Source organism: Tasmannia lanceolata, unplaced genomic scaffold (genome assembly GCF_043159265.1).
Source record: "Tasmannia lanceolata isolate RefF3 unplaced genomic scaffold, GAP_Taslan_0.1 ptg000018l, whole genome shotgun sequence".
Lineage (NCBI taxonomy): Eukaryota > Viridiplantae > Streptophyta > Magnoliopsida > Canellales > Winteraceae > Tasmannia > Tasmannia lanceolata.
Window position 1 is genome coordinate 15,917 of NW_027518695.1, and position 143,845 is coordinate 159,761.

Consider the following 143,845-nt stretch of genomic DNA (forward strand, 5'->3'; position numbering starts at 1 on the left):
TCGAGGAGAGGAGCCGCAATACGTGAAGGACCCAGATGATGAAGTTGTTCAGCAGTTGAAGAAAACTCAGGCTGTCATATCTGTTTGGGGGTTGTTGATAGCATCGAAGAAACACAGAGAGGCTGTGTTGAAAGAACTGAATACCACACAGGTGTCCTCAGAAATATCTCCAGAGCAACTAGCTGAAGTTGTCGCTCTGACACATGCCACCAGGGCCATTAGTTTCTCAGACCAGGAGCTGCCTCCTCAAGGTCGGAATCATGCTAGAGCTCTTCATGTCACTGTTGTTTGCGAAGGCAAGAAAGTACCGTCTGTGCTGGTAGATAATGGATCCGCGTTGAATGTATGTCCATTAAGAACTGCCATTACCTTGGGTTTCGGTCCCACTGATTTTGCCGAATCAACCCTTGGTATCCTCGCATATGACAATACCCGCAGAAATGTGGTCGGAGTCCTTACCACCAGGATCGTTATAGGCGGTCAAGAATTTGAGGTGGAATTTCAAGTTATTGATATCAAGGCCTCGTTCAATATACTTCTGGGACGACCCTGGTTGCATAAGGAAGGTGTTGTTGCCTCAACCCTTCATCAAAAACTGAAGTTCATTAAAGAAGGAAAATTGATCACTGTCAGAGGCGACGAAGAGCCAGAAATAGGGCAGATAACAGGAGAAACTCGGATTCTTCCAGTTACAAAAGCAGATGATTACAACTTGAATGGTTTCGCATTCGATGTTACTGCTATTTCCTATGAAGATGCCTCTCGGGAGGAGTTGTATTTGCCTTTTGCCATCAGTCCTGTGGTTGCCAAGATGATGAGAAAAATGAACTACTTTCCGGGTATGAATTTAGGCCGTGATCCAAGCAAAGCGTCTCACTGGCGCCCAATCAAAGCAAACTCTGGAGCTTTCGGTCTTGGGTATATACCTACTGAGGAGGAGGAGGAATCCATGAAAGAATTGTTGAAATTGAAGGAAGAAATCCGCCGCACTGGAAGGATACTCCCGATGACTCCATATTCCTTATCAATGAATGGTCACTTTATCAAAGAAGGTGAGACTTCTCCATACTATGGGTTTTCTGAACCATGGTATGACTCAGTAACAGGGATCATGATACCAGGTTTTGAAATATTCAGTGGCCTTGCTCTCCCAGAAACAGAACCGCCGGTATATTGTGTTGAAAAAACTGTTGAGGATTGGATAGTCTGCCTTGAGCCAGATATGTTGGGGTCTTTGTTCGAAGAAGATGTGCCTGATGTTGTTTGTCAGGAGTTGCCCGTTTTAGATCATTCTAAAAAGCAAGAAGAGACTGACTGTGAAGATGTGCTGGTGGCAGTTATTCAGAGTAATGATACCTTTACTGAACCTCAGAGTCAGATTGCACCTGCAACAGAAAATCTTTCAAACTGGAGTTCTGATGTTTTTCCACCTTATTATATTGCTAAGTCAAGTCTAGTCAAGTCGAGTGAATCGGTGTCAGTGCCTAGTCCAGGCGAGTCATTTTCTGAGTTTATTTACTATGTGAATCCTGAGCCTGTTCAGGATGAGTCCAATGATAATGATGTAACTTCTTTCAATTCAATGAAATCTGATTCTCAGTATGTCTCTGTGTTTGCTTCTGACTTTAATAATAATGATAACACTCCCTCCTCAGACGAGGAAGAGGGGATCGACGAAACTCCCTTTGAATTACAGCATATGCTCAAACAAGAGGAGGAGCGCCGAGCCCAGCCTCTTAAAGATGAAATCGAAATTATAAACATCGGAACAGAAGATTTAATACAGGAAATACGAATTGGAAATACTCTATCATCTGAAGAGCGCGATGAATTAATAAACCTACTTAAGGAATATAAAGAAGTTTTTGCCTGGTCCTACAAAGATATGCCCGGGTTGAGCGAAGACATTGTTCAACACAAGCTACCTTTGTTGCCTGGGATTAAACCTAAAAAGCAGAAGCTAAGGAGAATGAAGCCTGAGTGGGTCCTGAAAGTAGAAGAAGAGGTTACTAAGCAGTTGAATGCTGGATTTCTGCAAGTGGTGGAATATCCAGAATGGCTCGCAAATATAGTACCTGTACCAAAGAAAGATGGAAAGGTGAGAATGTGTGTAGATTTTAGGGATTTGAACAAGGCAAGTCCAAAAGATGATTTCCCTCTACCACATATCGATATCTTGGTGGACAATACGGCCGGGCATGAATTACTATCTTTCATGGATGGTTTCTCGGGCTACAATCAAATTAAGATGGCACCCGAGGACATGGCTAAGACCTCGTTCATTACACAATGGGGGACATATTGCTATCGGGTAATGCCATTTGGTCTTAAGAATGCTGGTGCGACGTATCAAAGAGCAGCTACAGCCTTACTCCATGACATGATACATAGAGAAGTCGAAGTTTATGTCGATGATATGATTGTAAAAGCTAGGGAAAGGAGGGATCACATCCCGAACCTCAAGAAGTTCTTTGAAAGAATACTCAAATACCAGCTTCGCCTGAATCCTAGCAAGTGTGTATTCGGGGTTACCTCTGGTAAGTTGTTAGGATTCATGGTGAGTCAAAGGGGTATAGAGGTGGATCCTCAGAAGATTAAGGCTATCCAGGAGATGCCGCTGCCTAGAACCGAGAAGGAAATTCGGGGATTCCTAGGAAGGATACAGTTCCTAAGGCGATTCATCGCTCATCTGACATCAACTTGTGAACCTATCTTTAAGCTCTTAAAGAAGAACTCTTCCAAAGAATGGACAGAGGAATGTCAGCAGGCCTTTGAAAAGATAAAGCAAAGTTTGTCTGAACCACCGATAGTAGCACCAGTGATACCGGGACATCCATTGCTGCTTTATTTGTCAGTAACAGAAACCACAATGGGTTGTATGTTAGCGCAGCAAGATCCAGAAACCAAGCATGAAAAGGCTGTGTATTATCTTAGCAAGAAGATGTTGGAGTATGAACAGAAGTATACTGTCCTAGAAAAAACCTGCTTAGCCTTGGTTTGGGCTACTCAGCGACTCAGGCATTACATTTTATCACATAAGGTCTTGCTCCTGTCAAGGATGGATCCTCTGAAATATCTCTTTGAAAAACCAGCCTTGACAGGCAGGACTGCCAGATGGTTATTGTTGTTGTCTGAGTTTGACATCACCCATGTAACCCAAAAATCAGTAAAGGGCCGAGTCATTGCTGAACAATTGGCAGAAGCACCCCGAGAAGAAAATCAGCCTTTCAAGACGATGTTCCCAGATGAAGAGATCATGATGGTAGAAGATGAATATCCAGAAACTGGTTGGACCCTCTATTTTGATGGAGCAGCAAACCAAACAGGGCAAGGAGTAGGGGCATTGCTTGTGTCACCCCGAAATGAGCATGTTCCCCTTGCAGTTAAGTTACAATTCAATTGCACCAACAATATGGCAGAGTATGAAGCATGCATTGTTGGGCTTGAGGCAGCATTGGCCTTAGGCATAGAGAATCTTGACGTATATGGAGATTCAATGTTAATCATTTGCCAAACCCAAGGAGAATGGAGAACCAAAGAAGAAAAGTTGCTGCCATATCATGAATACTTGGATATTCTCGCTAAGCAATTCCAGCACATCACTTTCAGTTATTTGCCAAGGTTGAAGAATAGATTCGCCGATGCCTTAGCGACGTTAGCTTCTATGATTGACATACCTCACAATATGAAAATGAGGCCCATCACGGTTCAAGAGCAATGGGCTCCTGCATATGTTGATGCTATAGAGATAGCTGCAAGATGTCCCGATGGTAAACCATGGTATACGGACATAAAGAACTACATCTCGGGCCAGGGGCATCCCAATGAGGCGTCGAATAAGGAGATAAGGACTTTGCAGAGATTGGCGGCTAACTTTGTCATTTGTGGAGGAGAGCTGTATCGACGGTCCTTCGACGGAATTCAACTCTTATGTGTCACTGAAGATCAGGCAGAAGAAATTCTCGCAGATGTTCATGAAGGGGTGTGTGGACCTCATATGAATGGGAAGATGTTGTCAAAGAAGATCCTACGTCTGGGGTACTATTGGCCAACATTGGAAGCAGATTGTCACACATTTGTGAAGAAATGCTATAAATGTCAGATACATGCGAATCTCATCCATGTACCACCTACCGAATTGCATTCTCTTACTTCTCCTTGGCCGTTTTCGGTTTGGGGAATTGACATTATTGGCAAAATTTCCCCTAAGTCATCTAGTGGTCACGAGTACATACTCGTTGCAATTGACTACTTCACTAAGTGGGTTGAGGCCGCTTCTTATGCAAAGCTTACATCCGCATCAGTTGCTAAATTCATACGAACCAACATCATATGCAGATATGGAATTCCCCATGAACTTATCTCAGATAACGGATCTCATTTCAAGAAAGAAGTTATCACTCTTTGCGAAGAGTTCAAGATTAAGCATCATAAATCTTCACCTTATCGGCCGCAGACAAATGGAGCGGTGGAAGCTGCAAACAAAAATGTCAAGACTATCATTAGCAAGATGTCAGAAACTTATAAGGATTGGTCGAATAAGTTGCCGTACGCATTGTGGGCTTACAGAACATCAATTATAGCTTCAACTGGGGCAACCCCTTACTCTCTTGTTTATGGTATGGAAGCAGTGCTACCTGTGGAGATCCGTGTACCTTCGCTCCGAGTATTGACTGAAGTCAAGTTGCCAGAAAATGAATGGGCAGACGCCAGATATAAAGAGCTGAACATGCTAGATGAAAAGAGGTTAAAAGCACTTTACCATGTGCAGGGTTATCAGCGCAGAATAGCCCGGGCTTTTAATAAAAAGGTTAAAATCAGAGATCTCGAAGAAGGCAATCTTGTTCTAAAAGAAAATCGAGCACCAGTGCTTGACCCAAGAGGCAAATTCAAGCCTAATTGGTCAGGGCCATACATCGTGGACCAAATCTTACCCGGAAAAGCCGTCAAGCTCCGTAATTTAAATGGAGAAATATTGCCGGAACCAACAAATCTTGATCAACTCAAGAGGTTCTATGCTTGAACACCAGAAGGCCGTCTTTTGGCCGAATAAAACCCAAATTCATAACCCAAAATCAAAAAATATATAACCTTTTGCAAACCCTTTCGAGCCTACATAAAATTTTCCTTCAAAACCCAATGTACTAGGGGCATTCCCCTGAACTACGCATGACCTGATTCCTACACTGGGATACGTAGGCAACCTGTTCACAGGTTCGGTCGAAACTCTTGCAAAACCTTAAGCCATTCTTTGAAAAGCTCTACCTCACCTGTAAAGTCCTTTTGGTGTTCAAAAAAAACAAAAAAAAAAAAAAAAAAATGGAGCTTGAAAATCCGCTAGATTGAAAACCTGAAAAGGCGATCTAGGCAAAATTCAGGATCATTCCTCTGCTAAGTTGAAAACCTGAAAAGGCAGCTTAGGCAAAAGTTAAGGGGGTAGCCTGCTGAGTTGAAAACCTAAAAGGCGATTCAGGCAAAAGTTAAGGTTGAACGGTCCGCCAAGTTGAAAATCTAAAAAGGAATACTTGGTCGTGGTAAGATGGGGTTCACGCCAGAAGAATTACATCGACCTCTGAACTCTCAGTAGGTCAGGCAAAAATAACAATGATTCCCGAAACTAAGGGCATTAATTTCAAAACAATCCGAAAGTTGATAGAAGGATATATGAAGTATCACTGTCTTAAAAAATAAGTGAAGATGTTTATCAGTGGAGAAACATTCTTTAAAAGAGGCTAACCTAACCCAAAAGAAAATACTGATAAGTCAGAAGCATCACGAGATCACTTGAGTAATCTTTCTTATTTTGTCTTTTTATTACCAATGTCTGTGGTTCTATTTTTAGAAAAATTTACAAATGCTATTTTAAAGAATTGTTGTAGGGTGCAATCACTCTAAAGGCAGGTTCATTAACGGATTCCGAGAAACTTGGAAAAGGTGCGACTGTCACGAATGGTGAAAAATCGTTGCAAGAATGATCTCTGGTCAATGAATAGAAGAAGGTTAGAAGGCCTTAAACTGGGGCAGGTTGCTAATAAAGTGGCATCTCATATTCAAGCCTTGAAAGACCTTTGCTGCATGGTGGTATTGAATCATTTGCTTCCAAAATTGTTAATTGGAGATTCCAGTTCCCCCTTTCCTGATAATCTCTGTTATCATATACTCTCTGAGTCCATTTGAAAGTGGTCTTCTTTCTTTGAACATCATACAAATATGATATCTCATTTCCTTGGAACTCCGTAAAAATACGGTATTCCATTTTCTTCTAAGTCCATTAAAAAATGTTCTCTTATTCTCTTTGAGCATCATACAAATATGATACCTCATTTCCTTGGAATTCCGTAATTCATCAAATCCAATTCTACGTTAAATTCAAATTCCCAAAATTCATCAAGTCCAATTCTACGTCAAAATTCAAAATCCCAAAATTCATCAACTCCAATCCTACGTCAAATTCAAATTCCCCAAATTCATCAAATCCAATTCTACGTCAAATTCAAATTCATAAAAAAACCTCCAAATTCATTAATCTCAACCGAAGATTGAAGCCGTAAAAATACGGTATTTCATTCTTAGTCCATTAAAAAATGTTCTCTTATTCCCTTTGAGCATCATACAAATATGATACCTCATTTCCTTGGAACTCCGTAAAAATACGGTATTCCATTCTCTTCTAAGTCCATTCAAAAATGTTCTCTTATTCTCTTTGAGCATCATACAAATATGATACCTCATTTCCTTGGAACTCCGTAAAAAATACGGTATTCCATTCTCTTCTGAGTCCATTCAAAAATGTTCTCTTATTCTCTTTGAGCATCATACAAATATGATACCTCATTTCCTTGGAACTCCGTAAAAAATACGGTATTCCATTCTCTTCTGAGTCCATTCAAAAATGTTCTCTTATTCTCTTTGAGCATCATACAAATATGATACCTCATTTCTTTGGAACTCCGTAAAAATACGGTATTCCATTCTCTTCTGAGTCCATTCAAAAATGTTCTCTTATTCTCTTTGAGCATCATACAAATATGATACCTCATTTCCTTGGAACTCCGTAAAAAATACGGTGTTCCATTCTCTTCGAGTCCATACAACTACGTTCTCTTATTCTCTTTGAGCATCATACAAATATGATACCTCATTTCTTTGGAACTCCGTAAAAATACGGTATTCCATTCTCTTCAGGTCCATACAACTATGGTCTCTTACTCTCTTTGAGCATCATACAAATGTGATGTCTCATTTCCTTGGAAGCCGTAAAAATATGGTATTTCATTCTGAGTCCATTCAAAAATGGTCTTTTCTCTTTGAACATCATATAAATGTGATGTCGAGCGGCACCGCAGCGGGATTTTTTTTTACTACATTCCAATTCTAGGACTTCGTTTTGGGTTTTACATTAGGTAGTAAATGCTTGCGTCTAGGTTCCGTAGAGTCTTTTGTCGATTAAAGCTACGCAAAATGGTTCTGTCATTTTGACTTTGGTATTCGATGACTACGTCATCTCTACCAAAGAGGGGCATCTGTAGACACCCCATTTTGCTCTGCTTTGATTAAAAAAGAAATTAGGGTTTCGCTGTCAATTTTTCAATGTTTTCTATTCCGGTGTTCGTCCCTTACGCTTTCTCAAATCTTTCTGATCATTTCTGCATTGTTCTGATTTTTTCCGCTAAAGTGCGGAGAAGGGTTATTCGTGAGAATCCGAGCAAGGGAGAATTTGTACCCGTTTGGTGGGCCCGCATTGAACATTTGTTTAAAATTGAATCAACCGGGGGCCCACATTGTGGGGCCCGCGTTGTGGGGCCCGCGTTGTGGGGCCCGCGTTGTGGGGCCTCAATGGGGCCTCTTGTGAGGCCTCTTATGAAGAGCAATGATGGTAGCTCTCCACTAAGACAACATGATGGGCCCTCCACTAAGAACAATAATGATGGATTCTCCACTAAGAAACATGATGGGCCCTCCACTAAGAACAATAATGATGGATTCTCCACTAAGAAACATGATGGGCCCTCCACTAAGAACAATAATGATGGATTCTCCACTAAGAGGGACAACATGATGAGCTCTCCACCAACATATCTCTCTCTCTCTCTTTCTCTCCCTATATATATCTTCCTTCCCATCCATAAAAAAGAAAAAGAGAAATTTATCTTCCATTATCTCTTTCTCTTCCATTATCTCTTCTAATCACTCCCTCCAATCCCTTTCCTCAATATATTCTTCCATCCCTCTCCCTAATATTCTTCTTCCATTATCTCTTCACTCCCTCAATCACTCCCTCTAAACACTCCAGAGAAAGCGAAAGACGGCGGAGCGGATCGGCGGCGGCAGGATTTTTTATATTTTTTTGGATTGGGCGGAGATCTTCACCACAGGTAGGTGCATTGTTCTCAAAATATTTCTGTATTTTTCCGAATTTTTCTGATTTTTTCCGCAAATTGTGTTTTAAAAATGGAAAACTCTTCAAAAAACATCTTTTGACGAAGAAAAATTAAATTATATACCAAACAGATTCTAAAATTAATGAAATTTCGTGGGAAAATAATATGTTACTGATTCATTTTACCATGAATTTATAAAGATTTTTGGAGTTTATTTGGTATATTATTTAATATTTTCTTTGAAACTTATCAGATTTTAGGAGAATTTTTACTAACATCAGATCATCATTAAAATTCATAAAATTTTTACAGTAGTCTTATCTTCCATATTACTTGTTACTGTAAACTTTTCGTGTTATTTGGATCTGTTTTAATATGGGATGTAGTGTTAATTTATAATCTGGTCTGGAAATTGTAAAATCCGAAATTGGTAGTAAATAATTTCTAAAATTCATGAAAATCTCACTGCATGCTATTTTGATTCATATAGTATTTCTGTAGAAATTTCATAGAATTTAGAGTTGTATTTCTACTAGTTTATGTGTTAATTGTGCAATCTGGACATTTAATGGATTAATCAAGATTAAATGTGAATTTAATGTAAAAATATGCAAAACTCATCCTGTAAGCTACATACATTTTCATCTTGCTGCTGTAGAAATTTCAAATCATTTCGAATTTATTTGCAACAATTTCACTTGTAAAACCGCTCATATGCTTAAAATTGATAAAATCCATGGAAAATTCGAAATTAATTGAAAATCATATAAAAATTCCTAAAGAACTTTAAAATTCTGTCACATGTTCACTCCTTAATCCATTAAAACAGAAATTTTAGGATCTTTAGATTTTCCTGGAAAAATGGCCAGTGCATCCATAATCGTATCCCAATTGCAACTTGATCTTTGACAATTTGAATATTTAAGTTATAGCATGTTGTTGGCTCCGAGGTTATTGTCCACGGAAATCCTGAGATTCTGCCAGGCAATAAGATGCTATAACCTAAGTATTAAATTGCACAAGGAAAGAGCGCACGATTCCCTCCTTTGGATGCCATTCAAGGCCGAAATTGGTGAACCCTAGAACCATTGGTAATCCTTAAATGTCTAGAAACTGAAAATCTTCGAAATCTGAAACTCATTAACCTCGAGAACTTAAATCGATTTATCTTGTGTCTTTCGGAACCATTGGATTATGGTTTCCAATCTAAGAACCATTAGAGCCCAATTTAGGAACACTGGTGTCGTGCCGTGTCCTAGGTTTTAGGGAGTCCTAGAGTTAGGAGTCCAGCCTCATCACGGACGCTTGCTATGAATAGCAACCGTACCATAGGTCTAGTTACACTAGTCACCCAATCTTTCCTTAAGACAAGCCTAGTAAACTAGGATGTAGGCAAACCTGCATTAGTCTAAGGAACAACTTGCATTTAGATAAGAATCATACAGTATCTTAGATGAAATCCTAAGATAATAAAATCCTCAACTTGAATTAAATAACTACTTTTAAAACTGTTGAAACAGTCAAATCCGTTTAAGTCGGTGTCCTAGTTGAGTTAGGCATAAGTAGCTTAGCTTAGGTGCACCGAACTACGTCGACTCTGATCCCAGTGAGGCTTGGGTACGTAGGCAGCTTGGATGTCAGATGGCATACCAACCGCGAGTCGGCACCACAACAAATTGTGGTGTTTTGTATTTTAATTTTATTGTAAATTCTTAATTAAATCACTTAGGATCTTCTATGAGATTAGAATCTTAGGAGAACTTGCACTTAGATTGAATCCAGACAAATCAAGAAATCAAAATACACATTTAGGATTCACATTGAAATTAAATCATAGGATGCATGTCCCGTAGATAACATATTAACATAGAGTTGAATGAGCCATTTAAAATAAATTTAAAAGAGTTAGCTTTTGGAATCGAAGACCGATTATCGGGCAGGAATGGTGCATGTGGTGGATAAATCTCCACACCTTCCATTCTTGTAACCAGGTAGCGAGTCTAGATTTCTGGTTAATTACGGGTCCTAGATCCCATATCTAGGTGGCGACTCTGTCAGTCTCTTTTATGTGGAATTCGGATTGCCTTAGTGATCCCAAGTTCACATAAAAGACGAATCTAAATCAACACTAAGAAGCACACGCCAATCGCGTGGGTATTAGAGACCAAGAGAGTGCATGGCGGCTCGCGCCCCACCCCTCTCGCGGGATCGTGTCCCACAGTTGTGCAGGGAAATAATTTTGAACTCAAATCCCAATTCATCACCATGTTACCTCATTTTCATGGGCTACCTTCTGAGGATGCCTATCTATTTCTTAGGGAGTTTGAGGAAGTGTGTGTCCTCATTAAAATACAGCAACTCTCAGATGATGCGGTAAAGCTTAGATTATCACTTTTTCACTCAAGGATGGAGCTAAGAAATGGCTCTATGGTCTTCCCACCAATTCTATCACTACTTGGGAAGAATTCACTGTTGCCTTTCTTAAAAAGTTCTTTCCTATGCATAAAACGAATAAACTAAGGAATGACATTCTTCAGTTTAGGCAAAAACCCCATGAGTCTTTTTCCAAGTTCATGGAGAGGTTTAAGGATCTTCTCCAAGAGTGCCCTCATCACGGACTTGACACTTGGCATTTATGCCAAATTATTTATGAGGGTATTGACTATCAAACCAAGCAGTTGTTAGAATCTATGTGCCCAACAGGATTTACATCATATACGGATGAAAACGATGCTTGGAACTTTTTAATTGAATTGGCTGAAAAGACTCGTGAGTGGGAATCAACCCAAGAGAGTGAAAGAGCCATTGGTAAGGGTTTCATTGAGGGTACTGTAGCTAAAGAGGCTCACCTAGATATTCTTATCAAAAGGCTAGAAGCCATAGTGGTTAAAGGACCTTCACAGGTCAATCATGTTAGTCAAACAGTCCCTATGTGTAGTTGGTGTCAGGATCCAAGCCATGTTATGGAAGAGTGCCCCAACCTTTCTCAGCCCAGCAATGGTACTGAGAACGTAAGTGCTATGTTTCAAAATAATCCATTTAGTAACACTTACAACCCGGGTTGGAGGAATCATCCTAATTTCTCGTGGAGTCAACCCAATTACCAAGCCGCACAACCTAGTTTCCAAAATCATGGCCAGTATGGCCCACCAAGGCCAAATCTGCCACCAAATCTTATTAGGCCACCTACCAACCCCCCACCCAACCCAAATCACTTCCAAAATCAGATCCAAAATCACTTTTCAAATCAGATCCAAACCCCCCCCAGGTTTCCCAAAACAAGCTGATTCGGCTAGGATCAATTCCTTAGAAAAGAGCGTAGAACTTCTCATGAGTACATTCATGACTAGTCAGCACAACATGGAGAAGCAAATCTCGCAACTTGCTAATGCCTTACATGAGAGGGAGAGAGGAAAAATGCCTTCTCAACCCGTTCCTAACCCTAGGAATGTCAATCCAAACCAACAAGGTCAACCGAGTCAGTTGAATGTAATTCAACAGAACCCACAGGAAGAGCCCTCCAACCAGTGTAATGCCGTCTATGCTTTACGGAGTGGCCGAGAGTATCAGAAGGAGAAGGTCAGATCGGAAAGGGAGGGAAAGGTTATGGTCAGATCCGAACCATCTAAGGACTCCAAAGATTCATCTGTAGAAGTTAGAGATCAGCCCCCTGTTACAGAATCACTTGAGGAGCCTGACAGTGTCGCAGAGGAGCAGCCAGCTCCACAACCAGAGAGACAGTTTATACCTAAAGCTCCTTATCCTAAGAGGCTTCAAAATAATAAAAAGGTTGATGCCATGGACAAGATTTTAGATGTTTTTAAGCAAGTGCAAGTGAATATCCCATTATTAGATGCTATTTCCCAAGTCCCTGCTTATGCCAAGGTGCTTAAGGACTTGTGCACTCAAAAGCGCACAACGAACGTACCTAAGAAAGCTTTCTTGGCCGCCAATGTTAGTTCCATCTTATCTCAGCAAATGGTGGCCAAGTATAAGGACCCGGGATGTCCCACAATAGCTTGCACCATTGGCAACACAAAAATTGACCATGCCCTACTTGATTTGGGAGCAAGTGTAAATCTTTTGCCATTCACTGTCTACCAGCAATTAGGACTAGGAGAACTCAAACCAACCACTGTCACTCTTCAGTTGGCAGATAGATCAGTCAAAACTCCTAAAGGGATGGTGGAGGATGTCTTAGTTAAGGTGGGTGAATTTCTGTTTCCTGTGGACTTCATAATTTTAGATACCCAACCTGTTGCACATGTTAAAGATCAAATCCCAATCATTTTAGGTAGGCCATTCCTTGCTACTAGTAATGCATTAATAAATTGTAGAAATGGCCTCATGAAACTCTCATTTGGTAACACATCAGTAGATTTCAATATTTTTAGATTAGGAAAGCATCCTAGTTTGCATGAAGAAGTTAATCTATTGCATTCATTCCCAGATGAGATAGAAACTGAGTTTGATATTGATTTTGCTGCAGATTTTCAAGAATGCTTAGAGCAGTTGGGAGATCCGGGAGGCGACTTCTTCTCTGAGGCTTTCAGCCTACAACACATAATGGAGCCCATGGGACCCCTTTCTAAATCCCTTCCCAAGCCATCCATAGAAGAGCCCCCACAGCTAGATTTGAAGCCTTTGCCTTCAAATCTCAGGTATGCTTTCTTAGGCAATAATGAAACTCTTCCTGTTATTATTTCTTCTGATTTAACTTCTAGTCAAGAGGATGAGTTACTTAATTTGTTAAAGGAAAATAAGGACGCCATAGCTTGGACCGTGGCTGACATCAAAGGAATTAGCCCTTCAATTTGCCAACATCATATACATTTGATTGAGGGTTCCAAACCTTCAAGGGAATCCCAAAGAAGGGCTAATCCTGTGATGAAGGAAGCCATTCAAAAAGAAATTTTAAAGTGTCTTGATAATGGGATTATTTATCCCATTTCAGATAGTCAGTGGGTCAGTCCAGTCCAAGTGGTGCCTAAGAAGTCGGGAGTTACCGTTATACAATCCGCCACCAATGAACTTATACCTGCTCGTATTCAAACGGGGTGGCGGGTTTGTATTGACTACCGAAAGCTTAATGCCGTTACTTGGAAAGACCATTTCCCTTTGCCTTTTATTGATCAGATGTTAGAGAGACTAGCAGGACATGATTACTATTGTTTCTTAGATGGATATTCTGGTTATAATCAAATCCCTATAGCCCCTGAGGACCAAGAAAAGACTACTTTTACATGCCCTTTTGGAACTTTTGCTTACAGACGCATGCCCTTTGGGTTATGCAATGCACCTGCCACGTTCCAAAGGTGTATGATGAGTATCTTCTCGGACATGGTGGAGATATTTCTCGAAGTCTTCATAGATGATTTTTCCATTCATGGCTCCACCTATGATGAGTGCCTTCACCATTTAAAGCTGGTATTGAAAAGAAGTAGAGAAAAGAACTTAGTTCTTAATTGGGAAAAGTGTCACTTTATGGTGAAGGAGGGCATAGTCTTAGGCCATGTAGTTTCAAAAGAGGGTTTAAAGGTAGATAAAGCCAAGGTGGACCTTATTTCCCATCTACCATCACCCAAAAATGTGAAGGACATCCGATCATTTTTGGGCCATGCTGGCTTTTATAGGAGATTCATAAAAGACTTCAGTAAAATAGCTAGGCCTCTGACTAACTTGCTTGCAAAGGATGAAAAATTTGATTTTTCCAATGAGTGCGTAGAGTCTTTTGAGCATTTAAAGAAGGAGCTAACCACGGCTCCTATCATTCAAGCACCAATATGGACTGAGCCCTTTGAAGTCATGTGTGATGCTTCTGACTTTGCCATTGGGGCTGTTTTGGGTCAAAGAATTAATAACTTATCCCATGTTATTCATTATGCTAGTAGGACCCTCAATGATGCGCAACTCAACTATACTACCACTGAAAAAGAATTCCTAGCAGTTGTGTTTGCTCTTGAGAAGTTTCGGTCCTACTTGATTGGCTCACATGTGATTGTTTATACAGATCATTCCGCCATCAAATATCTTGTGGCTAAGAAAGATGCCAAAGCTCGCCTCATTAGGTGGGTTTTGCTTCTTCAAGAATTTGACTTAGAGATTAGGAACAAGAAAGGTACAGAAAATTTGGTTGCAGACCACTTGTCCCGTCTCTCCAATGCAAAGGATGACGAATGTCCCATTAATGAGAGTTTTCCAGATGAGCAATTATTGGCCATTTCTAGTGAGCCTTGGTATGCAGATATAGTAAATTACTTGGTCACGGGTGCGACCCCAGATCATTGGTCCACCCAAGACAAGTATAGGTTTCACTCACAGGTCAAATATTTTTTCTGGGAAGACCCTTATCTATTCAAGACATGTTCGGATCAGATTGTCCGACGTTGTGTTCCAGATCATGAGCACCATTCTATTTTATCTTTTTGCCATGATCAGGCTTGTGGAGGACATTTTGGGCCAACGAAAACCGCAGCCAAAGTTCTTCAGTGTGGTTTCTATTGGCCGACCTTGTTTAGGGATTCATTTGAGTATTGCAAGGCTTGCAACGCCTGTCAGACTTTAGGTCGTGTCACCAAGAGGAATATGATGCCCCTCAACCCCATTTTAGTAGTTGAGATTTTTGATGTGTGGGGTATAGACTTCATGGGTCCTTTTCCCAACTCTTTTGGGAATTTGTTCATCTTATTGGTCGTAGATTACGTTTCAAAATGGATTGAGGCCATAGCTTGTAAAGCCAATGACCACAAGGTTGTGGTCAAATTTCTCAAAGAAAACATTTTTTCCCGCTTTGGTACACCACGTGCTATCATCAGTGATAGGGTAAACATTTTTGCAATAGACCTTTCGAGGCCCTTATGAAGAAATATGGGATCACCCATAAATTAGCTACCCCTTATCACCCCCAGACTAGTGGCCAAGTGGAAGTGTCCAATAGGCAAATTAAGCAAATTTTAGAGAAGACTGTCAACCCCAATCGCAAGGATTGGTCCCTTAGGCTAGTGGATGCCTTATGGGCTCATAGAACCGCATTTAAGACTGACCTTGGCCAGTCTCCTTATCGCCTTGTGTATGGGAAGGCATGTCATCTTCCTGTTGAATTAGAACACAAAGCCTTTTGGGCAATTAAACATTTGAATTTTGATTTGTCTAAAGCAGGAACTCTTAGAAAACTTCAACTTGTGGAATTAGAGGAATTACGTAATGATGCCTATGAGAATGCAAGAATTTACAAGGCGAAGACAAAGGCTTTTCATGATAAGCATATTTTGAGAAAATCTTTCAAGGAAGGTGAAAAAGTGCTTATCTACAATTCCAGATTGCATATCTTTCCAGGTAAGTTAAGGTCTCGATGGGATGGACCATACATTGTGCATAAAGTTTTCTCCCATGGTGCGGTCGATGTTCTAAATCCAAGAAATTGTGAGATTTTTAAAGTTAATGGACAAAGATTAAAGCCATTTATTGAGTTGTCAAAGCCGGATATGGAAGAGGTCATGGATCTCCATGAACCTTCCTATTTGAATCATGCCTAAACAAATACGGTACGCACCCTCCTTTCTATTTTTAGTCTTCATATTTTTCTTTCTATTTTTAATGCCTTGAGGACAATGCATAAATCAAGTATGGGGGGGTAGCTTTTGGAAACTTTCTTTTCTAATCTTTTCTATAGTTAAAGTTAGAAATTTTCTTTTCCTTTTGCTTTTGGCAATTTTCGCAAATTAGAAAGAACTTGGTATTCTTAGAAAGAAAGTTGTTTTCCTATTTTAAGAAAGAAAGTTAGTGGATATTTTAATTTTGGAATTTGAAAAATTAGAAATAATACTTTCCTTTCTTAGTTTTGTTTTCTTTTGGAATCTTTCTTTTAAAAGGATTTGAATAAGAAATAGAAATAGAAACTTGCTTTTTATATGGTATGGATAAAAAGGAAAGAAAGGTTGAAAGAAAAGAAAGAATGAATGATTTTTTTTGAAAGTTTGCTTCTTGATTATAGTTTTGATTTGTAGCCTCTTTGACTTGAGCTATTAAGTCTGAAGGGTTTTTATGCCCAGTTCCTTAAAGCCAACTGGCTTGAGAGCAACTGACTGAAAACTCCATACATGGGTCAATTAGAAAGCCTAATAAATCAAAGCATTGCACATAATCAAAGGTAAAGTTTGAACTCATATGCATCAATGTCTATGACACATGCAAATCAAAGATTAGTCGGACACTGCTTAGTAGCCTGGGTGTCTGGTGCATGCCCTGCATGTCATTCACGCCAAAAGCAGTAGAGGATTACAAAAGTGAGTTCTAATCTTAGAAAGTACGGAAAAAGTGGAAAGTATGGTGGACCATATAAATTTGCAAATTTTTCTATTAAGTTTCAAAATCAAATTTCTTTTATGGTACGATTACATTAGAGGAAAGTTTAAGGGGGAAAAGTATGACAAATTCAAAAGAGGATTCCTTGATTAAAATATTTTTCTAATTTTTTTTTCAACTTTGGATAGGATGCAAAGTTTAAGTATGGGGGTATTCTTGTTCTTCTATTTTGAGCATTGTATCAAAGAAACAGGATTAGAAATTTTTAACTTTATTCTATAGTGAGATTTCGAAAGAAAAGTTTGTTTTTAGAATTTTGTGTGTATATTCACTGCAAACACTCACGAGACAAAACTCGTCCACTAGGGTAACCTATGGGTTTAAAGGCTTGTTGCACGTGCTAAGTGCAATCGTGATTCCTACGAAAGTGAATTAGGATTTTATTTTGTTCCTATTTTTCTTTATTTTCTTCTTGTTTGCTTGAGGACAAGCAAAGCTCAAGTATGGGGGAATCTGATGAGCACATTTATGTGTGAATTGTAGGTAGAAAATAATTATCTTTTTACTTTTAGAGCAGTGCTATTTGATGTGTTTTCCTTGTTTTTGATATTTCAGGGTTATTTCAGATTTTTCAAGGAAAATTGAGCTAAAACAATGAAATTCCAAGGAAATAGCATCAATGGCCAAGAGCATTCTTTTGAGAAATTATATCCCACTAAATGAAGAGCTAGGATCAGCCCATGAAGTAATTATTTGGAAACAACCTATGTATTGCAAGCACATGCAATGTTTCTATGTATTGCAAGCACATGCAATGTTTCCATGTATTGCAAGCACATGCAATCCTTGTGGGTCGCACATTTCCAAAACAAATAACATCACCCATGAAGAAATTATTTGGAAACAACCCATGTTCCAACACATGCAATGAAAGAGAGATATGTAGAAAGATTCCATCAAGCCACCTTCCCTTTAAAAAAGAAAAAGAAAAAAAAGAGTTGCTACAAGCACGGTGAAGAGGAATGTTAAAATAGAAAGAATGGAGTTATGCTATTGGAGGAGAGAAGATGGTAACTCAATTATCCAAAGCACATGCAAGGAATATTTTTGGACATTTACTAAATTGGAAAAACCTTACCTCACTCTCATATATACTTATTCTTTCTCATTCCCTTCTCACAACCACACAATTCTCTCTCTCTCTCTCTTTCTCTCTATGCTTTTGCTTGTTCTTAATTTCTACTTTTTTTCTTTGTTCTTTCTTGCTCTCTTTTCAAGCTATTTTTCTTCTCTTTTTCTCATTCGATCCAACCGTCGAGGACATCATCCAAGGCAATCCAAGGCGAGAACGAGGATCCAACTGTTGAAGGAGGAGAAAAAGAATAAGTCTTTCTTGTTTTGTTATTTACTTTTATTTGGAATTTGATATATTAGTGACCTATTTTAAATTGAATAAGAGAGTATTTTTTTTGTTTATTTGTTTAATGGCAATTTCTCTCTTTATTTTCTATGTTTCTTTCCCCTTCTCAATGAGTAACTAAATTGTTAATCTTAGGGTTAGATGAAGCCTAAAGGGTACATTAAATTTGTTAGATTGTGTGATCTAACGGTCTAGATTCAATTTTGTGAATATAACTTTAATATACAAGGGGTTGTAAATTCGAATTATAGATCATATATGCCATTGATTATCTCTTGTATATGTGATCGTTGATGAGAATTTATAGAGTCTTGTATAGATATTGAAAATTGTTTGTGTGCTTGATCAATTACTAATGGGAAATCTCATCCATTGATTGGATTTTTCATTGATCGGATTGATCATCTATACAAGTCAATCTAATTCAAGATTGTGATCAAAGCGAATCTATATATACAAACTAATAAATTTTATCTAACCTATGGTGGATTCTAACCCTAAGACTTTTTATTTTTTTTAGGCAACATTCTAATAGTTTTGCAACTTTGCACCCCAATAGTTCTTTAAGTTTTTCATTAAATTAAATAATTATTGTGTTAGATTAATGACTAAATTAGTGGTTAAAATTCTCAATCAAATCAGTTCTTTAATTTATTTTATTAAAAATAATTTGTAGTTAAATTGCTTGAATAGGGTTCCCTTAGATTAAAGAAGTTGTTTCTATTAATTTGAAAATTGTTAGACTAGTAAATTGGCTTTAATTTAATCATCTAGATTAGATAATCAGTAGATAATTAGTAGTAATATTTGGATAATTGTTCACTTTGCCTAAGTTAAGAGGTTTAATAGCTCTTTCCTGTGATCGACCCGTAGCTACGATTGACCCGTACGCTTGCGGTTTAATTTTGTGCAAACATTATCCAACAAGAATGGTGAAGTATTTGATTTATATTGATTCTAAGTTATTCTATAAATAAATGAAATTATGTCTTTTATATTATATGTTGAAATGGATTCTGAATTTTGATAAAAATATTCAGTTTAAATTGTATTTCTTTTTAATCATATGAAATAACGTGGAAGCCGTATGTACACTTAAGAAATACCCAAAGAAGAAATGGGAAAGGGTGATGGGAAGCCATTGAGCTATCCCCGTAAACAAAGGTATACAACTTGGGAGAACCGCGCAACTCCAAGTTGATGTCGGAATCCTACGGAGACCAAGAGTCCATAGGCGGTATGATCTATCGTAATAAGTCCCCACGGAATCGACCGTGTTGGCAAGGGCAACTAGCTAGTGGGAGCTGGAGTGCCTTGGGAATTAAATTAAATCGTTATAATGAGAACGTAACGGATTTGTAATTATTCTAGTTGTTAGTTAATTATTCTCGTTCAGTTCTCAGTAAGTTGTTCACTTTAAAAATGATCTTCTTATATTTAAATTTGCAAGTAGTTGTATTTCTTTAAAATGAATTCTCTTGTTCTGGTTTAGAAAATCTCTATAAATTATCATGTTGGAAAAGTATTTGTTCAGTTTATTTGAATTGATAAATAAATATGGATCTTGATCTGTTGTTTATATTGAACTATCATACCTGCCAGGTTACTATCACTCTGCTTGACGTTGTTTTCTCCCCAGGATTAGAGGATGCCCACGAGGGTGCGTTTGCGCACGAGGACGTTTAGGAGCATAGAGCGATGGAAGAAATAATTGAAATGACGATACCTTCGTCGACGTCTCAGTTTTATTTAAGAAATTTCTAGTTTGGATTTTATTAAGTAGAACATGTTATTGAAATGTCGATGTTATTGTAAGAAACATTTTAGTTATGGAATAAGAATGGCGGTTGTTTAAGTTTCATAGATGGTTTGTTTTAAAAAATATATATTGTGAGTATTTTGACTGGTGTTTGCTTGTAGCGATCCGGACACGGGAATCGGGTCGTTACATAAACCCTAAACCCTAAACCCTTTAAAACCCTAAACCCTAAACCCTTTAAAACCCTAAACCCTTTAAAACCCTAAACCCTAATCCCTAAACCCTAAATCCTAAACCCTAAACACTAAACCCTGAACCCTAAACCCTAAACCCTGAACCCTGAACCCTGAACTCTCAACCCTCAACCCTCAACCCTCAACCCTCAACCCTAAACCCCAAACCCCAAACCCCAAACCCTAAACCCTAAACCCTAAACCCTAAAACCCTAAACCCTAAACCCTAAATCCTAAACCCCTAAACCCTAAACCCCTAAACCATAAAACCTAAACCCAAAAACCCTAAACGGTTGTGTCGGGGCGTTACAAATATGGTATCAGAGCCGTACTTCCTCTAGTACGATGTGCCAACGAGGACGTTGAGCCCTTTAAGGGTGGTGGATTGTAATAATACCACATCGGAAGCGGAGAGCGAAAGTTCCTAGGCTATAAGTTGTAGACCCTCATTCCCTGTGTAGACGTGTTTTATTCGAGAAAAATAAAACCGGGGAGGGCTGCGGCCTAGAACCGAACAATATCTACACGGTTGTGTCGGGGCGTTACAAATTGTAATAGTCTCACATCGGAAGGTGTGAGAGAAAGTTCCTGGGTTATATGTTGTAGAGCCCATATCTACACGATTGTGTCGGGGCATTACAAATTGTAATAGTCCCACATCGGAAGGGGTGAGAGAAAGCTCATGGGTTATATGTTGCAGACCCTCACCCATTCCCTGTGTAGACGCATTTTCTTCGAAAAAAACAAAATTAGGGAGGGCTGTGGCCTAGAACCGGACAATATCTACACGGTTGCGTCGGAGCGTTACATTATAAGAGATTGCCTTCTTTTTTTGGCATTTGATGGAGGATGGTGACGTTTTTTTTGCATGGGACCGGGTTTTTCTAGCAACGCTCGTAAAAAAACAAAAAAAATAAAGGAATGCTAGTAATTATATAAGTTTATAACATAACGAGTTTTTATATGATGAGAGGCCTTATGGTCCATTATTTTTCAAAAAGTACTGTATGGACCGATCCAAACCGTCCATTAGATGGGGGTGACGTGAGATGGATTATCAAGTTGAAATCGCATCCCATGGAAGTATCTAGAAACCCTAGACAGTTGCCTATATAAAGACGTCGTCTCCGCCCTTCAGAAACCCTAGAGAGCCAAAAGGATCCTTTTCTATTTTTTCTCAGATAATATCCATCGTTGGATCTAGATTCCGGGGGCTATGGCAGATACGGAGACGTTTGCTTTCCAAGCGGAGATCAATCAGCTTCTGAGTCTGATCATCAATACCTTCTACAGCAACAAGGAGATATTCCTGCGGGAGCTAATCAGCAATGCATCTGATGTAAGTGAAGTTGTTTATAAACTAAACCCTAACCCCGTTCTTCTCCTTGCTCATCTTCTTTTGTGTTTCTATCTAGGTATTAATTATATTATCGAGTAGAAAGATGAAATTTCTTCTTGAATACCCTTTTTGGATTTATTTAGTATTCTTTTTTTTCTTTTTTTGTTATTGTTGTTGTTATTTGGAAAAAAAAGGCTCTAGACAAGATCCGGTTCGAGAGTTTGACGGACAAGAGCAAGCTGGATGCACAGCCGGAGCTCTTCATCCATATAATCCCTGACAAGACTAACAACAGCCTCACCATCATCGACAGCGGCATCGGCATGACTAAATCCGGTGAGACGTCAATCTTTCTTCTTCTTCTTCTTCTTCTTCTTACATGCTGCTGCAAGATTTCTGATTTTGGTGTGTTCTTGGAGGTGTTAGATCTGGTGAACAATCTGGGTACCATTGCGAGATCTGGGACAAAAGAGTTCATGGAAGCGCTGGCCGCTGGTGCTGATGTTAGCATGATCGGCCAGTTCGGTGTTGGGTTCTACTCTGCCTACCTTGTTGCGGAAAAGGTCATTGTTACCACCAAGCACAATGATGACGAACAGTATGTGTGGGAGTCTCAGGCCGGCGGCTCATTCACTGTCACCAGGGACTCTTCTGGAGAGATTCTCGGAAGGGGTACCAAGATCACCCTCTATCTCAAAGAGGACCAGGTATACTCATAAATCATTGATCATCGTATTTGCATTGGTTATCTTCTTCATTGGTTTTGAAGCTCGATTCTTGATTGACCTTCATCTATGTCCTGTAGCCTAGACTCTGGAGTTAAACTAGGAATATAGCTTTGGCATTGCGAATCAATTTAACAGGTCCAAGTTTATAGTGGGTGCTATGACTGACTGTGTGTGTGCATTTTGTATATTTCTGGCAATGTTATGCTCGTTATGGTTCTTATATGTGATTTAGAATTTCCAAGTCTTCTGTAATCTTTATGCATGTATTTGAATAACTTGCTGCATTTTATTACTTTGGTAAAGCTTCTGTGGCACTACTCAGTTTGATTCAGTGGATATCTCAGTTAAATTCAAAACTCACAGGAACTCTTAACAGGGTATTTTAATGTGTCCTGCCCTTTTCCTTTCTTGGTCATTGGAAATGAGAATAACTCTTATAAGCCCAGTTTAACAAGTATTCAGAAAAATATGATTCAGTAGGGACGTTTGAGAGCTTTATTGACTAAGCTGGAGTTGTTAAAGCGGTCAATATTTTGGCTGAGGAGTTTAACCTGTTTTTATGTCTTGCATATCTGCCTTCAATACCTCAATCAAGTATTCTGACAAGAGTTTCTATATGGTGCCCCAGTGTCAAGTACCGAGAAAGAAGTACTACCACCCTTGATATTTGATCCAACAGCAGCCCACGTTTTAAGAGGCTACTGTTGGATCAAATATCAAGGGTGTTATGTTTGACTTCATTGGACTTGACCCTCAGGCACCATATTTTTCTCTTCTAAGAAAATATTGTTTACTTAAGAATTTCAATAGAGTAATCAGATATTTAAAGATCAAATCAGATTGTCACATGTTCTTTTAGAAGAAGAAATCATTCTCTTAACTACTTGACCAAGCTTTGAGCTTGAACTAGTCTTGCTAAAAAAAAAAGACACTCTGCTCCAAGGTCGTGAAGATTATGCTTCATGTTCCATTCTTTGGGGAGTTTACTAATGGAGAGAGAAGCATAAATGCATAATGCAAAGCTTCTTTTGCCGTTGGAATGTTTTCAGACTTTGATGTAGCTTGTTGAAAATTATCACCACTAATTTCTGTAGTTTCCTTCTTAGCAGAAACTGCACATGTTTCTTCTTCATTAATTGATAGACTTTGATGTGCATATTCATTCAAAATATGACCTGGCTTGTGGTGTTTTGATTGCAGTTAGAGTATCTTGAGGAGCGCCGTCTCAAGGATCTAATCAAGAAACATTCTGAGTTCATCAGTTACCCCATCTCTCTGTGGACAGAGAAGACCACTGAGAAGGAGATCTCAGATGATGAGGATGACGATGAGAAGAAAGATGAGGAGGGCAAGGTTGAGGATGTCGATGAAGAAAAGGAAGAGAAAAAGAAGAAAAAGATCAAGGAAGTTTCTCATGAGTGGGCTGTGGTCAACAAGCAGAAGCCTATCTGGATGAGGAAGCCCGAAGAGATCACCAAGGAAGAGTATGCTGCTTTTTACAAGAGTCTCACCAATGACTGGGAGGAGCATCTGGCTGTGAAGCATTTCTCGGTTGAGGGCCAGCTCGAGTTCAAGGCTGTGCTCTTTGTACCCAAGAGGGCGCCCTTTGATATTTTTGACACGCGCAAGAAGCCCAACAACATTAAACTCTATGTTAGGCGTGTTTTCATCATGGACAACTGTGAGGAAATTATCCCCGAGTACCTGAGCTTTGTGAAGGGGATTGTTGATTCTGAGGATCTCCCCCTTAACATCTCTCGAGAAATGCTGCAGCAGAACAAGATCCTCAAGGTCATCCGCAAGAACCTAGTCAAGAAGTGCGTTGAACTCTTCTTTGAGATTGCCGAGAACAAGGAGGATTACAACAAATTCTACGAGGCATTTTCAAAGAACCTCAAGCTTGGGATCCACGAGGACACCCAGAACAAGACGAAGTTAGCTGAACTGTTGAGGTATCACTCCACCAAGAGTGGAGATGAGATGACCAGTCTGAAAGACTATGTGACTAGGATGAAGGAGGGTCAGAATGATATCTTCTACATCACAGGAGAGAGCAAGAAGGCAGTTGAGAATTCTCCCTTCCTTGAGAAACTGAAGAAGAAGGGTTATGAGGTTCTTTACATGGTGGATGCTATTGATGAGTATGCAGTGGGTCAGCTGAAGGAATTTGAGGGGAAGAAGCTGGTCTCGGCAACCAAAGAAGGCCTCAAGCTTGATGAGAGTGAGGATGAAAAGAAGAAAAAGGAAGCCCTCAAGGAGAAATTTGAGGGGCTGTGCAAGGTGATCAAGGAAGTGTTGGGCGACAAGGTGGAGAAGGTTGTGGTTTCGGACCGTGTTGTGGACTCACCTTGCTGTTTGGTTACTGGGGAGTATGGATGGACTGCTAACATGGAAAGGATCATGAAGGCACAGGCTCTGAGGGACTCGAGCATGGCAGGCTATATGTCGAGCAAGAAGACAATGGAGATCAACCCAGAGAATCCTATCATGGAGGAGCTGAGGAAGAGGGCTGATGCTGATAAGAATGATAAGTCGGTGAAGGACCTTGTCCTGCTGCTGTTTGAGACTGCCCTCCTCACCTCCGGTTTCAGTCTTGAGGAGCCCAACACATTTGGCAATAGGATCCACAGGATGCTGAAGCTGGGTTTGAGCATTGACGAAGATGATGATGCCACTGCTGATGCCGACACTGACATGCCTCCTCTGGAGGATGCCGAAGACGCTGATGGGAGCAAGATGGAGGAGGTTGACTGAAATCTATTAGTACTCACATTTTGGTTGCTGCTTTTTTGATTAATTGTTTTAGTTCTCTCAAACTTTATATTTTGGTTCTCTGTTATTTATATTTCAAATGAACGCATGTATGCATTTGGTTTTGGGACTTGGTACCTTGATCCTTGTCTTGGTCCTAAGCAGAGATGTGGTTGGAATGGGGTTGGAGTATAGGCTTTAACGTGGGCGGGCGTTGGCTTTCGACCCAGAGATTCACTTTCTTTCTAATTGCCTCTTTCATCTTCATATCATTGCAGGTTGTCTTCTTTATTTTAGTTTTTGGCGTATCTAAATAATGGTTCTGGTTCAAGCTCTTCTCTAAGTGTTAGATTTCAAATTTAAGAGCTAGAATTTGGGTATTTTAGTGATTCAACTATTAAGGAATCATATTTTCAAATTTATCTCCCACTTCGCCCAAGACATCATTGTCTTCGTTGCCGCTACCCGAAAATTTTAGTAATACTCAAAAGAAACTGATCTACAATAGACATATGCTATTTCAAAAAAAAAAAAGATCTACAATAGACATATTTTGAAACAGATCTTTGTCTTCTCAGATAAGGTAAGGCCAATTTATCACATCTACTTGCTCCTCTCGCTAATCTGGGAAGATCCCTTCAATTGTAGTATTGCATGTTTTCTTGAGTAAACACCCGTCATTGGCCAAAGCAGCAGCCGCTCCGTTTGCCTCCCGGTAAATGTGAGAATGATCCTGCATTACATTCCAAAAGTATTTTATTCTCCATGGTATCTGGAACTTTGATTGGGCCATTTCCACTATAGTTTTGCTATCGGATTCAATGTAGATATGATACAAATTTAGTTTTTTACATAATCTGAGGCCATCTAAAAGGGCTCTGTACTCTACCTGCATACTCGATCCAATCCCAAGCAGCTCTTAATAGTGGGACATTATTGATATAAATCTCTGATCCTAGTATCACCAGTCCTCTAGTTTCTAATTCGCCATTGGGATTTGTTACTCACACTAGGCCATTCTTCACCCTGCAAATATATAGTGCATCAATGGGCCACCAGGCACATTTGCAGTGGTAGGGGAACTTCTTTTCCTCAGCAGTGGCTGAAAAGGGGACGGTAATTTTGAAGCTCACATCTGGGGGAGTTTTAAGTTGAATGATGTCCTTCATGTACCAAATATTCGAAAGAATTTAGTGTATGGTTCACTTTTAGTCAAGAAAGGCTTTAAAATCGTATTCGGGGCGAGCACAATTGTCTTGACTTTGAATGGGTCATTTGTGGGGAAGAGGTATGCTTGTAAGGATTTGTTTAAACTCAATGTAATTGAAAATGAAATGAATAAAGATTCTACTTGTGCTTCCATTGCTAACTCTATGAATGTTTGGCATGGTAGACTAGGGCATGTAAACTTATCTTCTTTAAAGAAAATGATGAATATATGTTTAATACCTAATAGTAAATATAAAGTAGAGAACAAATGGGAAATATGTGTAAAGTCTAAATAGACAAAAAAAACCATTCCATGGAATAAAAAGACGATAAAAGATTTTAGGACTTATTCACGGTGATGTGTGTGAATTAAATAGCACAATGATTAAGGTGGTAAAAGGTATTTTATTATCTTTATAGGAGAAATTATATGGTGTAAGGGCTTACAACAATAAGGCCTTTGTAGGAGGAAGTACCATCCTAGATATTTGACCCAATAGCAGCTCGAGCTGCTGTTGGATCAAATATCAAGGGCAGTACCCTTACCGTATTGTTGTAAGCCCTTACACCATATAAAATCTCTCTTTATAGATGGTTATTCTTGATTATGTAAAGTATACCTCGTGAAAACCAAGGATGAATCTTTGACACTTCAGATAAAATGATGGAACTTAAAAGAAGTAGGAGAACTAGGATAGAAACTAATTTCGGCGTTGATTTTATTTCATACCTTATTAAAGGAGACCCACCAATGTATAAAGAAGCTATGTCGTCTCTAAATTCATCATTTTGGAAAGATGCTATTAAAACTGAAGTCAAAGCAGCATTTCTAAATGGTGAACTGGGTGACGAAATCTATATGGAGCAACCTAAAGGCTTTGTAGTTCAAGAACATAATGTGTAAAATATTGAAATCATTTATATAGTCTAAAACAAAGCTCCTAAACAATGGCATGAGAAATTTAATAATGTAATGCTATTCATAATTAATGAATCAGATAAATGTATATATTGTAAATTTAGTGAAAACACAAGTGTAATTGTAGATTTGTATGTAGAGGATATGTTAATCATTGGAACATACATAAAGGTAATCAAAGACTCTAAGATATTCCTGTCAATTTTTTTGTTTTTGATGACATAGGGTATCCCCACCCCATTTTAGGGCAGGACTAATCCCTATGGATGTGCACAATCACATGTAAACCACACGCATCGGGTTTACCACAGGGGTATTCAAACTATCTCCACTGGGGAGCATACCCATGATTTTAAGCCGAAGAGCCATTCTCATCCAAGTTAAGATATTCCTGTCAACTACATAGAGAAAGGCAAATGTAATCCTGGGTATTAAAATTAGTATAAACCCAAAAGAAATAGTTTTAACACAACTTCACTACGTAGAGAAAATACTAAAAAGGTTTAGCCAATTTGACAGTAAATATGTGTCTACACCTTAGGATCCAAATATAAGGTTGTGTAAAAACAAAGAGATGGTGTAAATAAACTAAAATACTCTAGAGTAATTGGAAGTCTAATGTACCTAATAAACTACATAAGGCCAGATATAGCCTATGCAGTAGAGAAACTCAGTAGTTACACCAGAACCTTAGGGATGACAACTAGGATACACTAGTGAATGAAGCATAGCTTGGAATCTGTGTCCAACAGACCGAACAAGCTCACCCTTTCATGGAAATGGTAAAATTGCTGATCATATTAAAAGGCATGCATCAAAATTATATAAAATATCACACATATTATTTCCGAAAAATGAAAAGGAATGTACTGAGGTTTCAGTTGAAGTAAGAACATGTGTCCACCTGTCCGACAAGCGTGTCAAACATATAACACTGAGCATTTTCTCCTCGTTGCATGCATGTGATGCATGTGTACAAATAACTTCAAAGATACACTTGATGGAAAAATCCTCTCCAAGGAGAGGATTTTGAGTGGTGGATTTTGAACTGCCGTTTCATCTTGATGGAAATACACATAAGCTTGGAAAGTTGGTGAAATGCACCTTCCAAATGGCGGAATCTTGCTTTCCTGCGGATTTTACCTTCTTGCTTGATTCTTTCCAAAATGCATCAATCGAGCAATGCCTTAGAAATTGCCCATACACTTACCTTGGGGGTGAAATAGGAGGGCCAAAAAAGGAGAAAAAGGTACTCATGAAAGCGCGGGGTAGAACTTGACTGGAATTTCTACATAGTGCTACATAAACTGTATCACATTTTTCTCTCAAGAACAGCTTGCGATAGAGCAGAAAAGAGAATCATTTTGAGGAGATATATTGAATTACAAATACCCAAAAGGCAATTCTTCATTAAATGAAGATACATTAATGTGTTGATTACAAATACGTGATCGTTTACAGACAAAAGGTGATGTCGGTGCTATCTCGAAGTGGACAGAGTCACGATGCAATACAGATTGTCTTGAAGAAATGAAGAAAGAAAAGAAATACAGAACACCCAAAGCAAATCATGTCTCCATTCTCCTGTAAACGATTGGCTCCGCTTTGCAATATGCCAAGCTGAGTATTTTATCCTCCTAAAAAGAAATCTCAAATTTCACTATAATTGACGCCTGGAATTCTTCTACTGCTCCTATTATGAGAGGAATGTTGCTATTAACTGAGAGCTAAGCCACCCATCATAATAGCATTTGAGGTTGTGATCCACATACCCAACTAATCAACTAACCAGCTACAAACTTGAGCTTGAGTGTGTAACTTAATAAGACCTGAAAGCAGATATGTTCCGAGCTTCACATATGGAGAAGTGAACAATGCTTGCCATGTTCGGTCAATGCAGCTCACTGTTGACATACGTACTGGAAGACTGTCGCTTTCAACTTTGATTATGCAGAGGGAGAATGTCGCAGCCCATTCACGATACCTTTCTCACGTAAAGGTTTATGGTCTTTCCAGTTTTTGAACTTTATCTTCATAGCCTTTGCATTCTCACCTTCCTCCAGTGTTCTTGCTTCAAAATTGGGTCCCGCAGATGGAAGCTTGACTAAGTCTAACCGATCGACCTTTGTGTATGTTTTCCTTCGCTTGTATGTAATAGGGAGCACAACATCTCGTAGACGCTGAGGAACAGATGATGATCTGCCATATGCCTTCTCCAGTCCTGCATCATTATTATTCATTAATGTCTCTGTGCCACTCATTTGATTGATCCATAGATGCTACAAACAATCCATGCCCCCCAGTGCTGGAGCTTGAAACTGCTTCACTAGTTCTTAGACACATTGGAATTAGTTTCTCATGAATTAATGCCATCCTTTGCTCCCCTGAATCATGATGATAATCTATCTTTAAGGTATTCCATCTGATGTCGAACTATGGAAGTACATTTGGGCAGCTTTGGATTTTTGTAAGCTTTTCTATCTCTAATTGTCTGGTGTAGAAATGAAGATTCTTCAAAGTAATTCTCTGCATCCCATCTATACATGGGCTGTGGCAAAGGAAACAATCTACATGTCTGCAAGCATGATGCGCCAGCAAAGGTGACCGATTCCCATCGCCTGTCATTGCTCTCGGCTGTTGCAGTTGGCCAAGAGGGCCTCTTGATACTATTTTCAACACACCCTTTGGGGTTGCCCTACAAACTATGCTGGTTTGAATAGTGTTCATTCCAGCGGGCTTTATTTTCATGACTCCTTTCCCATTGGTCCTCAGAGGAGCCAATGGTGTATCCTTCACAGGAGGAGGAAATTTCATCTTCTTTGCCACATGACCAGTAATCACTCTTGTGTGTAGATCATCATCCACCGCAAATGAATTAAGATCAACCCAACCCTTGGGGGGCTTGTGATTTTTCCATATATTCCAAAAGTGCATCCTTTCCTCAACACTGAAGCTTGGTTGGCATTTACTCCACGCCCTTTTCATTTCTGAGAATGTCCAAATCATGCTCTCATGGTACGATCTCAACGAATGATAAAATGCTCTCTTCTGTAGAAACTGTAGGCCTTCTCTGAAGCGAGTCACCTTCGGGGGATAGAATCCACCTTTCAGTCTCTCGAAAAGTTCTGTCAAGGGGCTGCTAAAGAACATGCCTTTACCACTGAGCAGCTCAGTCATAGTCAGCCAAAAAGTATGCTGATCCATATCCGGTAGGTAAGCTGAAAGAGAGAACCTTTCTGCCTCAGTTAAACATGAATTCCATGTTTCCAAAGACAGTATCTCCTTAAGGTCTGGCAGATCATAAAGTTCGTATGGGATGCTGGACAACTGAGCTCCAACCATGCTAAACTCGGAGCCCGCCTCTGCAAGTTGAGAGTCGTCTGAATCATCACCAGAGTCCACCCCCAAGACGGTGTTTTTCTCTTGCTTGCAATCATCAACAGTATATTTAGAAATTTGTTTTAAACAGATATTGTCCCCAAGTACCCATTGTCTGGTTTTTATGCGGCCCATTGGCACAGAAAGGACCAATAGATTATTGCCCTAATCACATAGGTATGAGAAATTTCCAGAACGAAATCTTGGACGCCTGTGGAAAAATGCCTGCATTGTAGCCAAAGGAGAAAGGTCTGAGCATTTAGCCAGTGCACATAGAGGTCTCAAGGAAGACAATAAAGTTGACATCAAGATATGACATAGACAAACTCTTTGAAAATACAATTTGCAGTTAACAAGTTAAAGAAGAAGAAACTAATCATCCCAATAAGATATTCCTTCCTCTTAAGAAACAAAAGTCAAAAAATGTTGATATATCTGTGACTATTCCAGAAACCAAATCATATTGTAAGAGTGCTGGCTTGAATAGAACTTGGATCATAAATCATAAAATTTTAGAATATTAGACATGGGTAGGTCATGCAGATTCTGACATCCACTTCAAAATTTAGTTGTTTCAGAGACAAAAGTCAGATTGTAACAGTGCTGGCCCGAATAGAACTTGGATCGTAAATCATAGGACCTTAGAATATTAGACATGAGCAAATCAAGCAGATTCTGCCATCTACTTCAAAATTTAGTCAACTATTGCCCCATGGCATTTCTATGTAATAATAAATATCGAACTACATCGAGCATCCAAAATATCTGATCTGGGTAGAAATTGCTCTAAGGATACAACCAGTGCCCTATAGAGTGGAGACATGATACGAGGAGTAATTCTCACAAATATTTCAGATTTTTTAGACCATAAAATTGACCTTAGAATATTAGACATGAGCAAATCAAGCAGATTCTGCCATCCACTTCAAAATCTAGCCAACTATTGCACCATGGCCTTTCTATGTAATAATAAATATCAAACTACATCGAGCATCCAAAATATCTGATCTGGAAAGAAATTAGGGTGGAGACATGATACGGGGCGTAATTCTCACAAATTTTTCTGACTTTTTAGATTATAAAATGGATAAAAATAAGAGGAACATGTGGCCCCACATTTTTTGGGGGATCCAAAGCATTCAATTGGAAGGCTCTTCCATGGATAGGGTGTGTACCAAAAATCAGCCCTATAGGACCATCCTAACCCAATCAAAGGTGGAGTGGAAAATGGACAGACACTGTGTGTCCATGTTTCTGCCTATTTTTTCCCTCAACAGATGGCAGGGTTAGGATGATCCAATAGGGCTGATTTTTTGTACACACCCTATCCATGGAAGGGCGTTCCAAATGAATGCTTTGGATCCCAAAAAATGTGGGGCCACATGTGGTTTTGAGCTATAGCTTAGATAAGCTTATCTAAGCTATAGCTTAGGAACACTTTCCTCTAAAAATAATGATATTTTGAAAGAAAAAAAAATTAAGGAAATTAGTACGAATTCTAGGAAGAAAATGTGCTTTACTTTCAAATCATAACTCACCATTCAATTAAAAATAGAAAATATATACAACAAAAATCCAAAAAGATAATACATTCTAAAATCAAGATGGCTCTGCTCCATGATGTATTTTGGCTAAGTGATTGTTGAGACCATTCAAACCAACAGTGCATTGTTGGTTACAAGATTTAGAATTAAAATAAACATAGGATGATCTCCAACCACTTCCATAATTTGTCATGCAAAATCATTCCGTTCTGTCATATGACAACCAAAAAACTCAAAATACTCCAATACAGTCCTCCAAACAACTCAATAAGCTCCCTGTTAGGGAGAAAACGATAATCTCGTTATTCTCCCTATCATATCTCCTTGTCCTTTATTCTCTCCTCTCATATATCTCCTTGCCCTTTATTCTCTCCTCACATATATCTCATTGATTTGCACGATCCTCCCAAATTGTAAATACTTTTATATCTTTCTTTATTTGTATCCATTGTTGCCCCTTGTATTAAATACACTGCTGTAATTAAGGGATGATTGGCATCCCCTCTTGTTATTTAAGAAATACAATGAAGCCCCAAAGGGCAACACGTTTTGCAAGCTTTCATGGTATCAGAGCCAAAGGTCTCGAGTTCAAACCTCCCGGATAGCAAAAATCCACATGCGATGGTCGGCCCAAAGTGGAACCACATGTGCCATGTGTTTGCCAAGTAGGCCACACGTGCGGGAGAGTGTTAGAGTATAAAAGATAAATAACGCCTTTCTCCAACAGCTTGAGCTTTTGGAGAAGTTGGTAAGTTAACATGGTATCAGAGAAGTTGGTAAGTTAACATGGTATCAGAGCCATTACATGGAAGAGAACGGATCAACTTGTCAATAGTTGGATAAATGCTGCTCTCACTGAAGAAATTTTGTCTCAAGTTATTGGCTTGGACACAGCAAAGGAAGCTTGGGAATCATTGTCAAGAATGTCGGCCTCTACATCAAAAGCTCGTGTTCTAAATCCGAAACAACAACTCGTGAAACTTGACAAGGGAGACTCACCAATGAATGAATATCTTGATCGTGCTAAGAGCTTGTCTAACGCACTAATATCCGCAAAGCAATCGGTATCCTCAAACGATCTGGTCATGGCCACGTTGAATGGGCTTGGTCCAGAGTATCACAGTTTTTATACTTCCATCACTACCAGGTCAGACGGACTGCCCACATTTTATGATTTATCTGAATTACTTGTTAATCATGAAATGCAATTGGAAGCTATGTCTAAAAAGAACATACCTTCATCTGATTCTATGGCCTTCTTCACTTCACGAGGAAGAGGCCGTGGAAACCATGGTTGTGGTGGCCATTACACCTCGAACGCCAATCGTGGCTACTACCGTGGAGGAAATGGATCTCAACGATTTCACCAGAACCGTGGAGGTCGAGGCGGACATTTCAACTCCCGTGGCGGACGGGGATCCACTTCCAATCGTCCGATTTGCCAAAATTGTCATGCAAGAAGTGATAATTGATAGAATCAAACCTATCACGTGGATGATATTCCCTCATCCTTCGCTGCAATGAACATAGTTGATGATGCATGGTATCCAGATACCGGTGCCACAAATCACCTCATGGCTGATGCAACTGGTCTTGAGGATCATTCTAACTATCAAGGATTGACCAGATTATGATTGGAAATGGTATGAAACTACCTATCACTGGCACTGGTAATACCACACTTGTTACACCATCTCATACATTTAAATTGAATAATGTTTTGCATGTGCCTGAAATCAAGAAAAACTTGTTATCTGTTGCACAATTTGTTCGAGATAATGATTGCGTTTTTTAGTTTAATGCATCTGGTTTTTGCATTAAGGATCGGCGAACAGGGAAGACCCTTCTCACAGGGCCGAGTAGAAATGGATTGTTTCCCATTCATTAGAAGTCGCTTGATGATGGACATTGCTTTTTTGGTATGAGGACGAGCATGGATAGATGGCACGAGGGACTCAGACATCCGAATGCAAAAGTATTAGGATTTCTTCAAAAGAATAAATGCTTGCCGTATATTGGCAACAAACGTTTCAATAAAGTTTGTCCTAGTTGTTTAGAAGGGAAATTTCATAAGTAACCTTTTACTTCATCTATTTCAGTAACTGTTTCACCTTTTGAAGTTGTTCATGCTGATTTGTGGGGACCGGCTCCAGTGACTGCGAGAACAGGACACTTATATTATCTTTTGTTGATTGATGACTTTTCAAGATTTTCATGGATGTTTCCCTTGTTTAGAAAGAATGAAACTGTGGAATGCTTTACTAATTTTCTTACTATGGTTGAAACACAATTTGGTATGAAGATCAAAAAATTTCAATGTGATGGTGGCACAGAATTTGACAACAGACAATTTACCAGTGTTCTGCAAAAACATGGTATTCTACAGCGAAAGTCGTGTCCAGGAACACCTCAACAAAATGGGCTCGCTGAACGCAAGCATCGTCATATCAAAGAGACGGGTTCGTCATTGATGTATAGGTCTCGCATGCCTAAAGAATATTGGATTGATGCGTTTCGTACCTCGTTGCATCTTATTAATCGTCTTCCTAGCATGGTGCTTCATAAAAATACACCTTACGAGATGCTTTTTAAGCAGCCTCCTACCTATGTCCATCTTCGCGTTTTTGGATGCACGTGCTATCCCTATTTAGGTGGCTATGCCAAAGACAAACTTGATCCACGTACCAAGGCTTTTGTCTTTCTTGGCTATCCTTCATGTTGCAAAGGATATACATGCCTTGATCCTAGCACTGGACGCATTTACACCTCTAGACATGTAGTGTTTGATGAACAACGGTTTCTTTTTGCATGCTCTTCTTCATCATTTCCTTCTTCGAATGAATCTAGTGGGTTGCTAGCTTCTTCACAGGAATTTGCCCCCATTCATATCTTGGCTCCACCTCCATCATCGCCCGCAGTTACACCAAATGTCTCTTCCCTGACTCCTACAGACACTCGACCATCTGCAGATGAGGTGGCTCCTTTACCCATTTATGGCGCTATCGACAACAGTCCTTCACCCATATCTGGCCCCTTTGCCTCACCAAACCCTACCTCTGAGCATGAATCTCATCCGGACCCTATCCTTGTGCCTTCCACTCATGCTAACCCTCACACCATGATTACCAAATCTAAAACTGATAACCTCAAACCTAAAACCTTCTTCTCTACCAAATATCCTCTACCTGAGTGTCTCCTTTCAACCATTGAAGAACCGGAGCCTACCTCCTACAAACAAGCTGCAACACGCTCAATGGGTCACTGCCATGCAAGATGATTATGATGCATTAATTTGCAACAACATTTGGACACTTGTTCCGTTGCCAATAGATCAAACTGCCGTTGGGTGTAAATGGGTATATCGGATCAAAAGAAAAGCGGACGGCACAGTTGATCGTTATAAAGCACAACTAGTAGCACTTGGTTACAGTCAAACTCTCGGCATAGACTTCACAGAGACTTTCAGCTTGGTGGTCAAGCCATGCACTATACGGACCGTTTTAAGTCTAGCCCACTCTCTTGGCTGGTAGCTTTGTCAACTCGATGTGAATAATGCCTTTCTTCATGGTCTTCTTAATGAAACGATTTACATGTGTCAACCCCCGGCATTTGTTGATGCCACCCGACCTAATCATGTGTGTCGTCTCCATCGTGCCATCTATGGGTTGCGACAAGCTCCTCGTGCCTGGTACTCCCGTTTCACTACTTTCCTCCGTACTCTTGGCTTTATTTGCAGCCAATCTGATCCCTCTATGTTCATTTCTAGATCCAAGTTTGGAATTGTTATTCTTGTACTATATGTTGATGACATCATTTTGACGGGATCCTCTAGCTCCTTTTTAGATTCTTTGGTCAGCAAGCTCAGTTCACAGTTTGCCATGAAAGATTTAGGCCCCCTACACTATTTCTTGGGCATGGAGGTTTCTCGCGACTCTGGTCGTTTGATTCTCTCGCAGACAAAGTATATTCGGGATGTTTTAAAACGTTTCAACATGGACGGGGCAAAGCCTATCTCTACTCCTACCATCTCTGGCTCGAAACTTTCATTATATGATGGTGATTTACTTACCAATGCTACCGGGTATCAACAGCTCGTGGGGGCTCTACAGTATGCTACATTCACTCGCCCTGATGTTGCCTATGCCGTTAACCAAGCATGTCAATTTATGCATGCTCCATGTACCTCTCATCTTATTGCTTCAAAGTGCATTTTAAGATATCTTAAGGGCATAATTTCATATGGCATATGCTTCACTAGAACCTCCAATTTTGACATCAAAGCCTATTGTGATGCTGATTGGGGCGGTTGTCCCGATGATCTCCGCTCGACCACCGGTTCTTGTATCTTTATAGGCTCTAATCTCATCTCATGGACCGCTAAGAAACAGCCTACAGTATCAAGATCTAGTACGGAAGCTGAATACAGATAACTTCTCAAAGATTTAGGTGTTCAACTTCACCGCTTACCTACTCTCTTCTGTGACAATCGAGGTGCCACGTGTCTTGCTATGAATCCTATTTTCCATGCTCGCACACGCCATATAGAGGTCAACTACCATTTTGTTCTGGAACGTGTTACAAATGGTTCTTTAATAGTTCAATTTGTGCCCTCTACACATCAAGTTGCAGATATCTTCACCAAAGGATTGTCTTCATCCCACTTCACACCGTTGCGGGCCAAGCTCACCATGGTTTCTTACCCTGCTCAGCTTGCGGGTGGGGGGGGGGGATGGGTGGGTGGGTGTGTTAGGGAGAAAACGATAATCTCGTTATTCTCCCTATCATATCTCCTACAATATCTCCTTGCCGTTTATTCTCTCCTCACATATATCTCATTGATTTGCACGATCCTCCCAAATTGTAAATACTTTTATATCTTCTTTATTTGTATCCACTGTTGCCCCTTGTATTAAATACACTGCTGTAATTAAGGGATGATTGGCATCCCCTTTTGTCATTTAGAGATACAATGAAGCCCGGGCAACACGTTTTGCAAGCTTTCACTCCCAACCAACTCAAAATAAATGAAAAAAATGAAGTTAGTAGAAGAGATGAAGCTAGAAAGACAAAAAAAAAGGGTGAGAATGGAGTTTCTTACTCATTATTGCAATAGACGCTCATTCTATAAAAACTCTAGGTCGATTCAGTTGATCTGTAATCAAGAAAACAATCTTCCTCAAAAAACTAGCCCCAAAGATCCCAGATCTTTTATTTTCTCATACAAGGTTGTGCATAGTTGCTAGAGTTAGAGGAGAATACGAGAAGCAAGGGGTCTAAATATAAAAGGCGGGAAGCGGAAAGAATTGAGGAAGTGATGGGGAATGTAAAGAGAAAACATGAAGGAAGGCATGAGAACATGCTGAACATGAAGCATGTAATAAGCCAATTGGAAGTGAACAAGAAGCATTTAAAAAGATATAGGATGATAGTAGGTTAGAGAGGAAGGCTTAGTGTGGGTTAGGCTTATAGGTAGTTAAGGACTTCACGACTGAGTAGCATTACAATGTACAAGTTTTAGGGATTTATAGTTTTACAAAGTTTATTTGTACAAAAAATTTCCACCACAGTCAAATTCAATAGCGAGAAGGCGGCAAGTCAAGGGATAGAAGCCGGCATCGTGTATTCGTGTGGGTTAGGCTTATAGGTAGTTAAGGACTTCACGACTGAGTAGCATTACAATTTACAAGTTTTAGGGATTTATAGTTTTACAAAGTTTATTTGAAACTTACAAAAAGTAGGGGTGCAACTCATGTACGAAAGAGCCACCTAACACGGTAGGGGAAAGAGAGGTAGCTGAATGTGAACAAAGTCAAGGAGATGGAATCAACTCAATAGAATTAGGTATATTATATGACTTCTGAAATGACCGAGCGAAGTTAAGGATTGATTCAATGCCGAAACCCAAATCCCTATAGACAACTAATAGCAGCCCACTCACCCACCCCCACCCACCCCACCCCACCCCCCCCCCCCCCCAATTTGAAACTTATAATGATTTTTCAAGTTTTTTATATAATCTTTTTAAATATTCTTTTGATTACCAAAAGGGGAAAACAGTGTTTTAAGAAATAATAATCACCTAGGAAGTGTACTCTATTAGAGGAAGCGTGTTGGAAATGTGCTTTTGTTGAATTTGGGAAGTGAGTTCCGAAGCGAGCTTCCGTGGAAGTGAAATTCAGACCCAAAATTTCTACCGTTAGTTTAGTAGAATCCAACAGCAAAATCAGCTACTCCTTTCCCTCCTAGTTTAACAAGAAGTGGGAAATCACTTTAACCTGGTTAGCAATGGTTACTTCATTCAACACCCTTGCACATGAAAGCCGAATAACATCCATACAACTCATAGAAAGCCATGCCTGCTCAGAGTGGATAGGTTGGCCGCCCAAGAGTGATCTTCAGATTCCACCGATTAGCTTACCCGATGACCGTTAGCAGAAGCAGTACAGCGGGGAATGAGATATTGAATGAAAGTCAATAGAAGAAGCAAGGGATGACCCTTTCCAGATGACCGATAGAGGTTGGACAGATTCTTGCTAAAATAACAGGGCCCTGCAAGGTCTGTGTAATTGTCGATGGGGGAGTAAAAGAATCCAGAGCTGCCAGGATGAAGTTAGCAACTTTTTACTTCCTCTTGTATTTGTTTCTTTTTTGTGCTCGTCTCTGTTTGCTTGGACCATCTTGGTCATGCATATGAAATTTTGATGTAGATCTAGTGTGGATCTACTTACTGTTAATTGATCGATCAGGATTAAAAAAAGAGTCCAGATCAGTGAAGAAGCAATATTCGAGTGAAAATTTTGTTCAAACCAGTCCAAAAAAAGAAGAAAAAAAACAGAAACTAGTTTTAAAACAGAAAATGCAGAAAATGAAAAGAAAATAGCAAAAATTGAGCTAGAACAGAAATGAGGCCAAAGTAACTGCAATTTTATTTAATTTAGATGAAATTGACAGCAAGAGGTATACTTAGCTCAGTTTAAAGCTCAAAACTGAAATGAAGAATAAGATGAAGGCCTTCTTCAGCAGGATTCTCTTCTAACATCAATCTAAGCTCTACCATTTCAAAAAAAATCATCAATCTAAGCTCCTCTTACAAGTGTTTTCTCTCTCCCAAAGCTAGGGTACAGCTCTCCAATTTCAAATCTCATCCACAGTATCGCTAAAATTCAAAAGAGAGCTATTTATATGTAGCTCACACTCAATTACAATTGACCTCACTACAAAACTCAAATTAGAAGACTGACACTCCTAAGAAATTGTTAAAATATAAAAGATAAATAATGCCTTTCTCCAACAGCTTAAGCTTTTGGAGAAGTTGGTAAGTTAACATGGTATCAGAGCCAAAGGTCTCGAGTTCAAACCTCCCGGATAGCAAAAATTCACATGCGATGGTCGGCCCAAAGTGGGACCACATGTGCCACGTGTTTGCCAAGTGGGCCACAAGTGCGGAGGAGTGTTAAAATATCAAAGATAAATAATGCCTTTCTCCAACAGCTTAAGCTTTTGGAGAAGTTGGTAAGTTAACAAAAATTACACAAACACCCCTACTAAAAGTGAAAATTACAGCACTATCCTCATATTGGAGTTTTATCACATAGAAGTCATGTCCTTTGCTGCCCTCTCTAGCTCCCCAATAGCCTTGTCCTCTTGAGCCTAGCTGACCTCCCAAGATAGATAGTCCTCTAGCTCTATCCGTCCTGTGAATTCTGGATTTTCCAACTTAAAACCGAAATCACACCGCGTATCTCTACGGACCGGTGGTATCACCGGGGGGGGGGGGGGGGGGGGGGGGGGGGATACTGGGCATCGACATAGAGCGAGGGCTGATCTCCTGCATTTCACAGGAATCTGGTCTTCACATATTTCATCTCTATCATCCTCGTGAAAATCTGAAGGCGGCGGGGATGAAATCTGTCATCGTGTGGTTAGCCAATTAACCGTTTCTACAAGTCCCCCAATTGAAATTCAAGCTGAACATATGAACTCTATGTTCGGCCACTTGTTCTCAAGTCAGGGCTATCTATTCCTGGATAACACCTAGCTGTCACATAACTTCAACCAAAGTATAACCGCTAGGATCTGAACTCCCCTCCTCACATTCAGCCACAGTGGTTCGTTTAGGAGGCATTTCAGTTGGTGTTACCCTGTCCAGAAACCTGTTTCTGCAGTGGGTGTACTGCAATATTATTGGGCATGATACTGGGCATCGACATAGAGCGAGGGCTAATCTCCTGCATTTCACAGGAATCTGGTCTTCACATATTTCATCTCTATCATCCTCGTGAAAATCTGAAGGCGGCGGGGATGAAATCTGTCATCGTGTGGTTAGCCAATTAACCGTTTCTACAAGTCCCCCAATTGAAATTCAAGCTGAACATATGAACTTTATGTTCGGCCACTTGTTCTCGAGTCATGGCTATCTATTCCTGGATAACACCTGGCTGTCACATAACTTCAACCAAAGTATAACCGCTAGGATCTGAACTCCCCTCCTCACATTCAGCCACAGTGGTTCGTTTAGGAGGCATTTCAGTTGGTGTTACCCTGTCCAGAAACCTGTTTCTGCAGTGGGTGTACTGCAATATTATTGGAGGCCGAGCTGCAATTCTGTCCGGATCAAACTCTCTTACTATTGGCCGCTTAAGGAGGCGAAAATCAACTACAGTCACTGAAATAAATTTCTGAAAGCTAAAAATCGCTAAAAACTGCAGCAATGATCAGACCACCAATTTGGATATGATGCTCAGATTGGCAACCCAAATTGCACCTGCATGAGAGAGTGTGCTGTCCAGAAGCTGAAATGTGCTTAGCTTTAGAAAAATCCGGTTAAAATTTGAAAGCTCAGGCCTCTTACACAGAAAAATGAACTGCAATGTTTATCAATGAACTCAAGAGACAACAATGGTCAAGAAATTAGAGGAAATTGACAGAAGCAAAATGACCACAAAACTGGAGGAAAAATAGCACAAAATGGTGGAAAATAGGGTTTGTGAAAGAACAAATGAAGAAAAATCAAAGGAATGGTGAAGGACTTTCGAAAAAATTAATGGAGAATAGTTTCTAAGATAGAAACAACCAAGATTCAAGGCACTACAGAAGAAAAATGAGATTGATGGAGAAAACGAAATTGACCGTAGAAGAGGAGAAATGAAGAAAAAATGGGAAGGATAACTATATTTTGTGGATTAACACCTCAATCGATGACAAACGACCAGATTGGAATGGATTATATTGAAGGAATGCAATGGAGTAGGATCACTTGGATTGAATTGAGAAGAAAATGAAGAAAAATGTGAATTTGTGATTCAGGCGAGAAAAAATTGGAATTTTTTTCGAAAATTGCAATTCTTATTGCAATTCAAGAATTGATTATGCAAATTTGTTGAAGCAGGAAGCAAACAACAATCTACAAGTGGAATTTTCGAATTCAAAGAAAAGATAGAAGAGAATTTCCAAAAATGGGATGAAAATGATGAAAATTGGCCGAAATTGGGGATTTTCATTTTCTTCATAGATTTTCCAAAAATTGCAGTGTTGCATGCAATTCATGGAGGATTTATGAGAATTCAATGAAGATGACATCAAATAACAATCCACAAAGCGAATTTTCGAGAATTGGTGAAGATCAAAAGAAATTCGAAGCTTCAGATCATGGATAATTGAGAATTTCTCAAGGATCTGGCTCTGATACTAAATTTGATGCAGATCTAGTGCGGATCTACTTTTAATTAATCAGTTAGGATCCATTTCAAAAAAATTAATCAGTTAGGATAAAAAACAGTCCAGATCAATGAAGTTTGAGCGAAAATTATGTTCAAACCAGTCCCACAAATTAGAAACTCGATGTTTTAGAACTGAAACTGCAGAAAATGAGAAGAAAATAGCAGAAATTGAACTAGAACAGAAATGAGGCAAAAGTAACTGAAATTTTATTTAATTTAGATGAAACTGGCATCAAGAGGTATAAACTGGCAGCAAAACTGGGATGAAGAAGATGAAAGGTAAAGGCTTTCATGAGCAGGAATTCTCTTCTAACATCAATCTATGCTCCTCTTACAAGTGTTTTCTCTCACCCTCACCCAAAGCTAGGGTACATCTATCCAATTTCAAATCTCCACCAAAGTCCCTCCAAATTCAAATGAGAGCTATTTATATGGGTAGCTTACACTCAAATACAATTTAACGCACTACAACACTCAAATTACAAGACTGCCAATCCTAAGAAAATACACAAACACCCCACTAGAAGAGAAAATTACAGCAGAATCCTCATATTGGAGCCTTATCACATGGAAGTCATGTCCTTTGCTGCCCTCTATAGGTCCCTAGCAGCCTTGTCCTTGAGCATAGCTGACCTCCTTAGGACCTTTGGATGTCCAAGGTCATGCAAGACCTTCTCCTCCACTTGGTCGGACATGTATATGGTTGTGTGGTACAAATTACAGGCAGTGACTTACAATCATCTAAACAATCATAAAAATAATAGAACCAAACAAAGAAAGACACAACCAGCACGAATTGAAAAACTAAATGATCATTTAGACTATTAATATGAGGATCAGTTAGAATCCCTAACTTCAGTTACCAAACAATATCAAAAGCTTGAATGGGAGAAAGAAAAGGTGCCCACAAGGAACTCCACTAAACAAGAGAAAGAAAGAAAACCCAGAAAAAAATATAAGAAATGTGAAAAGAACTGATGAAATTACATCGTATAGTCACCATTCAAAAAACATATTATAGTCCCGATGAAAAGGAAAGAAAGAAAGAAAAGAAACACATAAATGGTATGAACTATGAAGTACTTCCATGAACAGAATCTAAGGCCCCAAAACACACTACATTTCTCAAATCTCTTAAGAAAAACCATTAAATCTACAAGTTTTAACAAGAAATTCAAAATAAAAATATCAAGTCATCATATAAAAAAATTAATAGTGGTGAAAGTCCTATCAGAAATAGTACAATGATCATATAAAAATTAATAGCTGTGAAGTCCTATCAGAAATAGTACACATTTTCTCTTCAAGCAGATGATAAAATATCTCAATCTAAAGAAAAAAAAGAAAAATTACACTCTAAGGGACAAATTCAAACAAGACCAATCCATTGGTAGCATTTAAAAATGATGAAGGAAAAGAGAAAGTCTCTCGTCTATAACTCAGTAATCCAACCAGAAGAGCCATACAAATCCAAGCTCAACAGATAAAAATCCTAAAGGCACAAAAAAAAAGGTTAAGGATCCAGATCCCCAAATCTATACCATCAGATAAACAAATCAGATCAGCCGATTCAATCCATCTCAATCGCACAAAAGAAAGTTAAAGAAAGAAAGAAAACGTCAATGCAACGCCCACAAACGATCCACGAACGTTTCTTCAACCAATTTTAGGGAATCGATCACCGTGCCAGGGAAAATCTTCAACATTCGCCGGTAGAGAATCCCTAGTTTGGGATAATGAGAAACAATCCTCGAGAGGGCTGGATGGGAGCACAAAAGAGAGGGGGAAAATTACGTTTCTTAGGATTTGTAGAGGTAGACGTCTTTAAACCTTCACAAATTAATCCATTTTTTGCCTCCACAGTTGGAATGGTTAGGATGATCCTATGGATCTGATTCTATGTGAGGGCCTTTAAACAATGTGGGTCCCCATTGTATTTTAAGCAAGCGTGTAGATACCTTATCTACAGAAGTGTGTATAAACCATTTTCTCATATATATATATATATATATATATATATATATATATATATATATATATATATATATATATATATACTAGCAAAAAACCCCGTGCGATGCACGGGCCGACAAAGAATTGTACAAACTACATCATAGGTTGATCTAAACCGTCCATGTGATTGAACACAACATAAATAGGGTCACAACATAAATAGGTTGTGACCGTAAAATAATTTCCATAGGCTGATCCTAGCCCTCCAATCTATAAAGGTTTCCATAATTGTTGTTCCTCTTAAGGTGCCCATAATTCCTCAATATTTTTACAGGTGTCCTGCATTCGTAATATCAAACTTTTCGTAATTTGACCCGCACATAATGAATAAGGAAAAGTAGTTATTTCGTCATCGTTAGGGGTGCAACTTGGGTCTCAACCCGACGCAACCTGATTTCCAACCTGACCAAACCCGATTTGCAATTTCCTCAACCCGACCCAACTCGATTTCCAATTCGGGTTGGGTTTGGTCGGGTTGACCCGATTTGATATGGTACCAATTGTTGACCACCTCAACTCAAGCCGGGTTGTTTTGGATTTTGAGAACCAATAGTGAGTCACCAATAATTAGTTTTTAACTCACAATCGATTCTCAAAATTGAAACCAAACAGGGACTAACAATTAACAAAAGGAAATGTTATCCGCACTACTATATTTTGATGATCACACTCCTCACTTGATTAAAGTACGGTATGGCCCGCACCATAAGATTATCCAAACCGTTCATTGTGGATTGTGGAGATTATTTCAATGTTGAAAAAGAAAAACACATATATATAACTTCTTCGGATGGAACCCAAATTCAGGTTTCGGGTCAGGTCGGGTTGCCTGACAGCCCAACCTGACCCGACCCGATTTCCAATTCAGGTTGATTTTTCCCAACCCAACCCAACCCGATTTGCGAAAAAGCTTAACCCGACTTAACCCAAATTCGGATTGAACCCGACCCGCGTGGGAACATCCAAGTAACAACGATGGTTTCAAATTATATATAGTGCTAATGTCCTCACTACCATATTTTATAATGGCAGTACTCACCGTATTTTGATGATCGCACTCCTCACTTTATTAAAATGTACGGTATGGCCCGTACCATAGGATGATCCAAACCGTCCATTAGATGGGCCACTGCCTACATAGGTTGTGCCCCAAAAATAATTTTCATAGGTTTATCCGAACCCTCCGGTCTATAGAGGGTTATAGGTTGATCCAAACCGTCCATGTGATGGAACACAATATCAATCGGTTGTGCCCGTAAAATCATTTCCATAGGTTGATCCTAGCCCTCCAATCGATATAGGCTAATCCTAGCCCTCTAATCGATAGAGGTTTCCATAATTGTTGTTCCTCTTCAGGTGCTCAGAATCCGTCAATAATTTGCAAGTGTTCTGCATGAGTAATATAAAGTAGTTCTTTTGTCATTGTCATATGTCTTTACCTCTTGTTGGTGGTTTTTTTCCTTAATTATCACAGACAGGTACCCGGTGTCGGTACTTTCCGTATGTAGATTACGATTTTACCCTCAAATAATTTCTCATAGAGATAGATGTTAGATATCAGCAAAGGAGTTAGTGGTAAAAGAGTAATGCTGACGTGTAAATCCTAGAAAAAAAGAAAAGAAATTCTTTTTTTAAATTAGTTCTTTCATCATTGTCATGTCTTTACCTCTTGTTGGTAGTTTTTTCCGTAATTGTCATAGACAGGTACCCGGTGTCGGTACTTTCCGTATGTAGATTACGATTTTACCCTCAAATAATTTCTCATAGAGATAGATGTTAGATATCAGCAAAGGGGTTAATGGTAAAAGAGTAATGCTGATGTGTAAATCCCAGAAAAAAAGAAAAGAAATTCATTTTTCCTCCCGCTATATTGTAGTATATATATATATATATATAAGAAAAATGATTGTGCGGTCGACCGCACCAGGCTTAGGTGCGGTCGAGGACCCCAAACTCATGCGGGCCCACTTTGTTAGGATGACCCAAAGCATTCATTTGAAAGGCCCTTACATAGATGGGTATGTACAAAAAATCAGCTCCTTAGGATCATCCTAACTCATCCATTTGCCCTTACATAGATGGGTATGTACAAAAAATCAGCTCCTTAGGATCATCCTAACTCATCCATTTGTGGAGGTCAAAATGGACAGACACCGTTTGCCACAAATCTGCCCATTTTTTTCCTCCATTTTTGGAGGGGTTAGGATGACTCGATGGACCTAAGTTTTTGTACACACCCTATCTATAATGGGGCCTTACAAATGAATGCTTTTGATCAGCACAAAAAATGTGGGACCCATGTCTCTCTCTCTCTCTCTATATATATATATATATAGAGAGAGAGAGAGAGGAAAAAGATTGTATGCTCGAGTGCCCAATCATATGGGTCCCACATTTTTTGTGGTGATCCAAAGCATTCATTTGCAAGGCCCTATCATAGATAGGGTGTGTACCAAAAATCAGCTCCATTGAATCATCCTAATCCCTCCAAAAGTGGAGGGCAAAAATGGGCAGATTTGTGGACACACAGTCTCTGTCCATTTTGACCTCCATAAATGGATGGGTTAGGATGATCCTATGGAGCTGATTTTTGGTACACACGCCATCTATGTAAGGGCCTTTCAAATGAATGCTTTGGATCATCCTAACAAAGTGGGCTCACATGTGATTGGGCACTCGAGCATACCATAAGCTTGGTTTTATGGTACGCTCGTGTGTACATCATTTTTCCTCATATATATATACTAGTAAAAACCCTCGTGCGATGCATGGGCTGACAGAACTGTACGGACCACATCATAGGTTGATCCAAACCGTCCATGTGATGGAACACAACATCAATAGATTGTGTCCGTAAAATAATTTACATAGGCTGATCCTAGCCCTCTAATCTACAGAGGTTTCCATAACTAAAGGGGGTAGGATTGAAATTATGTGGCTTTAATGGGTGCCTTTGTTAAGAAGCACAAAGGAGGGGGTAGGATTGACAATATGTGAGTTGAATGGGTGCCTTTGTTAAAAGAAGTCAAAAAAAGTGAAAGATGCACGATGCGGGGAAAAAAAGTATATGATAAAAAATTTTGTAATGAATTTTTGTGTAAAAAAAAAAAATTGCACGACACGGCAAGAAAAAAGTATATGAAACAAAAGAAAACGTTATTTAAAAAATATGTAGAAAAAATAAGGGAGGGGGTAGGATTGAAAATATGTGGGTTGAATGGGTGCCTTTGTTAAAAAGCATAAAGGCGGGGGTAAGATTGAAAATATGTGAGTTGAATGGGTGGCTTTGTTAGAAAAAGTCAAAAAAAGTGAGGTGTTAATCCCACCGAAATTTCAAGAAATTTAAAAAAGCCTGGGCTTTTCCTCCCGACGTGCGATGCACGACATGGGAAAAAAAATGAATATGATACAGAAAAAATACTTAAAAACCATGTAGAAACAATAAGCCAAAAAAGTATGCATAACCACTTACCAAGTAATGAAAAAAACTGCAAAAGAAAAACTTTTCTAGGCCGACAAAAAACTGTACGGACCAGAGGTATAGGTTGATCCAAACCGTCGATGCAATGGAACACAACATGAATCAGTTGTGCCCGTGAAATCATTTACATAGGCTGATCTTAGCCCTCCAGTTGATGCACATGTCGACTACGAACTGTACGGGCCACATTATAGGTTGATCCAAACCATCCATGTGATGAAACACAACATCAATCGGTTGTGCCCGTAAAATCATTTCCATAGGTTGATCCTAGTGCTGCAATCGATAGAGGTTTTCATAATTGTTGTTCCTCTTCAGGTGCCCGGAATCCGTCAATATTTTGCAAGTTCTCCCGCATGCATAGTATCAAGTAGTTTGTTCGTCATTGTCATATGTCTATACCTCTTCTTGGTAGTTTGTTCCGTAATTGTCATATACAGGCACCCTGTGTCGGTTCATTCCGTATTAAATGAGAAAGCAATTGACGAATTTACCCTCAAATAATTTCTCACAAATATAGATGTTAGATAGCAGGAAAAGGGTTAATGGAACCCAGCTCGACCCACTCTGATTTCCAACGCGACTGGGTTCAACCCGACCCGACCCGATTTGCAATTTCCTCAACCCAACCCAACCGGAATTGGACCCAACCCGATTTCCAATTGGAGTTGGGTCGGGTCGGGTTGACCCGATTTGATATGGTACCAATTGTTGACCACTTCAACTTAAGCCGGGTTGTTTAGGATTTTGAGAACCAATAGTGAGTCGCCAATAATCAGTTTTTAACTTACAATCGGTTATGAAAATCCAAACCAAACACAGAGTAACAATTAACAAAGGGAAATGTTATCCGCACTACTATATTTTGATGATAAGAATCCTCACTTTATTAAAGTACGGTATGGCCCGCACCATAGGATTATCCAAACTGTCCAGTGTGGACTGTGGAGACTATTTCAATGTTGAAAAAGAAAAACACATATACAGAACTTCTTCAGATGGAACCCAAATTCGGGTTTCGGGTCGGGTCGGGTTACCCGACAGCCCAACCCGACGCAACCCGATTTGCAATTCGGGTTGATTTTTCTGAACCCAACCAACCCGATTTGCGAAAAAGCTTAACTTGACCCAACCCAAATTCGGGTTGAACCCGACCCGCGTGAGAACATCGAAGTAACAATGATGGTGTCAAATTATATATAGTGCTAATGTCCTCACTACCATATTGTATAATGGCACTACTGACCGTATTTTGATGATCGCACTCCTCACTTTATTAAAATGTACACTATGGCCCGTACCATAGGATGATCCAAACCATCCATTAGATGTGCCACTGCCTACATAGGTTGTGCCCCAAAAATATTTTTCATAGGTTGATCCAATCCGTCCATGTGATGGAACACAACATCAATCGGTTGTGCCCGTAAAATATAGTGCTAATGTCCTCACTACCATATTGTATAATGGCACTACCCACCGTATTTTGATGATCGCACTCCTCACTTTATTAAAATGTACGCTATGGCCCGTACCATAGGATGATCCAAACTGCCCATTAGATGGGCCACTGCCTACATAGGTTGTGCCCCAAAAATAATTTGCATAGGTTGATCCGAACCCTCCGATCTATAGAGGGTTATAGGTTGATCCAAACCGTCCGTGTGATGGAAGACAACATCAATCTGTTGTGCCCGTAAAATCATTTCCATAGGTTGATCCTAGCCCTCTAATCGATATAGGTTTATCCTAGCCCTCCAATCGATAGAGGTTTCCATAATTGTTGTTCCTTTTCAGGTGCCTGGAATTTGTCAATATTTTGGAAGTGTCCTGCATGAGTAATATAGAGTAGTTCTTTCGTCATTGTCATATGTCTTTCCCTCTTCTTGGTAGTTTTTTCCGTAATTGCCATAGACTGTAACCCTGTGTCGGTACTTTTCGTATGTAGATTACGATTTTACCCTCAAATAATTTCTTACAGATATAGATGTTAGATAGCAGCAGAGGGGTTAATGGTAAAAGGGTAATGCTGACGTGTAAAGGTTTGAGGACGGCGTATTTGAAACTCATACATGTGGGAATGTGAGGGCATATTTGGCATTTTTCTAACATTGACGCGAGGGAAATGGCGTTTGGGTTTTTCATCTGCAACTTCTTCAACCTTTTTAAAAAACGAGGGTAATGGCGTTTGGGTTTTTCATCTGCAACTTCTTCAACCTTTTTAAAAAACGAGGGTAATGGCGTTTGGGTTTTTCATCTACGTTAGCTAGTGGGACCCACTTGAAACGAAAATAATGAAAATACCCTTCAGCGCACCATATTTCTCATGCGCTTAAGCGCACAAACAGTTTTCTCTCTCTCTCTCTTACACATACGTGTAGCTAACTTAGCTACACCGACAGCTTAAAATACAGTGGGCCCACATTGTTTGGGTGATCCAAACCATTCATTTGATAGGCCCTCACATTGATAGGGTGTGCCTAAAAAAACAGCTCCATCGGATGATCCCAACCCTTCAAACTGTGGAGGCAAAAATGGACAGATTTGTGAAGGCTTTTACACGTCCATTTTTGCCTCCACAAATCGTAGGGTTGGGATGATCCTATGGAGCTGATTTTTTGGGCACACCCTATCTATGTGAGGGTCCATCAAATGAATGATTTGCATCAACGAAACAATGTGGGGCCATTGTATTTTAAGGCGTCGGTGTAGCTACACTTTTCTCATATATATATATATATATATATATATATATATATATATATATAGAGAGAGAGAGAGAGAGAGAGAGAGAGAGGAAAGTGAAGCTACACCGCCGGTGTAGCTAACTTAGCTACACCGCCGGCTTAAAATACAATGGGCCCACATTGTTTTGGTGATCCAAAGAATTCATTTGATTGGCCCTCACATAGATAGGGTGTCCACCAAAAATCAGCTCCATAGGATCATCCCAACCCTACGATTTGTGGAGGCAAAAATGAACGTGTAAAAACCTTCACAAATTTGTCCATTTTTGCCTCCACAGTTTGAAGGGTTGGGATGATCCTATGGAGCTGATTTTTGGTGGACACCCTATCTATGTGAGGGCCAATCAAATGAATTCTTTGGATCACCAAAACAATGTGGGCCCATTGTATTTTAAGCCGGCGGTGTAGCTAAGTTAGCTACACCGGCGGTGTAGCTTCACTTTCCTCATATATACAACCCTTCAAACTGTGGAGGCAAAAATGGACAAATTTGTGAAGGTTTTTACACGTTCATTTTTGGTGGACACCCTATCTATGTGAGGGCCAATCAAATGAATTCTTTGGATCACCAAAACAATGTGGGCCCATTGTATTTTAAGCCGGCGGTGTAGCTAAGTTAGCTACACCGGCGGTGTAGCTTCACTTTCCTCTCTCTCTCTCTCTCTCTCTCTCACTCTCTATGGAGCTGATTTTTGGTGGACACCCTATCTATGTGAGGGCCAATCAAATGAATTCTTTGGATCACCAAAACAATGTGGGCCCGATTGTATTTTAAGCCGGCGGTGTAGCTAAGTTAGCTACACCGGTGGTGTAGCTTCACTTTATATAGAGGAAAGTGAAGCTACACCACCGGTGTAGCTAACTTAGCTACACCGCCGGCTTAAAATACAATGGGCCCACATTGTTTTGGTGATCCAAAGAATTCATTTGATTGGCCCTCACATAGATAGGGTGTCCACCAAAAATCAGCTCCATAGGATCATCCCAACCCTACGATTTGTGGAGGCAAAAATGAACGTGTAAAAACCTTCACAAATTTGTCCATTTTTGCCTCAACAGTTTGAAGGGTTGGGATGATCCTATGGAGCTGATTTTTGGTAGACACCCTATCTATGTGAGGGCCAATCAAATGAATTCTTTGGATCACCAAAACAATGTGGGCCCATTGTATTTTAAGCCGGCGGTGTAGCTAAGTTAGCTACACCGGTGGTGTAGCTTCACTTTCCTCATATATATATATATATATATATATATATATATATATATATATATATATATATATATATATGAGAGAACATTTCCTACACACTTGTGTAGGTAAGTTACCTACACACTACCTTAAAATACAGTGGGGGCCCACATTGTTTGGGTGATCCAAACAATTCATTTGAATGGTCCTCACATAGATAGGGTGTCCACAAAAAATCAGATCCATAGGATCATCCCAACCCTACGATTTGTGGAGGTAAAATGGACATGTATAAACCTTCACAAATTAGTCCATTTTTTGCCTACATAGTTTGAATGGTTAGGATGATCCTATGGATCTGATTTTTTGTGGACACCCTATCTATGTGAGGACCATTCAAATGAATGGTTTGGATCACCCAAACAATGTGGGCCCCCACTGTATTTTAAGGTAGTGTGTAGGTAACTTACCTACACAAGTGTGTAGGAAATGTTCTCTCTCTCTCTCTATATATATATATATATAGAGAGAGAGAGAGAACATTTCCTACACACTAGCTTAAAATACAGTGGGGGGCCCACATTGTTTGGGTGATCCAAACCATTCATTTGAATGGTCCTCACATAGATAGGGTGTCCACAAAAAATCAGATCCATAAGATCATCCCAACCATTCAAACTATGGAGGCAAAAAATGGACTAATTTGTGAAGGTTTATACACGTCCATTTTACCTCCACAAATCGTAGGGTTGGGATGATTCTATGGATCTGATTTTTTGTGGACACCCTATCTCTATGAGGACCATTCAAATGAATGGTTTGGATCACCCAAACAATGTGGGCCCCCACTGTATTTTAAGCTAGTGTGTAGGTAACTTACCTACACAAGTGTGTAGGAAATGTTTTCTCATATATATAAAGAGAGAGAGAGAGAGAAAACGGTTTCTACACACGTGTAGATAAGTTATCTACACACTAGCTTAAAATACAGTCGAGGCCTACATTGTTTGGGTGATCCAAACCATTCATTTGATTGGCCCTCACATAGATAGGGTGTCAACAAAAAATCAGCTCCATAGGATCATCCTAACTAGGGGTGTGCATTAATCGGTCAAAACCGAATTAACCGACCGAACCGAAATCGGTCGGTCAATTCGGTTCGGTTCCGGATTGGAACGGTTCAGTTTCGGTTTTTAAAAATCAAAATTTTGGTTTTCGGTTTCGGTTTCGGTTCCCAAAGAAAAAAATCGGTTTACCCGAAAACCGAATTTTCTTAACTTGATATATCCACCCCCACTTTTCACTTGGGACAACCCCCACATGATATATCCTAAGAGACAAGAGGTGAAGAGGAGGTTGTCCCAAGTAAAAAGCATGAGACTTAATTTTCAAAACCAAGTAAAAAGCATGAGACTCTTCAGTTTTCACATAAGCATCAAAAGAAACCCAAAAGCTAGGGTTTTTTCTCCTCTAAACTCAGCCGCCATCTCCACCTCCGATACTCCGGCTCCGTGGCTTCCGGCCCTCCGCCTCATCTCCGGCTCCACGGCCTCCAAGTCTCCAATCGTCCGCCTCTCCAACTATTTGCAGAAAACCTACTACAAGGAAATCGAAAAAAAAAACAAGAGAAACAGGGAGACCGAGAGATAAAGAGTAGATTGAGAGAGGGAGATCAAGTAGAAGGAAAGGAGAAGGGAGAGAAGGAGGGATCAAGAGCTTGCCTTCCAATTTTCCACCCTAATCAAGTAAGTACCCAAAAAAAGAAAAAATACTTCATCTTCTTTTTAGTTTTTCTTGATTTTCTTTTGAAACCCTTATCCTCATCTCAACTGTTTCGAGAATTCTCACCGATTTCGTGCCTGCTTACGTTTCTAGGTAAGAAGGTTTTGAGACTAAAATATGCATCAAAGGCCCATGATTTTGGTATTTCTACTGAGGGTTTCGTTTGTGGGTTTTTTTTTTTCTTTCTTTCAATTCAGAGGCGTTTGAAAACTAAACTGAAAATGAGAAAATCTGATGATTTCCAGTGAATTCGGTTTTCCAGTTAAAATCGAAAAACCGAATTCGGTTTTCGGTTTCGGTTCGGTTCGGTTACTCACCTATTCGGTTTCGGTTTCGGTTCCAATTTTGTGTAACCGAATTATATTCGGTTTCAGCTTTTCGGTTTTTTCGGTTCGGTTATAACCGAATACGCACCCCTAATCCTAACCCTTCGAACCGTGGAGGCAAAAAATGGACAGATTTGTGAAGGTTTATACACGTCCATTTTACCTCCACAAATCGTAGGGTTGGGATGATCCTATGGAGCTGATTTTTTTATGGTCACCCTATCTATGTGAGGGCCTTAAAAATGAATGGTTTGGATCACCCAAATAATGTGGCCCCCACTGTATTTTAAGCTAGTGTGTAGATGTGTGTAGATAACTTATCTACACATGTGTGTAGGAACCGTTTTCTCTATAGATAACTTATCTACACACTAGCTTAAAATACAGTGGGGGCCACATTGTTTGGGTGATCCAAACCATTCATTTTTAAGGCCCTCACATAGATAGGGTGTCCACAAAAAATCAGATCCATAGGATCATCCTAACCATTCGAACTTTGGAAGCAAAAAATGAACTAATTTGTGAAGGTTTAAAGACATCCATTTTACCTCCACAAATTGTAGGGTTGGGATGATCCTATGGATCTGATTTTTTGTAGACACCTTATCTATGTGAGGGCCTTTAAAATGGATGGCTTGGATCACCCAAACAATGTGGGCCCCCACTGTATTTTAAGCTAGTGTGTAGAGAACTCTCTACACATGTGTAGGAACCGTTTTCTCATATATATGAGGAAAATGATTGTGAGTTTGAAGCTCATATAGCATATATGAGCTTGAGGGCCAAAACACATGTGGGCCCACATTGTTAGGATGATCCAAAGCATTCATTTGAAAAGACCTTACATAGATAGGGTGTGTACAAAAAATCAGCTTCATAGGATCATCCTAACCCATCCAAAAATGGAGGGCAAAATGGACAGACATTGTTGCCACAAATCTGCCCATTTTTGCCCTCCGCTTTTGGAGGGGTTAGGATGATCCAATGTAGTTGATTTTTAGTACACACCCTATCTATGTTGGTGCCTTGCGAATAAATGGTTTGGATCACCACAAAAAATGTGGGACCCATGTGTTTGGGCCCTCAAGCTTATATGAGCTTCAAGCTCACAATCATTTTCCTCTATTTTTCTCATATATATATATATATATATATATATATATGAGGAATATGATTGTGAGCTTGAAGCTCATATAACTTATATGAGCTTGAGGCCCAAACACATGTGGCCCCACATTGTTAGGATGATCCAAAGCATTCATTTGAAAGGCCCTTACATAGATAGGATGTGTACAAAAAATCAGCTCCATAGGATCATCCTAACCCATCCAAAAGTGGAGGGCAAAATGGACAGACACCGTTTGCCATAAATCTACCCATTTTTTCCCTCCGCTTTTGGAGGGGTTATGATGATCCAATGGAACTGATTTTTTGTACACACCCTATCTATGATGGGGTCTTGTAAATTAATGGTTTGGATCACCACAAAAAATGTAGGGCCCATGTGTTTGGGCCCTCAAGCTCATATAAGCTATATGAGCTTCAAGCTCACAATCATTTTCCTCTCTCTCTCTCTCTCTCTATATATATATATATATATGAGAGAACATTTCCTACACACTAGTGTAGGTAAGTTACCTACACACTACCTTAAAATACAGTGGGGGCCACATTGTTTGGGTGATCCAAACAATTCATTTGAATGGTCCTCACATAGATAGAGTGTCCACAAAAAATCAGATCCATAGGATCATCCCAACCCTACGATTTGTGGAGGTAAAATGGACGTGTATAAACCTTCACAAATTAGTCCATTTTTTGCCTCCATAGTTTGAATGGTTAGGATGATCCTATGGATCTGATTTTTTGTGGACACCCTATCTATGTGAGGACCATTCAAATGAATGGTTTGGATCACCCAAACAATGTGGGCCCCCACTGTATTTTAAGGTAGTGTGTAGGTAACTTACCTACACAAGTGTGTAGGAAATGTTCTCTATATATATATATATATATATATGAGAAAACGGTTCCTACACATATGTGTAGAGAGTTCTCTACACACTAGCTTAAAATACAGTTGGGGCCCACATTGTTTGGGTGATCCAAGCCATCCATTTTAAAGGCCCTCACATAGATAGGGTGTCTACAAAAAATCAGATCCATAGGATCATCCCAACCCTACGATTTGTGGAGGTAAAATGGATGTCTTTAAACCTTCACAAATTAGTCCATTTTTTGCCTCCACAGTTTGAATGGTTAGGATGATCCTATGGATCTGATTTTTTGTGGACACCCTATCTATGTGAGGGCCTTAAAAATGAATGGTTTGGATCACCCAAATAATGTGGCCCCCAATGTATTTTAAGCTAGTGTGTAGATAACTTATCTACACATATGTGTAGGAACCGTTTTCTCTATATATATATATATATATATATATATATATATATATATATATATATATATATATATATATATATATATAGATTTGATTCATCTCGTCCTGCGACCTCATCAGTTGTTACGGTGAGTTTATTGCCTCCTATTTATTATTATTAACAACAAATAGTTTTCCTCCGTTGCTTTACTTTCTAGATCCCGACTGCGGTGGCCTGGAGATTGAAATTGAATGAATGCTTTCTCTCCCTCTCCCTCTCCCATGTTTGTTTAACGCTTCCGAGTTCCAATATTTGTTCCTAACCCATCTTAGGTTTTGAATCTATGCTTTCATCTTCTTCTTCTTTTATCCTTTTCTTCCTGCCCTCACAAATTCATCTTCTCCATATTACCTACAATATTACCCACTCGGATGTGAATTTTTTTATTTTTTTAAATTCTGCTATGGAATCCGGATACCTAACCGAGAGTGGAACCCATCAAATCCCTAGACATCACATGGCATAGGTAGGGGTAGTTTTTTCATTTTAAGATAAAGAGGGAAAAGAAAGAAACTAAGATAAAAAGGAAGTAGTTGTCAAGCTATTACTGTTTCCATATTCAGGCTCCCAATTCGGCTTCAGTATCAAAAAATTTTATTTTCTTTTGACCTTTTATTTTATTATGATTTTTTCATCTACGTGTTTCATTTGATTTGATTTGCCCGAGTTGATTCACCTCCTAGTGTGGACGACTTTAATTTGAATTTGATTTTCATTTTCATTTTCTTTTTTTTTTCGAGAAAAACTTAATTCACCATCTAAACCTTTGTTTATTGTCATCCTCAGAAGCATTTACAACTTTATTTGTTATGTGATCTCCCAGAAGATGGGAACTAGAGGAGTTGTCGGGGATAAATGGTCACTCAGAGTTCTATGGTGTTGTGCTATAGGAAGTGCAATAGGTAGATGCTTAATAACTATTTCTTCTTTCTGCATTTTGATAGTCCGCTAAGCTGCCATCTTTCTTTTTTCAACGAGTCAACATTCTCTTCTACATTTTATTGGTTATCCTCCACTTATACTTTATTTTGTTTGCTTGTTTAGGCCTATGGATGGTTGGTGTAGATAGACAAACAAAGAACAGGGAGCGAATGATGGCTGAAAGTTTGAGGGCAATGGATACAGGGGCAGATGGGCAATCGAATGGTGAGGTGGTTTGAAGCAAGCCCGCTAAATGTTTGATCACCATTTAAATAACTTGTTGACTGGCACTCATCTTTCAAATCTGAGGCTTACTTTCAGGTAGTTACCAGTCTATAGGTCTTAAAACAATGATATCATGGATACAAGAAGAAGAGGAGCTGTAGTTGTTTTCCTTATCATTTCCAATCTTTTGCTATGAAACATCGTAAAAAGCCTAATCAAATGAGATTTTTTGTTAAATCTGCACTGTTGGTTTATGCATTAGAGATGTTTGATATGTTGGCTGGCTTGCAACTCAGTAGGATCCTCCTAGTGTTTTAAAATTATATTTCAAGCATATGATATATATGTGTGTGTGATATTATAGCTTATCATCAGGTAGTTTCATTTTACTATTTATCTTGCAACTCAGTAGGATCCTCCTAGTGTTTTAAAATTATATTTCAAGCATATGATATGTGTGTGTGTGTGTGTGTGTGTGTGTGTGTGTGTGTGTGTGAGATATTATAGCTTATCATCACGTAGTTTCATTTTACTATTTATGCCAAAACATGCGTGAAATACTTTTCTTGGACTGTATTTTGGTGCCATGACAGCAATTAAAGGTCAAAAGGCAAAGAAGAGGGAACATGCAGACCCAAGGGAACAAATAAACACCAAAAAACAATGGAATCCACCTGACCCGGCTTGGTTTGAAGTTAAATTTTGATGACTCCAGCTTGGGTAATCCTGGACCTTCAGGAATTGGAGGACTCCTTAGAGACAAAAGTGGCTTCACCAAGTGGGAGTTCTCAAGAGCTGATAGAAAATAAGGATTCAACCAAGGCAGAAGTAAGAGCGATTCTTCATGGTATTTGTCTGATGGTGGGAGGAGAGTTGGACAATCTTATAGTGGATGGAGATTCCCTCAATGTCACTAGATGGTTAGATGGGAGATCTCCCCGTCCCTGGAGGTTTTCAGAGTTGATAGTTGAGATCCTCGATCAGGTGGAGGGTCGCATGGTCCAATTCCATCGTGTCAGGAGATCGGTGAGTGGAGAGGCAGACCGGCTTGCTCGGTGTGGAGTGAATAGAACACTGTTAGAGATTTTCGACTTTTTACCCCCCTTGAGCCATGTTGCTTCTATTGGTTCTTATTATTTTGTCTTGTACTTTTTTCCCATATCTGTCTCAGTTGTGATTTTGGTTTTCTAATAAATTCTCACCATTTCAAAAAAAAAAAAACAACACATCGTGCCACAACAAACCAAAAACCAAAATGTTACCAAAAAGGAAGCTTTTTTTGAGTGGCAATGAAAAATTTTATTAAAGAAAAGAAAAAAGTCACCAAGATAGCTCGCCAGGAGACATAAAAAAAGGTGATGGTAGGAAGGAACAAAGAAGACTGCAATAGAAATTACATAAACCAAGAAAACATGATAAAATCCTATGGGGTAAAAAGTTAAAGAGCTCCAACCTAAGCCCATTGACCCCCGAATGAGCCAACCAGTTGGTGTCGCTGTTGGAAGACCTCTACACATGCTGAAACCAGACCCTATGCCCCTCGATGTGCTCCTGAATTTTTTCTATAGCATTGGCAAAACTCCAAAGATAGAGGGGTCTTGTTGTTCATCCACCTTATAACATTGAGAGGATCTCCTCCAACAATGATGTCTTTGGGCATTCTGAAATCAACCAGGCGAATGCCGCACATGATGGCTGGCACCTTCGCTTCATTAGTCTTTCATGTCGATTGGACCGGAGAAAACCCACAAGATGGCTCCTACATCATCCTGAGCAGACCTCTCACTTCCACTAGACCCGGATTACCAAGACTTGAGGCATCGAAGTTAAGTTCAAGTTCTCTCCACCAGAGGGTAGGAGATGGATGGACCTCCTTGCTGCAACTGATCACGTGCCATAAATGCTGATAGACATAGGAGGGAAACCCCCTAAAACAAGGGAGAATGCTGGCCCGGCTTGAGCCTGAAGAAAAGTTTGCTGAGCCCCTTTTTATTTGCTTTTGATTGTGCGACTATGTCTTTCTTTCCATATCACGCATATGTTTGCCAGAAAAGCTAGCTTCTACATGATCCAGTCTCTAAAGCAAAGGGTCAACGCTCTAACCTTCATAGAGCTCGTCAATATGGGACGAAAAAACCCACAAAATACCAAAGAGTGAGAGGGTGCGATTCCAAATCTCTCTGGCATACCTGCAATTGATGAATAAGTGGTCCACGGATTCCCCCTCGTCAATCCACTTGGCATAGTGTTCAATTAATAAGACTTTCGTGTTTCATAGAGCATCTAACGTCAAGATCTTGTTTAGGATTGGTGTCCACCTAAATGCACATACTATACACAAAATCGGATCTTCCAAACCCCATTACCTGGTGTAGAAGACAATGCCAATAAAATCATATGATAGAAAGATTATACAGGGAAGACTCCTTTTGAGTTCCATTTCCATATCCTTTTATGTTCCCCTTCTTTTTTGATGAAGATCCCTTCCAAAATGTATGTGAGTTGTCTGATGTCAAGATCTTGTTTAGGATTGGAGTCCACCTAAATGCACATACTATAGGCAGATCTCAGATCTTCCAAACCCCATTTCTTGGTGTGGAAGACAATGTCAATAAAATTATATGACAGAAAGATTAGACAGGGAAGACTCCTTTTGCATTCCATTTCCACATCCTTTTGTGTTCCCCTTCTTTTTCTGATGAAGATCCCTTCCAAAATGTTTGTGAGCTCTACTACTCTTTCAATTACCCGATTAAAGAAGTTTCTACAGAAGTGGAAGTTCTAGGTCACCTTCTCGTCAAGGCGGATGATGGAGTCCTGAATAGTGACATCTTTGTGATTAACAACAACAAACAAGTCCAAAAAAAAAAGGAGATCCATAAGAGGCCAGTACTTGCACCAAGGGTGTTTCTAAAAGTAAATTCTATCACTTTTGTAACCCCTAAATCTACCTTTTAGAAATGAAGCCTTTTGTTTCTATATATTCTGCCAAACTGCTACCCCACTAGATCTATAAATGCCGCTCGAGGTACACCTGCCAAATTCATTTCCGTACGTGTGCTGAATGACTAATGAGTGAGACCTGTAAGAGGGACCTCTCCTTCCGAAACCTCAACATCCATTTGCCCAAGAGGGTTTTACTCATGGCCTTAAGATTATGAAATCCAAGGCCTTTTGGATTTAGGAAAGCACGCATCCTCCCATCAAACCAGATGAGACCTTTTTTTCTTAGGCAAGTTGGCCCAAAGGAATTTTCTCTGAAGTTGTTCGATCCGTTAGGTTACCAGCACCTAGCATCTGAACAGCAAAAGATAATAGAATAAGTTCTCTGATCAAGTGCAATCATAAGGCAACTATCATCATTGATATTTCCATGGGAGGGAATTCTCGACAGGTAAGAGGATTTGGAATTGAATTCTAGTAGTGAATCAGATGGAATCCAAAACCACCCATTGCCATATATCAATCTTTTAAAGAGAGCCCCAAGTAGTTTTGTCCTACCAAAACCACCCATTTCCATGTGTTAAACTGTCAATCTCTCTTTTAAAGAGAGAGTCCAAGTAGTTTTGTCCTACTAAAACCCACATCTCATAAACGAGAAAGCCTTGTACTTTTTTGAAGAATAAAATGAATGAGAATTAGAGCATTGTGGACGTGAAGCTTACCCTTTCTTCCAAGTGTGATGCTTGGAACCCTAAAGGTGTAAATCCTTGTGGAATTATGGCGTGATGACATTAAAGATCTAAAGAGTTTCTTTTGAAAGAAGTGTAGTTTTCGTTGTTTGTTGTTTGTTGAAAGAAGCCCCTTATGGGCATTTTAGTTGTTTGTTGTAGTTTTCGTTGTAGCAAGCTGGAGTTCCATAGTATATACACTCCAGCTTTAGGGGGAGTGTTGAAGAGTGTTGTAGGGTAATTTGGTCATTACATGTATGTGTGAGGGGTATGATAGTCTATGTATCATGTTGCCCTAGTTGGGCCTATATATACATCAAATTACATAGTAGCTCCTTAGTGAAGAATCTCACCATCTTCTCCCTCACTCTTCTTCTTCTTATCTTTATCCCTAATCTGACAATTAGAAATCACTTTGATACGGAAGTGTCAATAGAGTGATTCATAGATACTTGAATTTAAAATCCTATCCCTAGATCCTTAGAAAATTCATCCTAAAGATTGATCCTCGCCAAAAACTCGTTTTTTAAGAAAAAAAATTCAAAACTTGCAAAAAATTTGATTGGTCACTTCAATGGTTTTAAATTTCGACCGAAATCCGAAATTTCAAACCGAAATCCACAATACACGAAACGTTTCAGTCGAAATTTTGTTTTTCCCAAAATTTCATCCAAAATTTAAGGAATTTCCACCCAAAAATCTCGATTTTGTTAATTATTTAATATTTTCCGGAAATTTCGACTGATATTTTGTATTGTATTAAATAAAATATTATTTTAAATGATTTCATCGAATTTAGGTTGAAATTTTGGTTTTGGTGGAGATCGAAACCAAAATTTGAAACCATGGTCACATCTCTTTAATCAATGACCGTATCAAAGTGATTTCTAATTGTCAGATTAGGGATAAAGATAAGAAGAAGAAGAGTGAGGGAGAAGATGGTGAGATTCTTCACTAAGGAGCTACTATGTAATTTGATGTATATATAGGCGCAACTAGGGCAACATGATACATAGACTATCATACCCCTCACACATACATGTAATGACCAAATTACCCTACAACACTCTTCAACACTCCCCCTAAAGCTGGAGTGTATATACTATGGAACTTCAGCTTGCTACAACAAAAACTACAACAAACAACTAAAATGCCCATACAATAAAAAAGCAATAATCTCATACACACAATCAGCTTGGTACAACACTCCCGCTCAAGCTGGTGTGGTGAATACATAGTGAAAAAAAACATGACAAAAAAGGCAACGACCACAGTGAATAGAATGGCATGATCAACGGCCACCAAAGATAACAGATCCCCCTGAATCATCACTACGGCGAGGGCGATCACCACTTGGCCTCCCCCCTGAATCAGAGTAACGACGAACAACGAGATCAACGATCGAACAGAAGCGCCTCGGCAGGGAAAATAACAACGATCCTCGAACAAAATAGGCATACTAAAGATGCGCACGATGAACAATGGCGAAGTACCACGAGCAGAGACATCAGCTGAGCAACACGACACTGATAGAAGAAGAAGAACAACCACCGGAAAGGTGATAAGAACCAACCAACGACGTGGGCACCATGTCGCCTAGAGAGAACACCAACCAACGATGGCGGACAACATGTCGCCCGGGAAGATAACCAACCAACGACGGTGGATACCGTCGTCTGGAGAGAGAACTGACCAACGACGGCGGAGATCGCGTCGGCCGGAGAGATAACGAACCTACGAAGGGGGACATTGTCGTCTGGAGAGACAACCAACCAACTACGGCCGACGGCACGTCGCCCGGAGAGAGAACCAACCAACGACAGGGGACATCGTTGTTTGGAGAGACAACCGACCAACGACGGCCGACAGCACATCGCCTAGAAAGATAGCCAACCAACGACGGGGGACACCGTCGTCTGGAGAGACAACCGCCAACGACGGTAGACAACACGTCGCCCGGAGAGATGACCAACCAACGGCGGTGGACACTGTCATCTGGAGAGAAAACATACCAATGATGGAGGACACCACGTAGTCCGGAGAGAAAACCGACCAACGACGACGGACATCACCTCGCCCAAAGAGATAACTAACCAACGATGGGGGACACCATTGTCTGGAGAGACAACCGACCAACGACGGTGGACATCACGTCACCCGAAGAGACAAGGCCAAAAGCTATGCTAACAACCGGGCATATAGCCTGAGACAATGAGAAGTGGATTGCAACGCAAACCACGATGAATGCGTAAAACTACGCAAGGAAACTACACACTCGTGTAGAAGCACCATCAACAAGTAGAAAGAACAACTAACAATGCAAAGAAGAGACTAACAATGTGAGCCACTAACAGAGAATGGCGATGGTGAACATCATAAAATACCAAGCGGAAGGAAACAACGAACGACACGATGAGGAAAGCAACCGACCAACAAATCATCAACAAGGGTGAACAACATAAAGGAATCATATCAATCACGTAACTACCAACAAAGAGTGGTTAACAACATCAACCGGAGAAGACAACAAGCCGAAAGAGGAAGAACAACTACCAACATGACTACCGACAAGGAAGACAAAACTACATCATGAGGAAACGACAATAATACAACACATAATGTGAAAATAACAAAAAACTCACCAACACTCCATCCATGGAACCTTCTTTCAACACTCCCTCTCAAGTTGAGGCCTAAAGCCTTCAACTTGCAACGAAAAGAAGAACTTCAATGCACAACAGCCGTTTTGGACATTTCACCAAACACTTTGTGGGCACCCTGGAGATCAAGATAAAAGACATACAACAGAATGAATATAGACTAGAGAATAGAGAGGACAAAGATTAGGATGGAGTGGATGGGGGATAGGCTCAAAAAGAAAGAAAGGATTTAATAGGGGTGGTTATTCGGTTATAACCGAACCGAAATAACCGAAATTTGATAACCGAAATAATTTCGGTTGTCAAATTTCGGTAACCGAAACCGAACCGAAAATTTTCAAAACCGAACCGAAACCGAACCGATTAAAAATTCGGTTATTCGGTTATAACCGAATTACCGAATAGTGGGAAAAAAAGAGGGAAAAATGCAAAATCTTGGTTTCGATCGGAGGGCTAGGATCATCCAATCGAATTGATTTTTGGAGCACAACCTAATTAAGTTGTGATCAATCAAATGGACGGTTTTGATCATCCTTTGGAGTGCCCGTATCACACCTTTTTTTGAAAAAATAATGATTTTTGTCATTATTTCGGTTAACCGAATTGTTTTTTGAGATAACTGAAACCGAAACTGAAAACCGAAATTTGGCATCCATGAAAACCGAACCGATTGATCTTCCAACCGAACCGAAATAACCGAACGAATTCGGTTCGGTCGGTTATTTTGGTTAAACCCGAATAATGAACAGCCCTAGGATTTAAGCCATAAAGAAAGATATTGGGAAACTAGAAAGAACTCAAGAATTGACTAAGATGTTGAAAAGAAAGGGAAAGAACCCAACAAGGGTATGGATTGACAAAACGGAAAGAGATTTATGGATTTAGGACAAGAAAAGAACAAGAAATGAGGGTATGGATGGAGAAAAGAGGAAAAAGAATATACAAGAATGGACCTTTTTTGGGTTTTCTTGTTTTTGGAAAATGAATGGGTTTACAAATGGTACGTACAAAAGGGAAAAGGGGATTTGGGGTTTGGGAATAGAGATTGAGGATTTTGGGTTTGGGGATGGAAAAGTAACCTCAAATGGGATGATGGTGAGAAAGTATGAAGGAAGAAAGGATTTGAGATTGAGATTTGGGGTTTGGGGTTTTGGGTCGGGATTTGAGGTTTTGGATGGAGAATATGCTAGAATAGGTGGTGGAGGAGAACCCAAAATAGGTTTACGGCAAACAACCAACGGTGTGGATAGGAGAGAGATACATGTGCGGGAAGAACCTAAAAGGGTTTGGGGGTTAGCGCAAAGGGAAAGAGAATGATGCGTGCAAGAGAAGTGGAGAGAGAAGATGACATGCGTGGGTTTGGGGGCTGCGCTAATGGGTTTCACGGAACACCCAAAACTGGGTTTGCACGCAAGAGAGAGGAGATCTAAGAGGGATTTGAGAGGAGAAAATGAAGGGAGATTTTAGGGTTTGTGGTTATGACTTACGGCAAATTCAAGAGAGAGAGAGAGAGAGAGAGAGAGAGAGAGAGAGAGAGAGAGAGAGAGAGAGAGAGAGAGACTCTTCTTTCCTCTTTCCATTTTAGGATCTTTGTTTTGATACCATGTTAGATTAGGGATAAAGATGAGGAAGAAGAAGAAGAAGAGTGAGGGAGAAGATGGTGAGATTCTCCACTAAGGAGCTCCCATGTAATATGATGTATATATCGGTCCAACTAGGGAAACATGATACAAAGACTATAATACCCCTCACACATACATTTAATGACCAAACCACCGTACAACACTCTTCAACACTAAATATAACCTTTTTTTTTATCATCCTTTATCCCATATTCAAAATTTAACCCCATCCAACGACCATATTATGATATATGGTATCCTAAAATTGAAAATCCTTCAGATTTAGTAAAGCCACCCGGATTTGAGTTTTTGTTGTCGGATTGACGTCAAAATTTTCTATTGTCACATAATAGTGATTTCATACCACATACTAAATTTTCAAAAGGACCCAATGGTCGGATCTAACCTCCCAATTCAATGAGCTCAGACCAATCCTAGATTCCACCCTCTTCATTCACGATACTGCCGATGTCCCTGTTTGGAAACCAAGCTTGGATCAGGATTTCTCCATTAAAAGCGCATGGACTCAGATTCACAAGAAAGACCAACTCATTCTCTGGTATTCAACTGTCTGGTTCGAGGGTCACATCCCTTACCAAAGCTTCACTGCTTGGCAGGCTCTCCACTACAAATTAACCGCCAGAGACCGACTTGTCTTCTTTGGAAGCAATCGGGATAACTCTTGCCCCCTATGCATCAATGGATCTGAACATATTGACCACTTGTTCTTCACATGCGCATACTCTGCCTGGGTTTGGGGATCTGTCCGATGGAGATTCAATTCAAGGAGAAAACCAAAAAAGACTCTGCTTGAGGAAGAAATTTGGATTTGTGGCGCCGTCAAAGGTAGATGCCAAGCTGCCATAGCCATTCGCTTAGCTTTCTGCTCTTCAATTTATCATCTCTGGTACGAAAGAAATAATAGAATTCATGGGAGTACTCCAAGTCACAAACAGAGGGTCCTCCAAAATGTGCTTGATACGGTCAGAACCAGATTGATTTACCTCAAGCTCCCAGATACCCCAAATGCTTGCACCGCTATGGTCGCCCACCATTTGATCTTCCTATCCATCCTATCAAGGCTGAGCATAAGTCCTGTATATTGGAGCCCCCTGACTTTGATGAAATCAAACTCAACTCCGACGCTTCATTAGCAAACTCAAAAGCCGCAATTGGAGGAATCATTCTGGACTCTAAGAGTAAAGTTCTTGTTGTTTACTCCCAAGACTTTTTTCCTGAAGCCATCCATGGCCTGGAGCTGGAAGCCATATATAGCAACCTCAAACCTGCAGCAAAAATCACCACGGGCAAAGTTTGGATTGAGGCAGATTCTAAGACTGCAATGGAGATAATTACAAAAAGTCTCAAAAGTCCTTGGAGCAAAAAGAACACACTATGCAGAATTAGGAGGATGCTTGATTATTTCTCCTCATGGAGAGTAACCCATATTTGGAGGGAAGGAAATCAGGTGGCTGACTAGCTATCCAAATCCTCGTGCCCCCTTAAAGGAGAAATTATTGAACCCACTCCATTCCTACTCCCCTCTCTGATATTGTATCTGCTGAATCCTCTAGAACCCCATTTTCATGCTTGTAATCTTCATTTCATTATCAATGCACTGGTAGGGGTCTGGCTAAGCCCAGTTTAACCACAAAAAAAAAAGATGAAAGCAGTAAACTTAGCGGTTCATCCCGTCGTTGGGACAACAAGGAGTGTGCCAATCAGGATTGGGGCGTGGTTTGGAACGACCAATCTCATGGAAGCACTCTTAGATGATTTTTATGTCATTTTGTGGATAGACTGAACCAGGCCAAAGCAGTATTACTGATGCCCTAACTAACTTCGTGTGCGTGTTTGAAGAAAAGGCACCTTGCATGATTTCTATTACTTGACAAGAAAGGAGAGGCGTCATACATATAAAAGCCCTTCAGTTGAAGAAGGGTTTAAAGAAAAGGGGAACCCACCTTCTTGGCTACCTTAAAGATGGAGAGGCACTGGTAGGGGAGACCCTCATCCCTCCAAGTATTAAACACGTCCGAGAGGAGTTCGAGGACGTCATGCCCCAAAAAGTTCCCAAGACACTACCGCCAAAGAGGGCAGTGGACCATAAAATCGAGTTAGAGCCTGGTAGCATACCCCAGCTAGTGCCCCATACAGAATGGCTCCTCCAGAGTTCGCTGTGCTTAGGAGGCAACTTGACGAACTGATAGACACAGGATTTCTTAGGCCTTCAAAGTCCTCCTTTGGTGCCCCAGTACTATTTTAAACGAAGCATGACGGGAGTCTACAATTGTGCATCGACTACAGGACCCACCCTTAACAAGTTGACTGTGAAGAACAAGTATCCTATCCCTCTAATTGCAGACTTGTTTGACCAGTTGGGAGGGGCAAGGTACTTCTCCAAGATGGATTTGCGATCCGGCTATTACCAAGTGCTAATCGCAGAAGGAGACGAGGCCAGATTTTCTATTTATTTATTTATTTTTGAATGGCAACATGATTTTATTAAAGCAAACAGCGATCGAGATGGTCAGTACAGAAAAGACAAAAAAAAAAAAAAAATACACACATGAGACAACGCCCAAAGCAACGAGAAAAAAGAAAGAGATCAAGGGGGGAGGTAGTCAAACAACTCAAGAGCATCCTTAGAAACCCCATCTGACCATCTCTAACTAGCTTATCTGCTACTTCATACGCCGATCTCCTAACATGTTGGAATGAGATTGAAGAGTCAGCCACTCGATCCTGAATCTCATCAAAGAAATGTGCAAACAGCCATGGAAAGGATTGAGATCCCCTAAGCCATCTAATGCCGTTTAGGGAGTCCTCTTCCACCACCATTGAATCCATGGAGTCTTCCAATAATTTTTTGCCCTGGTGCACAGCACGCACTTCCAATAATTTCTGTATACAATCAAAGCAAAGTTTTTGATTAATTTAATGCCCCCGTAGGCTTGGACCCCCAAGCTAGATCCATCAAAATTGAACTTCAGATGGCCCGGGGCAGGTGGGGCCCACTCTTGCACAATCAAAGGCCTCTGCTCAATACTGAAGTATTCCACACTAAAGTGAGGAGCCTTCTCTAACAATTTTTATTTATTTATTTAAAAAAAATAACTATTAAAAAAATCTCCTGCCCTAACTTATTTTCTTAAGTGAAACATAGAAACGGACGAAACACCAAAATGTCCCGTCCCATTGGCCAAAACAAAATGCCAAACAAAATGAAATTGACAACTAATGCTTGGCTGCTAGATTCTAGTCGATGTACTTCAATTGCATGACTAAGGACTATTCAATTGAGCTCGTGGTTAATCTTTATGTGTGCATAGTTGATTTTCTTAGTCATGCATGATTTGTGGTGAAGGCTTATGAATTAGTAAAGACAATGGAAAATTGGCAATTGAGCCTCGTATATGGGGAGCTCTGCTCAATGCTTGCAGGACTTACCGTTCAAGAAAGAATATAAGAATCGATTGTACCCTGCCCTCAACAAAAAGGGTCTGCCTCTCATAACGTATAGGGTGCAAGTGAAAGAATATAAGAATCGATTGTACCCTGCCCTCAACAAAAAGGGCCTGCCTCTCATTTTGTATAAGGTGCAAGTGAAAGAACATAAGAATTGTTTGTACCCCGTCCTCAACAAAAAGGGTCTGCTTCTCATTATGTATAGGGTGCAAGTGATGAAGGGTAAGGAGTAAATGATAGGTAGCAGAAACTGGTTCAATTAGTTGGATGTCAAAGCTTCAATTGCCTCATGAATGTGCTAGGGGCGTTGCCAATTATTGAGGCCGAGTATATGGTGTTGATGGAAGCTTGTTTAAATTGGTCAAATTGCAGCATAAAAGCTTTTCGCGTTAGATCTTGAGAATCCCGGTGACTATTCTAACATTTATGCTAGTGCCCATCCTTGGGATGATGTTGCAAAGGGCAGGCGTTCGATGAGAGGAAGTGGATTGGTCAAAACAACAGGGTGTTGAAGGATCGAGGTGAATAATGTTATTAGTTCTTAGTTATACAAATCACCCGTAGCGCATGCATATCTATGTTACATTGAGGCATTTGTCTTTGGAGTTAATATGAGATGGCTATCTGTTGGATCCTGATTGAAGTTCCATGACTAGAAGTTTGGAAGCATTGTAGAGGCAAACACTGGTATAACTGATCTGTATAACTGCACCATTACGACCAGGACAGTGATTTATAATTTCAAAAGATGTGCAGCCAAATATTTACCGGGGATTCTGAATGCATGCATTGATTTTTTAGGGTATGAAGCTCAAAAGTAGTCTTTGGTGTTTTTTTGCTTCCAATACCTATATATTGAGAAAGATAGTTATTGCTTTTCCTTACCAATTTCTAGCGGCAAAAGATACTGTAAACTGCAATGAGCAAGCCAAATGGTCTGACTGCTTCTCAACTCGGTGAACATGGAATACATATTCCCTTAAGCTAATGTATGTTGTGTTCTACTGAATATCGAAGTAGGTAGTTGCTTTACCATGACAATGGCTACAAACTTGAAAGTCATGCCGCCAAAGCAATACAAAATAGATATAGATCAAAATATTCCTTTTTTATTGGGTCCAGTTGTTCTCTTCGGTTGATTCTGTAGTATTTCAAAACACAGAACACCTAAAATTTTCCCTCCTCTTTTATATTGAAATGAAAGAGACAAAATAGATTTCCAGTCACAAAATAAAAAATTCAGGGCCAATTGGAACCATTAACTATTGTGAAATCATCTTTTATTTGAACAGTCCTGGCCAAACTGCCTTTATTCATAGCATCCTCGATCTGGGCCCCAGCATTGATGAAGAGATCAAAGGTAGGGCAATATTGGAGCGACATATGGATTTTTACAAAATTTTCGACCGAACCTAGATATCCAGGTTGCCTACGTATCCCAGTGTAGGAATTAGGTCGTGCGTAGTTTAGGGCGTATGCCCTCAGTTTCAAGATTATGAAAGAGAATTTGTCATTCATCAACGGTTCTCTCTTTGAATGAGATCTTAATTTCAGTTACGGTTTCATTAGATATCTTACAACTAGAATCCCTCTTTTTTACGATCCGGTACCTCCACCACTGCGAACCCCAGTTAGATTCAGGCATGAGACACTTTTTAGTTATTGGGAGGATCGGATTTTCTTTGTACTATATCTGACATGAATCATGTCTATTCCTATCCTTCGATTCCTCTCTAAGTTACGGGGCTATTTTGCCGAGTTCCTTAGAGAGAGTTGTCTCGCACCCCTAGGTATTCTCGACCTATCACCTGTGTCGGTTTCGGGTACATGTACACTTTTGTTGAAGGCCGTTCGAGCGTAGACTTGGTAAGGTCTGACTCCAACTCGAGACTCAATCAAGTGCATGATTGAGTTTCTTGAGTTTAAAAGCTTATGTTGTTGTCTGAATTCTTCATTTTCTTGAGTATTTGATTTAGTTTTTTGAGCACTTGATCTAGTTTTCTGATCTCTATTAAAACCGAGTTGCCACCTGAACTCAAATTAGTTTCGTGATCAAGTGGTGTTGACTGTTGATTCCATGAATTCTCCTGGTACTTTGATCTAATTTCAGACCATGGTGGATACTTTGTAGCATGAGGGCATACAACTGTTGATTTTAGCATAATTATTGTTCAAGCAGATGCGAATGCCGCGTGTATATGGGGCCATGTGTCATTGTCACAGCAACAGGCAACAGCTAATGGGACTGAACCTTACATCCCTTCACGACGATCTTTGTTCTCTCGTGCTCGCCTGTTGCATGGTGGTTGCTCGGTGCCTGGTGGCTAAGGTGCCTAGCCCTAGTGGTGCCATTCTGGTCAACAAAATTAGATTTAAGATTGATCTGAAATTGGTCTCGTTATGTACTTATTTGAAGTTCTTTTTATTTTTTTACAAGATTCTACAGAGAATATTTTATTAAATTAAAGAGATTGAGAAAATATTCAGAGCCTATTGGTCATTTCAGAAAGATAATTCTTTAATTCTGATCAAGAAGAGGAATATCTGGATTTCCCTTGATTTTCGTTCTATCAAATTGCCATGCTTCTCAGGATGGTGACAAAACATGGTGTTTGGTGGAGAGGTCTCTCATGTTTTCGAGCAACTTCCAAGCAAACAAGGCTAAGGGACTTATGTGGTTACTTGTTGGAGAGATCGGTGAGTTCAGTTCAACTGAACCAGGTCTATTCTCAGATGCATGTGAATGGATTGCACAGGGATAATTTGCTGATAACGAAGCTGATAAATGGTCTCATGTTGGTAGGAGAATCAAGGCTTGCTTGTGTGATTTTCAATCAGGTGGACTGCCCAAATGGGTTGTTGTGGACGTCCATGATCAGAGGCTTCTCCTGCAATGGCTCATTTAGAGAAGCAATCAAGTTCTATGAACAGATGAAACATCAGTATGTTCAGCCGAATAATTTCGACTTTCCAGTTGCACTCAAATCTTGTGCAACTCTTGAAGCTCTCTTTGAAGGTGAACAGATCCATGCGGATGTTGTGAAACTGGGGTTTGTGTCTGATGTTTTCGTCCAAACTGCTCTTCTTGACATGTACGCAAAATGCAGTAGAATCGAGATGGCCAAGCGAGTCTTCGAAAACATGAGAGAGAAGAATGTAGTTTCTTGGACTGCCATTGTTGCAGGTTACTGCAGACATGGACATTTGGAGCAGGCACAAGAACTGTTCCATGAGATGCCTTCCAAGAATATCATCACATGGAATGTAATGGTCGATGGGTTTGCTCGATTTGGACACCTGAAAATGGCAAGGTGGTTTTTCGACCGGATGCCTCAGAGAAATGTTGTGTCTTGGACCGTCATGGTTGGTGGTTATACCAAGGCCGGAGACATGGAAAATGCAAGATTGTTGTTTGATCAGATGGGTGAGAGGGAAGTGGTTGCCTGGACGGCCATGATTTCAGGTTATGCTCAGAATGGAAAACCTGATGAGGCTATTGAGCTTTTCCATGAAATGCTGGCTGCTGATGTAAAGCCGGATGAAATTACCATCCTTGGTGTTGCATCTGCCGGTGCCCAATTGGGAAGTTTGCATATGAGCAACTGGATTGAAGATTGCATAGACAAATGTGGGTTCGGTTGTGATGTTCGAGTCCAGAATGCGGTGATAAACATGTATGTGCAGTGTGGAAGGATTGATAGGGCTTTTTGTGTGTTTGAAAAGATAGCAGAGAAAGATGTTGTATCCTACAATTCCATGATAATGGGATGTGCTAATCATGGGGACACTGACAGAGCTCTCTGTGTGTTTTCGATGATGAATAGAGCCAAGATTCGTCCCAATAGTATCACCTTCACTGGGTTATTGACAGCATGTTCTCATAGAGGGTTGGTGGATGAGGGACGAAGATGCTTCCAGCTAATGCTTGATTCGGGTTATCTCAGTCCTACAGTGGAGCATTATGCATGCATGGTGGATCTATTGGGTCGTGCGGGCCACCTAGACGAGGCCCACAAACTGATAGAGAACATGGATGTAAGCGCCAAAGCTAGCACATGGGGTGCTTTGCTTGGTGCTTGTAGGATCCATGGGAACCTTGGTTTGGCTGAGGTTGTTTCCCAGAGGCTCTTTGAGTTGGAGCCCAACGACCCGGGGAACTATGCAATTCTCGCTAACATGTATGCAGAAGCAAAAATGTGGGACGCGGCAGTAAGGGTGAGGATGTTGATAAAAGACAGGCAATTATTTAAAACAGCAGGAAGCAGCTGGGTTGAGGTCTGTGATCCCGTTTAGAAGAATAGAGGGGCTAGCTGGTGTGTATGATAAGATTTTTCTTCTTCCATATATATTCCCGAGTCATTCAGGGTATTTATTTTATATGTAGAAGCTGGATATTGATCCAACTAGTGTCCACAGTCTCAGTAAAGAAATCCCTTTATTGCATATACTTAGTGAACAACGTCAACATTCACGTCCACTGTCTGTTCTGTTTGTTTATGAGGAGGTGATGATAAGAAAGAGAATTGAGTTTGGGTATTATGGAATGATACTCATATTCCCCTCCAACCCAGAATGATACTCATACACTGCATGCAAGTATTTGAAAACTGAACAAGCTACGGAGTTGAGTTTGGGTATTATGGAATAATAACGATGCTGGCAGAGATGAGATAAAATGTAGGGACTTTCTGGGAAAAAAATTGGAGCTGAACCCGACCCAAGATGCACCCCCTACTTCTTTTTGTTAGAATAAATCCAAGCGGTCAGAGGGGATCATCTCAGCGAAGAAAATAGTAGAGGTAACACTCAACATTTGCTTAATTGAGTGACTGCGATAAAAACCAGACTTGGAAAGAAGAGCAAAAGGAAATTCCCAGTTTAGGTTATTAAAAGAAATGGCTAAGCCTAAAAAAAAAGGGGTTAATCTGTAAGATCCTACATCGGAAATGGAGGAAAGTTGTTGTGCTATATATATGTGGATTCTCCTTCTCCCTGTAGACGCGTTTTCAACATCTCCTAGGGGTGGGCCCCGTAGAGTGGGTTGGGCACGTTTAGTGCTGCTGGAAAATAAAACCAGGGAGGGTAGATGACCTAGAACTGGACTACACAGTGGGGTCAGGGTGTGACAATCCATTTCAAAAAAAGAAAAAGAAAAAGAAGGCTAAGCTTCATCGGATGGGCAAGTGGGACCGACTTGGTCAATGATCCAAACCATTTATCCTTTAGGCCTTGCATCAAATTCCACTCCGAGTGGACTATTCTAAGCCTCCAATCTGTAGAGGCTTTCCTTTCTTGACTGACAGGGCTTTTTCTTTTAGTTTTCTCACTGTCCATTTGGTGGCCACATATTGGAGGGTTAGAATCGTCCAAAGGGGGTTGCGTCCGTACCGAGGCTTAGAAAATACGTAGTTTGGGTTGTAGAGCAAGTGGCCCCAGAGAAAAAACATTTGTAGTGGAGGTGTCCAGATTGATTTATTTTGGTGTACTGGCGTGGGCCATCCCTCCAATCCCAAAATAATATTCGAAGGAAAGATTAGGAGGCCTATCTTTATCTAATCTATAGCAGATCATTGTTAACCGTCCAATTGTAAATAAAGAAAGACCCTAATAGGGGTGCACATTAATCAGTTAAAAGCGAATTAACCGACCGAACTGAAATCGGTCGGTCAATTCGGTTCGGTTCCGGGTTTGGTCGGTTCAGTTTTGGTCTGTGAAAAGTCTAAATTTCGGTTTTCGGTTCCCAAAGACAAAAAAATTCGGTTTAACCGAAAACCGAATTTTCATTAATAATTATATATGCGCCAAGTTGATATATCCACCCCTACTCAGTACTCAAGAGACAACTGGTCAAAAAGGACGTTGTCCCAAGTAAAAAATAGGTGACTTAATTTTCAAAAGCAAGTAAAAATAAAAAAAAATTACTCGATTTTCTTTCTCACTCCTCACTTTTCAGTTTTCACCGTAGCACAAGAAACCCAAAATCTAGGGTTTCTTGTCCTCAAAACTTCACCTCCTCTCCACTAGTCCCTCTTTCTCCCTCGTTCTTTCCTATTCTTGGTGAGCAGATCACACACTTCGAAAGAACATACGCACAAAAATCAAAGAAAAAATGAGTTTTTTTTTTTTTTAAGAACTCAAGGCTTTTCTCGCCAAATCATAGAACTCGAGGCTTTTTTGAAGACTATTTGCAGAAAAGAACAATCTCCTGCTCAGTCTTGTTCTTTCTCCCGCTCAGGTTTGGAATGATTGATTTTAGGGTTTCTGAGATTTGTTCTCTAGTTTCTTGATTTTATTTTTATATCGAGGCAACTAGTTAAATAACTTGTCATTCGAAATGAGGATGGGGATTCGTTTGAGATTATGACAACCGATTATAAGTCCAAAACCTATTATTAAACTGATGAGTTCCAGAGAATTCGGTTTTGATTTTGGTTAAAACCGAAAACCGAAATCGGTTTTTTGGTTCTCGGTTCCTCACAAATTCGGTTTCGATTTTGGTGCCAATTTGGGTAACCGAATTAAATTCGGTTTCAATTATTCGGTCGGTTCGGTTCAGTTTTAACCGAATATGCACCCCACGCCCTATCAATCTTATATTAGTAGCACACTACTAATACAACAATCTTGTATTAGTAGCACATTAGTAGCACACCCCACGCACCCCCCGCTCTATCCCGTGCAGTTCATCAAGGTTGTCCACCATGGGATCTAATCTTTTCTACTCGTGGCCTAGAAAAATCAACATAACAAACTTTTGATATAAAAAAAAAGCCCTTCACGATCTAAGGCTATGATCTGGGACTCTCGTACCACATCAGGGTTCCACATCTTCCATACACGTGTGGAATCTTCAGAAGTCAGTCACAAAATGGAAGACAGCTGGCAGGCCCTGTTTGGAAACTGAAGACAGCGTGAATGAGACAGTGACGATGAGGAGGTTGAACTGAAACCAAAAAAGAAAATCCAAATCGCCCTTAAGGCCCTGTTTGGATTGATAAATGATAAATGTGCCCCTTTTACGTGGCAATCAGGTCACTTCATTCCTTCAAATGAGTGGGTGTCCTAAGTGATGAAAAGGGGTGCATTTATCATTTCCCTTTGTAATTTAGGGCCGGGAAATGATATGATTAGGGTTAATTTAGATGGATATGATCATAAATTGAAAGCCCCTTGTTAGGCCTAAAATCGGTAACAGGTTATGGTAGGGCTGGATGGTCCGAGCTAACAAGTCACGACTGAAGGGCTGGTTGAGTCCTGCGCTGCACAAAGGGTACAGACAAGAAAGAAAAGGGTCAGAGGACCAACCCGGAGTGATACTCCGGACGGGCGCTTCGACACTCAAGTCAGTATGAGCAGGAGTGCAAAGCAATGTCAGAGCAAAAGCTTAGAGTTTTGATTCTCAGATTTCAGGACCCTCACCTTAGTACAAGTGAAGGCTATTTATAGTGATTCTGAGCCACCTATCTGGGACAGGTGGTAGTTCTGAGCCACCTGTCCAAGACAGGTGGTGGGCTCTGTATGGACCAGGTCTCATACCTAAGGAGGGCAGGTGGAAGTCCCTGATTGGTCCAGGTGTCACACCTAGTAGGGACAGGTGTTGGCCTTCCAACGGTCATTGTGAGGGCCACGTGCCAGCAGCCAATTGGATGCTGAGTTCGGACCCATCAGTGCTGAGTCCGGATTCCCTCAGTGCTGAGTCCGGACCCCATCAGTTGCCCCCTGGTGCTTCGAGCCATGAGAGTGGCTAGAAGAAGCAAAGAGAAGGTAAAGACAGCGTCTGGCCGGCCTTAAGGCCTCTGGGCAGCTCAGGCCGGACTCAGATTCAGCTAGGAGAAATCGTGGCCGGACAGGAGCCTCCGGGCGCCCTGGCCTGGCCTTGAAGTTTGGCCTGAAGTAGCAAGGCCGGGCAGAAGGCTTTCGGTTATCCAGTATGGCTAAATTTTGGACCAGAAGTCTGGCCGGCGAGGCTTCCTGGGCGTCATAGCCGGGCGTAATTGGTTCAGGCGGTTCATGCGGTCCTGTCCGGCTAAGGCTGTGGACGGCCAGCCGGGCAGGTCTTTGCTTCTAGCGCTTTTTTGTCGTCTAGCGCTTTTGTCGTCTAGCGAATGCGCCATATCCTGTCCGGACAGCCGGACAGGTCTTTTGTCTTCTAGCGCTTTTGTCGTCTAGCGAATGCGCCATATCCTGTCCGGACAGCCGGACAGGTCTTTTGTCTCATAGCGCTTTTGTCGCCTAGCGCTTTTGTCGTCTAGCGAATGCGCCATATCCTGTCCGGACAGCCGGACAGGTCTTTTGTCTTCTAGCGCTTTTGTCGTCTAGCGAATGCGCCATATCCTGTCCGGACAGCCGGACAGCCGGACAGGTCTTCTATCTTCTAGCGCTTTTGTCGTCTAGCGAATGCGCCATATCCTGTCCGGACAGCCGGCCAGGTCTTTTGTCTTCTAGCGCTTTGGAACCCATGCCTTGTATTTAATGCGGACGGCGCATTTAATGCGAACGGCGCATTTAATGCGGCAGGCGACGTGGCGCACTCCGGCTGGCGGGAAAAGGGCGGGATTTTTCCCGCTCTTTTTTTTTTTTTTTGAAGAAAGTTTTTTTTTTTTTTTTTTTTTTTTAAAAAGTCGAGGTATTTTAGAATACCTCTTTTCTCTCTCATTTTTCCCGCTCTTCCCAGCCTCTCTATATATACTGAAGTTTACTCTTCATTATTTACTTTTCATCTTTTACTCTCCTCCTCTTCTGTTCGGCTATTCAAGTTTTCTGCCCGCTTCGGATCAGTGAGCCCGGAGATCTTCGTCCAACACTTCAGTTCGGTAATCTCTTTTAGCTTTTCTTTTCTTCCTTTTTTAATGTCTAGCACTAGTTCGGAGACGGACTCTAGCTCAAAGGAGTCCGGTTCGACCAGTACCACCACGGGGTCCGGGGCGTCAGAGAGGGCGGTGCCGGCCTCACCTATGGAGGCCGGTGTTGAGGACGAAGAGATAGTAATCGTATTAGACGAGGAGAGCGGTGAGGAAATGAGTGTGGACTTAGACACAATCCCGGTCCGTGGGGACGGACCGGACCGGGTAGAAACCAGCGACGATGAAGAGGACGTCGAAACGGCAGTTCCTCGCTCGCCGCGCATGCCAGTCGAGGTGATAGCGGAGGCACAGATGGAAGCCAACCCACAGTATAACATCGGGGCCCTATACGAGGTGAACCATCTGTGGCCGGGCAAGCTTCAGACCGTCAGGGACAAATACTGTATTCCTAGCCGGTACATTTTGAGGGCGGCTGTTGAAGGGGATCGGGCCAGCAACGATAGTGCAGACCTCTGCCTATATGAAGAGGCCTTACGGGCCGGACTTAGGCTCCCCTTCCACCCCTTTTTTGCTGACGTACTGAATTATTACGGGCTGGCAGTTACACAGGTCGTCCCAAACTCTTGGAGAACGCTGGTCGGCTTCTTGTACCTTCTGGAAGTCCGGCTCCGTAGGAACCCCACCGTGCCCGTCTTCAGGATGTGTGCGCACCTGAAGAGGCATAAGGACGGCGGCTGGATCTACATTAGCCAGAGGCCTGAAGTGAGAATGATCACTGGGATACCTACTTCCATTCACACATGGAAGAACAGGTTTTTCTACGTAAAGGACACCGTGCCGGGCTCCCACTGGCCGTTCTCATTACAATGGAGAACGCCAGACACTCGTCGCCTTAGTAAGAAACCAGCCCTTGAGGACTATGACCATATGACCTTCGCTCTGATCAAAGAAGAGCTCAAGCGAGGTCAAATACACTGCTCAGAGTTCGAAGAGGAGGCCGAGCTGGTAGCGCTCGGGGTCAGTCGTGCGACGCCGGCACGTATGTAGACTTTTTAGGCCATCATTTTATTTTCCTGAACTGTTCTTCAATTTTTCATAGTTCTGACTGCGTTCCGTTCTCTTTCGCAGAAATGGTGAAGCAGATGTCCCTGTTGGACAGAATCAAGCAGACCTCCCAAGCGTCCCCAGCGCAGGAGCAGCCCCAAGCCAAGGGCAAGAAGAGGAAGGTACCGGAGTCGACTCCGCCGATGGTCGCACTGGCTAAGCCTCTGAAAAGCAGCCGGGCGACACATAAGCTTGCCCTATCGAGCCGGGCAGATACCACGGGACAGAGCTCCAAGTCTGGAGGGACGACAGGGCCGCAACGCGGCGGGGCAGTTCTGGGCATCGCTGCCGCCACGACGGTTGGAGGCGACAACGTCTTCCGCCCGAACTGGGCCGTGCAGAAAACGGACACCGGCCTGGGGGATACCCGGGTGGCCACGGAATTGATGTACAAGGGCGTCCTCCCACGCGACCGATTAGAAGTCGAGAAAGAGGTGCCGGAGACCTGCGAAGCGGCAATCAGCTCCGCCCTCTATCAACTCCAAGTCTACTCGAGGGACATGGCTAAGAAACGATATCTCTTCTCTGAGACGATCACAAGGATCGAGTCCGAGAAGGCCCAGCTCCAGAAAGAGAACGGCGAGCTTACCGAAGCCGTCCAGATCAAAGAAGCCGAACTCAACAGCTTACAGGACGAACTGCAGAGGGTCAAGAACCAGGCCGTGCAGGATCTCCTAAGTTCGGCGGAGAGGGCCGGAAAGAAGGAGAAGGCGGCCGTGGAGAAGGCCGTGAAGGAAACCGAGGAGAGGAAGGAGGCTCAGCACTTCGACTTGGGCCTCCAGGCATATAGGGCGGGTTTCCTTCTCTGCTCCGAGCAGGTGAAGAGGCTTCACGCCGGCGTTTCCTTGGACGGACTGACCGTTCCGTATGCACCTCCGGAGGGGGAGGATGACGAAGAGGAAGACGAACCGGACTCCTCCCGGCCTGTTGAGATGGATGCGGAGGTGATTGTGGCCGCAGTCTCCTCTGCTGAGGTCGGCGAGCTTGCAACCCTCACTCCCACAGAGGTCGTCACCGAGGGAGTGGCCGACGAGGAGGCCTGAGTAGCAGCCCTCTTGCTCTTATCTTTCTTTTTGGTGGCATGTTTTTTGCACAGTTTGTAAGGCCCATTCTTTGTAAGCCAGCTCGGCGAAGAGAGCAATTTTGTAATATGAATACTATGAATACAAATACACTTTTGTTCAACTGTCTGTACGGCATTCTTGTTTTTTGTACGCATAATTTCTGTACTGCTTTCTTCTCTTTCTGTCAAGCCGGAGTGGTTGCCCGTCGTTGACCGAGAGGGTCTGTGAGCCATTTACAACGAGCCGGAGTGAACCACTTCAACCCCACTTCAACGACCGAGAATGTCTACAAGCACCGAGCTGGGAGCTAAGTATGCAAACACTTAGATTCTTTGGAAGTGGTTTTAACTACGGGCGTCCTCGGCTGAAACTGATCTCCAAGCCACTAGGATGAGCCGGAGTGCACCACTACTGCTCGTCCTAAGTCTGCGAGAACCGAGCTGGGAGCTTGGTACGCAAACACTTAGAAAATATTTGAAGGTGGTTTCCACTGCGGGCGTCCTCGGCTGGAACTGATCTCCAAGCCATTAGGATGAGCCGGAGTGCACCACTACTGCTCGTCCTAAGTCTGCGAGAACCGAGCTGGGAGCTTGGTACGCAAACACTTAGAAAATATTTGAAGGTGGTTTCCACTGCAGGCGTCCTCGGCTGGAACTGATCTCCAAGCCACTAGGATGAGCCGGAGTGCACCACCACTGCTCGTCCTAAGTCTGCGAGAACCGAGCTGGGAGCTTGGTACGCAAACACTTAGAAAATATTTGAAGGTGGTTTCCACTACAGGCGTCCTCGGCTGGAACTGATCTCCAAGCCACTAGGATGAGCCGGAGTGCACCACCACTGCTCGTCCTAAGTCTGCGAGAACTGAGCTGGGAGCTTGGTACGCAAACACTTAGAAAATATTTGAAGGTGGTTTCCACTGCGGGCGTCCTCGGCTGGAACTGATCTCCAAGCCACTAGGATGAGCCGGAGTGCACTGCAGGCGTCCTCGGCTGGAACTGATCTCCAAGCCACTAGGATGAGCCGGAGTGCACCACCACTGCTCGTCCTAAGTCTGCGAGAACCGAGCTGGGAGCTTGGTACGCAAACACTTAGAAAATATTTGAAGGTGGTTTCCACTGCGGGCGTCCTCGGCTGGAACTGATCTCCAAGCCACTAGGATGAGCCGGAGTGCACCACCACTGCTCGTCCTAAGTCTGCGAGAACCGAGCTGGGAGCTTGGTACGCAAACACTTAGAAAATATTTGAAGGTGGTTTCCACTGCGGGCGTCCTCGGCTGGAACTGATCTCCAAGCTACTAGGATGAGCCGGAGTGGTCCAGCCGGAGTGGTCTGATCGACACCGAGCTCATGGGTGCTAATCGACGGGTCGATGCCGGGCATGTCTGAAGGAGTCCAGGCAAAGACATCTGCATTGGCTCTGAGGAACTGAGCGAGATCCTGCTGCGCGGCCTCTGGCAGGGCAGAGCCGATCTGGACAACCCTCTGTTCGTCATCGTTGTTCAATTGAATAGAGATGAGGTCCTCTGCGGGCTCGTTGACTGTGATCTGCACTTCGTCTCTCAGATCGTACAGCTCGATTGGCAAAGACTCAGACGCATTCTTCCCTCTCAGCGCCGCCGCATAGCACCGTCTTGATTGGGGCTGATCCCCTCTGACTTCACCTACGCCTCCTGGCGTAATGAACTTCATCTTCTGATGACAAGCGGAGGGAATAGCTCGGAGGAGGTTCTGCCCAGGGCGTCCTAGAATGGCATTATAGGCTGACTTGGCCTTCACCACCAGGAAGGTCACCATGGCGAAGGACTGGCAGGGCGGCTCCCCGATAAGAACTGGAAGCTCAATCTGCCCTTCAACCTTGACAACTTCTCCTGAGAACCCGAACAGATCAGAGTTGGCCGGCTTCAGACGGTCAGTTCCGATCAGCATCTGCTCGAAGGCGTGGTAGTAGAGGATGTCGGCGGAGCTCCCATTGTCGACCAGGATCTTCTTCATTTCCCAGTTCGCCACTAGCATGGTGACGACCAGGGCATCATCATGTGGGAGGATCAGGCCGTCAAGATCTGCTTCCGAAAAGGATATCTCGTTTTCCGGCTTGGCCTTCTTACTGCAGGCATGGACGGCGTTGACCTGCCGGGCATAAGTCCTGCGGGCCGATGAAGAGGTCCCTCCCGCGGTCGGCCCTCCTTCCGAGGTACCCTCTGCTTATCAGCTGCTCGATCTCCTCCTTGAGATGAATGCATGCATTGGTGTCATGGCCGTGACTCTTATGGAACCGGCAATACTGACGAGGCTCGGGGCGCACGTTCCTGTCCCGCGAGCGCTGGTCTCTTCTTGTGGAGTGACGAGTTTGGTCCCGGGGTGGAGACGCGCGTTCTCTGCGGGAGCTCTCTCCCCTCTGAACGGGTCGAGAAACCTCGACTGGGTGTTGCTGGAGTGCGGGGGCCGCGTTCCTGAACTGCGCAACTACAGCAGTCATTTCTTGAAAAAGGGCTCGCATCTCCCTCGGGGTCGGGGTAGGGTCTGAGCGGTCCGAGTGAGGCGAAGTCCGCTCCACGGCCGCCCCGACCTCTACCTGCGAGGCCAGTCGCTCACTTCGTCCTTCGCGGGGGGCCGTAGCCCGGGTAGCCCGAGAAGTCGGAGGTGCTCGCTTGCCGGTCTGTCCTACCATTGCTTCTTGAGTAAGATGTCGAACAGCTTTTTGTTGCGGCCGTCCCACGGATGGCGCCAAATCTGTTAGGCCTAAAATCGGCAACAGGTTATGGTAGGGCTGGATGGTCCGAGCTAACAAGTCACGACTGAAGGGCTGGTTGAGTCCTGCGCTGCACAAGGGTACAGACAAGAAAGAAAAGGGTCAGAGGACCAACCCGGAGTGATACTCCGGACGGGCGCTTCGACACTCAAGTCAGTATGAGCAGGAGTGCAGAGCAATGTCAGAGCAAAAGCTTAGAGTTTTGATTCTCAGATTTCAGGACCCTCACCTTAGTACAAGTGAAGGCTATTTATAGTGATTCTGAGCCACCTGTCTGGGACAGGTGGTAGTTCTGAGCCACCTGTCCAAGACAGGTGGTGGGCTCTGTATGGACCAGGTCTCATACCTAAGGAGGGCAGGTGGAAGTCCCTGATTGGTCCAGGTGTCACACCTAGTAGGGACAGGTGTTGGCCTTCCAACGGTCCTTGTGAGGGCCACGTGCCAGCAGCCAATTGGATGCTGAGTTCGGACCCATCAGTGCTGAGTCCGGACCCATCAGTGCTGAGTCCGGATTCCCTCAGTGCTGAGTCCGGACCCCATCACCCCTCTAAATAAAAATTGAATAGGATTGGTTCAAGTTGTAACTTTCTTTAATCTGTGAAAATATTAGGGACTTTTAAAAATATTTTGCCTTCATGAACTTTTCCAGAAAATTCCTGTAATCCAAACAGGGCCAGGGGCATATTATTTTCTTCTATAGATCTATGGTGTTTTCCATGATGTGCACTCCTTTTACAGATCAGAGTTAGGATCATCCTTAGGAGATGATTTTTGGGTTACAACCTATTTAAGTTGTGTCCCAACAAATGAGCAGATTGGACCATCCTATGAAGGGGCTGCACCAACAACATAGAAAATCTCTCTCTCTCTAGGCCGGCTGTTGCATGTGAGAGCAGCTACCTCGGATTAATTAAATGAATAAGACAAAATCTACTGACAAGTGAGCATGTGTGGCTGCTCTCACATGCAACAGCCAACCACGAAATGCCTTTATGTGATGGTCCCTAGTAAATCCCATATAAAGGTCTAGCTGATTTTTAAATAAAAGGAAGTTTGAAAAAAGTGAAGTTGGATACCCAAGTCAAGATTTGTTGGATTTATTGAAGAGTTTTAAAAGGAAAGGAAAAGATAACCTCTTGTCATTTACTTTGATGAAACGAAGCTCAGACATTCATGCGCTAAACTCATTTACTTTGATGAAATTGTCGAAAGAGCAGCAACATTCAAAAGCCAGCCAAGAACCATATAACGATACCAATTTGAGAGAAAAGGTCATATGTAGGAGAAGACCCTTTCCATTCATGTACGCATCTACTGTACTGATATGTGCACACCATATGTTTATTTTAAATGTATTGTATTGAAGAACCACAATTTTACTTTCATATTATATTTTGTCAAGTATGTGATAGATAAGACTTACATTGCTCAAAAGTACCGCCAAGGAATCATCTCTTTCCCATATTCCTGTCTACCTAATATAAAACAAATACATTGATTCAAGTGACAATGGTGATTAAAAAATTGTTAGGGTTTTAAAAAAAAGAGTAGTGGAGAGGATTACAGTCACTCATCCCACACTCATGCATAGTTTGCTATGATTATGGGGATGTGAATGTGCACACGTGCAAATATATGCAGTAAAATTTTAATTCGAATCTCACCACTTCTTATGGACGTGCATGCGTGCACTAATAAAGGCAGATAATCGACACAGCAGATACATTGGTCTTTCACGTGTTAAGATTAATGTTGAGTTGGTAGATTAAGGGGCCGTTTGGATATGCGGATTTTAGAATTTTGGATTTCCTCAAAATTGCAGTTGGGAGACAAGAGAAGAAAGAGAGCAACCATCGTTTTCTGATTTCTAACCCTTCTTTCTGACAGCAAGAGAGCTGGTGATCGTCCCATGTTTCCAGGTTTTAAAAATCGCAGGATGCGGGAGTGATTTCTAAAACTTGGTTTTCTTACTTAAAATCTAAAAAACGCTGCAAGGACAGCATACCAGCAGCTTGATCATGGCCCTCTTTTACATTGTTTTCAAACTAAAACATGGAATCCAAAATCCACGTATCCAAACGTCCCCTAAAGGTTTAAAGTTTAGGCGCTGCTCTGGTGTGGGGGAAAAGCAATGGATTTGAGATTCATTTTTACAATGATCCAAAGTAATATTACGGTCGATCTGCAACTATGTAGAATGATCAATTTAAAAATAAATGGTAGAAAACATTTATTATTATTATTATTATTTTGTGGTTCCCAGGAGGGGGCATATATGTGAAATCAAGACTTAAATGGTTTTGGTCCCATCCCATGCATAAGATAAAGAAGAAGAAAATCAAGTGTCATGATTTTGGAGAAATTATATATATGCTGTTGTTGGATGAATCCTTATAAACGATCAAGGTGTGTGTTATACATGGTGGTTGATGGAGGGACAAGTGTAGCAGGCCCTTCTTTCTTTCTTTCTGTATTTCTAGAAGAGTAGCAAATAGATGGAGAAGATGTTACGTGTATAGAAGGTTAATTGATTGTTTTTCACGGGCTGTGTGTTTATATAATAAACGCACGAGGGGACAGAGACTGACACGTACGTATCCTTGAAGACTACCCCGTTAGTTAATTAAGCAGGCAGTGGTGTCCTAGGAAGTCTCGTACCATCCGAAACTTCAGCATTGAAATTACTAGAACACCCCGCATAGGAACCCTAAATTTCCCTGTTAACAAAAAGAGGTATGCTAAACTCAAGGGTGCCCACGTTGGCTGCATTTCACCATCGTGCACTTCTTAATAATAATAATAGTCGTTGACTTAGCTGTTATAAATGTACAGCGGTGAGGTGCAGCCAATTGCGTGGGGGGGGGGGGGGGGGGGGGGGGCAGCCTTTTCAGCCCATTTTTTGCGGGACAGCGCCCCTGAGTTTCACGTTCCTCCCTCTTATTTATATGAAACTAGGGGAGATATGGCACCGGATCCACCACACCATGTGCTACGTAAGCACTAATTTGAAGTGGCTACCCTCCATAGGGGATCACCTGAAATCTATTTTATGTGGTTTATTCTGCAGAAATCTTCACCCCGCCCCCCCCCCCCCCCCCCCCCCCCCCCCCCTACCTTTTTTTTTTTTTTTTTGCGTTCATCCAAACACTAACTTGTTCTTGGCTTTTTTTTATATATAATTTACTACAGCCTACTATGAAAAGAGATTAGAAGTCTACAAATTACAGATCATCTCCCGTCTTGAACGAACGTAAATGTTCCTGACAGACATCTCAGTTGGAAAGATGAATGAAAATTGAGTGTTTTTAAAGGAGATGTCATGGTTGATCAAAGTTTAGAATCATCCAATGAGGATGTGATGGCCAATATTCATGGACTCGATCAAAATTACACGTAGCAATGGGCCCATGGTTTCAAAAATGGGGCTGGACGGTCTATAATTGCTGGTTTCTAGTTCTACTATATTGTAGGTAGAGAGGTAAGAGGATGGAAAAGCTGAAAAAGACAAGTGGGATCCGCAAGTCAAGCCGTTTTTTTTTTGACAAATGCTCCCCGGAGACGCCTCTCCCGCTCATTATTAACCTCAAAGCTTCAAAAAAATTAAATAATACTTGTCCTTTTTCTTACAATACCACTCGGAAAGAATTTAAGTAATTTACCCATAAGAGGTACCGTCTTGTCAACTTCCAAATTACGCATCCCACGTTTCTTAGTTTGTCGTATATGTAAATCAATTAGGGCAAGTCAAAATGGGCTGAAAAGCTTGAATTTATATTGGAAAATGGTAAAAAGAAGTTGTTTCATTGTTTGTTATTTTTGAGTAGCATTTTTTATTTTCTCTGATTTTCATTCCCAGTTCCTATGCAGTCATGCTCTCCCCGCTCCCAACCCCAACCCCAACCCCTCCCCCTCAAGTCTCAAGTCTCAAGTCTCAAGTCTCTAGTCTCTAGTCTGTCTCGCCCTCGCCTACGCTATCTACCCCTCTCAATCTGTTTTTGTACAATTGCACTCTGACCCTCACTCAGGTTACAATTGTCAAGAAAAGAAAACAAAGAAAGGAGGGGGTATCACTTTGTGTACTAAAATACTACGCTATTTTGATAATTGCACTAGCTCATCATGTCATTTATTATTTAAACAGCTGTCAAATGTTAATACCGTTCCCCAAAAGCTGTCATAAGCTAATTAAAAAAGGAAAAGAGAAGCTGAGTTTGTGCAATTATTATAATAGCACGGTGGTGCCGTGCCAATATGAGAAGCCATAGATGAGTGAGAGGGAATAGAAGTGTGAAGGGTAATTTGTGGGATGTGCAGGGGCATTTATAGTGTAGTTGTGTCCAGGGACCTCGGTCCGTGTCGGGTTCCTTTTTTTGTGGCGAAAATACGACCTAATGAGAGTCCCAAAACCCACGCCAAAGGAAGGAAAAAAAAAATACAAAACAAAAGAGGAAGGCCGGCCAAGCGGCAAGGAAAGCCAAAAAGGCATCCTCTTAGAATCAAATCCCGAGTTTGACCGAGGAGCGGAGACACATACATACATACATATGAGATGAGATTGTAACCTTGAATTAAAATTAAAAAAAAATTTCCAATTCCCTTCCCCTCTCCCTATTCTACTCTTCAGACGACCATCTCCGATCCGAAACTATTATATCTTGTTCCGTTTCGGCTCTGATCCGATACTTGGGAGGTAGTAAGGTCGCTAGCATATGGAAACGAAGGAAAGTGGAGGCTATCTTCTGATCTCATATCCAAGGGTTTCGTTCCAATAGGTTCGTTGCTTTCACATGCTCCTTTTTTTTTTTTTTTATTCGAAACTCGGATTTTAAAGACTCGTTTTTGGGTGGAGAAGGAAGTTTATATAAGAAAAAAATCCATTTTATTTCTCAACTGAGTTAGTGATTCCGATTCACTGGATGACGAGGGATTTCTGCTTTCGGTTTTTTTCTGAAAAAAAATAAATTAAATAAATAAATCCATGTTTTCTTTTTAATGGGTTACTTGATTTCGCCCTCTTTTCTTTCAATGATTTATTTTCAATCTTTCTTAAGTTTGTGGAAGAGAATCGGTTTCTAATTTGAGAGATTTCTATAACAAGTGAAGAGGGGCTTTAAATTTCCTATCATTTCTTCACTCTCATTTGTCACTATTTTGTTAGGCTTTACAAGTTCTGATCAAGGGTCTGGTTGCGCAGATGGAAAATTTTCAAAAAATGGCAAAGACTCGGAATTGTAGAGAGGAGAAGAGAAGGGGAGTGATATTAAGCTGATCCCCTTTTTCTTTACATTTACAACCCCTTTCTGCCATTTCATGTTTTCGAATGTATATTTGAAGCTCTGATTCCATATACCTAGATAGCGAAAGTGAGTCCATTATTCTTTCAAACCATGGAAATCTTTCAAACCATGGAAATGTAGAGACGCAGAGCAACAGAGAGAGAGAGAGAGAGAGAGAGAGAGAGAGAGAGAGAGAGAGAGAGAGAGAGAGAGAGAGAGAGAGATTGATGAAAAAATGTGATTTTTTTTTCCCATTTTGCGAGAAAGAAGCACGAGCTGCTTATCCTATCCTACATACAGAAGATGGAGGTTTTCTTCTGTTTTGTGCTGTTTCTTCTCTGGGTGTCAGCATCATCAGGTGAAGCGATTTCTGATGATGTGGCATCTTTGATTTCATTTCGGCGCTCTTCAGTAGAGCGTGACCCAAATGGTATTTTGGTAAATTGGAGGCCAGATTCTGCTAATCCCTGCTCATGGAGAGGAGTGATTTGCTCCCAGACGGATGGACGAGTAGTGGGACTTGATCTCACCAATGCCGGCCTCATCGGCCGACTTCAAATCGACCATCTGATGCTCGTACAAAATCTCCACAACGTTAGTTTGCACGGTAATTCATTCTATGGCAATCTCTCTCACACCTCTGTTACCTGCAACTTTGAGACCATCGACCTGTCCTTCAATAACTTCTCAGAGGTGATTCCGGGATCATTTATCTACTCTTGCGCGCGCCTGCTCTCCCTCAACATTTCTGGCAATTTGATTCCCGGAGGCATCTTCCCATTGAGTCCTTCCCTCCGCGAGCTTGATCTTTCTCGCAACCGGATTTCAGACAATGGCCTGCTCAACTACTCTTTGTTGAATTGCCACAACTTTTTTTTGCTCAATTTCTCTGACAATAAGCTGACAGGGGAATTGAGCAGCAGCATCTCGTCCTGTGACAATCTCGTGGTTCTCGATCTCTCTCACAACCTCATCTCTGGACAGATTCCAGTGCCTTTCCCACCATCTCTCAACCACCTGGACCTCTCTCACAACAATTTCTCTGGCGATTTCTCCGGGCTTCAATTCGGTGAATGCAGTAATATCACGCTGGTTAATCTGTCTTACAACAGCTTCTCTGGCAGAGGGTTCCCCGAAAGCTTGGCCAACTGTCAGAACCTCCAGAAGCTTGACCTCACTCATAACAGGCTGGAAGACAAGATTCCCAACTCCTTAGGGAATTTCAGAAATCTACAGCAGCTGTTTCTAGCAAAAAACCAGTTTTCAGGGGAGATACCTCCAGAATTGGGCCAGATTTGTGGGACTCTCCGTGAGCTCGACCTCTCAAGCAATAACATCTCTGGTGGGATTCCATCGACCTTCGTTTCGTGTAATTCCTTGCAGAGCCTTGATCTAGGAAATAATGAGCTCTCAGGCAATTTCATTGACTCCATTGTCACTACTTTCTCCTCTCTCAAGTATCTCTCTCTTTCTTTCAATAACATCACTGGTTTCATACCTCTGTCTCTAAGCAATTGTAAGGAATTGGAGGTTCTCGACCTCAGCTCTAATGGTTTTACCGGCAACATCCCATCTGGCTTCTGCTCTTCTCTCACTTCTCTGCAAAAAATCCTCCTGGCCAACAACTATCTCTCTGGACCGATGCCTTTGGAGCTTGGAAGCTGTAAGAATCTCAGGACAGTTGATCTCAGCTTCAATGATCTAAACAGTTCCATTCCTTCAGAAATTTGGGAACTTCCGCAGCTCTCTAATCTGGTTCTTTGGGCTAATCATCTCACGGGTGAAATCCCCGATAGTGTCTGTTCCAACGGAGGAAGTTTAGAGTCTTTAATTCTCAACGACAATCTTATCGCTGGAGAAATCCCTCCGACACTCACCAAGTGCACGAATCTGATCTGGGTCTCCCTCTCCAGCAACTGTCTGACAGGAAAGATACCCAGCGGAATTGGAACCCTCAAGAGCCTTGCAATCCTCCAATTGGGCAACAATTCGCTGAGTGGAGAGATCCCGCCAGGGCTTGGGGACTGCCAGAACCTCATATGGCTTGACCTCAACAGCAACAAACTGACAGGGCCTGTCCCACCAGCACTTGCCAACCAGGCTGGGCGGATTGTCCCTGGTGTAGTATCTGGAAAGCAATTTGCTTTTGTGAGGAATGAGGGTGGAACATCTTGCAGGGGTGCTGGTGGTCTGCTTGAGTTTGAGGGGATCACAACGGAGAGCCTATCCACCTATCCAATGGTGCATTCATGCCCGTCCACAAGGATATACACTGGCACCACTGTTTATTCATTTGCGAGCAACAACGGAAGCATGATTTACCTCGATCTCTCCTACAATTTGCTCAATGGGACGATTCCAGAAAACTTTGGATCAATGTATTATCTGCAAGTTTTGAATTTAGGACATAACAAGCTGACAGGAGGCATCCCAGACAGATTTGGGGGCTTGAAAGAGGTTGGGGTTCTTGATCTCTCTCACAACCTCCTCCATGGATTCCTTCCCGGCTCATTGGGGGAGCTCACATTTCTGAGTGATCTTGATGTCTCGAACAACAACCTCACAGGCCCAATCCCTACCTCTGGTCAGCTGACGACGTTTCCCCCTTCTAGATATGAAAACAATTCTGGACTCTGTGGAGTTCCATTGCCTCCTTGTGGTTCGGCGGCTAAATCCCATTCTTCAAATTCGAATTCTGGTGGAAGGAAGCAACCTCTTGCTGGAAGTGTATTCATTGGTATCGCGGTTGCTCTGCTCATCATCTTTGCTCTTACAGTAGCTCTGTTTAAGATGAAAACTCATCAGCAGCAGTTGGAGGAACAAAGAGAGCAATATGTAGAAAGCTTACCGACTTCTGGGAGCACCAGCTGGAAGCTGTCTGGCGTCCTTGAGCCTTTGAGCATCAACATTGCCACATTTGAGAAGCCATTGAGGAAGCTGACGTTTGCTCACCTTCTAGAAGCCACCAACGGCTTCAGTGCAGAGAGTCTGATTGGGTCCGGGGGGTTCGGTGAGGTTTACAAGGCCCGGTTGAAAGATGGGTGCACTGTTGCAATCAAGAAGCTGATCCGTGTCACCGGGCAGGGTGACAGAGAATTCACCGCGGAGATGGAGACAATTGGGAAGATCAAGCACCGCAACCTAGTCCCCTTATTGGGTTACTGCAAGATTGGGGAGGAGAGGCTTCTCGTGTATGACTACATGAAATGGGGGAGTTTGGAGACAGTACTCCATGAGAGGAGAATCAAGGGAGGGAGCTCCAAACTTGATTGGGCAGCTAGGAAGAAGATTGCCATTGGGTCGGCAAGAGGACTTGCATTCCTTCACCACAGCTGCATTCCTCACATAATTCATAGAGACATGAAATCTAGTAACGTTCTTCTGGATGAGAATTTAGAAGCCCGAGTTTCGGATTTCGGCATGGCCAGACTGATGAATGCCCTTGACACCCACCTCAGCGTAAGCACTCTTGCAGGAACTCCTGGGTATGTCCCACCTGAATACTATCAGAGTTTCCGATGCACCACAAAAGGTGATGTCTACAGCTATGGTGTCATATTGCTTGAGCTTCTATCTGGCAAGAGACCCATTGACCCTTTGGAATTTGGTGACAACAACCTTGTTGGATGGGCAAAGCAGCTTGTAAGAGACAAGAGAGCTGGTGAAATATTCGATACCGAGCTGCTGATGGGGCAGAAGATATCCGGTGAGTCTGAGCTCTATCACTACCTCAAGATTGCATGCGAGTGTTTGGATGACAGACCACTCCGGCGGCCAACCATGATTCAAGTGATGGCAATGTTCAAAGAGCTTCATATTGATTCTGAGACTGATATCCTCGAAGGATTCTCCATAAAAGAAACCATCATTGATGAATCGGGAGAGAAAGAGACTTGATCCGCTGATTGGTGGTAAGGTTTTTGTATTTCTCGAATTTGATTATCGTGATTTGAACTATTTAATCAGGATTAAACCCTACCCATTTTGTTTACTGTAAATAGTACAAAAGGAAACTGTAGAGAAGCCTGAGAGAGGCCCATGTTTGCTGAAGGAAAAGGAAGGGTTGTGTGATGGCTTCATTCTCAAACTCTTTTCTCCTTGTACAATGTCATTATACTTTTTTTTTATTTAACTCTTGTTGTTACGTTTCATGCCACAGTTTTGTGTTTTTTCCATTGCTTATATAATGCTGAAGGCAACATTTATGAGGAAAGTGAGATCAGATATCATTAGCCTTTTGCTTGTCTGTCCAAATGAGTGACCGTTTGACTCATCGAAAAGCTATAATTTCATTTACTTCGTTACATTTTCTAAGTGCCCCTTGAACTGACAAGAGTACCCTTGCATGTAGAGGTGCTGTAATGACATGGTACCCATCAAAGTACAGACTATACAGCCTCCCTTCTATCATGTAACTTTCATCACTTTTTTACTCTTTGGCTGTGGGAAGGGGGGACATAGAAAAGGAAAGACTCCTGCTTATTTGGTGTTGGAAAAAGTAAGAGTAGATGTCAGTTGAAATGAGTGGTTGTTTGAATCATTGGAAGGAAAAAGGAGTGTAATTCAACTTTCGTACGTTTTTCAAATATCCTTAAAAAATACCTGTGCAAGTAGAAGTGAGTCATTATCTGAACTGATGGAACTATTGCCTTTTGTGATCGATGCAACATATATGTTTTACTAATGAAATACGGATTTATGTGTTATTAATGGGTTAACCCAGGAAAATATATAAACTGATGGAACTATTGCCTTTTGTGATCTATGCAACATGTATGTTTCACTGTTGAAATAGGGATTTATGTGTTATTAATGGGTTAACCCAGGAAAAGATATAACTTAAATTTGTGTGATGTATTGGAATTCCCAAAACGCCAATCAAATATGTAGCAGGACTCAGTAATACAGAAATAAGCATGTTTATGTGTGTGTGTGTGATTTCTTTTTCTTCTTTTCCCAATTAAAGATTTTTTGATCAATAACCCTGTTTAGATGGCAAGAATTTTCTGGAAAATATTTGAAAAGAAAATTGTTTATAAAACTTCCTACTTCATTTACACATGGAAAAAGACAACTCAAACTGACCCTGTTAATTTTTTATTTAGAGAGACCTTCAATTTATGATGATATCCTCTAAATTAACCATAATCATATTATTTCCTTCTAAATTGTAGAAATAAAAAAATTTCCCAGTCAGAAATGTTTTTATTGCAATCCAAAGAGGGCCTAAGAAAGGGAATTCATTGAATTGTAGGTTGCTGATAAGATTTCAGAAACCTTCCAAGGTGGCGAATACTTTTTCAGAACCCATCTTAGCATTCTAAGACAAACTTTTCGCACGAATGAAAATTGTTGTCACCTAACAAAAGTAGATTGACTCTTAAATAATAAATACTGTATAATGACTTGATCATAAATCAAGGGTAGGAGTAATTGTGCTAGTAGTTATCAGTTGAATTTTTTGGATTATAATGGTTAGCACTTTTATTAGAAAAATATTAAAACTATAACAGTCCATGTGTTTGTACGTATGAATATGTTATTGAATGGGGGGAACATATGAGACAAGCAAAAGGATTCAGAAAGTGTCATTTTTCGATTAGTTTTTCTTCTTCTTTTGCCTGTATGTTTGTAGAAAGGCCGTCCGATAGACATGGTGACCTCCTATCTCCAAGTCTCCTATTTCCTTGTATCATCATCACAGCTGAAGAAATTCTAAGCAGAGGTCTCAAGGCCAAACTTCTATCCAATAGAGCAAAGCTCACTCTTACCAACCATGTCCTTTCTAGTATGCACATGCACATCCTAAGAGCATTAAGCCCACCTAAAATTATCATCAAAAGAGTTGATGGTATCATGTCCACGTTTTGGAGGAGCCATACAGAATTTGGAAGAAAGCATCATTAGGTATCTTGGAAGTGATATATGCAAAACTAAAAAGGAAGGAGTTCAAAGAATAAAATCATTGTATGACTACTGCAATGCTTGCAAACTAAACTCAACTCATAAGCTCCACGAGAACACTACCCTTTGGAGCAAATTTATGAGTTGTATCTAAACCAAAGATAGTCATCTAAATAGTGTGTCTATTAGAAAGACAGCATCTAGACAATGGAGAGATGTATCAAGTGTCAGAGAAAATTGCTAGAAAATAGTAGATGGTTGATAGGGCAGGGTGAAATTTTCATTTGGACTGATAAATGGATAGGACATCAGCCACTCATCGAGTATATTGATAACAGGACGGAGATCAATATTAGCACCCTGATTATGGAACTCCTCGATAATCAAAGAAACTCGATGAGTGGAATTTAGGCCAAGCAAGGAACCTCGTTCCTGCCCATGTAGACTAAGATGGCTTGGAAGGTGGTGGGTGATCCAAGCCCAACTATCAAATGGCGACTTACGTATGGGATGAAATCCCTCCAAAAATTAGTGTCCATATCTGGAAGACGTTCAAGGAAGCGATATGCATAGATACCAGAGTTAAAAGTGCTCATAGCCCTTTCACTTCCATGTGTAACTGTTGCAAGCACCACAAAGAAGAACACAAAAATCACCTATCTCTAAGCAACAACATGGTCAATGCAGTATGGAGAGCTTTTGCAGTAGTATTTCAGATTGATTGTAATACTTGGCATACTGACCTTCATAGGGTCATGATTTGGTTTCGTTTGGCAAAAAAAAGAGAGATACAAGAAGATGGGAGTCATTGTGAAAAGCATCTCCATTTTCATCATGAAAAGCATCTCCATTTTCATCATGTGGGAGCTATGGATAAAAAGTGTGCAAGGAGATGGGAGGCAAAAGCGAAGAATGCCAACCACATCATATGGAAAGTCAGAGAGTGGATCCCAGGCATATGTTAGAAATCTATATTATATGTCAATAACAGGTTTGGATGTAAAATTCTAAGATGCCCAATACCGCAAAGACAATACGATTACCCTTATTCAGTGGAGGAGACCAGATATAGGAAGGTTCAAGCTAAACGTTGATGGAGTGTCAACAGGTTATCCAAGAAAGTCTGTCATGGGTCGGGGGCATAATAAGAGATGATAAAACAAAAGATGTGTGTGGCATTCTCTTACTTCTATGGTGAAGGATCCAACATGCGAGCAGAATGTAGATCCCTTTTAGATGGATTAAGATTTGGTAAGTCTCTGAATATAAAACTACTTTAGATTGAATATTACAACTAGTAGACATGGTCCTAAATAAAGGTAGACCTCCTAAGATATCCAATTTTACTGGTAAAAAATTCCTTGTGTTATGCAAGAGCTCACTCCCACTATTTCTTAGGTATATCGCGAGGACAATCAAGTTGCAAATGCTTTGGCTAATGAAGCATGTCAAAGTCAGACCAATCAATAATTCTTCTCCTGGAGAGATATCCCTAAAGAGGCAAAAGGAGCAATGAGATGTGATAGCCTAGGGATTTCCAGCCTCCGTCATAAGGGTTGATCATGTTTCTTGTGTTTTTTGAAAGCTTCAAACCGTACATGTCCTCATTGTCTTGTAAGCCTATTTGGGCATTTTCTTTTGGATTTTTCTAATAAAATCATCGGGTCCATCCAGAGCCTTAGTACAAAATTTCGGGATAAAAAGAAAGGTCTTCTATAGCTTTTGATTGAGGATACAAGGATAAAGACATACATATCACTAGTAGTGGTTGCAAGGAAATGGGTCACTTTTAAATTGGCATCTACTCAAGAAATCCAACACTGATCATATTTCACATAAATCGCATTTCACATTGCATGTATCATATACCATGCTATTTAGTTTCTGCTATGTATGTGGGCAACCGTGATTGATCTTTTTTTAGCAAAAGATAACTATATTAAAAGAAAGAAAAGATTACATGTGCAAGTCAGCAGGCAAAGATTGCCCAATGTTAGGCCTAAAATCGGTAACAAATACGGCAGTGACGTAAGAGCTGAGCTGGAGGACCCGAGGAGCCGAAGTGAAGGAATTGAGTTCTGCACAAGAGCACACGAGGTCAGAAGACCAACCCGGAGTCGTTGCTCCGGACGGGCCCTTCGACACTCAAGTCAGTATGAGCAGGAGTGCAGAGCCAAAAATTTAGGAGTGGTAGCTTAGAAGTTATTACCCCTTACTTTGAGCCTTGAGAGGCCTTTTATAGAGGGAGGCCTGGGGTGGTTGAATTACCTACCCGAGGACAGGTGTCGGCCCTTCTGTGGGTTTAGGTTTACCTACTCTTAGGTAATTACATGATTACCCCTGGGCAGGTGTCGATATCGTGGTGGACCCTTCCGGGACCACGTGTCGACAACTCATTAGTTGTTGTTTTTCATACCCCATCAGTTGACCCCAGTTCTCCAAGTCATTGTAGTGATTTGGGGAAGTGTGAGGAGTTGTATTCTTAAATGGTAGAATGAGCCGATGTTCGGGATGGCTCGATGGAAAACCTGTCCGGCCAAGCCGTCTGCCCGGCCAGAAGCGGAGCGGAAAATCTGTCTGGCTAAGCCGTCTGCCCGGCCTGGGAAATCTGTCCGGAAAATCTGTCCGCCTAAGCCGTCTGTCTGGCCTGGGAAATCTGTCCGGCTAAGCCGTCTGTCCGGCTTGGGAAATCTGTCCGGAGAATCTGTTCGGTAAGCCATCTGTCCAGCCTGGGAAATCTGTCCGGAAACTCTGTCCGGCTAAGCCGTCTGTCCGGCCTGGGAAATCTGTCCTGAAACTCTGTCCGGCTAAGCCGTCTGTCCGGAAACTCTGTCCGGCTAAGCCGTCTGTCCGGCCTGGGGAATCTGTCCGGAGAATCTGTTCGGCCAAGTCCTATCCGGCCTGGGCCGAACTGATTTTTATCGTCTAGCGGACGCGTTTGGGGCGGACTGACTTTTTTCTTCTAGCGGACGTGCCATATTCTGTCCGGCTTGGGGCAGACTGACTTTTGTCGTCTAGCGGACGCGCCATATTCTGTCCGGCTTGGGCCGGGCAGATTTTTGCGTCTAGCAGACGCGTCATATTCTATCCGGCTTGGGCCGGGCAGATTTTTGTCGTCTAGCGGACGCGTCATATTCTGTCCTGCTTGGGCCGGACAGATTTTTGTCGTTTAGCGAATGCGTCATATTCTGTCCGGCTTGGGCCGGACTGATTTTTGTGTCCGGTTTGGACCGGACACAATTACTCCGAAGGTATCCCGCACTCAAGCAGTTTAAATAACCGACCGTTTTTTGCCTGTGTATTGCACGCGCGTTTTTCACCTCGGGACGTGAGCCCTTCATTAATGAGGAACACGTGACACCATGTAAGGGCCCTCGAAGCGCGTGCCTTTCATTAATGCGAACCGCCTTAAGTCAAGGTCTATAAAAGGAGGTTTTCACTTTTCACATTTCAGTTTTACTCTCTTGCTTTCTCTCCCCCTTTCTTTTTTTCTTGCTCTGCCTGTTCGGCTCTGATAGCCTGGGGTTGTGGTCGTCCGCGAGTTAGGAGCATTTCTCTTCAGACCGGTAATCCTTCTTTTAGTGTATCTATTTGATTTATTTCAGCGTTCTTTATGTCCAATAGTGCTTCAAGTTCTAAGTCCGGTTCTAGGTCTGATTCAGGGGAGTCCGGGTCCTCTGATAATTCAGCATCTAGCTCGTTGAAGAGGACTCGAACTATTCCGACCAGGATTCCCGGCCCCTATATGGCGAGTCCTGACGTTAGCGTAGAGGTCATAGATAGTGGGGACGAGGTGATTTTGGATTTGAATAATACTCCGCCCCCAACTGATAGTTACTTCCGAGCAGAGGCGAGCGTTGGTAGCGACGTCGCTGAGGCGTCCACAACATTCCTCCCGGGCCGGGCCGTTGAGGTCGTAGCTAGGTCCCGGATGGACGCCAATCCCCAATACAACTTTCAGGCTCTTTACGAGGAGAATATCCTTGATGAGTCCAGGCTGGGGGACATTAGGGATAGGTACTGTATTCCCCAAAGGTTTGGGCTGAGGGCCGCGATAGAGAGAGATAGGGCTTGCAACGACAGCTCTGACGTCTGTATATACGACGAGTCATTAAGGGCCGGGCTCAGGTTCCCTCTGCACCCATTCTTCGTCGCGGTCCTTCAATATTACGGGCTGGCTCCGGCTCAGGTCGCGCCGAACTCATGGAGGACGCTGATCGGGTTTATATACCTTGTCCAGGGTCGGCATCAAAGAAGTTTGTCTGTGCCGTTGTTCCGCATGTGTGCGCACCTGAAGAGGCATAAGGACGGGGGTTGGATTTACATTAGTCAGCGCCCTGAGGTGAAAATGATCACTGGTATTCCATCCTCCATACATCTATGGAAGAACATGTTCTTCTATGTCGTGGACAGGGAGCCCACTGAGACCTGGCCGGTTCCTCTAAAATGGGACACCCCAGACACACTTGCGCTGAGCCGCAAGCCGCTCCTTGAGGGCGAGGATATGGGAACGTTCGCCCTAGTCTGTGAGGAGTTGCACCGGGAGGGCCTCATTCATTGTGAGGAATTCTTTGGGGAAGAGGTTCTGGTCGGGCTTTGCATTAGTACTGCGACCCCGGCACGTATGTGGCTAGTCTTGCTTTTAAACTCTTTTTCCTCCTTTTTGCTCCTGACCGGTTTTGTTCGTCCATGTTGACTTTCAGAGATGCAGATGCAGTCCAAGTTGGAGAAGGTGAGGCAAGGAGCCTTTGTCAGAACCCAGCAGGGCCAACAGGGCCAAAAAAGAAAAGCCCCAGAGATCTCGAGTCCTGCTCCGACCCAGGACGCGCCGTCCTCCAGGGGCAAGCCTTAAGTGAAGCTGGTCGGTGCTTACGGCCGAGGAGCCGGGTCTTCTAAGTCGGGGGGAGCATCCACCGGAGTCCACCCCTCACAGGCGAAGTGTGGGGATAATATTTTTCGACCCAACTAGGCCGTTCAGAAGAGAAACACTGGCCTGAGTGAGAGCCGGGTAGCCATGGAGATCGTCACCAAGGGTCTCTTGAATAGGGACAAGCTCCAGGTTCTAAACGAACCTCCAGCTGCGGCCGACGAGGCCATCTTCTCTTCACTCTATCAGGTATTATTATTATTATTATTTTTCAACGCTCGGTAATCATTTATTTGCGCTCGCCTGCAGATCGGACTGTATTATAGTGACTTTCGTGAGAAGAGCCGGAAGTTTTCTGAGGCAATCACTAAGTCCGAGGAGGAGAGCGGCCAACTGATGTAGGAGGCAGCCGAGCTCCAAAGGTCCATCGAGGAGAGGGACGCGGAGGTACAGCGGCTCAAATATGATATAGCCGCCCAGAAGCAGAAGGCCGCCGAAGCCCTTAATGCACAGAGGGAAAGAGCCCGGGAGAGGCAGACAGCGGCCGTCGAGGAGGCCGTACAGAAGAAAGAAGACGAACTTATTAGTTTGTCCACTGAATCCTACAAGCTGGGATTCATGGATTGCCTTGAGCAGGTCAAGGGATCCAACCCGACTGTCATCTTGACGGGCCTTGTCCTCCCTGATCCGCTGGTGGTTGGCGATGATGAGCAGGGCACCACCGCTGCCGCAGAGGTCTCGGGGGCACATCCCTCACGGGGTGGCGGTCACGGGGTGTCTTGAGCTCCCCATTTTCCCCTCTTGGGCACGGCTTCCTGATTCTTTTTGTAATGGCCCTTGGAGGCCCTACTTTTTGTAATGGCCCTTCGAGGCCCTACTTTTTCATGAATAGAAGTTACATTTCGCTGTCCACTGTCCACTTATGTCTGCCTCTGGCTAATACTGCTTGATTCTAACACTGTGTGCCAAAAATACTCCGGGCAGACATTTAAGCTTTAATTGACCCGGGTCTTTATAGAGGCGAACCGAGGTGAACTAAGCAGCTACTACCCAAGTTTTAGGGAATTGGGTTTCCGGGTAGATTTGGTTTTTTCTGTCCGGGCCCGTTCCTGACCAGGAGTGCGCTCCTGGTCTTCGTGGAGGTGGGCTGGGGCGAACCAAGTAGCGAGTACCCAAGTTTTAGTGAACTGGGTTTCCAAGTAGGTTTGGTTTTTCTGTCTGGGCCCATTCCTGACCAAGAGTGCGCTCCCGGTCTTTGTGGAGACGAGCCGAGGCGAACCAAGCAGCGAGTACCCAAGTTTTAGTGAACTGGGTTTCCAAGTAGGTTTCGTTTTTCTGTTCGGGCCCGTTCCTGACCAGGAGTGCGCTCCCGGTCTTCGTGGAGGCGGGCTGGGGCGAACCAAGCAGCGAGTACCCAAGTTTTAGTGAACTGGGTTTCCAAGTAGGTTTGGTTTTTTTGTCCGGGCCCGTTGCGGACCAGGAGTGCACTCCCGGTCTTCGTGGAGGCGGGCTGGGGTGAACCAAGCAGCGAGTACCCAAGTTTTAGTGAACTGAGTTTCCAAGTAGGTTTGGTTTTTCTGTCCGGGCCCGTTCTCGACCAGGAGTGCGCTCCCGGTCTTCGTGGAGGCGGGCTGGGGTGAACCAAGTAGTGAGTACCCAAGTTTCAGTGAACTGGGTTTCCAAGTAGGTCTGGTTTTTCTGTTCGGGCCCGTTCCCGACCAGGAGTGAGCTCCCGGTCTTCGTGGAGGCGGGCTGGGGCGAACCAAGCAGCGAGTACCCAAGTTTTAGTGAACTGGGTTTCAAGTAGGTTTGGTTTTTCTGTCCGGGCCCGTTCCTTACTAGGAGTGCGCTCCCAGTCTTCGTGGAGGCGGGCTGGGGCGAACCAAGCAGCGAGTACCCAAGTTTTAGTGAACTGGGTTTCCAAGATGGTTTGCTCAGAGATTTACAAAGAAATAGTATCCTCTTTATCATTCATATTCGAGCGCTTACAACGACATTCGCTTTTGTGCCAAGTGGCCGTCTATTGATAGTATTTTCTGAGGTTCTTTGAATTCCAAGCATGGGGTAGTAGGTGCTCCCCAACCGTTTCTAGCTTATAACTCCCCGAGCGAATCACCTCTCTCACTCGGTACGGCTCCTCCCAGGTCGGGGAGAGTTTTCCGACCTTCTTCAGTTGGGAGATAGCAGCTTTCCTTAGGACTAGATCCCCTGCTCGGAATTCTCTGGGGCGTATCTTCAAATCATGATAGTTGGACACTTTCTGCTTGTAGGCGGCGACTCTGATTCGGGACTCTTCCTGGGCTTCTTTCTGCAAGTTGAGATTTACGCGAAGCCCATCTCCATTGAGCTGTTCATTGAAGTTGGTGACTCTGGGAGACAGGGCGCCTACATCGACGGATATTACGGCCTCCATCCCAAAGGACAAGTTGAATGGTGATTCCCCCGTTGATGTGCGCGGGGTGGTACGATACGCCCATAGGACATGATAAAGTTCATCTGCCCATAGGCCAGCCTTTTTGTCCACCCTCTTTTTGATCCCCTGAAGCATGATTCTGTTCGTTATTTCGGTCTACCCATTCGTCTGAGGGTGCGCCACTGAAGTAAATCACTGTTCGATCTTCAAGTCAGAGCAGAATTTTTGAAAGTTTCGGCAGTCGAACTGTCTGCCGTTGTCCGTTATCAAGACGCAGGGTATCCCGAATCTGCAAACGACCGACTTCCAGAAGAAGGTCTGCACGTTTTGCTCTGTGATCTGAGCTAGAGGTTCGGCCTCCACCCACTTGGTAAAATAGTCAATGGCCACTACGACGAACTCGCGTCTTCCGGAGGCTGGTGGAAAGGGGCCCAAGATGTCCATCCCCCATACTGCGAAAGGGAGTGGGCTGATGATCGGGGCTATGGATACAGCAGGTTGGTGGATGGTGGGAGAGAACTTTTGGCATCTCTCGCATGACCTCGAAGTCTTTGAACTTACTAGCCAACTGGCGGACCTTGGAGAGATATTTAATCATGTACTCGTCGCGGGCTTCATAGACTCCTTGGATCTGGTTCGCAACCAGCTGGGAGTCGCAGTACGCCTTCAGTCTTTGGGCACTGGTCTGGACTGCTAGGTTCATTCCGGCGAGGAGGGCCTCATATTCTGCCTCATTGTTGGACGCACGGAATCTGAACCTTAGGGCGTAATCCAGAGGGAAGTTGTCAGGCCCGGTGAGAATCAAACCGGCTTCACATCCACCCTTGTTCGAAGATCCGTCCACGTACACTTCCCAGAGTGGTTCGATGGTCGATGGATCTTGTTCTGCCGGTACGGGGACAATTTCTGTTCTTACTGGTTCAGTCTCGGCTTCTGTTCGTTCCTCAGTTGTAGTTACCTTCTCCACAATCGGGGTTTGGACAGTTTCGGATTCAGTGCTCTGCTGGGGGATGGTGCATTCAGCCACGAAGTCTGCCAGCACTTGAGCTTTTATGGCTGGCCTAGGTAGGCACTGGATATCAAATTCGCTCAGCTCCACGGCCCATTTTACAAGATGCCTCGAGGTGTCCGGTCTGTGGAGAACTTGCCTGAGCGGCTGATCGGTCAAGACCTTTATTGTGTGGGCTTGAAAATATGGCCTTAGTTTTCTGGCCGCCATGATCAGAGCGTACGCCAGTTTCTCAACCCGCTAGTACCTGGTCTCAGCATCATGCAGGACCTTACTGACATAATAGATTGATTTTTGTTGGTTGTGCTCTTCTCGAACTAGCACGACTGCCAATGCCATGGGGCTTACGGACAAATACAGGAGCAGCTCCTCCCCCGGCTCTAGCTTTGTCAACAGCGGTGGGGAGGACAAGTACTGCTTCAACTCCTCGAACGCGATCTGGCACTCCTCTGTCCAAGGTGCTGTCTTGATCCCTTTGACGGTGTTGAAGAAAGGCAGGCATCTCTCTGCAGACTTTGAGATGAAGCGCCCTAGCGCGGCCACCATCCCGGTTAGCCATTGTACTTCTCTGATGGTTTTCGGTGGAGTGAGCTCCACCACGGCCCTGATCGTCTCTGGATTGGCCTCTATCCCTCTTTGGCTTACCATAAACCCAAGAACTTTCCCGAGCTGACGCCGAAAGTGCACTTGGTGGGGTTGAGCTTCATGTTATGCTCTCTTAGGACTTGGAATGTTTCTCTCAGGTCGGAGACATGATCTTGCGCACTTCGGCTTTTGACCAGCATATCATCCACATAAACTTCCATGTTACGGCTGATCTGTTTCTGGAAGAGCTTATTGACGAGCCTTTGATAGGTGGCGCAGGCATTCTTTAGGCCGAAGGGCATGACGCGATAACAATATGTTCCCTGATCTGTTATGAAGGAGGTCTTTGGTATATCCGATTCATACATTCTGATTTGATTGTATCCGGAGAAGGCGTCCATGAAGCTCAGCTGTTCGTGACCTGCGGCGGCATCTATCAGCTGGTCAATTTTTGGGAGCGGGTGTCCTTGGGACAAGCTTTGTTCAGGTCGGTAAAATCAACGCAGGTCCTCCACTTCCCATTGGCTTTCTTTACCAAGACCACGTTCGCCAGCCAGTCTGGATATTGAATTTTCCGAATGAAATCAGCTCTCAAGAGCTTCTCCACTTCTTCCTTGATCGCCTGCCGCCTTTCCAGGGCAAAATATTTTCTTTTCTGTTTCACCGGCCTGCAGATTGGATCAACACCGAGTCTGTGCGTGCTGACCTCCGGGTCTATGCCGGGCATGTCTACAGGAGCCCATGCAAAGACGTCTGTATTGTCTTGAAGAAACTGGATGAGGCTATGCCGGGTGCTACTGCCTAGAGAGGAGCCGATCTGAACGACCTTCTCCTTATCGCCTTTGCACAGAGGGATGGAGATGAGGTCTTCGGCGGGCTGAGTCCCCTGGGCTTCGTCTCTCAGATTGAGTAGCTTAATCGGCACCGATTCCGACGCATTTTTTACCTTGAGTGCCATGGCATAGCACTCTCTGGATTGTGGTTGATCTCCCCTGACTTCTCCGATGCCATTTGGCATTATAAACTTCATTTTCTGGTGATACGCTGAAGCGACGGCGCGGATTAGATTCTGGCCGGGTCATCCCAAGATAGTGTTATAGACCGAAGTGGCCCTCACTACCAGGAAGTTGACCATCGAGAAGGCTTGACAGGGTGGCTCTCCGACGAGGACTGGGAGTTCAATCTGTCCTTCCACTTTCACGACCTCCCCTGAGAAACCGAACAGATCGGAGTTCGCCGGCCTTAAGCGGTCGTCTCCTATCATCATTTTCTCGAAAGCATGATAGTACAGGATATCAGCCGAACTCCCGTTGTCGACAAGGATTTTCTTCAATTCACAATTCGCGACGAGCATTGTTAGGACCAAGGCATCGTCGTGAGGTAGTATCAAGTTGTCGAGATCCGCATTTGAAAATGAGATTTCATTCTCCGTCTTCATCTTTTTGCTGCATGTGTGCACGGCGTTGACTCGGCGTGCGTATGCTTTTCGAGTAGCAAATGATGTGCCCCCGGCTGCTGGCCCGCCCATAATTGTGTTGATGACCCCCTTGGGCTGGGATCGGCACGCCTCTGGCTGTGGACTGGATGGCGGGGGAGATTGATTCCGCGCATGGGGCGGCTGTGACCGTCAGGGGCTCTGGCCCTGGAGACTCTTCTCCCTGTGCTCTCTTCTGTGGCCGTCATCTTTGACATACTTTTTCAAGTATCCCCGACCAATCAGCAGCTCGATTTCTTCCTTGAGCTGTCAGCAATCGTCTGTGTCGTGCCCGTGGTCCCTGTGGAACAGATAATACTTCGACTTGTCTCTCTTATTCCCCTTGGAGATCATTCTGGTCGGCCACCTTACGAATTCTTCTCCTCTGATTGCGGCCAGTATGTGTCTCCGGGAGGTGTTGAGAGGGGTAAAGTTTTCTTCCCTCCTCTGGGGGGATCTCTCTCTTCTGGGGGCCTTATCATCCCTACGCTGCTTGGTAGGGTTCTTTTCTTCGGAGGTTCTCCTCCGGTTTGAGTCTAAGGCCGCCAGAGTCTCCTCCACGACTATATATTCCTCGGCCCCTGCCGTCAGTGAGTGCGGGTTCTGGCGAGCAACTGATCGACGGAAATCGTTGGATTTGGCGCCTGTGAGGAGCGCATTCATGGCGGCTGATGGATCCAAATTTGGCACTTGAAGAGCTTCTCTGTTGAAACGGTTGACGAATGTTTTCAGAGGTTCATTATCCTCATGCCGCAAGGCCATCAAGGATGCTGTTGTTTTCCTTGGCCTCCGGCTGCTCATAAAATGGCGGACCAGGTTGTCCCCAAAGTCCTCAAAGTTGCTAATGGAGTTCGGCTTGATCCTCGAGTACCAGTCCTGGGCTGCACCGGTCAATGTGGTCGGGAATGCTCTGCATCCGTCAGAGGCGCCGTGGAGGAGCATCATAGTCCTGAACGTTTCCAGGTGGTCCACAGGGTCGGTGGTTCCGTCGTATTGCGGAACCGTCGGCATTTTGAACCCTCTGGGCGCTGCCGCGTTCATAACATTATCTGTGAACGGAGGTCTGCTTGAGTACGTCTTCGCAGCGGGCCAGCCCTGATCTTTTGCCACCTCTTCTATACGGTGATCTATTTCTTCTATTCTCCGCAGCATTGGGTCAGCCCTCCGGTCTGCTCGGTCCAATGACTTGTTTCTCTCCACCGATGGGCTCGCAGCAGAACCGAACTAACTTTCCGGACTCCTTCGATGAGGCTGGGATTTTTCCTGTGGTGCGCGGTCTTCCTGGGCTTGGTGCTTTCGCGCGGAGCGGGACCGTGACCTCCGACGGTGGTAAGGCTCTGTATGGGCATGCCTGGTTCTGGAGTGATGGACTCGCCTTGTAGAGTGGTAGGTCCGGTCTCCACTGGGGCGCGCTGGCTCTCCCCCGTGGGCATTCGACCTTTCCTGTACAGGTCGTGGAGCTTCTGGAGGATGTTGGGGAGGCACTTGGATCAGGTGTTGGTATTGACCGACAAGAGCCATCATCTGTTGAAAGAGATCTTGAACTTGATACGAAGTGGGCGTGGGATTGAGGTGTTCCGAATGAGCTGGGCTCTGCTCTGCTGTAGCAGAGGGAGCCACCACCTGCGAGGTGATTCGCTCGCTCTGGGTCCTGCGAGGTATTACGGCTCGGGTAGTTCGTGCAGTTGGTACCCGAGCACTCTTCCGCCCTGCCATTTTGTATAGGGCATTCGAACAGCTTTTAGTTCGGGGTCCCACGGATGGCGCCAATCTGTTAGGCCTAAAATCGGTAACAAATATGGCAGTGACGTAAGAGCTGAGCTGGAGGACCCGAGGAGCCGAAGTGAAGGAGCTGAGTTCTGCACAAGAGCACACGAGGTCAGAAGACCAACCCAGAGTCGTTGCTCCGGACGGGCCCTTCGATACTCAAGTCAGTATGAGCAGGAGTGCAGAGCCAAAAATTTAGGAGTGGTAGCTTAGAAGTTATTACCCCTTACTTTGAGCCTTGAGAGGCCTTTTATAGAGGGAGGCCTGAGGTGGTTGAATTACCTACCCGAGGACAGCTATCGGCCCTTCTGTGGGTTTAGGTTTACCTACTCTCAGGTAATTACCAGATTACCCCTGTGCAGGTGTCGATATCGTGGTGGGCCCTTCCGGGGCCACATGTCGACAACTCATTAGTTGTTGTTTTTCACACCCCATCACCCAACATACAAGGAATCCCACAAGGCCCCTGATTTGGCCAATCGATCAATCGATGTGCAAGATCGTTGGCACTTCTAGGAATATGGACAACATAAATAAATCTACCATCATACATTGCAGAAATTTCATCCAAAAACCTAGCTAATCTCCAAGACCTACGCTCTTACCTTGAACCCAAGAAATAACATTAGACGAATCACCTTCCACCTCTATTTTACCTTCCACCTGCTCCCTAAATATGCTCATGCCAAAGTGGATAGCTCGAACCTCGGCCTCTGTGGATTCTGTTAAGCCAATAGGACTTGAAAACACAAGTTTGATGACACCATTGCAATCTCTGAACACACACCCAATTCCTGCTTTTCCGGGGTTGCCAAGGGAGCAACCATCAACATTGAGTTTAAGAGTATTGGGGGAAGGAGGTTTTTACAAAGCTGATGTCTTCTTCTTAGTAACGGTGCCTGCCGAGATTGTCTTCCAATTCCTAATAATGCACTCAACAAAGTAACCATGATTGATCTAAAGCTTTTATGTAATAGGCATCATATTATATTTTAATTATTGTTCATAAATTGTGGCAATTGATGCTCGGAAATCACTGCTTCCTTCCATTTCGACAGTACTTCCGCTGATCGTCATCCTCTGATTGTCGATTAGTGGTCCACCTACTGATTGCTACATTGATCGTAGAACCCCATCACAAGTTGACAAGTAGATAACGGACTTTGGGCGTTAATCACAAAAGCCACATAGCGATCTCAGAAAATTCAGTTAAAATCTGAGAGTGTCCATCCCCTGTCAAATCTTCTTCGATTGGAATTGCAAATTGCAACCAACAGGCCAATCGATGCCCTCTACCTTCGATTGTCTAGAAATAGGCTAACATGGTCAAGTTTGATCAGTTGTATTTTCTTGGTTTTTTTGGTCTTCGCATTGTCTTTTCTCATCTTTGTACTGACCATCTCGGTCTTCCTTCTTTCTTAGTATTAGTGACTATCAATTTCAAAAAAAAAAATGGTCTAGTTTGATAAGTATTAGATCATAATTGTTTTTAACCAATTAAAACATCCTCCAATTACCTCCTCTCATTTTCGAACAAAAAAAAAAGAGACAATGCCCCACCTGTAATCAAACTCTACATACAGATTGAAGCTCCATCAAGATCATTAAATCTGCCATTCTTGATCATTATTCCTGATCCGATTGCGGACAAAGAAATAAAATAAAAAACCACAAGATGCACACACCGAGATTATACTTGGTTCAACCAAGATTCCTACATCCACGGAGGAGAACCAATGTTCCACTATGAGCAATAAACGAAAGATATTACAAAGGGGTTAAACCTTTAACCCAATCCTTATGCACCCCATACTCACAAAACATAAAGATCAAATCCAAAAATGCAATTGACATCTAAATGAACCTCATTATGCTTTTTTTGGTAGGTATGGTGGGATTGAACTTCTGACCTCCAGGTTGAATAACAAAGCCGTGACCATTGAGCTAGAGGCTTAATCCTTCTTTATGTTTCTTACACATCCCTGCCCCTTTTTAGTTCTCTTCACTCTACATGAGGTATAACCTACCCGATTTATAGTCTTAGCTTTCCCAACTTTTGGGATAGTTGCCTTGCTTCCCACACACCTATGATATAATATGGGTGGTGGTGAAAAGGCAAAATTGGAAAGATCCTCATTTAGGATTTCTATAAAACCTAGGTGATAAAAGTGTCTTCTTAACATACGATCTATTTGTGACAGGTAGAAAAATGAGGCTAAGTGAAGGGAAAAGAGAGATGTTTTGTTTCTCTTGGTGTGTGTGTGTGTGTGTGTGTGTGTGTGTGTGTGAGAGAGAGAGAGAGAGAGAGAGAGAGAATTTATTCTTGGTTTTCTCTTTGGTTACTCTCATGTACGGTCTTGGTCGAGAAGGCAGGAAAGGATTGCAGTTTCAGGGTTTCAGATTCATCCAATTGTAATCTTTGTATTTTTTTTTCTCATAATGGAGATAGTCATCTTGGCTTATTCACATAAAATCTTGGTGTGTGCATCTTGTGGTTTGTTTATTGCTATTATCTTATTTCTTTGAACAACATCAAATCAGATATTGCATGGCATATATCTTAAAGAGTGTTATCGAATCCGTGTTGGAGCGATTTGTGGGTGCCATTGTTGGATCGCGGTTAAAGTGATCATCAGAGAAAAAAAGATTGTTTAAAAGATTCTCATCCGAGGTAGAGCTCTGCAACGGGGTATCTATCATCTAAATATTTCTCTATAATTTTGGAAGGTTTGTGTATTAATCTAGGATTTATTAGATAGTGTATGGAAAGATGATTTCCTACTCATCTTTCCCAAATTTTCTACCTTCTATTGAACCACCGAATTTATAGAGCATTATTTAGAGGTGCTGATTGATCTAAAATAATGATAAAGTCGAGCTCTACTTTGTTCAACATCTACGGGTTTGACAGAAATGGTTGTTTCATCCTATTGCAGACGCGGATGAAAGACATCCTTGTGGTTTGTTTATTTGCTACTATTGTGCTTCTTTGTGAATGATCGGATCATATATATTGCTGGTGAGTTTTCTCAAAACCAACCAGATTCTCTCTTCTCTCTCCCTTTCCTTCTCATAGCCCAACTAGGAGACAACAAGAGTACTTGTATGATTTTCAAACTATCTAAGACTCTCTCCTTTTCCTAATTCCTTCCCTATTAGGACTCTACGGGCGCGTTTGGACTATGGGAATCAAGAATTGGATTTGTGATCAAATTCCATACATATTCCTATTATTCTGGTAAACAGAATTGAGATTCCAATTCTAATGTCTGGGAGAGTAGTAGGAATCGCAATTGAAACCGCTAGGCAATGTCATCCTCTTCCCTGGTTAGTGAAAATCTTTAAAATGTAAAGCCCATCATATTATACTAAACATTAACTTAATGATCCCTTTGGATCTTGGGCACTGAAAAACAAAGAAAAACTTGATTTTAACGAGATGGGTTTGATGTACCTTTCACCATAGCTTGTGCTTGAACGTGTATAATCTGACGATCCTCATAGCTTTTCTGAGCACGACGAAGGCCCAAAAACACCCATTTGTGCTTCTCTTTCTTTGCACACCACTCGGTCTATGGGAAACCTTTCTTTGAACAAACTCTCAATCTATGGATTGCTCTCAAGTTCGTAGTATGTAGAAAGAGGGACCAAGGGTCTCTTTATAGGCAAAAAGCTCTCATAGAACTTTCCTAAAGTGCCCAATTTATTTAGCCTCTTAGGTGTAAATTTAGCAAATACAAGTCACAATTTCCACTTCCAAATATTACTAAACTTAAGGGTTGCTAATATATGATGAAAGGTTGCTTGAATGCAAAGCCACAACCTTATTTGGCAACTCTAGAACATAGAAAAATATTCTAGAATTTCAATCCAAAAAGGAAACTCCATCTTTGGAAACCCAAAGAAAGGAAAACGTCCAACAATCTCCCACTTGGCTTGCATGGGCTTTATACCTTTCTCATCAACCAATTTTACATTCCATTCAATAAGTTATACCAACAGCCGATCATGTAATTATATATTGGATTATATTATCCAATAACCTCCCCATGGTCATGAAATTAGCAAACTAACCAACATGAATATGGTCCACTTTATGTCATTACCGACATTCTGCTTTCAAAATACCCATTCAATGTGCACAATACAAATAATGCAAAAGCATATAACTTTATCTATCAAGATCAAGCTCAAAAGTGATCACATTACAATGTCTTTAACGTAACCAGACTCCCACCAATCAACGTAATCGGCTTTACCCACCAACCTTATGCGCGCTTTATGGTCATTGATGTCCTCAAATGGTAAGCCTTTCGTTATTGGATCTGCTAACATAAGTGCAGTACTTATGCACTCAATAGACATTAACTGATCCTGAATTATCTTCCTCACGATAATATGTCAACACATTAACTCCTTACTTTATTTGTCGTTCTTAAAAAAGTAAAATCGCAACGGAATTATCACAACACATTCTCAGTAACTTGTTGATTATCAATAAGGCAACACTCTGAGTCAAAATTCTGCAACTACAAGGCATAGTGATGCAAGAGCATCCCCTTGTCAATGTTTACATTGACCCAGCTCTGCTCATTGGCTTATGATTTCCCTCTTTTCCATATGCTTTTGTCTTTTAGCATAGTAGGGGCATTTTGGTTATTTTCATAGAGATTGTGGCATTTTAGTCATTTTACTTTAGTTAGGGTATTTGGGTAATTTTAGTATATTAATTGGCTATAAATAGTCATTTCTCTCTCTCTTAGGAACGAGGGTTTCTAGGTATTTTCAACCATTGGAGGAGTCTTTGAGCTCCCATAGAACTTTCCTAAAGAGCCCAATTCGTTTGGCCTCTTAGGTGTAAATTTAGCAACTAATACGAGTCACAATTTCCACTTCCAAACATTACTAAACTTAAGGATTGTTAATATATGATAAAAGGTTGCTTGAATGCAAAGCAACAACCTTATTTGGCAACTCTAGAACATAGAACAATATTCTAGAATTCCTATACAAAAAGGAAACTCAATCTTTGGAAACCCAAAAAAAGGAAAACATCCAACACATTATCTCTGCTAAATCGACCAATCATTTTCCCTAAGTCAAAACAGTTGAGCATTGTCTCTTATTTTGGTCTACGCTAAGTCCATTATCCCCTGAAAACCCCCCTTTCTTTTCAGATTTTTGGGGCTTTTTAAAATCTTTACATTTTTATTTCAATTTTCATATTTATGTTGGGGATTGGGCATTGCCATCCTCTTATTTTGGTTTTTGCAAAACCCACCATTCTTTTCCATTATTCCCATTTGCTCTTCGGACGCCTTATGCATAGATGCTTCTATCGCCTGTGAGAAAGGGTGACAGGGGGGCTGGAAGTCAAGTAGCAGATGAGGAAGAATAGGGTAGAAATACAGAAATGTGGGGCCATGCATTTTCACAATCAAAACCCTAGATTAGCAGGAGGGAGAGAGAATGAAATACCCTTAAATTATAGCTGTAAATAGATAAAGGAGTATTTTTTATCATTTGCCTTAAGATATGCTTATTTAAAACACAGCCTTTTCGTATCTTTGACAGAAACATAGGGTTTGAGAGAGAGTTGCCGGAGAAGTGAGGGAAACTCGCCGAGAGAGAAAAGGAGGAGAGGTGCCCAGCGATTGCTTCCAGAAGCCGGAGATTCACGTCATAGGTAAGCTTTCAGCTGGAATTTTTATTTTTCTCGACATTATAGAAAAGGTGGTAGGAATTTGGGTGTTTTTTGGGATTTTTTTCCGGCTAACGAGTTTCCGGTGGATTTCCGGCGACAAGATTGAGTTAGTGGGAATCCTCTCCTTATACGCTTTCCAATGAGACCAATTTTGTCTAATTCCGCAAGGCGGATTAGGAGATTTGAAAGCCCAAGACATTAGGAAAGATAAAAATCACATCTTGTCGGTCCGGTTTGACTGGAATTTGGCTTATTTTTGGCCGCCTCTTTTCCTTGTATTTGAATTCCCTTATTCCTTTGGTATTATTAGTATTTATGCACTCTTTAAAATGTATCATTGGAATGTTCTCTTATCTTACTGTAGGAATATAGGTGAGCGTGGTTGACTTGACAAAGGGAAGGAAAGTTGTTTGGTAAGCAATATAGTTCAACTAATAATGTTTAATGCAAATGTATTTTGCCTATTATGAGCACTGCATTTCACGCATGCCTGGGCCGCTCACGTTGGTACCCTTTTGAGGCCAGGGTGAATGAATGATAATTGCATAGCTGCTCATGATACATTGGTGCCCTTCGCAGCCGGGTTAAGTGATAATTGCATAGCTGCTCCCACCAATGGGATGTGATACGTTGGTACCCTTCGCGGCTGGGGTAAGTGATAACTGCATAGCCGCTCCCGCCAATGGTAAGTGATACATTGGTACCCTTCATAGCTTGTGTGAAAGATATTTGCATAGTCGCTCCTGCCAATGGGAAGGATACATTGGTACCCTCGGCGGCTGGGGTGAGTTTTATTTGCATAGCTGCTTCTTCATGCATAAACGAACGTGGAGTCTTATTATATGGTATATTCATATACTTGTTTATTGTTGATGTGAATTGTTGGAACATGCATTAATCATGATTAATGCACTATATTGCTTACTGGCTTTCGAGCTCACGTGTGGTGTAATCATAATTTTCAGATTATGAGTTCTGAGTAGCGAGAGTTGTGAATTTCCTTGAGTAGCTGTGCCGTGGACTTTTGTCATTTTGGGATATGAGTATGTTGTAGAAAAACTGAAGCAGTGTTAAAGGTTTTGAGGATTGTAAATAATAACTTTGGTGGTTGTTTGTATATAAAGTTATAGAAGTTTTAGTTGCTCTGATTACTGCTCAAGTGTATGATGAATGTATTCTTGGAATAATATGAATGTTCAGTAAGAAAGCCTTGCGTGCCCGTGAGTTTTTAATTTATAAGTACGAGGTGCCTGTCGTGCCTTTAGTTTGGGCCATGAGAGAGAGAGAGAGAGAGAGAGAGAGAGTACCACCTATTTTGTGGGTTTCTATCTCCACCCAAAATTTCAGGTGTAATTCAGGGTCCCTTTCGGACTAAAAATCCAATCCAAACAGTGGTATTGGAGGAAAGCCAATATATTATCAATTTTGTTACCGAGCCCAGCGAAATAAACTACAGGGAAAGAATCCCACTCCTGTAAAACACGCCACCAATCTGAGAGAGAGAGAGAGAGAGAGAGAGAGCGAGAGAGAGAGAGAGAGCAATGTCAGTCTTTCCACCTCCCTCAACCACCGGGGGATAGACAACCATTACTATTACAGTGATCTTTATCTTGCTCAGAGACGGGCTCCACTCTGAGTCCGTGCATGATCTTTGTCTTAGGTACGACATGGCCCAGTTGTGAAAACACCGACTGTTTCTGTGGAGGCTTATAAATAGATCCCTCCATGCAATCTCCGGAGGGCTTTCTGCGTCTTTATGGTGCCTGTCTTAGCAATGTTTGAGAGAGAGCAGAGGGTTTTCTTGCGCCGGGGGCGGGGGGTTGGGATCTTAGCAGACAAAGCAAAAAGCAAAACAATGAGGCGTTAGAATGACTAAAACATAAGACAGGGAATATCACCCTCTTTTTGCTATTCTATTTCAGGAGAAATTATTTGATGGAAGGCCTTTGTACGGTGGAAGGTGGAAGTACCACCCTTGACATTTGATACAACAGCAGCTCCTACAAAAGTAAGCTGCATGCCAAGGGCGGAACCCCTGCCGTATTGTTGTAAGGCCTTACACTGTATAAAATCTCCTGTTTCAGAATATATAAGGTTACGGTGCCTGCGTCTTTATGCAGTTATTTATTTATTTTTCCTTCTTGTTTTATGATGATGTCACTGCTTTTATTAAAGAATGCTTCCTTAGCTCTTGTGCTGAGCATTGTCCAGAATTAAATAATCTTCTCACTAATTCGCCCTCCTTTTGAGATTTGAAGTTAAATTTGCCTCCCCACCCAGTCTAATCAACCCAGATGGAATTCAGCGATAAGTGAGTCATAGTCCATATTTAAGTTTTATAATATAGAAAAAGGATGAGTAGAGTGATTTTCACGTTATGTCTGTTGTCTAAAGGTAAAAGGATCCCCATCCTACCAACATGCTCACCAGCCCCCACCCTGCCAAAAAAAAAAAAAAAACATTATAGCATAATTTATGATAATAAATAGATTCCCTTAATTTAATTATTCCTATGTAAGGTATTTAATATCAATGGAGAGATTTACATCTGCATGACATCCCATGTTTTATTATTTATTTGATTTTAATTTTTTTTTTGTTTGGTAGGTAGTTGGGATTGAACCTACAGTCTCCCGGTTGAAAGATACAAAGCCTTGACCATTTCAGCTACATGCCCAACTCCTTTGATTTTATCGCTGTAAAATGTTTTGGAGTAGAGAAATTTGTTGGGGGTTCCACGTGAAAGCAAAGATCCCACAATGGAAAAGTAAAAAAGACGTTGATGGTTTATAAGGACTTCGGAACCCTCCTCTTAACGGCTAGTTTTTAGGGGAACACATGAGAGCATATCATTGGGTTATGATGACGACGGGGATGAATCCGAGTCAAAGAGAAGGTTCTTATCACAATTAAATTACTTTGATGCCTTATTTTTGTAGTTTTTCTTGTATTGGGACATCTTGTATGTTTGCTGCTATTCGGAATAATATCGTAACTATTAAAAAAAAAAGGAAAAACTTTTACAAACTCGGTGGTGTATGGTGATGGCAGGAAGATGGATACGTGTGTCACGGAAATAAGTGGGGCATCGAGAGCCATCCGTGAGCCGAGAGTCATGGTTCAAACAAGCAGTGAGGTTGACATCCTAGATGATGGGTATAGTTGGCGAAAGTACGGGCAAAAAGTTGTCAAAGGAAATCCAAATCCAAGGTAACCTCTTCTCAGGTTGAATTTATGTCTTTGATTTTCAAATTACAAAAATTACACCAGCGGATTTATGGGTGATGGCTATTGTAATTTTGAAGCATACGAGTTTGATGTGATGCGCAGGAGCTATTACAAATGCACAAATGCGGGAAGCAAAGTTAGGAAGCATGTGGAAAGAGCATCCAATGATCTCAGGTCAGTGAGGGGAAACACAATCACGATGTTCCAGCGGTAATGAACAACAGCAGCAGCCACGTCACTTCCTCCAGGCCAACAGAGAGTCGCATGATGCCAAGAAGATTGGTGGATGGGCCCACTTTCTCTTATGGTATGAGTCAGCAACCCTACTTGATGTTGGCAGGGTTGGAATGTTCCAACCAAAGTAGTAGTAGTAGTAGTAGTAAGCTGCCTGCCAATTCGTACATGATGGGGAAGGCAAAGGAGATGGGGTTTCTAAAAGGAGAACCCAAGGAGAAGAAGAGCCCATGTCTCTGCCACTCTCAAATGGTTCGGTTTATCATCAGATAATGAGTAGGCTGCCTCTAGGACCTCAGCTGTAAATAAAATAGGAAACTCAGAGTCTTCGAGTTTGTATATGTTAGGGAATTTACTGATACCTCTTCTTCTATACAAGGTATTTGAAATACCCTCACACCATGATTTCAGTTGCATAAAAAAAATGGTGCTAGTCTGAATCGATACTGGAACAAACTGCAATGCTCATGTGATTTGAAAAACTTGCATACTATTGAAGAATGCCCATACTCTCTCTCTCTCTCTCTCTCTCTCTCTAGAGATTTGCTGATGCCATCAAGGTCATTTAACAGGGGTATGCAACTTCTTTTCAGCATGTCTATTGATCATCTAATGGTGAGGCAGATCATCTGGCTTGATCTTGATATGGAGTAAAGACTCTGGCAATGAAGGCATTTGATCACCTTATCCCTGAGGGGATGGAATGAATTTTTTATTTTTGCTTAGAATTTAGCCCGTTACCAGCTTGGTGGTCGATGAGACTTCTTTCCTATTTTTTTTTCCAATACCATTCAAAAAAAAAAGAAAAAAAAAGAATAGTGGAGCTCTTCCAACTTTATGCTTGAGTGCTTTGCCATCATTCAGTCACAAGGAGTAGATTATGATCAAAACCTGACACCGCCTGCAAAACCTCCATGCCATTATTCAAGGAGTTCAACAGGGTTGGCTCCACTTCGTCGCACGAACTTCCTAAACCGAGCCGACCGCTTTTGCCACAACCCCATACCCATACCTCTCTCTTAGAAGTGAGAGCAATGGAATGTACTCGCCCCCCACAAACAGATACCGGCCTTTCTCCATCTAGCCCTTCAACCAACCCTGGAGAATTTTCTAGCCCCTGGCGGCCCAGCTGAGAACTACAGTTCCATCCCCAAGAAATGATGCCCGTTGTCTCTCCTGCATTCCCACAAACTGCTAGCGAATGGCCAAGACCCGATCCTAGAGACACGGGGCAGAAACTCATGTCAATGGGCAGCAATTTTTGTCCTTCCGTGGCTCTCCCCAACTGACCGTATGTGTTGTTTCCGCAACTCAAAAGGGTGCCGTCACCTGAAACCCAGAGAGAAAATGATAAGAATTTACAGCTCTTGCATGTACACACATGGAGTCAAAAGTCTATCACAGTGGTCAATCCAACAGAGGGCAAGACTTTTACATCACCACCTGGGCTCATATGGATGCTATTGATATCAAAACAGAAGATTTTGAGTTGAGATTGACCAAATCTAAGCACAACATTTAGCATCTATAAGATCCTTGTCAAAATTCTTACTACGAGAGTTGAGATAGTTACGGAAAATATCATCTCAAAGAACCACAGAGCTTTTGTCAAAGGGAGACAAATATTGGATGGGATTCTCATTGCCGATGAAGATGTAGACACAAAGGTAAGAAGCGGTGAATGTGGAATCAAAGTGAGAGTTGACATGGAAAAGGCCTACGACCACGTCGATTGGAATTTCTTAGACTTCATACATGAAAGAATGGGCTTTGGGGCCCGCTGGAAAGCATAGATCAGGGAAAGCTTGTCCACAGCATCGTTCTCCATTCCATTCAATGCATCGTCAGTAGGTTTCTTCAAGAGCTCAAGAGGTAGAAGATAAGGGTATCCAATGTCAACCTATCTTTTCATTATGGTTGCGAAGATCTCAGCCTTCTTATCTGTTTGATGAGATCAGAGATAGAGTAGAGGGCTCCTCGGTTACCTTTTGTCATGTTAGAAGATCAGCAAATGGGATTGCAGACAGGCTAGCCAGGGAAGGAGTAAATAGTCAGGAGGACCTTCAAATGTTAGATTTCTAGCCCCCATAGGAGGGTTGTCTGTCTGTTTCTTTGTTTTCTATCTTTATTTTTGTTCATTTTTCTCTTTTCTGTATTTCGGTGGACCTCCTCGGTTCTCCTTTTTTTTAATTAATGCAAAGATTCTATCATTCAAAAAAAAAATCTCAGCCTTTTTGTCTCAAAAGCGAAGAAAAAGGGTTCATTAGCGGGTTGGTACCAGGCAAATATTCAGCTCTCACTAACCATTTACAGTTTGATGATGACACGCTAATCTTCCTTCAAGAGAACTTAACTACCACAAGAAACATCAAGAGTCTTTAGATGGTTCTCAATGGCGTCAGGGCTGAGGATCAATTTTCACAAGAGCATGTTAACGAGCGTGAATGTGGAGGCCGATGAGGTAGCGGTGGACAGCTTTACTTGGGTGTAGTTATGCGAACCTGCCAATTACCTATCTCAGTTTGCCATTGGGAATTGGAAAGCCTAAAGCCCACCAATGGAACATAGTGATTGAAAGAAGAGAGAAAAAACTCGCTACATGGAAAAGACAATACCTATCGCTCGGAGGGCGGATCACGTTAATAAAGGCGGCTTTGGCAAATATGCCAGTATATATCATGCCCTTTTACAAAATCTCAGCTAAGATGGAGAAGTGAATAGAAAGACTTCAACAAGGCTTCTTATGGGAAGGAAGAGAAGCCAGGAGCAGACTAAAACATCTAATGAGCTGGGAGAAGGTCTGTAGAATGAAACCCCAAGGAGGGGTAGGTACTGGCAGAATAAAGATGAGAAATATATCACTATTGGGGAAATGGATATAGAGATACGAGGAGGAGAAAGAATATGTATGGCATTCAATAATCAGTAATAAATATGGGAGCGGGTTGGGGGACTGGAAGTGTAAGGACCTGCCTACAGGCAAAGGATCAGGAGAATAGAAGTTGATCTGCGCCTGGAGGTCGTTCTTTGATTCGTGTGCTAGACTTCAGGTGGGCGGGGGAGGGAGTTTGCTTTGGCTCGATCTCTGGCTAGGGAGACTCGACTTTGCAGTGCTTTCAATGATCTATTCCTCTTAGCAAGGAATAGAGAGACGAAAGTACATGATTATGTGAAAAAAAATAAGGAGTGGAGGATAGACTGGATTATCAAGCTAAGAAGAAGCTTGAAGGATCGAGACATAGCTAGCCTAGTCCATCTTCTCACTCTCCTTCAATAGCAGTATCATTGCATACTAGAGAGTTTGAGCCCCTGATATCTCGGGCTCCTTTTCTGTATGTTCCTTCTTTTGAAGGTTGGTGAGTGGCGATGGGGCAGAAACCAAGTTCTCAAGCATATGGCAGTCGGCGGCCCCACCTAGGGTACCGGCCTTCGCACGGATGGTGGCAAATAGGCGGATCAACACATGTAATAGGCTTAAAAGGCATCATATCACCTTGGTAAGCCGATGCAGTCTTTGCAAGGAAGCAGATGAATTCATTGATCATGTTTTATTACATTGCCCTTTCTCATTCAATCTATAGAAGGCCATCATCAGAAGCTTTGGATTCTCTTGGGTGTTCCATTGCTCCAGGAGAACTATATTATATTGGAGCAGCAGCACGTTCGGCAAGGTGGGCCATGCTTTATGGAATCTTGTCCTCTATGCTATCTCGTGGCATTTATGGCAAGAGAAACCGAAGAATCTTTGATGACAAAGAGAAATGCTTCAGCAGGATAGTTTCAGACATCAATGTTGGCTTGGTTGCTTGGGCCAAATCCGAGGATGCCCTTTCCCCATATTCCACGGTGGATGTTATACCACGGTGGATGTTATACAAAACTAGCAGACAATTATTTGGGAGAAAACAACTACACCCCCGGGCGCCCCCTCGCCACCCACCCACACGTACCACAGGTTGGTTAAAACTCAACTTCAATGGAAGTGCAAAAGGAAAATAGGGTCCATCGGGGATTGGAGGTCTGATCTGCGACTCCAGTGGTAGGAATTGGATGTCCTTCTCTGGTCCAATAGGAATATGCAAATCCAATGAGGCAGAGGCCAAAGCCCTGTTGTGGGGCTAAAGTGGTTCATGGAGCATTTATCCTATCCGTTGATAGTGGAGGGAGATTCATCCAATGTCATAGTGTGCGCGACTGACTCGGCATCTGGGCTGTAGAAACTGTCAAACATTATATTGGAAATCTGTGATTGTTGCAGGTCCATTCGCCCCCAATTCTCACACATGCTCCGATCGGCAAACGAGGAGGCGGATAAACTCGCAAAAGAGGGATTGGATAAACTGGGTATGTAAGTTTCAGTCAATAACTTTCGGTATTGATTTTCTCTGATGTAAAGGGCGGTTCAATCGGTACAAATCGGATTGTAACGGGGTTGGGATTAATGAAGTTACTGTTTCTAAAAAAAAACACCTAAGCAAAACATGCATGTGTTATTTGATGAGACACATGAAAAAGATAAGTGCATAGGAAACAGATTGATAGGATAAGACCATCTGATCATGTGATACATTTATATTATCCATGCATGGTGGATGTATATGGTACATAGCTCTTCTTCCTTTAAAAGCATGGGAACACAGTGACTATGGATTATACACTTCGTATTGAGTCTTGAATGCGGGACTTGGTTATCAGTAGCAGCTGGAAGCAGGAGAGAAACTAAGAAAGTTTTAAAAAGGTACGCATGTCTTGGTTATCAGTGGCAGCAAGAAGCAGGAGAGAAACTAAGAATGTGAAAAAAGGTTGTTTTTGACATGACACACAAGAATCTGAGATTCTAAAGCAGGAGCCACACCCTAAGAATTCAACTCTTGGAGCTGTGTTGCAGCTATGAAACCAGGTTTGGAAAGGCAGTCAGTCCCACTTGATGTGATTGCTTAGAAGTTTGGCATCATCAAAGGAAATTGGGTATTCGAAACAAATTTTTTTATTTTCAAAACAAATACTAAGGCCCTGTTTGTTTCAGATTCTGACAACAGATGGTGAAGCCCCAACCCAATTATTGGACCAAAATTAACACCAAAATCGTTAATTTTGGTCCAATAATCGGGTTGGGGCATCACCATCGGTTGTCAGAATCTGAAACGAACAGGGCCTAAATGATGTTATATCAAGAAAGACTTACAACAAAGCACTAGAGAATGATCGAGCCCACAAGCCACATCTGAAACTTCACGGCCATGAAGTTCCTGCACAAGGCACGGCTCCCAGATGATTGGCATGTTCTTTTCTTTCTCTATTTGCCCCAAGACCACATTCTCAGCAACTTCCACCATTGACCTGGAGTCTCTTGTAGTTCTGGATACGCCAGAAATTGTAATTGGTGGAGAAGATGCTTCCAAGGATTCCCCAATCTGTCCTAACCTTCCCTCTGCTGAATAACCCCACCCAAATAACTTCCCATCCCTTGTTTGTGCTAGAGCATGCCCCCACCCAAGTGATACCTATTCAGAAAGGATAGAATACCACATGTCAGACATAATTTGTATGCAATTTAGACACAGCCAATTGTCCAACGTGTCAGGAGCTTTGGCTCATTCACTGCAAGAAGCCAAACCAAATCAATTTGACTTTAATTCCAAGCTGATCGGCGAAATATTGAACATTGGTTCCTACTGCATGTCATAGACAAAGTAAGGAAAGGGCACCTTGACTATGTCTTCCCCTGCAAGTGCCTCAACCCTGGAAGGTACGATAGCTTCAGTTACTTCTTTTCCAAGACCAAGTTGTCCACGCTTGGATTTCCCCCAAACCCATAAAGAACCATCATCCCCAATGGCTGTGGAAACAACACCGGATGCAAATGCCGCTTTAACTCTTACTTTATCCAGGCCTTCTACTCTTTTCGGTTGGTTCCATGAATCTCTATCATCAATAAAATAACAGTATATGAGAGTGCACATTTATTTTCATAGGTGTATGGATAGACAATTGGATATTCCTATCTCTCCACCATGAAGTTTGCAGGGCAGTTGCATGTTGGCAGAGTTATAAACATCAGCAGTGAGTGATACTACTGTATTTTTTCTTTGTTTTAGAAGCACATCAGGAATAACCAAAGAAAAACGAATAGAGGAGGGTATCATCAGAGAAAAAAATTAAACTTGTGTAAATTCCTAGTTTTTAATCTTTCAAGAGGCCTTTTTACATCAAATTTTCTACAACCTCAGTGTGAGAATTTGTTTGTATCATCTAGAAAAAAAATGAAAAACTTGTTCATTTTTGCATTTACTTAAGTGATGGGATAATGTTTTTGAATAATCCTTGTAAATTGGATGTTTCCCCAAGAAATAAGAAACAAAACATATATCGAGTACTATTGTGTTTTCCTAAGATAAGAGATAGATAATGATGGAAGTGAAATGCCTTTTTTTTTTGTATACATTTTGTGAACTAAATTCCCATTGCTCATAACAAATGACTGTTCATATTCTAATTCTCTTGTTGAATCATTTAGGTGTGTTAACTTACGAACTTCTCCAAAAGCTTAAGCTGTTGGAGAAAGGCTTTATTTATCTTTTACACTTTAACACTCTCCGCACGTGTGGCCCACTTGGCAAACATGTGGCACATGTGGTCAACTTTGGGCCGACCATCGCATGTGGATTTTTGTTATCCGGGAGGTTTGAACTCAAGACCTTTGGCTCTGATACCATGTTAACTAACAAACTTCTCCAAAAGCTTATGCTGTTGGAGAAAAGGCGTTAAAAGCTTAGGCGTTATTTATCTTTTATACTTTAACAAGGTGAATATTCAATTTACCATCAGATGCACGTGGGAATAAATTACAATCCATTTGTCTAAGAAGAAAACTATCTGCAAATCACTTGAGTCCTCTCACTTACCTTAGAATGCCCCTCGTATGCAGATAAAAATAAACGATGGTATATTTTTCTAATAGTAAAGCACTCCCCCAATTGTAAATCTTTGTCTAAATGCACACCTCTAAATCCCTACACAACTCTCATGTAAGAAACCTTACATGCTCATATGATGAACATAGAACTAAACAAAATTTTATTTCTCTAACAAGAAAATGAACAAAACAAATCTCTCTCTCTCTCTCTCTCTCTCTCTCTCTCTCTCTCTCTCTCTCTCTCTCTCTCATGGCCTTCTCTTTAGATTTATCACCGATGACAAGAAAAAACAAGAAAAACAAAGAAGTAGTTGGAAATGGATAAAGAGATTAGTGATAATTAAGAAGAAAAAGGAAACCTAGGAGCCGAAAGTCCTCTGCCGAGCTGAAACTCTTGGTTTCTGCCCCAGGCCCACAATTCCCCTTCAAGTGTGACGGCAAGAGAGTGGTAATGGCCGGCAGCAACAGATGAAATATGAGGAGGGAGAGCAGAAATGGGGGTGGGCTCGTAGGCATCGGCTCCCGAGGGCAAGCCGAGGGCGCCATTGCTGCTGTCACCAAAGCTGAGGAGGAGGAGGACACCACCTCTACTACTACTAGTGCAGTACTCACATCCGCTCATGCTTCTGCTCAAACCACGTCTTTTCAGAAACGCCACCAGCATCTTCTCTCTCTACTAATATTCTTCCTAGACGTCCCGCCAAGGGAGCCAAGCTTAAGATTGTAAGCTGCTTCAAATGGGGTTTGGGCGAGAGAGAGGCGTGAGAGGCGAGGGTTAGGGGATCTGGTTGGGCGAGAGATAAATGGGATAAGGGCTGTCTTACAAGGGTATTTTCGTCAGTTCACAATATACTAAACTGCGTACCACCTGGTCCTCCTTTAGGTAGCCCTCTCTAAATAAAGTAAAATAAAATAGTACATACTAAACTGTGATAAATCCTTCCGCCCCGCTATTTTACATGGGAGTCATGGGACACCCAGCAGACAGAGCGGGGAGAGAGGCGGATGTACTTCACGTGAGAAGGATTGAATGGGTACATGCATCTAAAGTCTAAACAGAACCCAAGTAACAAAGGTATGTATAATCAATCTTAGAGGTGTCAATGGATCTAGAGAGTCCGATGGATCGTCCGAATCCGAACGTTAATGAACGGGATCTAAACATATGATATTTTAGATCATCAAATCTGGGATCCGAAAAATTTTGGATTGTGCATGGGCACGCCACAGATGCCCATAATCACGATCCGAAATGGTTTACAATAATACCCTTCAAATTTTATTAATGCTAACCCTTCTATGAAGGATATTTTGGTCAAAACCTCTCTTGTCACTTAATGAATCGGATGCGAATGCGATTTCACTCATTTCAGTCGTTTCATTTTCTACTTTTGCGAAGGAAAAGAGAGAGGAGTTTTGTTCTTTAAGCATCATATTCTTTGATAATAATTATACATTATATTTGGGTATGTAATTTTGATTAGTTTTATTATTTACAAGCATTATTATACGCATGGATTAAACATAGATAAGCTTTTAATTTAGTTGAAGAAAATGCATGGAGAGACACTAATAGTGGACTGCCATTCTATCTCTTTTTTTTAAAATTAATTGTTTACTTAGCTTAGTGGGACATAATAGGACACTCCGATGGACGGTCAGAATTAAAATGGATCGTGATCATGACGTGGAAAGTAGGATCCGAAGAACAATCCCACTCCGACCCGACCGATAAGGAATTTGAATGGATCGTAACTGTGACGTAGATGGATCCGACCCAAAGTAGATCCGTTGACACCCCTGATCAATCTCTTTGGTCTACAAAAATCCACCCTCGTTGCTTCTTTTTCAGATAATGAAGGGCATGCTCGTAGTTCAGCACAAAAAGGAGAGTCTATTTTACTATTTGCCAGCTGCAGTATTCAAAGCAAAGGCGCATAGAGTAGGTATACGATAGGCCCGGGCTGCTGTCTATGTTGAAACGGCTTTTGATGGAGAACCAGATGCCCTTGAGTGTTTCTGGGTAGTGCTCTCTCTCTCTCTCTGCCCTTAACTTCTTTCTTCACCTTGCTCTTATCCGTGGAACTTCAACCTTTGATTTCAGTTTTCATATTTTTTCTGGTTGAATCCATGTGGGGAAAGCGTAAGAGTAGAAGGTTTGTTTGGTTTTATGCTATATTTTCGTTTATGATGGATGTGTTTGGGTTTTTATTCTTGCTTTTAGCCTGGTTTCTTGGTGGGTTTTTTGTGTTTTGTTTTCCTTACTGGATAATCTGGGTCTTCACTAGATTTGCTTATTTGATTTCATCATCTTTATTTTATTTTATTTGGTTTCTCGCACCTTCTGCTTAGAATCTGTTCAAGGGTTTTGTTTTTAGTATGTGATCGTGGTTATAGCCTACTCATCAGAGAGCTTTGGGCCTTATTTCTTTGTGTTTGTGATTGTGGTTATATCCATTTTCTTGTGGATTATTTCTGCCTTGAAAATTCAACTTGTCTTCCCATTCTTCCTTCATTGTCTGCTAGAACCCCATCACGAAAATGTTCCTGTCCGGCAGCTGGTTTGTGGGCTTCTGAGGTTTAGTACAATATTTTTTCTCTATCCTTCTTCTTGATGTTAAAAGATTTCATGGCATGGGTTTATCTTCTTCATATGTTTTGGTTTTCATCTCTTTCATAACATCATCAGATGGGTTTTTTAATGGACTTGATGATGAATGTATGAAGGATTTGGTGGTTTCTGGACTAGATTTCTCCTACCCCGATGCTTTCTATAAAATGATCACCTTGTTTTTCTGGGGTTGGCCACATAAAATGATGTTCTAGAAACATCTAAATGCCTGTGCTTTGACTTCATTTTAATTACGTGTCTGATATAGTATCATGTGTTTTGCCGATTTCAGAGTCCGTTCCTTGATTTACATGAAATAACCTTCTAGAAGCTGGAATTGTGGGTTTTTGGCATTTTGTAGGATTGTTCTCAATTTGTGGATTTCTTTTAATTATATGCAGGCATCAAATCAGAGGGGCACATATGCTAGAAATCCTAAAAGAAAGGGCTTATTTCTCTTTGTGGGTATTTTGATGTTGTTGGTAACTGGAGTTCCAGACCCTTGGTTATGCTGGACGTTAAGTGTAACACAACACTAAAAAAGAGAGAGGCTCTCTTCAGATGTTGTCCACTGAAAATGATCCCTCATGTTCGCCACTTAAGAAAGCGGATGAAAGGGCTACTCAGAAACTTGCCTTGCAAGAGGCAAATCTGGTTAAGGAAAAGCAGCAGCAGCAGCTCCTCCCCAATTTTTCCATAAGGTATCACTCGTCTTCTCCCTTGTATGAATTCTCCTTCTATATATAGGGCTAAAACATACATCTACTCTTTTCATAGGGAATGTCTGTCGTCGATCCAAAGGTTTAACTACCCAACAACCCAAACGGCTCAAATCGGATCCCATGTTAATTACATGGGTTTAATTTAGGGAGAGACAGAAACCCTTTTCACAGTTGTTTTACCTTCCATTTCACTTCTTCCTTTTGTGGTCCTTGTCTCAATTATAAATTGGTTAATCGATGGGCTTTAATCTCCATTTTTTTCTGGCATGGGGTGCTGTTTGAACCAGATGCGAGTTTTCATTGAGTTCTTTCCTATTTTGGCTAAATCAGACAGAGCTGATGAGGGACGCTGTTTGACAATGGTTTTTGTAACTAACTTGCCTTTTGATGTGGCTTTCACCACATTTAGAGGCTCTACGACCTCTGCCTTCATTTTTTTCGTTTTTTTTTTTTTTTTGAGAAGGTAACTATTTCATTTCATCTGTAAAAAATTTACAAATTGACACACGGGACAAACTGTCCCTACACAAAAAGCAAGACTATAATCTTATGTAATCCCCGTGATATCGTTAAAAGATATTTCCGGGTATTTCGTATTGTTTCTGTTTTGTTTTGTTTCTGGGTCCACTACTAGATTCATGCTATGAGCATCTTCGAGTTATGTAAATTACATGATCTGGTAGTTAAACTTTCTATTTTGATAAATATTCGCCTATTTCAGTTTATTTACTGTAGAATCTTTGCCTAATTCCATGGTTGATGGTTTCCATGTTTGGGGCTTAACATATGATACAAGTTTGACAGAGAAACTTAGCTCCAAAGAATATAAGGCAGCTTGTAAACTTGGTATAAGATAGAAGAAATGATAGAGATTAAAAACTATTAGTGCCTGGAGTTCACATGTGATTTACTAAAATAATATGCATTGGATTTAATAATGTAAAGCTCAATCTAAAAGCAAGTTAGTATTTTGGACTGCAGAGATTATGTTTATACAGCACGGACCAAGGATATAGGAGCAAATTGGCCATTTCCTGGGCAGTTTTTACAGCTTTGCTTGAAGCATGGTGTGAAAGATATATTGCCTCCTTTCGAACCTCCTGATTCCATTAGAGCTCGGTGTTGCAAAAACAGTGTAGGATCTGATCAACTGATTGTTTATGCAGATGGTGACAAAACTTTAGAAAAATGTAATTTGTTTGAGGATGAGAATGGCAGTGTGTTTGATTCTGAACTCACTGATATCAAGTACAAATCTTGTAATTCATTTGATAAATTATTATTAGAAACTTCGGATCAAGTTCGGTCACCACCATTATCAGAAGCAAGTAATCTAACTGCTGACGAGGAGGTCAAGAAATCATGCAGATCCTTGGGTTTGACTGATGCTGATGGAGAAGGAAAGATTGTATCAACAGCACTGACGAGTCATTCTCAGATTGAAGAAGCCCCCGCTACACCAACTAATAGCATTCCTTGTTTAGTGGTGCCTGAAATCGACAGTTTCTCTGAAGCTTCAATAGATCTTCAAGCTGCGGAACCTCCTTACAGGTCTGACAAGATTGATGTTTCCTGTCAAACTGCAAATAAGAAGTGTCGTTTGGTAGTGAAATTGGGCGTTAACTCTGAATCCAGCCAGACAGAAGAGTTAGTATCGAATTCTTGCAGTGTGTTAGAACCCATGGCCTCGAAAGTTTGCCCTGTCTGCAGAACATTTTCAGCCACGTCAAACACCACTTTAAATGCTCACATTGATCAGTGCCTCGCAGTCGAGTCAACTTCAAAGAGGGCTGTGATTAAATTAACCGATCTTAAAGAGAGACCGAGGAAGAAGAGGTCAATGATGGATATCTGTGCAACTGCCCCCTGCTGCACTCTAGAAGAGCTTGAGCGGAGAAATGGTTTAAGTGGGGCCCCAGATTTGAGTTCATCAACTCCAGCTGATGAGGTACAAGTTGAAAGAAAAAGACAGTGGGTGCCTCAAGTTGATTTTATGGACGATGGCAATGAAGGTGCAGTGTACGTAGATTCGAATGGCACGAAACTCCGTATTCTATCAAAATTCAACAATTCATCAGCTCCAACGGTTGAAATGGATTGCAGACCGAGCAAGTATGTGAAAGACCGTGAGAAAGGGAGGAGCTTTTCAATGAACAAGAAAAAGTGTCTGGCATCGAAATGTTCAAAGGCTCTAAAAGTCAAGCCCCATAGCAAAAAAATATGCTCTCTCAAGCTGTGTAAAGGCGAGGTACATGCCTGATGTCTCTACCTTTGTGTTTTTCGCTTGTTGGTGTTCAAGTTTAATTTTCTAGCGACTTCGTATTGATGGATTCTTTACTCCCTCTCTTTGTTTCCATATGCACTCACATATAATAGTATCTCCTCTGGTATGATTGAACGAAGATAGGGTTGCACTAACTTGTTGATGTTGTTTTTTGAACTTGTTCTATCTTTTAAGGAGAATCCAATGAATTTAATCTTTCACTTTTTTTTTGTTTGAATGGTAATTTAAGCTTTCATTTTTCATCATGCCAGATTCCTTATGTGGAATTTTTTTTCACTCTTGTGGTGATTTTACTAGTCTTGGAAAACAGGTTACATTACAGGTTCTCAACTACTTCTGGAGCTATCAAACCATCCCAAGTTATGAATTGAGTTTCCCATTGAATTGATTGTACGATTGCTTTTTAACTATCGTTGAGAAAGCTGTGTCTATTTGTTTTCGGAAACTTTCCATAAACATGCTATTGTAGTGATGTTGCATGTATACATTTTTTTTTCTCTCTTTCTAAACTTCTTATATTCCATTAGTTTCCAATGCTTATACATATTCCATTAGTTTGCGATGCTTATTCCTTGCTAATTTAATTGCATGAGATTTAATGTTCAGTTGTATTGTCAATGAATTGTTGCTAATCAGATTCGTGGGGCACCAGATGAGGAATATCATATGAAGAATCAAGAGAAGGAAGAATCTCTATCCCAATTACTTAAGGCTCGAGACCCAATCCAAACTAGTGGGTCTAGAACTTTGAGGCAATGGGTATGCTCCAAACGAACCGGACCTTCAGAAAAGTCCAATGAAAGAGGTAGTCGTGGGGTTGCTAGAGATCTAGTGCCTATGAATCGGAACCCATCAATTGAGAGGAATCAATCAAATTTGAGCAGTCCTACAGAGAGACATCATATTATGAAACTGTTAAAATCATCAGAAAGCTCCACGAGTTCTCCGAGAAGCAAGAGACTAGGGAGTCGGTCGAACACTGTCAATGTTACAGATAATATGGAGAAGAAGTCTTCAAAACCGCCAGAGAGTCATTTTAATAAGTTGGCAGGAGGCGCTTCTACTGTCGCCAATGGATGTATACAGAAATCTGTAAGATCTTCGGGAAATTCTTTTTCTCCAAGAAGCAAGAGAGTAAAGATTCTTGCAAGTATTGGTCAGACATCTCTGAAACTGTCTGAAATTCATCCCTTCTCATTGAAAACCAAAAGAATCTCAACTGTGAGGAAGAATGCTTTATTAGTAAATCCTTATCTTTCCATGAAGGCACGCAAAAATAATGAGAACGAAAAACTTTCAGCCTTTAAAAAGTCTCGGAAGGATCGATACATTGCAAAAATGCATGGATGGATAGGGGAATCGGCCTCAGATATGCATGAAGGATGCGATAGAATTCGTGGTTCTGCTGAAGTTTTGGGACCCAGTTCTACAAGCCTAACCAAGATGCATGGGACTCATAAATCAGATCGGTCAAAGAACATTATGAGGTCTAAGAGGGTAGAGATCATCAGCGAAGTGTCTCTTGGAAGAAGCATTATGCTGGAAGCTGGACAAGATAGAGAAGTTGTGAGTTCCTCAGAAAGGAAGCAAGCTGCAACTTTGAAAGGGTTGGATTTGGCAGTTGATTGTCACAGTCCTGACCCTACAGATGTAGATTCACAAGTTGGACGCTGTCTCCAATACCTTAATAGTGATATTTTCCCATTTAACTATGATTACCAAGAATCTGATGCAGGAGTCCCTGTTGGTGTGGATGGTGGGGTTAATTTTTCTGTTGAGAAAGCTGTTGAAGACCACAATACAAGATCTAGTGAAACCCCAACTTCAGAAGACAATTTACCAGCCTATTGTTCTAATATGCCATCTGATCCATCTCAGTCTCTTGAAGGAGTAGAGCACACAAGACCCACATTTGGAATTGACGTAAGGGTTGACCCGATGACCCCAAGACCTTCTAACGATCAAGAGATTCACTATACAGATGAAATTGGTGATGACAGTACGAACCTAAGCTGTTTTCGGACAGCAGTAGAAATGGATGCTAGAGTGGAGGGAGAATCCATTTTGGATGTTCAGCACATGCAATGTCGAATTGACCCAATGCCTAATAATCAAGGACCACAAGTGTGTGCATCCAGTTTTGGAGATGTGGGATTTGAAGTTCTTCAGGATAACTCGATGGTGACCTCCAGGACTCAATTTACTCCAGATATGCGTATTCCAGTCAATGGAGACCTGTCAGGATCTCATGTTTCTGTAACCTCAGGTATCTCACTCCCACCTACAGCAAAATCTGGTTTTAAATGTCTGGAAAATGATTCATCATTTGGATCTCATGCTGTTCATGAAAAGTCGAGTCTCAGTTGTCTAGATAGTAGTGCCAAACCAGTGTATGTTACTGATATAGATCCAGGCTGTGCATTGGCATATACCGCAAGCATGGGGCGAGCCAAAAGAGTAAAGTTAGATAGAGAGAAATTGAAAGCTACAATTACACCCGCAAAGAAGGAAGCTGCAAAGATTTCAGATGATCAGCCATGTTGTTGCTTGCGAAAGGGAAGTGCATCTCTAGGTGCCGCCGTAACACATCAAGAATCACAGTCGAGGGAAAGTATTATGGGCTCAAAAATGCTATCTACTAAGAGAAAACAGAATGTGAACAGTGGACCAGAAGTCTCTACTTTTAGCACTTTCTCGAGTTCAAGTATGAATGAGATGGTCGTTCCCGTCTTAGAATCACCTACGGGTTCCATTTCCTTGAAAGAATCCTTGCATGCTCTAGGAAAACTCTCAAGTTACAGTGATTTTGATTTGGCAAGTCCCTCCTCTCAGACTCATCCTCAACCCACTTCAAATCCCATCTTAAGGTTGATGGGAAAGAACCTAATGGTATTGAACAATGATGAAGATGAAGCTGTGCGACTTGAAAGAGTTCCTATATGTGCTCCACATGACCATGCAAATGCGAAATGTCTCGGTTTTTCACCTGGCTCTGACTTGGATAAGAACAGATTTTCATTCTATCGTCAGTCTCCTGATGGTTCCATGATCTTTGGCTAGGATCAATGCAGTCTACTGTCAAATTTTAATGCTGGTTAACCAAACAGTTTCAGAAGTCACAACAATACTGAGGTGCAGCAAACACCTCTACAACAACAACCTGGAAATCATCAAGGCGTGTATGTGTCTGGGAGGTTTTGACGCGTCGTCAGCTTTGCAGCATGTATCAAAGGGTAATAGTGATGCACTGGCTCAACAGAAGAGACTGAATAAAAAAAACCCAAAAACCTGTTTCTGCCAGTCAGGGTGCCAATCCTGTGAGAAGTTATTATCGTTGACAAATCTCATGAACTTGAGGTTGATTTGAGCACAAGTGGTGCAAAGGACACTGCAGGGGTTCCAAATAAAACCAGTCATTGCTCAGGGTGCTTTTACATCCAATGATTTTTAATTCGAGTACGGCCGGCAAAAGCATTTTCGTGTTTCTCATTGGATAGCACTCTATGAAATGGAACAACCTTGTGTCCTAAAAGCAGTTTTCTGAAGTCATGCCGAGGGGCGGCAAATGCAGGCTCTGCAAGGGAAGTAAATCTGAAGCCCGGTAAATGCGGATTTCAAAATAGAGAAATTTGTAAGGGTTTTAGCCATTTTCATGAGCAAAATTCAGTTACTGGATTCAAATGAAAACTGAATGCCAGCAATTGTTGAACAAAATACTGATGGAATCAGAAACGTTTAGCTTCTAATATGCTGACTATAGGTCTCTAAGTATGCAACAAGTGAGCTAAGCATTTCGACTAGGACATGGAGCTGATGAAATGTTACTGATAGTCGGATTTTTTAGTAGAATTCTGTATCTGTTTCTATGTATTAAAATCTGTAGCAGATTCAAACAATTTTGATGTTGCCTTATGTGAAATAACAGTCTTATGTAGTTTGGTTATGATGCACACTTGAATAATTTATGAATCTGACACTCTGTTCTCAATGAGTTTTTTCTTTTGTCATAGGTAACGGTAACCACTTTCCCAATTAATACAGGTATTCCGTATTCCTGCCATGCTTGGAGACTGACTGTTAATCCACCTATTATTAAGCTATTAAATAGGTTGCCATTCTTTTCTCTTCTTTTTTTGGTAAGTGCTGGCACAACCATCCCAATCTCCGCCTATGATGTGATTGATTTGAGTTTTGGAATTCCAATTGAAATTCCTCGACTTCCTAGAGTAGGAGTGGAAACTTTGGCAGAAAAGAAAGATATATGGGTTTTTGTGGTTGATGCTGAGATTTCATATTCGAGGGGAGTGAAGATGGTGGTGAATTGCGGATTGTTTTGGGTGGTTTGGGGTTGGAATTTCAATAAGTTTGTTGTTGAGTGAAAATTGTGACTTGACTTTTGGGGAATGATGTTGGAAAATGGTCAATAAGGGTTTGATTTTCCTTATAGTGAGGTTTGGAGTTCCATTGAAGTTTATTCTAGGCCTAAAGTCTGAAAATTAGGGCATAATGTTAGGTAGGTTTTGGATGATGTTGACATTTGGGGAATTGGATTTTATTTTATTTATTTATTTCCCTTCACAAGAACATGTTTAGTGATTTCTCTCCTTTTCTCATCTTGTATGTAAGGTTTCAAATTTCAATTAAAGCTTATTGGCACTCTTGAAATGAAATTTACAGCAGAATGAAAGTAAATTTCCTTTGTTGATAGTGTTGGGATGTGGAGATTTTTTTTTTTTTTTTACAATTTCTAACGCTGGAAATGTTGGGGATTTCTTTTTCTTTGTGTATATTTGGGCTTTGAATTTCAATTGAAGTTTATTGCTTCCCTAGAACTGAAAATTAGAAGATTTCAATGAGATTGGGTATATGTGTATTGAAGAAAGTTGTTTTGTCTCTTGTGCCTTGTGAGTGAAAATTAGGGCTTTTTCTCTACAAATGATTATGAATTGTGGTGAATTTAGGGGTTTTCTACACTGTTGAGATGTTGATATATCGGTCTCAAATTTTCTTTCAAGTTGTTGAATATATAGGGTTTTGTGTGGTTGGAGTTTTATGCCTGGTGGGGATTGAAAGAGAGGTCAGAAATAAGTAAGACCTAGGGGTGAAACTAGGGTCGGGTTCAAAACAAAGTCGGGTTGGGTTGACTTCGGTTCGGGTTCGGGTTGAGTTTTCCCAACTCGGGTTGAGTCCAGGTCGGGTTCGAGTTGAGGGCTTGGGCAACCCGGCCCGAGTGAATCCGGACATTTTTTATCAATTTTTGTCTTCTTTTTTTTTGTTTGTAAGCTTAAAAACTCAAGTTGGGTCAGGTTGGACTCGGGTCGGGTTCGGGTTGGAAAAAAGGGTTCCTCAAGTCAAGTCAAGTTGAGGGGGGAAGGCCATGGGAACCTATTTTGGGACATTCGTCTCCGTCGAGACCTGAAGGATGATGAGATTGGAAGTTTTGAATCTCTCCTCAGTTTGCTATCAAGTAGGTACCTATCCTCATCCTCCCCAGACACCTGATTCACAAGGGGGTTTCTCTGTTCGTTCATTTTTCAGGCAACTAAATGGCGAAGACGGATCTAGATCTCCGCTATCCTGCATTTGGAGTCCAATCCCGCCGCCGCGGATTTCTGCCTTCGCTTGGACTACTGGCCATAGGTGCATTAATACATGTGACCGCCTCAAACGCCGGGGTTTCCGTCTTGCTAACGGGTGTGTTATGTGTCACTGCTATGAATCAATAAATCATATGTTTGTCTCATGTATGTTTGCATATCACGTCTGGATGTCCCTATTCAATGCTTTTGGGGTCGACTGGGTGCTTCAAGACAATATTTCCAATATTTTATTATATTCGAATGGAGCCTTCAGTGGTTGTATGCGTGAATCTTTGTGGAAGGCGTTACCTTTTGCTGTCACTTGGCACTTATGGGCTGAGCGTAATCGTCGAATTTTTCAGAATAAATGCAAATCTTGGCAGCACATTGCTCTAGACATCCGCATCTCCATTATTTCATGGTCTTGTGCCAAATCTGGTGTCCCATACCCAACAGGAGTAATCCTAATTGGGGCACGGTAATTTCTGAAAGGAGATCCGTGAATTGTATTATGCCGAAGTGGGAACCTCCTCCCGAGGGATGGTTTAAACTTAACTTTGACGGGAGCTCACTTGGGAATCCGAGAAGAGCAGGAATTGGGGGCCTCACCTGGGATGCCAGTGGGAATACTATTATGTCTTTTTCTGGGACGGCTGGAATTTGTGACGCTAATGAAGCTGAGGCCAGGGCTCTGTTATTCGGTTTGAAATGGTATGTTAACAATAACTTAGGTCCTATTATAGTAGAGGGGGATTCCACTAATGCAATTGCATGGGCTTCTTGTCGTTCAGCCGGCCCCTGGAATCTGCAGAGCATTCTTGACGAGACTCGAGATCTGATTAGGGTGATTAATCCCCAGTTGGTTCACAGGCGGAGAACTGCCAATGACATGGCAGATGTTTTGGCCAAGGAGGGTGTTGATATCCCAGTCACTGGATCATTTCTTCCAACGTTTGTATCTTTATTCTTATCAATAAAATTCCGTTGTCTTTCAAAAAAAAAAAAATCGGGTCAAGTTGAACCTTGTCGGGTGAGAGAGAGAGAGAGAGACTGCCTCCCTCTCTCGCTTGAGGGAGAAACCAGTCCTCAAGAGAGACGAGCGAGAGGGAGAAACAGCCTCCCTCTCTAGGGCTTCGGAGGGAGCTTTTTTTTGTCGCCTTTTTTTTTCGCCCAAGAGAGTTCGGTTTTTCCGGAAGGGCAATGATCGGACGTTTCCTTTAATTGATGACCTTTTTTATCCAGTCTGAGGGTCCTTGGGCATATGCCAGAATCTTCGGCTCTCACACATTAATCAAACCTGTATTTTTCTTGCCTTCTTTCCATTCTCCACCCCAATTTTTAACCGCATTCAGAGTAACAAGCTCACAAAGTACACAGAGAAAAAGTGCATCGCATTCTCTTAGCATTACCCGAAAATAATTCCATCCACACTCCTAAACATGACCATCTCTTTCAATAAACCCATGTCTCCGTAAAGTCCTAAATCTCTATCAACACAAGTCAGCAACTTACTAATTCACTTGGTCCCCGTTTGTTAATTTTGAGTCCAATAATCACAATCGGTTCTCAAAATCCAAAGGCCCGGTTCATTTTAGATTTTGGCAACCGATTGCAATTTCAAATCCGATGATTGGACTCATAATTATAAGTTGAGTCCAACAATCGGATTTGGATTCACAATCTAACACGAACAGGGTCTTAACAAGACTGCCCACTCTGTTAACACTGAAAGAAATGGAAGAAGATGATCAGTCTGATTGTAATTGTTAGACTAGTTATCTTGATCATCTTCTTGTGAAGTCCAAGATCCAAAAATTAATCTTCATCTTTGATATCCTAGTCATTAAAATGACAATGAAATGAAGGTTCACCAAGGGACATCCCCTTTGCAAAGCCCAGAAGATGCAATTCTTTGTTTGAATTCATCCGTACAAACACACCAACACGACACACCTACTCGAGTCATCTGAAATAATACAAGGGGGGAAAGTCAGAGGAAGAAGCATGAAGTTGGGGAGAGCAGGATGAAGTGGCTAGAAAGCACAAGTTATGTTGAATGAATGGTTTGCATCCATTGCATAAAAACCTAATCATTTTACAAATTCAAGGTGCTCCCCACAACGAACCAGAATTGTGGTTAATAAAGCAGAGTCCCATTATCAAAACAAGGGAGTGCAGATATGATTATATTACTTGGTTGAGAAAGTAGTCGGAAGAGCTTGGTTCAAAGTTATAAACTCCACCTTCCCTCGTTTATTAGTTGAATGGACTCCCAAATTCAACAGTTGTACAAAGATCAACACCCATGAGATAACAACAGGTTTCACTGCTTTCGAACGAGTCCAATATAAAAGAAAAAAAATCATAAATTGCATCCACTCATTTTCGTAACAGATTTGATTCCGATGGTAATCTGCTCCTAGTGTAAGTTTGAGTCAGGGTGAATTTGTTGTCATAAAAAAGAAAGTGACATGAGAAATGTGGAGCCTGAGTTCAGGCCTAGGTAGATAAACACCGAACACACACTGCTCACACAGCGCTTTTTCTCGGTCAACCAACCCCTAAAGCCCAATTTACATATAATCGGATGGCCAGAAGCTGCCCCCAAAATGAACTTAAATTATAACCTGCCACCTCCACATCCGCACACGCTTCATCTGTTTAAACGTGCCATTGTCTTCTAAATTCAACAGAACACCCGTCTCTGCAAATAGGAATCCAAGTGAGTGATAAATCTTTAAAGTCAATTGCTAGCCATGAAGCTTCTCCATAACAACTAAGACCCAGGCATAGCATTCAAGAAACTCAGATAGAGAAATTGTCTATAAAACCCCAGAACTTGAACATGTACTAGAAGAACTAATTCTGTGAACTTAGTGGCACAAGCCATTAATAATAGTGAGCTTTCTATTGAAATGCCGAGTAGATTTTGGAATGGGGTGAGATAATTGGAACAAAGTTAAAATATCCATCGAGTCATTGAATAGTTCAAAGAGTCTTGACTCAGAATCAAGCAAGACTCGGATTGAATGGAGGAGGTAAATCAGCTATAATTTTTTAACGTAAGAAATGTCAATTAATCTCTTTAAAAGTAAAAAGGGAAAGTCATTAGCTTTTCAAACACAAAACTCATCTCAAGAATGCTTCGAGCCAATTAGGATTCAAGACACCCACTTGAATTTTGTGTTTTAAAACCTTGAATTTGATTGCTCGGACATATTATGTCATTGTGGATGGGTTGATAATAGCAGTACTCAAATGAGCTGAAGGAGAAGATGAATATCATAGAAGTTGGTTGGAGTCACGGAGAAAAATTGTTGTTGTATAATAAAAGGAGAAGATTTACCATTCAAAAAAATAAAAAATAAAATAAAAGGAGAAGATGAATATTATCTGGGGTCGAAAATAACAGCACTTAAATAGGCTGAAGGAGGAAGATGAATATCATAGAGGTTAAGAGTCATATAGAAAAACTGTTGTTATATAATAGATGGGAGGGTATCTTGGGAATATGGGAAAAGCCACACAGCATCGTAGTCACGCACAGAAGAGATAAAATGCAATCCACGTGCAGGTAGAAACAAAATCGCAATTTTAAAAGCAACTCACCCGATGTTTTGATTCATGTAGACTCTCTAGTGACTTTGCAATCTCAAGTTGCTTCAGCACGGTTACTTGCAGCACCTGAGATCAAAATATGCAAATCAAAAACTTGGTTTCTATAATGAATCATATTTTTAAGAAAAAAACCTCGAAACATCTAAAAAAGCTCATATTCGTAATTTCAGGCGGTTTTGGTATGTCGAAATACCATCCGATTTCCCAAATGCTATCAATTTCATCAAAAATTGTAGTTGTGATGCCGGATGTCCTGATGTGGCTGACTTCAAGATGCATTATATATAACAAATCTGTTCACTTCAAACAATCTAATATAAAAAAGACAACTTTTAAATATAAAGAACACAGAAAATATATGAAAGAAAAATGAAATGAGATCCAAAGAGCTGCAAAGAAAAATTACGCATCCATGCCGACCAGGGCTAATGAATCATAAAGAGACATGCCTTAGCTTTCGACAAAATATAACACTATCAAAGCTTAAAATTTTGCCGGTCAATTCAGAACCAGGTCAAGTTGACTTAGTTTGGCTAAGCTAGAGTATCGAGTCCAGACTCCAAGCTTCGAAGACACTACAAAAGTCAAAGATTGGCTCTTATGTTTCATAAATTAATGGGTTTTGAACCTGAAGCTCCTCTTATGTTTTATAAATTAATGAGTTTTAAACCTGAATATCCAAAGGCCAATTCCTATGTGGAGTTCTTCTGAACATTACTCCACAATTTTTTTTACTTTTATATTTTTTAATTTTTTGCCCTAGAGGAAAATCCATAATCAACAGCATTCAAGCTATTGAACAAGCCTAATCAGCAGCATTCAAGCTATTGAACAAGCATGATCAGCAGCGTTCAAGCTATTTCAAAAGGCAGACATTTGAAAATTTCCTACAAATAAATAGGATAAAACTCAGGTGCAATGAAAGAGAGTAACAGAGTAATAGAAGACCTACTTTCTTTGTCTTCTCGAGGTCAAACTCTACGGATTTGATTCGATCTAATGATTCCATAATCATATGCTCTTTCTCCAAGGGAATCTCTGCAGGCTTGCTGCTGAGTTCGCCAAATATCATCTCAAGCCTCTGAAGACGCTCTATACACGGACGGAAATGACCTTCCTTGACATTTCCTGCAGCCAGATGACTACCAGAATTGGGCTCCAATGTATTAGAGGGATGGATGTTTCCATGCTTCCTTTCAGTTTGATGATGGAAAAAACGGAAGAATCCCAGTAACTTGACTATGAAAGCGACCAATGCTCTCGCAATACGGGGGAAATTACACTCTCTCAATATCCCCTTGATAGCATCGAACCTGTTGACGACCATAGTACCTGAACAGAGACATCAACGTCAAAAAAGAAAAAACAAAAGAAAACGAAATAAAAAAAATAAAAAAAAATCAAGAGTTTTAAAGTGGCAAAGTTAATATATATATGAGGAAACTGTTGGTTAAGCTCACCAAACTTATGGTGAGCTAGCTTGCCCAATCACATGGGGGCCCACTTTGTTAGGATGATCCAAACCATTCATTTGAAAGTCCCTTACATAGATGGGGGGTGTACCAAAAATTAGCTCCATAGGATCATCCTAAACCCTCCATTTGTGGAGGACAAAAATGGACAGACACAAATCTGCCCCATTTTTGTCCTCCACAAATGGAGGGGTTAGGATGATCCTATGGAGCTGATTTTTGGTACACCCCCTATCTATGATAAGGCCTTGCAAATGAATGGTTTGGATCACTCCCCAAAATGTGGGACCCATGTGATTGGGCAAGCTAGCTCACCATAAGTTTGGTGAGCTTAAGCTCACCAACAGTTTCCTCTATATATATATATATATATATATATATATATATATATATATATATATATATATGTTGAGCGCACCATTTTTTGGTGCGCTTAAGTGGTTATAACGCCTCCCATTCGTTTAAATGTTTGGGTCCCGCTTAAGCGAACCAATGGGAGGCGTTATAACCACTTAAGCGCACCAAAAAAATGGTGTGTGTGTATATATATATATATATATATATATATATATATATATATATATATATATATATAGAGAGAGAGAGAGAGAGAGAACGTTTCCACAGCCAAGCAAGGTCTTAATTCTGCCGTGATTTATCTAAAGTATAAAACCAGTCTCCAACACAAAACTAGAGCAACTTGAACATTTATGCATTGATTTTATAAGTTTTTATATCAACTCGATCAAGACGGAAACGTATGACTCCTTTGGATAGGAATTCTATAATACCAAAATACCTGTAGACGCCCAACGTATCCTGTCAGGGCAGGACACAATACTAACAGTCATAGAACGGTACTCCATATATACTTTTGTTGGTCAAAACTCAAAATAATTGTCATGTTTCAGACATATGCTACACTCGTTGAATTAATTATCATGCTTTTTTCTTATCAGTGTTCCATAATTACAATTATTGTTTTGAGTGAGTTTTACAGATACTATTTCAAAATTATTATTAATTTAAATGTAGTTAAGGCTTATGTTCTGCTATTCATATGAGTCGTGTCTTATTATATTGTGGTATGAAATACCTGTATCAGTATCAGTAACATTCTGGAGAATGTCGAGTGTCTCCATTTCATGTCCGAACTAGTCTTCTTTCCCTTTTTTCTTTTCATAAAAGAGGTATTCTTTTATTTTTCTTAGGTACGTTTGGACGCCTGGGAAGGAATGGAAAAGGAAAGGTTGACGTAGCCGAAACGGAAAGGGGAAGGAATGGACTGTGAAATTTTTTTATTCCCAATTTTGTTTGCTAGTTCCAGCGCAAGAAGGAAAAATGATGGGAAAGTCCGCCTTTGACGAGATTCCGAGTTCCCAATCCATCGTCTTTCTGTCAAAGTCCGCCTCCAACGAGACTCTAATTCCCGGTTTTGTTGTTGATTTCTGTCTGCAATGTTTTTTTCCGAGTTCCTACTCCGTCTCTCCGTCGAAGTCCGCCTCCGATGAGATTCCAAGCTCGCTCCATCGACTGCATCATAGTCGGTCCCGAGAGCAGCAGCCTGAAGATTGCTCATGTCCTCGCAACAAAGCACGACAATAGAGGCTACTGGTTTTTGGAAAACTTGAGAGAGAGAGAGAGAGAGAGAGAGAGAGAGATTTTCTGGTGATAGCAGCCTGATTTTCTGCCGATTTTTCCCTGATTTTCTACTGAAATTTCCTGGTGAGCTGAAACTAGTATCTTGAAGAAATTTTCTGCTCGTGAATGGTGGTGGGAAAAATAAAAAGAACCATTAATTAGCAGAGAAAGAGGGAGGGAGGGAGATCTCACCCTTATTTCCTCTAACACATGAGAAATAAAAGTAGGAAAATTTCTGCCATAAGAGCCGACCGGCATGCGACAGCCTTTTTCGAAAAACAACTTTCACGCTATACCAAACACAGGATGAAAAGAGTTTGAAAGGAAAAATTCCCAATTTTCCATTTACTTTGCCAGTTTTTATGAGATCCAAACGGACCCTTAAGGATTTTTGGTACTCCGTTTCTGTAGAGTTTGCTTTTAACTTGTGGGATTTTCTTTTTAAAATTCATGTTTGGGGTTTTAACTTAAAATGGCGGGGACCATCCACTTCAGTCAATAACTTAAAACTTAAGTGAGCCTTTAATACATTATAAGCGGCTAAGGCATTATAACCTAAAACCCAATACCTTCTGAATCCGATGTGGCATTTGAAAGCAGATGCTTTCGATCTTTGATTCCAAATGATGCTTTTTCAGCAGGTCCTACACCTCTTCTGCCACAGTCTACAGCTTTATCAACAGCAAAATGGTCATCACAGCTGTAGTAGGCAGTTGGGTCTGTCGCCCTGGCCTGTGCAAAAACCATAAACATGAATTAGAAAGGAAAACGAAAGTCAGTCATGTTTGTAATGATTTCCCCAATGGAAGAAGAGGAAGCATGATATAGCCTTGGCTAATAAAGCAGGTTATAATTATTGATCGTGCATTTCACATATAGATCAACTACTTCTATACAAATGTCATGGATCCACACAATAAATATAAAAAGAAAGATACTAGAAGTGCATGCAAATACAAAAAAGGAAGTTTTATAAAGAACATTCAGATACCTACTTCTCCAGTTGTCAATAAAAAAAAATGATGAAAAAACAATCTCCAAAGAGACTAAATAATACTGACAAAACATAGTAGGGAGTTTCGATAGTTGAACAAGATATTTACAATGTCTAGCTTTTTCGGTTCGTAAATAAAGCATAGATGTAATTATATTGCTGCAATATAAGAATATTCATTTGGGAAATAAAGCCTAGCTGTAATTATATTGCTGCAATATAAGAATAACGAGAAACTATAACCACATTCTTATGCATGAAAACTTTTTCTAAATAAGTTTATAAGGGGACTATATACCCACCCTATTTTTTGCCCTTGCTACCCCTCTTTTTTATTGATGTTTTTCATTTGAAATGACTAAAATAACCTTTTTTCTTTTTCCTCTGGTTGCAAGCTCACACCAAACAAGAGAAGGGGACTTAGGTAAGAACAAGAGACAGAGGGGAGATGAATATGGATAAGAGAGAGAGAGAGAGAGAGAGAGAGAGAGAGAGAGAAAGAGCATCATTCAATCAAAAAAGAAGAGAGAGGGAGGAGGATATTCTTAGTAGTTCTACTGGTTCATCAGATGAGGGGATTAAGCTTTAATTGACTTGCTGTTCTTCAAAATAAGCCATTAAGATCAACATTTCATATTCTTTCTGTTGTGCTTTCAAAACCGCATAAATGACCACTATTACTTGCACAACGTCTCGAGCTTCATCACCGTGGATTAAAGGCTAATCAACTTCCACTAAACCTACTACAAGTCCACTTCCACTCCCGTGTCACGTGTCCTTTCAATCATGAGCCACACTAGTTCACATTAGAATCGCTTGGTCCCACCAACACACTCGACAAGTAGAGCCATGGAAGGGATCTGAGGTTCAGCGTAGAAATGTAGGGGTTGGAGGCACTCTAGCACCCGTCGAGCTTCCTTGCCCTGCAAAAAATCTTCACCATCATCGGTCAGAACTTCCCTTTCTCCCTGATAAATTGATCTGAAATTGTCGAAATGTGTTTTTCTTTGCTTCCTCCATCGGCCAATAATTGCAGACATTGAGCTGAAAACAAACCTCGAGCATCAAATTGAGCTCTTCTTTTTTCTTTTTTTCTTTTGAATGGTAAATTGAGCTCTTCTTCCTACTCAAGAATAATCAACATATTCAAATCAAGCTTCCTCCACACTAGAGAGAGGGAAATGTACTCATCATTGTATCGGTTAAAAATGAGAAAAGCTCAAGAGCTTCACCTACGTAAACAATTCATGGCAAGCAGGAGGTCTCGAATTAAATCTGGCTTTAAGGCTGAAATTGAATCGTACTCCAAACTTGATGATGTCTTCAGCAATGAAATGATGCATCACCAAATAAAAAAAAGTGGAAAACCAAATCATAGACTAGAGAGCAAATTGCAGAAACAAATGCCGCTTGCAAGGATTGGAGGTAATTCTTGAGGATATTCATTATGTGAGATCTGTATGCGTAAGCTGCCAGCCTATTTCAAATCACAGGCCATCCTCACGACTCTGAGATCTATTTGATGCAGGGTTCCAATGCCATAATCCTCACGACTCTGAGATCTATTTGATGCAGGGTTACAATGCCATACGGATAGACAGAGATGTCGTCATAGGAATTGACAGAGATCTCAAAAATTGAAGGGTATCACCATCCCTCCCTAACTCATCGATAACCCACACTGAGAGAAAAACAAGGGAGTACGAGCAGCAACCATCTCTCTCGTTCGTGTCAGGAAAACCCAAAGGTCTTACACCGCATGGGGATTGTTGAGTCCCGGGATAGCTATCCCTTGCAGAGTCATCTCCGGTAAGCAAGTTGTTTGCTACCTACGAATGATTCAACATAAAATCATAGAAGTGTTTCCCTTGCTCTGTTTAAAACCAGCAAGTGGAGAGGAGGGCAACATGTGGTTTCCCCTTCTCCATCTGATAAAAAACCGGAATGGTATGCCAAACTTGATGATGTCTTCAGTGATGAAATGGGAATCAGAGACTAAAGAGCATAATGCAGAACCAAATGCCGCTTGCAAGGATTGGAGGTAGTTCTTGAAGATATTCATTAAGTGGGAGCTGTATGCATAAGCTGCCAACCTATTTCAAAACACATGCCATCCTCACGTTGAGATCTATCTGATGCAGGGTTCCACCGCCGTATGAATATACAGAGATGTCATAGGAACTGACAGAGATCTCAAAAATTGAATGGTATCGCCATCCCTCCCCAACTCAAAGATAACACGAGTCGAGAGTAAGGCAAGGGAGTGCGAGCCTCCCTCCCTCCCTCCCTTGACGACTCATCGCCGGTAAGCAGGTTATTTGCTACCCACGAATGATTCATCATAAAACCATAGAAGTCTTTCCTTTGCTCTATTTAAAAACCACCAGGTGGAGAGGAGGGCAACATCCGGTTTCCACTGCTCCATCATCCAGCCATCTGCCAACAGCCCCTGTTTTTCCTGGATTTTGAAATCTCAAGATTTCTGAATCCCTTTATTCCCTTCCCTCATCCACTTCATCTCTAGTTGTCGTTCTCTCCACTCTCCCCCTTCTAAAAACTTAGAAATCCTCCCCTCCCTTTCCCTTCCCTTCCCCTCAACTCTCCAGCCTAGAAACTGGTTAGCAAGGGACAGCTACCACTGAAAGCTATCCTCGTGCCAAACAGCCCCAAAAGGACATTTTTTTCAGAAAAAAAAACATAGAAAGTATAACAAGGTTGTAATGCTAGAATAGGACGTGGAAATATCAGTTCCCTTTGTTTAAATATAAGCCAATTATTACTAACTTCATAAAGATACATTTTATTTATTTTTAAATTAAAACTAATAACTTGTTATATCACTTTTTAAGAATTATTTATTAGCTCTCCAAAATTATTGCAATATCATCTTATGTATGGCACAACAAACCATGTCTGACATATCAAATAATTTGGTAATAAATTATTTTCTTATGAACCATTTAATAGTATATACCACATTTTACTATATAAATACATAAAATACATGGATACTGCATGCTTCATAATACAAGTGTACATGACCAACAACTGTTCAGATATTCACAAATCCAGATGACAATTAAATTAGGCGTGATAACCCTGTCCGGTTGTCCTATATATTAAAAACTTAAAAAAAAAAAAAACATACAATAAGACGATCTGAGATGGTGCTAAATTGATGGGTGTCAAATCCAATTCCCATCCAGATAACATAGGTTCCACATAAAAAATGCAAATGAATATTTAATTGTGCATCTGAACCGAATGATGAAAATCAGGACTCACTTCCTCGTGTACGGGGGCCAATCGAGTAAACCCAGCACCCCTTAATCCAATAGGAGAACCAAGATCATCAGCATCTGATCCTGATTCAGCTGTTGACGTATCACTGCTTCTTCCCTGTTATTTATAACAAAAAGGCTTAGTTGGATAAATACACGTCTCTTGGTATAGGACCTCACGAGTTTGGGTCTTGCCTTCAACGGGCGTAGCCTAGTGTAGGAATCCACTCTCTGATCTACATCCGATATTCTTGAGATTTGCCTGATGAATGTTGCTTCCGTATTATGTACAAGCTACAAGCAGGAAACATGTCTA

General features: G+C 41.6%; 7 protein-coding genes and 1 long non-coding RNA gene across 23 annotated transcripts in view; 5 read left to right on the forward strand and 3 right to left on the reverse strand.

The window, feature by feature from the left end:
* The first annotated feature begins 21,231 nt into the window (after positions 1-21,231).
* On the forward strand, positions 21,232-25,040 carry LOC143850910 (heat shock cognate protein 80). Its single transcript, XM_077360197.1, has 4 exons — positions 21,232-21,436; positions 21,631-21,772; positions 21,863-22,143; positions 23,365-25,040. The coding sequence occupies exons 1-4, from the start codon at positions 21,314-21,316 to the stop codon at positions 24,916-24,918; spliced, it is 2,100 nt and encodes a 699-aa protein (XP_077216312.1). The 5' UTR covers positions 21,232-21,313; the 3' UTR covers positions 24,919-25,040.
* Positions 25,041-28,387: 3,347 nt separating this feature from the next.
* On the reverse strand, positions 28,388-43,480 carry LOC143849575 (uncharacterized). The gene is made up of 2 exons (XM_077358640.1): positions 43,226-43,480; positions 28,388-30,646 (listed from the first exon to the last, which is right to left on the reverse strand). The coding sequence occupies exon 2, from the start codon at positions 30,554-30,556 to the stop codon at positions 29,477-29,479; it is 1,080 nt and encodes a 359-aa protein (XP_077214755.1). The 5' UTR covers positions 30,557-30,646; positions 43,226-43,480; the 3' UTR covers positions 28,388-29,476.
* Positions 43,481-52,073: 8,593 nt separating this feature from the next.
* On the forward strand, positions 52,074-72,677 carry LOC143849486 (putative pentatricopeptide repeat-containing protein At5g37570). Of its 13 annotated transcripts, none has more exons than XM_077358514.1 (5): positions 55,758-56,129; positions 56,487-56,565; positions 56,708-56,905; positions 70,822-70,927; positions 71,034-72,677. In XM_077358514.1, exons 4-5 carry the CDS (start codon positions 70,861-70,863, stop codon positions 72,521-72,523), a joined length of 1,557 nt encoding a protein of 518 aa, XP_077214629.1. In that variant the 5' UTR covers positions 55,758-56,129; positions 56,487-56,565; positions 56,708-56,905; positions 70,822-70,860; the 3' UTR covers positions 72,524-72,677. The 13 variants fall into 13 exon arrangements, 9 of the variants coding, with proteins under 9 accessions (XP_077214626.1, XP_077214621.1, XP_077214624.1 ...); XM_077358513.1 differs by having other exon boundaries at positions 56,708-56,809; XM_077358511.1 differs by lacking the exon at positions 55,758-56,129 and adding an exon at positions 52,074-52,859 and having other exon boundaries at positions 56,450-56,565; positions 70,822-72,677.
* Positions 72,678-86,335: 13,658 nt separating this feature from the next.
* Positions 86,336-91,382, forward strand: LOC143849766 (receptor-like protein kinase BRI1-like 3). The gene is made up of 2 exons (XM_077358943.1): positions 86,336-86,722; positions 87,145-91,382. Exon 2 carries the CDS (start codon positions 87,530-87,532, stop codon positions 91,121-91,123), a length of 3,594 nt encoding a protein of 1,197 aa, XP_077215058.1. The 5' UTR covers positions 86,336-86,722; positions 87,145-87,529; the 3' UTR covers positions 91,124-91,382.
* An 18,857-nt stretch (positions 91,383-110,239) lies between these two features.
* LOC143851770 (uncharacterized) lies at positions 110,240-112,070 on the forward strand. Its single transcript, XR_013236499.1, has 3 exons — positions 110,240-110,931; positions 111,314-111,362; positions 111,475-112,070. It is a non-coding gene; the product is annotated as an uncharacterized LOC143851770 (long non-coding RNA).
* A 3,015-nt stretch (positions 112,071-115,085) lies between these two features.
* Positions 115,086-122,121, reverse strand: RUG2 (Regulator of chromosome condensation (RCC1) family protein). Its single transcript, XM_077361514.1, has 4 exons — positions 121,687-122,121; positions 120,120-120,336; positions 119,597-119,915; positions 115,086-115,740 (listed from the first exon to the last, which is right to left on the reverse strand). Exons 1-4 carry the CDS (start codon positions 121,989-121,991, stop codon positions 115,268-115,270), a joined length of 1,314 nt encoding a protein of 437 aa, XP_077217629.1. The 5' UTR covers positions 121,992-122,121; the 3' UTR covers positions 115,086-115,267.
* Positions 122,122-123,184: 1,063 nt separating this feature from the next.
* On the forward strand, positions 123,185-130,932 carry LOC143851999 (uncharacterized). 2 transcript variants are annotated; one of them, XM_077361512.1, is made up of 4 exons: positions 123,185-123,350; positions 124,340-124,639; positions 125,642-126,908; positions 127,581-130,932. In XM_077361512.1, exons 2-4 carry the CDS (start codon positions 124,500-124,502, stop codon positions 130,002-130,004), a joined length of 3,831 nt encoding a protein of 1,276 aa, XP_077217627.1. In that variant the 5' UTR covers positions 123,185-123,350; positions 124,340-124,499; the 3' UTR covers positions 130,005-130,932. The 2 variants fall into 2 exon arrangements, with proteins under 2 accessions (XP_077217627.1, XP_077217628.1); XM_077361513.1 differs by having other exon boundaries at positions 123,349-123,483.
* A 3,902-nt stretch (positions 130,933-134,834) lies between these two features.
* The window catches only part of LOC143849565 (phosphatidylinositol/phosphatidylcholine transfer protein SFH13-like), a 13,952-nt gene continuing 4,941 nt past the window's right edge, over positions 134,835-143,845 (reverse strand). For all 3 annotated transcript variants that reach the window (XM_077358625.1, XM_077358627.1, XM_077358626.1), the window contains 6 exons: positions 143,725-143,823; positions 143,534-143,647; positions 139,824-139,986; positions 137,094-137,473; positions 136,133-136,207; positions 134,835-135,227 (listed from right to left, as the gene is read on the reverse strand). In XM_077358625.1, the coding sequence (XP_077214740.1) occupies positions 135,210-135,227; positions 136,133-136,207; positions 137,094-137,473; positions 139,824-139,986; positions 143,534-143,647; positions 143,725-143,823 (849 nt within the window). In that variant the 3' untranslated portion in view covers positions 134,835-135,209. The remainder of the gene's footprint in view (positions 135,228-136,132; positions 136,208-137,093; positions 137,474-139,823; positions 139,987-143,533; positions 143,648-143,724; positions 143,824-143,845) is intronic.

What these genes read in the sequence shown, in the direction of transcription:
- LOC143850910 (XM_077360197.1), top strand. Translation starts at nt 21,314, where the DNA reads ATGGCAGATACGGAGACGTTTGCTTTCCAAGCGGAGATCAATCAGCTT. An exon ending in TAATCAGCAATGCATCTGAT is followed by an intron (nt 21,437 to 21,630) that starts GTAAGTGAAGTT and finishes TGGAAAAAAAAG; the next exon opens with GCTCTAGACAAGATCCGGTT. An exon ending in CATCGGCATGACTAAATCCG is followed by an intron (nt 21,773 to 21,862) that starts GTGAGACGTCAA and finishes TGGAGGTGTTAG; the next exon opens with ATCTGGTGAACAATCTGGGT.
- LOC143849575 (XM_077358640.1), bottom strand. Translation starts at nt 30,556, where the DNA reads ATGGGCCGCATAAAAACCAGACAATGGGTACTTGGGGACAATATCTGT.
- LOC143849486 (XM_077358511.1), top strand. Translation starts at nt 56,838, where the DNA reads ATGTTTGATCACCATTTAAATAACTTGTTGACTGGCACTCATCTTTCA. An exon ending in AATCTGAGGCTTACTTTCAG is followed by an intron (nt 56,906 to 70,821) that starts GTAGTTACCAGT and finishes CATGCTTCTCAG; the next exon opens with GATGGTGACAAAACATGGTG.
- LOC143849766 (XM_077358943.1), top strand. Translation starts at nt 87,530, where the DNA reads ATGGAGGTTTTCTTCTGTTTTGTGCTGTTTCTTCTCTGGGTGTCAGCA.
- RUG2 (XM_077361514.1), bottom strand. Translation starts at nt 121,991, where the DNA reads ATGCTGGTGGCGTTTCTGAAAAGACGTGGTTTGAGCAGAAGCATGAGC. An exon ending in AGAGGACTTTCGGCTCCTAG is followed by an intron (nt 120,337 to 121,686) that starts GTTTCCTTTTTC and finishes TATTGATGATAG; the next exon opens with AGATTCATGGAACCAACCGA. An exon ending in CAGGGGAAGACATAGTCAAG is followed by an intron (nt 119,916 to 120,119) that starts GTGCCCTTTCCT and finishes CTTTCTGAATAG; the next exon opens with GTATCACTTGGGTGGGGGCA.
- LOC143851999 (XM_077361512.1), top strand. Translation starts at nt 124,500, where the DNA reads ATGTTGTCCACTGAAAATGATCCCTCATGTTCGCCACTTAAGAAAGCG. An exon ending in CTCCCCAATTTTTCCATAAG is followed by an intron (nt 124,640 to 125,641) that starts GTATCACTCGTC and finishes TTTGGACTGCAG; the next exon opens with AGATTATGTTTATACAGCAC. An exon ending in TCAAGCTGTGTAAAGGCGAG is followed by an intron (nt 126,909 to 127,580) that starts GTACATGCCTGA and finishes GTTGCTAATCAG; the next exon opens with ATTCGTGGGGCACCAGATGA.